Source organism: Lactuca saligna, chromosome 4 (genome assembly GCF_052625555.1).
Source record: "Lactuca saligna cultivar CGN05327 chromosome 4, ASM5262555v1, whole genome shotgun sequence".
In the NCBI taxonomy this organism is placed as follows: Eukaryota; Viridiplantae; Streptophyta; class Magnoliopsida; order Asterales; family Asteraceae; genus Lactuca; species Lactuca saligna.
The window spans coordinates 273,374,231-273,518,409 of record NC_136420.1 but is presented as its reverse complement, the minus strand read 5'-3'; the positions used below and the strand labels follow the sequence as shown (position 1 = coordinate 273,518,409).

Here is a 144,179-nt window from a genome sequence, read left to right as displayed (position 1 = left end):
CTATTAGTTTTACAGATTAGATAGTTTCTCTGAAACTTGTAAAATGTAATCGACATTTGATGATGAATAAAATTGTGATTTATTTATGAGTAAGGAGTTGCTATCATTGTCAATTATTTACAATTGTTTCAGCTTTGCATGTTTTGACTTCCAGAATAATTAATTTATTCAAACCTCCACAATCGGTCATACGTCGGAAGTAGGTATGAATCAAGATTTTCATGAATCAGGTTTGTAGATGGCTAAAGGTGTTTAGACATGGCAATGGTTGCTACAACGTTCATGAGTACTCATAAGTTATGAGTATTGGAATAAACCCACGCTCACTTGTATCACTTCATGGAAATTATCTCGAGTGATCGTGAGACGGTAATATCATATAAGTCTTCAAACCTAGAGATATGAGTTGTTACCTATGAGTTGGTTGTGCATTGATTGCACGTAAACGCATAAGTAACTTGATGTTATAAAACGTGCCTTTGTGTACAATTCAACAAGTATTAGAACAAGCATATGAGTCGAAGTTTATCTGTTCCTTCTAGAAATAGAAGCGATATATGGGCCCCTCGATAATTTTGTGTTGACCCATGTACCGGGCCCGATCAGAACTAAATTGATGTGTTCAATTGAGTTCTTTGTCAAACAAATCGGAAATCGAGAAACAACTGCCAGACAATAAGCAAGACATAGTTCCATGTGCTTGTCCGGCTGATATCATGAGAACAGAGGATTGTATGATCATTATCTTAAAATGGCGCTTCATAGTTCAATAGAGTTTTCGAGAGCTACGATTGCTGGTTGTTTCCTGAAGTAATAGGCAAATACAGTTATTAGACTTATCCAAGTGGGATTCTGTTGGATAAGGTGTCTAAGTCCATAACTTATTTGGTATATACTTGACCCGACCCGGCATGGTCCATTTGGGTTGCATTTCATCCAAACTATTTATGGATAATTTTATGAGAGTTATACACATATGATTGTTAATATATTATAAGTTATAATATATTAATATGAAGTCATGTTATTTAATTAGTCTTAGTCTTAAATTAATTATGAATTAATTTAGAGATTAAAAGGAAGACTAATTAGATTGTGGGCTATTGGTTTTATATGGTGTGGGATAACACCCATTTGTTAATGGGCTAGGCTTGTATGTAAGTCAATGGATGATCCATGGAGCTTTTAACCCATGGATCCTTGGAAGAGGAAAGGTCATGGGTTATTAGGGTTTCACCCTAATAATGTACACTATATAAGCATGCTTATGTTGCATGAAATAGCCACTAGTGTGTGTGTTTGTGTGTGGCCGAAAATTGTAGTGTGTATACACTCTCTCAAAGTTTTCCAAGAGTTTGTGGTGATTTGTGATTCCATTTGAGGCATTCACACTATTGGTGCTTGGCCCTCAAACTCCTTAAGAATCAAACTCATCAAAAAGGTATGTAATCTCATCTAATTCTTTTATATTTAAAAGTACCCCATGCCATGTTAGATAGGTTATGAACCTTGGAAAATTATTATTTTGCATGTATTTAGACAAACATAGATCCAAGGTTTATTAGGGTTGCATGCACACTTAGGAAGTGTTAGATTGCTCAAAACCCAACACTTGGCAAGTCGAGTCGCGAGTCCTTGAGTTTTCCCCCTTCTATGTATTATGCCGAGTAGAACCAGTGAGTTTTAGGTGGACTCAGTGAGTCGGAGATCGGATTCATCATGGAGGGACTCAGCGAGTCAATGCCCTGACTCGGTGAGTCGAGGGCAATCTTCATATCTCAAGAACAGACTCGACGAGTTGTTCATACAACTCGGCGAGCCACAATCGGAGTGTTCATATGTAGAAGGAGAACTCGATGAGTTGTTCATACAACTTGGCAAGTCGGATGCAGATTGACTAAGTGTTTGAATCAAAGAGAAACTCGTCGAGTCTACGCCAAACTCGACGAGTAGTAGCGAGCAGAATTGAGAAATGAGAGTAAGGACTCGACGAGTTGGTGGCCCAACTCGACAAGTCAGGTCAACTGTATGTTGACTCTGACCAAGAGGTTGACTTTGACTAGGGGTAAAATAGTTATTTTACCCTCAGTATAGTTATCAGTATTTGATTGAGTGTACATATGGAAATTGTAGTCGGGGAGATACCAGAGCAGTAACAAGCAGATTCCAGAGCAGTTCACTTAGCAGCCAGACTATGAGGTGAGTTTTCCTTCCAGTAGGAACGGGTCTACGGCCACAATGCCATCCCGTTTAGTTAGCAGTAGTTCCGGACCTCGGTCCGATGCAGTAGTTAGATTGCTTGATGTCTTTGTGATTCAAGCATGTTTGTGTTATATGTTCTGGACTTCGGTCCGATGCAGTATGCAGTATATGTGCTTATGCTAGTTGATATGTTTATGCTATGCTATGTTATGCTCAGTCAGTTTCCGGACTTCGGTCCGATGCAGCGGACAAGGTCCCAGTCAGTTCTGGATTTCGGTCCGATGCAGTTAGTTCCAAACTTTGGTCTGATGCAGGGAACAGGTCCCAGTCAGTTCCGGATTCCGGTCCGATGCAGTTTCCGGACTTCGGTCCGATGCAGTTTTCGAACTTCGGTCCGATGCAGTGGGCAAGGCCCAGTATGTGTTTATATGTTATTGTATGATATGTGGTAGTTTGGGGGAGCTCACTAAGCTTCGTGCTTACAGTTTTAGTTTTGGTTTCAGGTACTTCCGCTAGCAAAGGGAAGACCTCGGGATGATGGCATCGCACACACCACAGCTTCAGCTTTTATTCCTGGGAGTTTATTCAGTTTTTCCTTAGATGTGATTTGATACAGTTTGATACAGTTTTTATCATGATAATTATTTATGGCTTGAGATATTGACGTATTGTTTTATGAGATAACATTCAGTATGTGATTTTTAATATTGTTAAAATAAAAAATTTTGGGTTGTATTTTGGGGTGTTACATATATAATTTGGATTTCCAAATATTCAACATCAATCTGAAAGCCAAATAAAAACACGTCAACACCCTAACTGTGTTGGATATGTTCTCCTATGACCACTATCCTAATAAAAGAACGTCATAAGAATGGAAAAGATGATAAATAACAAACTCTGCATCCTACACCTTCACTCCTCGAATAGGACTAGTAGTAGTCACATCCTTAATTGCTACATAAAGACCCTTCATAGTTATAATGAAAAGAAAAGGGAATAGAGGATCACCTTGATGCAAACCCCTTTCCAACTAAAACTCTTGTGAAATTCTTCTAACTAGTAAAAGAGAAGCTCTAGACTAAGAAAATAAGGTTTGGATCAAAGAACACCTCTTACCAAAACCCATAAACTGCATTATCTTCTCCAAATAACCCCAACTCAAAGAATCATAAGCATTCTTAAAATTAACATATTTTCTCCTTTCTATAACCTATTCTACCATTTTATTCACCATAAGAGGATCATCAAGGATCGGTTGCACCAAAATACAAAGTTAATGACTCATTACTAATCACATTATTGACCATATTGTCACCCGATTTTTTTCTCTTTTACATAATAATTTCTAAATAATATATTTTATAAAACTTCATAAATTATTCTCCAAATACATTGGACTTAAACATGATGAGAAATTATTAATATATCTGAACATAACAACATAGAGGAAATCTTTCAAATCATAATAACTCTAAAACAATTATATGGAGCACGTAATAATATAACCAGACTCTTCTCCTTAACTACCCCTTCAGAAGGTAAAAAAAGGTTAAATATCAACGAGTAAGCAAAAGCTTAGTAACTGCACATAATCTATACATTCTATTGTTGAATTAGGTATCTAAGCATATAACTAATTAATATAATCTTAATTTATTAGAAAAGTTCCTTTTGGGCTTGCCTCGAACCTAGTAATGGACTGGATTGCTATTTGTATAGAGAGATTAATTTATTATATGATTAATAAATTAATTAGAAATCAAAATAAATAATTTATTAATATATTATGAGAATAAAATGTTAATTAGAAACAATATTATTTAATTAAAAAATAATTAGAAATTTATTGGAATTAATTTGGGATTAGTTGGATTAATTAAAAGTGGAAGGACTAAAGGTGACAATGTTCAAAAGTTGAGTATTGACCAAAGAACCTCCCTAGGATGGGGGACAGAATTCTAGATGGTTTTAGGGGTTTTCTTAGGCACTAAGGAAGCCTAGGAGTCCTTAGGGAGCAAGGAAAGCGGATAATGCTTATCTAAGGAAACATGCCTTATCCTAGTCCACTTAGGCACCCATATAAAGCCTCCTAAGGGTTCATAATTTCAATCTTCCTTCTACAAGTGTGAGAACCAAAAATTATCATTCCCTTTCCTCTCTCCTCTTTAGCCTCGAACTTGTTAGGGTTTGGGTGTAAACCATTATATGCACGAGATTTCTAGTGTTTTCTTTCTAAAGCTAGATCAAGAAACAATCATTGTTTATTTACTATAATAAACAAAAGGTGTGTAACATACTTATAGGGTTCTTGATTTTCAATAGTTGTTTGCAAATCACGGTGAGAACATAGATCCTTTAGGGAGCATGTGAACTTAGGGTTTATGTTTTTCCACCAAATATAGATTTTTTTGTAACATATAATACCCATCAGTGGTATTAGAATCATTATTCTCATTGATCTTGCATAAAGTTGAATAGATCAAAATTAAGGTTTATAGAAACTAAACCCTAAGGAGATATTTTCGAAAATTCCCTAGGGTTCTTGAAACCATAGCCTCCACCCTATACTTTCGAATTCTACAAGGGTTTTAGAAACCTAGCCCCTTACCTAATGTTCAGAATTTAAGGATTTCTTCTAGGATTTATCTTGTTTCCTTATTTTTTATTTTAAGAGCCTTAAAATTTGAACAATTAAAACCTAGTAAACCCTAGCATTTTTTTGAAAATTAGTAGGCTTAGGACTAGGATTAGGATTATATTTGAATTATTTAATTAATTGTAAATAGTTATTTGATCCATATTGATTTAATTAAATTAATTAATTGATTAAGTAAAAGATAAAGATTAAATCAAAATTAGTTTATTTTTAAATTAAATTAATTTTATATTAATTTCAATATTTTAAACTTAACCTAATATTTTAGAAAAGTTTAAAAATACACCATATACTATATATAATTAAAACATTAATATAATATTTGTATAAGACAAGTCAGTCAAATCGCTAGTACGCCTCATTCACGAAACCATCCTATAAAGAGGGTATAAGGAAGCGGCCTATAAAATGGATGTTAAATGGGTGTCCACTCTCTCCCACCGCTCTCTTGTTTGGTGGAGGGTCATTAGCCGAACGAATTTGATAGGACATAATCATATTAATAAGTATAAAGATATAAAGTAACTAAACTATTTTAAAATCCCACTCTTATTTACTTTAGGGAAAATATGAAAAGTATACTAATCGATGAGAACACACACCATGCCTTATATGTCGTTAGTAGAGCATGTATGGTTAACCGGAACACGGATAGGGACTATAAAGAGATATGATGGATATATTGAAAATTATCATTGTTGATGGAGTGTGTGTGGTTAACCAGCACATCAATGTGAGATGGTAAATGACATCAAGGTTGTCAAGCGGGTTTGCATGGTTATTCTCATCTTGTTTATGATCCTCGACATCCCAGTCACAAAAATGAGAGTATAATCCAAGATTAAACATGTCATTGAAAAGAATCAATGAATCTCAAAAGATCTAGGAGCTCCATAAGATTGGAATTGGTAAAAGTCTTACCTACCTAAAATAGATTTGAATTTGACTACAACATCCCTCTTCAAACTTCGAATAGAAAATATATATCCTAACCATAATTAAAATTTTATGGATTAATAATTAATGACTACAATCAACTAACTTAAATTCTCTTTTTCTCCTATTTTAAAATATCTTATGAAGATAGAAATGGTCTTCCTCATTCTCAAGGAAAGAGTTTTCCTCAATCTTTTAGAGATGGTCTTCCAATTTCAAGTGAAGGTAAACATGTTTTTCCTTCTTTAGGAAATGATGGAACTAGACATCATCTTTCTTCCATGTCCTCCTCCTGCGACTCTCCCAATGCCACGTTTTCCTCAAGTTGAAAGATATGATACTACTCAATCCCTATTGGTATGTAAACATCAAGATGGAAACTTTGTGTGTACACATGTTCTAAAAGTGAAATTGTACATTGATAAGTTGGATAGATTGGGTTTCATTTTCCCAAGGGAGCAAGCCATTGACTTGGTTCTTCTCTTGTTTCCAAAGTCATATGATTATTTCATTGAGAACTTTTATATGAGGAATTTCTACATGACCCTAGTTGATATGGCCCAAATGTTGATGGTTGTTGAAGCAAAAATGCTTAAGAGCACATTTGAACCAGAGATACTTATAGGGTCTAATTCCAAGGTTTCCATGGACATTGACAATAATGACAATCATGATGCAGAAAAGATTTATCTTCCCACTGGAAAGGGGTCGTCCAAGATCAAACTGTTTGATCATATGGTAAAGAAAAAGACTAGTTTTGGGATAGTTCCACGTGTGGAATTTAAAGAGCCCATTTGTTTTAACTACGAACTGAAGGGACATTGGAAATGAAGGTGCCCAAAATACCTAAAAGATCTTAGAGATAGTAAATTCAAGTTATGTGATTCTACTTCAGGTACATCCGTTATCTGACTCCATTGTTTGGTAAGTTTCTATTCATAGACTCTTAATACATGATGTGATGATCATATTTTCATAGTATTAAAGTAGCTAAGAGAAAGATGGAAGCTTGAGCAAGGTGACCCAAATCTAATCCTGAGAAATGGACTTTGTTCAAATGGTTCACTGATCAGAATTTGGAGTTTCTACTAAGGAGTTGAGATAATTTAATAGATTTCTATTACTCTTTGGAGATGTCTAGATATGTAGTTTTCTTTTTATTCATTATAAGGACGGGTTCCAACATTTGTTTATTTCCAATAAAGTGAAATTTTTGTTTATCTGGTTGCCTTATTTATATATCCTTGTAATGACATTTATGAAAGTGTTGGTTACATTTCTAATATTGACAATATTAATTATGGATTTGATTCTTATAATATCTCGTGAGGTATTATCATAATCGACCAAGTGAAAATAAATCTCATCACGAACTGGACAGATACTTGGTGTTGTACAATTCGTATTGTATAGTTTATGAGAATCTGGTTCACTGGAAAATTATAACTAATTGATTGATCACATGTTTATGTGAGGCAAGTGAAGGATTGATGGATCTAGTACATGTTGATATGTACTACTCATATCCACCACAAAGGACGATAATTTTATTTGTCATCGCGTACAAATGTTTCAATAAATATGGTTGTGTTTATAAGATGAATAATAATTCTGATACTTTGAAAAGAGTCAAAGACAACAAAATGAATAAAAAGAATATATTAGGTAGAAAGATAAAAGATTCTCCAATCTGATAAGAAAGGAGAATGCTTTACTATCATGTTTATGATCATCTTAGAAATTGTGGATTTATATCACAATTGACCCTCGAAAAATATATTAGTATAATTGTATGACTAAGACGGCGAATCAGATATTGTTGGAAAGAGTTCGATCAAGATATGAGTCATACTTTGTTCAGGTCAATTTTTAGAGCAATGCACTAATTACTACAAATTGTATCTAGAAACTCATTTCAAACTAATAAGGTTTATGACACCTCGTGAGATGTGGATTAATAATGTTTTCTTACTCTAACACATTTAGAATTGGAATTATGATGCTTTCTTCAAAACAAAAGATAACCTGAGACCAATTCTATGAAGTGTTTTTCTTGTCGAGAATCCACACGAACTTTTATTTTAGCTTATCAAGGGATTTTCCTTGAGAGAAAACTCATATGTTAAGAAGTCAGTGGGAGTCATATTGATCTTGAGAGTTTCAAAATCCAATTAACAATAAACCTTTTAGTTATCACTAGCACACGACCTAAGGTTGATAACCTATCGTGTTTGGTTGACACATTCTTATTTCTGTGCACTTCTAGTTGTGTTGGCAATGTTTATGAGTTCTATTTTTTCATTTAATGGCAAAAGCAAAAAGCAAATTGGTCAGTGAAAGTACATTGATCAATATGGGTGAGCTGTTAACAGCATGGAAGCATTGGTATACCCTTGTGCTAATAGAGGACAAGAAATTTAGAACAATCGAAGTTTAGTCCATTAAAGGAAAAGCTAAATTTGAATTTGGTTTTTTCCTAAACCTTGTCTTATGATTTTAGGTTGGAAATGATAGATTCACATGGATGGGAACGTATGCACCATAAAATCTAGTGGCAAATATTTCACTCTAATTCACGAGAATGATTATGAGGAAACACTTTCTCTGGTAGATTTTAAAGGGCCTGGTAAAGATCAGTATAGATATTTGTTGTGTTAGTTGCATTCTCAAATTCACAATATGATTATGGAATCCCTCTTTACATTTCAAATTGTGAGAAATGACAAAGAACTGTTTGAACTTTCAAGACTTATAGTTATAAGTTATGAAAGGGTTTGAACATAAACATATGCTATCCAATGAAAGTTTATAAGCATATGAAGTCTAGTTATAGACTTATCGAAGCATCACATAACAAAAAGTTGTACTTCAGAAAGAAAGTTAAGAGTATTGATTTCTAGAAGTTTAGTTGATTTCTAGGTACATGTTAAAGTTAGTGGGAGCATAACTGTTATGCTAGTATTACATGTTGACAATAATATTCATAGGGAACAAAGTTTTCAATTTTCAAATTGCAATGTTTAGGAATTGTTTCGCTATAGTAAGCTTAATGGAGATGGCACTCATACTTCGTTTTGAATCTAAATTAATAGATTGTATCATTTAATAAAACTTAGTCATGGATGTATATGAATATCATGTGGAAATAGTTCAACATAGGAAATTCGATATATGGAAATATTATAGAAAGATATAGAATAGGTATCAGATCCTCATGTAAGACATAATGAACAGAGTCCCATATACATCAAGCATAGGATCAATTACATATGCTATAATATTCACTTATTCTGATTTTTTCCAAATTCCTTGAGCATTGAGAGGAAAAGAATTAGAATTTTTGTGTGACTAGTGTTGTTCAAAAACTATTAAGAACTTTCTGAGGCGTATTGAAGATTGGTTGCTTGTGGACATTTAAAAGTATGGTATTAATTTGGATGGACCATAGTGACATGATTCTGGATTGAAATGATTCTTGGTCAAAATTGATGGTCGTATGGGAATATGGAAATGTTTCCATAATGGGAGTTGATTTGGAAACTTTAATGCAAGAGAAGTGTTCAAGGAGTGTACCTTGAACTTGAAATGGAGATATGTGAGTGTTAATTTATAAGTCGGTTGTGTATTGGTGTTACGTAAATACATCATTAACATGATCTTATCATGATTTGGTAAGAAAAAGATAAAAGCATATAAATTGAAGTTTATTCGTTCCTTTTTCCTTAACAGGAAAAGCGATATCTTTGGGACCCTAAATGATTTTTTGTCGACATCTGAAATGCTTGGTCCAGCCTGGGCTGAATTGATGTGTTCAATAAGTAGTCTGTATTCAGTCGTCATAAATCGAGAAATCGGGAAACAGAATTTTTGATAACGATATTGATTTTGATCCATGTCTCATGTCGATATGATATCTAGAAGAACAGAAGAATATATGATCACTTATCTAAAGGACAAATATCTTATCAGATCAAAGTTCGACAGTTGCTTTGGAAAGCAACCTTTGTTGTTTAATTTAGAAGTTATACCAATAATTTAGTTTTAGACTTATCCAAGTGAGAGAATCATGAATTAGGTGTCTCACCTAATAAATAAATTAGTATAATCTTAAATTATTAGCAAAGTTTAGGTTGCCCTCAAACCTAGTAATGGACTAGATTATTATTTATAGAGAGAGACTAATTTATTAAATTATTATATGATTAATGAATTAATTAGAAATCAAAATAAATAATTTATTAATATATTTTGAGAATAATATATTAATTAGAAACAGTATTATTTAATTAAGAATTAACCAGAAATTAATCGGAATTAATTAGATTAATTAAAAGTGGAAGGACTAAAGGTGACAATGTTCAAAAGTTGAACATTGACCAATTCTAGAGCTTCGTTTGGAGGGGGGACAATATTCTACATGGTTTTAGGGTTTTCTTGTGCATTAAGGAAGCCTAGTAGTCCTTACGAAGAAAGGAAATAGGATAACGCTTATCTAAGGAAACATGTATTATCCTAGTTCCCTTAGTCACTTATATAAACCCTCCTAAGGGTTCATAATTTCGATCATCCTTCTACAAGAGTGAGAACTGAAAATTCTCATTCCCTCTCATATCTCCTTTTTAGCCTCCAACTTGCTAGGGTTTGGGTGTACACTATTAGAGGCATAATATTTCTCGTGCTTGCTATCTAAAGCTAGATCGAGAAGGAATCATTGTTTATTTACTATAATAAACAAAAATAATGTAATTTCTATAACCCTTTGATAATTTCGAAAATAGTAACATATTTATAGGGTTCTTGATATTCAATAGTTGTTTGCAAATCATAGTGAAAACATAGATCCTTTAGGGTGCATGTGAACTTAGGGTTTATGTTCTTCCGCCAAAAATAATTTTTTTGTGAATATAAAACCCATCATCTTATACATAATCACACATACACTCACTCACTCACAGACGGATATATATATATATATATATATATATATATATATATATATATATATATATATATATATATATATATGAATTAATCCTCATGAAGAGGTTGAGGAACTTGATCCCTTGACCCTTTTGGGTATGAGGATTTATCCCTTAAACATACCTTTAGCATTGACATCACAAAGAGGTACCTTAAACCTTGTCTATAAATAAATGTTAAATCTTGACCTCACAAAGAGGCACGTTGAAACTTATACTATAAAGAGCCCTTTAACTTTGACCTCACAAGGAGACACCTTAATTTGTCCTCACAATGAGACACCATATCTTTCCCCTATAAAGATGTTGGGGTAACTTTCATAACATAACATACTGGCACGCACAAACATAATCACATGATTTCTCGTATAGAGTAGTGGAACGCACTTAAAGTGTATGGGGCTAATCGTAGACCAAATTATAAGTAGGAATACAATCACGCATCAACCAACAAAACTATAACTAATATTTTGTTTGATCATAACTGTGACAACCCGTAATTTCAGTCTAGAAAAAGTCAACAAAAGCCAAGCATATCATATAAAGGTCAAACTCATTTCTTTTATTATCCTATATGGCTAGATTAATTAGTGATAAGTATAAAAACCTCTTATTAAAAGACTTGTGTGATTAAGAAGTGAAATCATGCTGAACCAAGAACACCTCGCAACCTTATGCATCCGAGCCGCAAACCCTCGGATCGTGAACGAGGTTCAAGACCACAAACGAGGGTTCACGGTCGTGAACTCTTTGGCCGAAATCACTACCCTATATATAAGTGTTTGATCGATTTTATCCTTCACTTCTTCACTTCTGGCCGTGAACTCAAGCATTCTCTCTCAAGTCTCACCAGCCAAAAACCCTCCTCTCTCCTCAAGACCATAAGAAACACCTCCCTTCTTGTATTTCATATGGAACTCTCTTGATTTCAACCTTGATTCATCATCATTTGTCAAGATCTTTGGGTCGTGAACAATTGTATCATCATCATTTCACCAAGAGCACACACTAGATTGTGCGCCGTGAACCCCTTCCAGCCTCCCCTTTTCGAATCTAGCACCCTCTTTTATAAGTTAAGCTTGCAACTCAATCCATTTCCTTGCTATATTTATGATGATGATCACTAAATGTATACATATATGTGTCTTAATATGCTAAATAGGACTCGATTTTGCTACGGGACTTCACTCGTGGAATTAACATCTATATCGAACTTTCATACAAATCACTCACATAAGGAGAGTTCATATCCTTATGTTTTTACCATTTTTCAATGTTTTAGGGGGGGGGGGGGATACAAGTAAAACAAAAGGAAGTAATGTGTTATCATTATGATAATTTTGAAACAGTTTTAAATTCATTTCAATATGATTCAACTTATTTAGTATATTTTAAAAAGTGTTTTCAAACTACTTAAATTGTGCTATTCTTTTAAATTTTTTGAAATATATGTTTATATATATATATATATATATATATATATATATATATATATATATATATATATATAAAGATATATAATTAAGATTCAACAGACTTAGGACTGAGGTTTTCCACCTTATCTCCTGTTCCTTGTCTGGTTGTAGACTAGGGTTGGAATCATCTGTATGACTCTCCATTTGATCATAATTATATATCTTTTATATATATAATGAACATGAAACTTATTTAAATAAAGCGTTACCTGTTTTTGTAAGCATGTCTAGTAAAAGGTATGATTCTAAAAAGTATTTCATATGTTATATAAACTGTTAAATTACTAAGATTCAACTTTCATAAAGAACATACTTGTAAACTATAATAGGTATACTTTAGGGAACACTAATGTTATTTTACTAAAGTCGTGAACATCGTACTAATACGATTATTTAAAGTATAATTATTGTACACTTCTAGTACAGGATAATTCATACATTTTAAAAGCACAAAAGAACATTTGTATTCTCTTCGTGTCTAGTTATATAGAGTTGTGACATACTACTTGGTTGTACCCATCAAGGTACAATCTTCTAAAGTCTTATAATTTATAACCAGATTTTTCTGGAGGGAGAGCGTGAGTTTATATATAGATATATACGGGACTGACAATCTTGCACCTCACTGTTAGCTACAGTGGAACCGGTAGGTCTGCGGGTGACAAATGTCATATCTTTTTTGACGACTACAAAACATCGTGTTTAACCGGTCCAGTCGAGTATGGTTATATAAAACTCACAATTGTATTAACTAAGGCATTTAGATTACTGGATTTCATAACTTCTAGTGGTTTTACTAAACAATGGAACTACACCACATAACTTTTCTAGTAACAAGAACATACAGTTTAGAAGGGACCTATAATGCTTACTTTATGATTCCTTGGTTCATACATAAGGATTTTATATCAATAGGATTCGATAGATATTAGACTATGTGCTTTCCGCTTCATTTCCTGTACCTTGTTTGGTTGTGGGCTTAGAGAAGATTCACCCAGTCTACTATCAATTCGATCTTAGTTATATATATAACCTCTATGCATTAAGAAATCATAAGAGGAAATAGGTATGGTTCAGGTCATAATATATAAGTACAACACACTATTTTCTAGTACAAACACTTACATTTTGGATGGAACATTTAACTAAGTACATACATATACAATAGAGTTCATACAAATACAACAATTTTACATTACTTTCTAAGTACAATGTAGATTTCACTAAAAAAGGACCAACAATGTTAACTCTGTAATCACTTAGTATATGCATCATGGTTACATACAATGTAGATCCGACTAACAGTAGAATGTGTAGACTCCGCCTCATTTCCTGTTCCTTGTTTGGTTGTGGGCTTAGGGCAGAACCATAAAATCGACTGTCTGTCTGATCTATATTGTATATAACTTGTATCTGCTAAGTGATTGTAGAAGGAATTGTATTTGATCACATCTTTCTTACAATAGATTACATCAGGAAAAATTGGATTTTCTGGAGGAACAAACTAAGGTTTTCAAGTAACAAAATGCATGCTTTCTAAAAAAAATACTTATGAAGTCACCAACTTAAATGTTGATACACTTTCAAAATAACATGTATTCTTAGGAAACTAGTACACAAGTACACACACAGGGATTCAGAAGATGGAGTATAGTAGCTTCATGTCCTTGTTTTGTTATTTACTTTTGGAGTCAATCATATGTAATTCGAATACAATGTAAACACTTTAATATTAATGCAATGGATGTTGTTGCTTGTTTTACTATGATGCATGTGTTGTGATACTTAACATGAAGTCATCCACCCCTGGACGTTTTCTTCATTCTGGTTTGGGGGTGTGACAATAATAAAGCATTCTTTCCACTTGGTTTATTCATATTATACATAATGTGTTTTTTTCTGGATTTAGTACTAGCAGCTGTTATTCTACTTATTTTGCTCACTTGAGTCCTAATTATTTTATCTACTTTAAAATATGAATTATAGTATCCTATCAAATCTTTCTTATGCTGTTGATCGCATGATATTTTGACTTTCTTATGATTTTATATGAGTTTTATAAGGCAACATTAAAAAGTTTTCAATTCAACTTTACATCCCTAAACAAGTTGTATTGTTTACCCCAATTAATAAAGCAATCACTTTATGAGTTTCAAAGTAAAGCTTAGAATTTCCTTCAAGATTTATAATGCCACTAACCTTACATTTTTATGATATTTGTACAATTTTATATGAATTTTACAATATAGCAGGAACAAGCTATCCAATCTAATGTGGCAGCACCAGACAAATTGCATTATATTTCCTTCTTAAACTTATAATATGATTATACGGTCTAAATATGAACAAAAATATAATACTATTCGATTATACTAGCCCCTGACGTTTCTCTCATACAGTTTTTCTGTATTTTCTTATCATTTTCTTACAAAATGTGACATAATCCATATTCACCTAACCCTAGGGTTAGGTTTTCGATCGAAGTTCCCAAATCTACGGTTAGGTTTCTAACCCACACATATACATATGAATTTTACATTAAAAAATAATCTACAAAGAAGAAATCTTAGCTAGGGTTAATGAGATTGCGGGATCTATGAACAAAGTTGCACAAAAAGTAACTTCCTTCCTTTCCCTAAATGGAGTCGTTGTCAAGAAGGATAGAAAGAGGTTAGGCACCAATTTTTGAGAAGGAAAGAATGAGAAATCATCCAAAGTTTCCTTTATATAGACTAAGGGTTTAATTCATGAAGCCTACAAGACCCTCAACTATGAAAGTCCACATCAAACCCCTTGTACTTGACAATTTTAATTTTAAGTATATTTTAATAAGTAAAATTTTTCTAAACACATTATCATTATTATTATTATTTATTAAAAATGAAAATGGGGCATACAACCACCTCCCACTTACAAACACTACGTTCCTTAAATCCAATCCTTGAATAAAGCCAGACAGGTCATGTATATTTCCTCATCTGCCTCCCAAGTTCACTCGAATCCACAACAGTGTTGCCACGTACTTTCACTATCTAAATTTCTTTACTACAAGTGAATTTTTCTTCCTTTCTACTATGATCATGGGTCTCACCATATAATTTAGCATGCCATCAATATAGATATCCTTGAGTGACATGTGTGCCATTTGGTCTACTAAGCACTTTTATATTGTGATACGTGAAAGTTATTATGTATCTGGAAAAGCTATTTTTTTAGTTCCAACATGTAGGCTACATGTCCCACTCGAGGAAGGATCTTAAACGGTACTATGAATCAAGGAACTAACTTTTCCCTTTTTTGAACCTTATAATTCCCTTCCAAGGTGACACCTTGAGCAACATGTGATCCATAACATGAAATTCCAAGTTTAACCTTCTTTTATATCCATAACTTTTTTTATAGATTTTATGTAATTATTATTCGTTCTCTAAGCTTCTGAATGGTTCACAAAGTCTTCATCATTATTTTTGTATTGCCCAACTCCTATTGACCCACTTTACCCTACCAGATGGGGGTCTACACTTCCTTTCATACACTATCTTATACAAAGGCACTCTGATGCTCGCATGGTAACTGTTATTACAAGGGAATCTTTCCAATGGGAGGTAAGGGTCTTGACTACCTCTAAAATCTAGAACACATACTTGCAGCATATCCCTAATATTTTTTATGGATTTTTTGTTTTAAGAAATCATTTAGGGATATTTCATGCTAAATTGTAACTTTGTACCAATATTCTCGTGAAATTTCTCTATGAGCATGACATAAACGGGTGTTTATGTGTGATATCACCGTAACTGGCACTCCTTGTCTATACACCACCTTCGTGACAAACTCTGAGGGGAACTTTCTTGGAAAGCAATAAAATGTGCACTATTAGTAAACATATCTACTATGACCTGTATACCATCAAAATTTCTTAAATTATTAGAGAATTTTGTAATTAGATCCATGTTTATGTGTGATGGGTTTTCTAAGTTACAACATGAGGTTATTCACATAGCGGAAATTAAATATAAACAAATAACTTAAGGGCTCATGCAACCTAGAACTCTATGGCATTTTCTCAAGTTATAGAAACATACTTTACCAAACAAACTTCTAACCTAATGAAATAAAAATTCACAAGGTTTAAAACATACCTTTATTATAATAAAATATACTAACTCTTAAGTCTTCAAATGCTCCATGGAAAGCAAACATCCAATAGTGTGAATGTCTATAAAACTATAAATCAAGAGGAGAGAATAGGTGGGAAGATAATTTTTTTCACATCATATGGAATGTGAAATTCATGAAATTAAGGAGCCAATGGGAGATATTTATAGTTAGGGGATCTCCAGGATAAACCATGATTTGAATAATAAAATAATCAACTTTTATCTATTCAAGGCAGTTATGCTTATCAGCTTCAGGAGGTTTCTAGAAACCCTGAAACCCTTTAAAAACCGTTTATACCATGGATGGTTATAGAATTTCTTATTTTGTTCAACTATTGAATAATTACAATTCAACCCTTACACCTCTAATTAATTCAAATTAATACCGAACTAATTTCAGATTAGTTCTTATTAATAATTAATTAATTCCAACTAATTCTAATCGATTCATAATTATTATTAACTATTTCTAATTAATATATTAATGATATAATATATTTGCAAATCATTTTATCTCTTTCTTAAAGTCACTTCTAGCTATTTCTAGCTTTTGAGGGCAACTCAAAAAGGACTTTACGTTTATTTCATAGGGTTATACCAATTTAGTCATGACATTGACCAAATTTAATTATGACCTTGGAAAATTCTTCCAACAATCTCCCACTTGGATAAGTCATAAATTACAATTGCAAATATCGACTTTGAAAAACTAGTAAAGTGTGCTTTTTGTAGCCACTGTCAAACTCTGATAAAATAAAAGGTTAGCCCTTACATAAGTGATCAGTTATGCCTTCGTTCTACACGATATCGTATGCACAAGAGACACGGATATAAATAAATCTCATGGTCTAAGATTCTCTCGGTTTCTAATTTATGATGACTAAATTCAAACTACTAATTGAACACGTCTATTTAGTATGGGCTAGGCCTAACACATGAATGTAAACTTCAAATCATCGAGGGACCCAAAGATATTGTTTTTCCTATTAAGAAAAAAAAGAACAAATAAACTTTAACCACATAATCATAATGCTTGCTTATCATTCCATACATGGAATTACATTTTATAGCATCCAGTTATGGATGCGTTGATGTAAAACCAATGCATAACAGACTTGCAAACTATGACTTATATATCTCTGTTTTAAAAATAGAAGATATTATCATCTTAGAATTACTCATGATTTAAATCCATGAAGTAATCTCTAAGAGTAGGTTTACCCAATACTTAAAATCCTTATTTTCTAAGTACTCGTGAATATTGTAGCAATCCTTATACAATATCCAATCACCATGGACAATCTACAAATATTCCATTATAATCTTAAATCATTACTTACTCCTAAAATTATGACTGAACTATGGAGTTTCGAGTAAATTAATTACTCAAGAAGTAACACTCAAAATGAAATATAATAATAAACTAATTTTCTGTAGCATCATACTCCTTGAATATAAATAAATCTCTATTATTAAATTACCATACAGTTACAAATTTATTAATTATATAAATGTTTCGGGGGTATCAACATAAAAAAAAAAATTCATCATTTTTCATGCCTATGCTCTTAGGATGCATATCGTGTTTTTCTTTAGTCATCACTATTGTGAATGAATACTAAAAAAATACACCCACTTCACAAATAGATCCCTATCCTCAACCCTTTTCTTGGATGTAGTGGATTTTCCTCCTTCTATGCATTGACCTTCTGTGAGCTCAAGAATCATTATTCAACATGATTTCATCTTCACATAATATTTTCTAATGGAAGTTTGTTACTGAAAACAAACCCAATGTCAACTATGAAGTATTCTAGTCCAGGTACGCTCCTTGGATACTTCACTTACACTACTATAGTCTTACTTATATTGTTGAATCTACCACCATCTCCTACATGAAATCTTTCATGCAACAACTCAATATAAATATCCATTTAGACTATGACTCAGATTCATCTCTAAAATTCATTTCACTATAACTCTTCTCAATCATATTCTCTACTGTATACAAGCAACCATTCATTTATATATTTCAATACCTCAGAATATTCGTAATAGTTGTCTAGTGATCCACTCAAGCAATTTCCTAAACAATTCCATGATGCTCAAAACAAATGGGCCATTATAACAAACATAAGTTACATCGTACATGATCGATCCTATATCCAAAGATGTAATGTCCCAAAAATTCCAATAAAATTTTATTTTTTAAACCATCAAATCCATACAACCATTTGTTTCAAAACAAATCAGAGTAAACTATATCTTCCAAACATTAGAGTAAAATAATAATGAGTACGAAAAAAGCCATCGGGGGATGATATGCAATCATGAAAAGCCCTTCCCTTTGGAACTATAAGTACTTAAAAATGTTAAACCACAAGACCGTAAGCACAAAGCTTAGTGAGTGTAACACCCATTTTCCATAATGGATCGGTTTAGGTCATTAAGGAGTCAAAAGCCTGGTTTTTTTTTTTGGAAAATTAGGTGTCACAATGTAACCACAGGAAGGTCACAATGTGACCATCTAAATAAAGAACACGTCTTTGGAGGATAGTCACGATGTGGCAAGGACTACAGACCAATCCCATGATCTTTTAGGGCTTCCTTCATATTTAAACCCCATTAACTCAAATTTAGGGTTCATTATCAGCCTCCATCATTCTCAAACCACATAAGCCCTAACCCTAATCGCTCTTGGTGGTTCTTAGCTCATTTTGGTGGTTTTGATGCTCTTTAAAGGAAGCAAAAGGAGATTGGGTGAGCAGATCAAGCAAGAAAAACATTATCATCTTTGATATCACCTTCTGGACTATTTGTAAGGATTCAGGCTTCTTCCTTTAAGGTTTATTCTCTTAGATCTAAGTTGTTTTAGTTCATGGTTTTGATTTGAATAAATGTATGGAATGAAGTTTGCAACTTTAAGGTCCTATAGAGTCCCTAGAGCATCATATCTTATAGATCTAAGGATTGGACTCTGCACCTTGCTAAGTCGTTAGTGGAGCATATGTAGTTAACAAACACACTAACTAGGAGTAACAAGGGTGGCAAATGGTAGCTTGATGTTTTTCATAGATCAATAGAGCGTTTTTGGTTAACCGAAACATTGATTAGGTGATAAATGACATCAAGAGTACCAAGCACATTTGCATGGTTGTTCACACCTTGTTTGTGATCCTCGGTATCCTAGTCACAAACTTGAAAGGAATAATTGAGATTTAAACATGCCATTGAAAAGTTCAATGAATCTCAAAAGAATATAGGAATTTCAATCCAATTAAAATTTAATATTCAAATTCGTTTTTCATGGTGAAAATAGGTAAATCGTCATTTACCTACCTTTAAATATTTTGCAATTGGATTACGGCATCCCTCTTCCGAATTGTAAAATATTGTGTTGGATCCTTGCCTTATGAGTTGGATTAAAATATTGTAGGAGTGGTTCTAAAATCATATCAAATTAGTGTAATTCGTTTCGGTTATAGCATCTTAGAAACTTGGTGGTCCTTATTTTGGTTCGAGCGAATTTCGCCATGTACTCGCATATACTCACCCCTACTTGGGTGAGTGAAGGGTGCTTGATGTTGATGGTTTTAGAAAAATGACGTCAAACATGTGTATATGTGTAAATAAATAAATAAATAAATAAAAGAGGATGATCTAAGCTAAAATTAACTTTTGAGACGAGATTCATAATTTTTTTACATGAAATAGATCAAATAAGTAAAAGAAAAAATTGGTAAAAATGTAAGAAGTGATCAAGGCCGGCGGATCAATTCATAGGGGGCAAAGGGCTAACTATTTTTTATACTGATTATACATTGTTAATTATGCAACATTTATTTATACACCACATGTGATATAAATTAAGTAATGCTTTTTAATTTTTCTTTTTTTTTTTGGTTTTTTTAAATATAACCATTTTTTCCTAATGTTTTATTCTAGACTAGTGTTCTTTTTGCAAACTATTTTTCAATTTTTTTAAAAAAAGTGACATTCTCTTTTGATCTTCAAATTCCAAAGTTATTTTTTACTATTTGTTTTCCATTTCTTATTTGAAATAAATATTCTCACTTATGTTTTAAATGTGCATTTTGAAATGTTTAATATCAATGTTTTCAATAAAATATTTGATTTTATACATTAATATCATATATAGTTTATATTTATTATGTTTATTTAATTTTTTGTTACATTTAAGAAAAAAACGATTTTTTTTCTTAAAATTTTGGAATTGTTCATCGGATTTCAAACTTGTTATTAAAATTTCGGAGTTTTTTTTGTCAAAATCTGGAATGACAACCTGAAATATACTTTTTTTGTTAGAAAAAGTGACATCTCGTATTTTTTAAAACCAAAAAACTTTTATTTACACTTTAAAAACCATACACTCATTGTTTGCGAAAATCCCAAAATATTGAAACATTTTGAGTACAAATGATTGTCTCATAAGTCATAATAATAAAACTCTAAGGATGTCATAATCAATATAGATACATAAGTTACACCGTAAAGACCTAACGGTCCTAAACACTATTGCAAAATGTCTCTTAATTACTCAACATCCTAATCAAGTTTTAACATCTAAAGTCTTGATACCTGTGATATATACAAACTGTGTAGGTTAAGTTGGGAAATCTGGTGAGATACATAAAGATTTCTATCCCACAATATTATTATGATAATATTCCTTAATTTTCAAACCTGCAAAACCAACTGTTACTAAACAATATATATATATATATATATATATATATATATATATATATATATATATATATATATATATATATATATATATATATATATATATCAAACTTACATATCTTACATCCAAACATACCCATCCCAACCGATCCTCACATATCCTAGTCCATGATTACCAGGAAGAATTATCTCACCTGATGAACCATTTTAGAGCAAGGGTTTGACTACATAACTAGAGACTTCCTTGGTGAGTGTAAGTCATAAAGGCACATATGCCATCAGAGTATTTGATGAATATGGTATCCCATTTCATCTACGTCTGTAGGTTATGAGCCCACACTAACAACTTAATTCACAAGACCATCTAAAATGATCAGGTGTTGTCATCTTACTCTGGGAGATGACCAGACATACCGTTACAGTTTCCTGATTTGGACCTACCATTTATGGTCATCCAAAAGGAATACTAAACTATACTCCGGTACGTAATCCATACATCAACACCTGATGGTGTCACGGAACAGAATTCTACTCTTCGTTCCAACTTACTCACATTCTCTAAATAAGACTACCCCAATATCAAATTTATTTGAACTATGCATCTTTCATACATCTTATTTTGGAAACTAGATTACAATCCCTATACTCAACACTGATTTTCCTACCTATGTAATGCTTTTACAATACATGTATAACTCAAACTAAGCATCTTGTATAAGTCTTATCTTATTAATAGTCAAGACTACAAGGCTTATAACGAACTTCCAATATAAACTCTGTTTAGGCAACACTATCTTAATTTAGTGTATATAAATAACACAGAGCATTTAGGTATTAATATACTTTTATATTTATCACTAATAATACGTCTACTATTATTATCATGTAATAATATCATATATGCATCTTAATACATATAGTACCATATCTGGTTCGCTGATAGTACATCATCAATGTACATCTAACATATATTCCATACAACAAGCATATATTTCTGAAATTTTCACATTTAGCCTTATATTAAGTATAGATTTTTATCATTTATTAGTTATTTTATTGCATATCATGGACAAAAGATACTGAAGAGTGTTTGAATTGTGTTTTCAGTCCAAAAGCAGAGCCAGAAGCAAAAGGAAGTAGGAGAAGCGGTTGGGAGCTCGGGAGTTGAACAAAGAAGAAAAATGTAAAAATACAAGGTACTCGGCGAGTAGGGTCGACTACTTGGCGAGTCGCGTCGAAGAATCGAGAAGATAAGGACTCTATGACTTACCGTGCATGGGAATTAAGTGATAGACTCGATGAGTCGGTCATGGACTCAGCGAGTCGGTTCGAATCTATAAATACAACTTTCCAGATCGACATAAGGAATTCTGGAACCCTTGGGGAGAAGCAAGCTGCGAATTAGAGTCAGGAGAGATCTAGAGAGTGAAGATACAACCCTAAACCTAATCCCGATGAAGATTTGAGGCAAATTTACATCATTCTTACTTTAATCTATTGTTCTTCATCATGTTGAGACTTTTAGATTTCGTTTTTATGCTATTAATTACCTCAATCATGAGCTAAAACCTTTAAACTTCTGTTTGGGGAGACAAAATTGATACTTTGGTTTCATATATGGTAGGATTGATTTAATATTGGTGATTTTGTTAATTGTAGCTTGTTAAAGAACCTTATGTGTGAATGATAACTACTTTTCTCTTAATAGGAAGATAATTAAGCTGCATGAACATCTCTTAATTGCTACCTCATATAATTTATGTGATCACTTTATTATATGACTAGGATTAGCGACTGTGAAACTAGAATTAATAGAAAAATAGGTAAATTCATGTGTGAGCTTGTGTGATGACCATCAACAAGAGGTTAACTAAAGGACCAAATTAGTTAGCTATTACAAGTCTAAATTAACCCGAATAAATAACCTAGTAAATTAAATTAAATTAGACAACTGGCCACTGTTTGAGTTAGTTTGTTCTCTAAGGATTAGTGCAGCGAACATGAATCTAATCACTTGAATCGGTAGCCAACAGAAGAATTAATCCAATGCACTATCACCATAACATCAACCATAGGATCAATTGAGTTGAACTAAACAGAAGTTCCCTTCATTGTTGAATTTAGTTGAATCTTTGCTTTCCTAGTTTTTAGTCTAAGTAATAGTTAGTAAGTTTTTTGTCTTGTAAAACAAGAGAAAACCCCTTTTATTATTTTAGTTTAGATAAAATTATTTTTTAGTTTTAATTTACCGTTCAATGTGTTCGATACCCTACTTATTTAGCTTTACAACAATTGATAGGTCCACTGCCTTTGTGTGTTTATTTTATAATTAAAAGTAGGTTTAAAACTAGTTGAGTTCACACACATCAAGTTTTTGGCGCTGTTGTCGGGGAACGGTTCTAAATTAGCACTCATTTCTATTTTTATCGATCCTTTGTGTGGGATTTATCTTACACAAAGTTAATTCTTAGTATTTTAGTAGTTAGTATAGGTTTTGATAAATATATGTTTTAATAAGTTAATGAGAAATTTTTTCTATTTTTGCCTTGAACTCGCCGAGTGCACTCGAGACGACTCGGCGAGTCCATCGTTGTTTACAGTTTTAGTTTTTTATTTTATTTTTGTTCTTTTTACGGGTTTTTTCTTGTTTTATTTGCAGTTGTTTCATGACCCGAGGATCTGATACACCTTTGGTCCCTCCACTAGAAGACCCGGAGTCCGCCCTAAGGAAGAACAAAGGAAAATTCGTTGGAGAATCCGTTTCTTCAAAGAACTCGACACTAAAGAATCTAAAGTCTATTTTCAGCAAGAAGAAGAGCAGAGCTTCCAGCGCCTCTATAGCAATAGAAGACCCGATCAAAGAGGACACCGAGTACGAAACCGAAGGAGAAGAAGACCCTACTTTCGGGCACGAATCCGACTTTGACGACGAATTAGCCATTATCATGGCTAACATCGATGAAATCCCTATGGGGGAATGGAAGAAGAGGATGCGTGATGATACCAGGTCGGGACTTGTGCAACCCGCAATTCCCGCTACTACTACTTTCGAACTAAAGGGTCACATACTCGCTCAGCTAAAGGAGATTCCTTTCTATGGAAAAGACCACGAAGATGCTTACAAGCACTTGGATGAAGTCAATGATGTAGCTGATTACTTTAATGTTCCAAATGTGCCTCGCGAGACCCAGCCACTTCGCATGCTTCCAGTTACATTCAAGGGTGCTGCAAAAGATTGGCTCAAATCACTCCCTCCTGGATTGGCCACCACATGGGCTAAGATGAAAGAAGAATTTATTGACCACTTTTGCCCACCTTCTAAAATAGCCAAGCTGAAGAAGGCCATTGCTAACTTTGAACAACAAGCTGGAGAGTCACTATATGAAGCTTGGGAGGGGTACAAGAGCCTGCTAAGGAATTGCCCACACCATGACCTTAATATCCAACAAGAAGTCTCCATATTCTATGACGGAGTCAATATCACAACAAGGCAGTTACTTGACTCGCAAGGCCCGCTCACAAGGAAGCCACCCCCAGAGATCAAAGAATTAATTGAAGAATTCTCTAAACATTCTAGAGAATACCACAACCCACGAAATAAAGTAAGTAGGGGGGTAGTGAACACGGTCAACGATAGCATGGTGGCAATGATGGCTAAACTAGACAGTTTAGATAGAAGAATGACGAAGATATATCAAACAATTCATGTTATCCAGGTGGGATGTGAGAATTGTAGGGGACCTCACCTAACTAAAGATTGTGATATGGACGAGAATGGAAACAAAAAAGCGCAAGTTTTCTATTCAAGTGACGATAGATACGATGAAAATTGGTGGAAACTAAAGAAGAAATGGCTCCCGTATGAAGAATACAAAAAGGCAAATGAAGAGAAATACAAGCAAAAAGAGAGGGGTTTCTATCAGAAGGAAGAACCGGTTGTTGAAAAAAGAGCCGATTTAGAAGAGATGCTCACAAGTTTTATAGCCGCGTCCGAGAAAAGACACAATGATCATGATACTGCAATACAAGAGACCAGAACTATACTTAGGAATCAGCAAGCATCTATTCTCAATGTTGAAAAACAGCTTGGGCAAATAGCACATCAAGTGAACGAGAGAAGACCAGGTGAACTTCCAAGTAAAACCGAGAATAATCCGAGAATGGAGAATGTGAATGCTATAACATCTAGTTATGGGGAAATTTTCACTCCTCTGACCCCTGCACAGAAGGTCTCAACTAAGGTGCAAGCAAAAAAGACAGAAGAGTTGAGTTCAGCTAAGCCCGACCCGACTCGCCGAGTCCCTCTAATGGACTCGACGAGTCCATGCCCTGATGACAAATATGTTGTTTCCTTAAAGCCTTACAGGCCTCCTTTGCCATTTCAATTCAAGCCATACCTGATGAAAAGGTCAAAGCGTACAGAGCTTTCATGGAACATGTTAAAGACCTTCAAGTCAACATCCCATTTGTTGAAATGATGCTTCAAACACCCAAATATTTAAACTTGCTTAAGGATCTCTTTGCTTCTAGAAAAGATATGGCAGAAGTCGCAGAATTAGTATTAAATGAACTACAAGAAAAGAAGGGCGATTCGGGAAGCATCTCGATTCCTTGCCAATTTGGAAATATACTTGCTACTCAAGCATTGACCGATTCGGGTGCAAGAACTTAATGCCTTTTTCTTTCTTCAAGAAGCTGAATTTACCGGAGCCAAGGTTTATTAATATGAAGATCCATTTGGCGGACAAGACAATCATTCATCCAAGAGGTGTTTGTGAAGATCTTCTCATAAAAGTGGATAAATTTGTGTTCCCTGTGGACTTTGTAGTGCTTGACATGGAAGAAGACCCAAAAATTCCAATTATTTTGGGGAGACCATTTTTGAATACCGCATGCGCATTGATATATTTGGACATGAAGATTTTTCCTAATTCTTTAGAAGATCGAGTAGCAGAAGGCAGAATTGTTAAAGCGTATGGTGACTTCCAACACGTTCAAGTAGCTTGCCTCGATATAATGATGCAAGAAGATGAAGACATTCGACTTAAAGAGGAGGCAAGTTTTGGAGAAGAGGGGAATGCAACAGTTAGGAAAAATGATGCTGATAACCCATTCATTGAGTCACGTATAACCAAACCGCGAGCCCAAGTTTTTACCAATTATGAATTAATTAAGTTTAAAGAAGGAGAAGTACAAAAGAGGGTTCAAGAGAATGGGGTGAAGAAGAAGAAGGTGGGGAAAAGGAACATGCATGCAATTGAAGAAGATACCACAAGGAAAAAGAGAGAAGAATTGAGATGGGTATACAAGAGGAAGATACATGCCTATAAGACGAAGTATAAACCGCAAAAGATTAGGCGTGCATTCCCGATGCAGGAAAATGAAGAAACGTAGATGGGAAGGAGTCCAGCTAACGACTCCTTAAAAAGAAGCGCTTAGCGGGAGGCAACCCGTTATGAGAGTTTGCTTTCTTTTATCTTTCTTGTTTTAATTTTTTTGTTTCATTTTCGTTTTTAGGATTTTCTTTTTCTGTTTTCATCATCTAAATCATCAAACATGACTGCTTGAGAGTACGCATGGTCTGAGTGTGGGGTGATTGAATATTATTTTTATAAATACTTGACAAAATGATATAATTTTTGAAATGTTTGCAAGTGACTCGGCGAGTCTGACCTTGACTCGACGAGTCTATTCAACATACAACTGAGTTTCAATTCGCGACTAGACTCGCCGAGTCTGACCCTGACTCGACAAGTCGATTTTATTTACAGAAAAAAAAATTATATTTTTTACATCTGGTAAAACTAGGGTTTTTACCCTAATAAGATCATATTCCATTCATACTTGTCGTGCGCCTACTCTTACTCTCTCTGAAGTACTCATCAAGTTCTTCAATTTTTTTTCTTCAAAATTCTCAAATTTCATCAACCAAGGTACTTAATTTCTTCAATAATTCTGTTAAATTCATGATTTTTAGATGTTATAAGGTATCAATTTTATAGAATACCCGTTTTTGAAGTTTAGTGAATTTTTAGGGTTTTGATTTTGGATTAATTGTGTTGTTTTGGATGGATGTTCGTGCTCTAATACACCTTATGGACATCCCTAGACAAACCCTTGGACAAATTTTAAGTTTTTATGGTCGAATTTTACATGACCCGTCGACTGACCCGCACAGTTCATCAGACTCGCCGAGTCGTTCCTGGACTCGAGGAGTCCAGTCGGGATCCCAGATGGATTCTGGTTTAATGTGTTTTTGTGTATTCTGGATTGTTTGTTATTTGTTTTACAGGAACCATGTTTTCACGGGGACGAAGCTCTCAAGGAAGTCAAGGAGATTTTCCTTGGTTGCATTTTCCGCAAATCAACTCAAATTCAACAAGGAATAATTGGAAGAAGAAGCTTGAGGAGCTCAAGAAAAAAGAAATATGTGCTCCCAATACAATTGATTGGGAATGTTTGGGGAGCATTCGTTATGAAGAAGAGTTGGCCCCTTATATAGTCAAGATATTTGTATACAATGGAGTATCCATTACATGTGATGGATGGAGTCGTGTCTTCCGTATTCAAGAACCGATCATTCGTGAGCTGTGCTTGGAGTTCTTTTCCACAATACATTTCCAAGGTGTGGATAATTATTATAACCCTGGAAGTATTACTTTTTTCCTTGGGGGCGAGCTTCGTCATTGTTCTATGGTCGAACTAGCTTGGAGATTGGGGATATATGACCAACATGTGGTCAACACGGGTGCATTTCGTACGTTTTTGTAGCATTGCCATAAAAAATTTCTCGATGGGATCATAAGTTCAAGTTGGTGGAGCACCATTGCTAATAAAGTTTACATTCCGAAGTCGGCTCAAGAAGGGAGCATACAATCACCTACACACCGCCTTATTCACCGGCTTATTTCAAACACCATTAACCAAAGGAAAGATGATGACAAGGTTTCTAACCTTGATGTTTTCTTTCTTTGGAGCATCATTACACCCAATACTTTTTGCAACATTTCATGATCCATCGCTTCATACTTAGCGGAGGGAGCGGTCAAGGACATGTTCATGACACGTTTAGCCCACTCTTACGGGTTAATGACTAGTGGTGCTTGGAACTTGCTGACGGAGATCTCGACATCTCCCTTTAATCCTGTTCTTTTTCGCAGGGCATGCATTATTGAAGATTATAGAGGAGGTCATTATGCTATCCCACATGATGATCCGGTGATCGGGCCCGAGGCACCGGGATGGAGGGTTCGATCGAGATGTGAGCGGGAAGTGGAGGAGGAACCGTCGGTGATTCCGGTGGACAAGGACGAAGTACGAATGGATTGGTACAATGTCGAGATGAGGAGGCTCCAAGACCAAATGACGAGGGGTATTAATTTTAGCAACGAATCCCACATGCGACTTTTTGACCATTTTCATATTCCACACATTGATTGGGGTAACTACCCCTACATTCATTCTTGGGACGAGGTCATTAACGCAAGGCGGAGTGGAGCTGGTGGGAGTGGGGTTGTGCATGGCCATGTTGAGGAAGAAGATGATGATTAGTTTCTTTTATGTCTTATGGAAGAAATTTTTTTTGTTTTTTTTTATTGTTTGGTGTGTTTTAAATTCTTAATTAGGTCTTAAACTCTTATGTGCTTAATGTTCTATTTGCCTTGTTTTATTTCAGAATTTGGTTTAGGAAATGCTTGCATAAGGAGTCTAGAATATGTGAGAAAAACATGGAAACGAGTCAAGAAAGGTCGACATATTGAGTTTAAGTGTCGAGTCCGGTCCGAAAGGGTTTATGAGTGAACGTTTACTGAAGCTATGGGAAGTTTTGAACTCCACCAGAAGCTGGATTCAGGATAGAGTTAATTATTTTTCACCCAACACTGACTCGCCGAGTGCAGTTAACCTACTCGACGAGTCGCAGTTCATTTTCACGATTTCCACAATTTCGTGCTATTACTCGATGAGTCGTTTATATGACTCGACGAGTCCTTCATTTATCTACCACAAGGGTTGCTGACTTGATGCTGATGGCTACACCACTTGGCCACTTATTCTTTGCAATCAATTCCTGAAGATTTTACAGTATTTTTCCTGCATATTTGAAGCTACCCACATGCGATTTGGTGCCCAAGACATGGATGAGTTGTTCCCATGGCTTAAGTCGATTGAAGTAGGAGCTTAATAGAAGATGATCAACCTATCAGCTGCTACCCCAGGGGAGTTTGTTCCAATTATGTCTATATTTTTCTTTTGTTTTTCTTTTCATGTAATACATGCAATGAGGATATTGCATAAATTAAGTGTGGGGTAGGGGGTTGATTTCATCTTAGTAAATTTAGAATCTTAATGTCCTAATTTAGGTCAACTTTAAAATTTTTAAATTTCTACATACCACAAATGTTACTTAGGATTTAATTTAGAAAAATTTGGTAAAAAGCAATTAGGGATCATGTCAGAATTATGTTGATGATTGCATGAAGACCCAAATGTTTAGTTGAGCCTATATACGTTCTAGTGCATTTGTGGCTTCTTTATTCCAGTGAAATCATGGGACAAAAACACGACCTCGCTTAGTTTGAAGGATGCAATATGTTTAGCATCATGTACCAGAAATGTATCCAGGAAAATTATTATCGCTAACCAATAAAGGTTGAAGTTGAGTGCCCCTGCTAAAGCATGTAGGGTTTTGAGTGGAAAAAGTGAGTTACATGTTAAAAAAAAAAGAGAGAGAGAATTACAAGAAAAGTTTGAAGAATTTTTAGAGCATCAAAGTTAAATGTGAAATTAAAAGATCAAAAATTCTGAAGAAATTCAAAAGTTGAAGATACCAAAAATCAAATCAAACAAGGTGGTGAATTCAAAGAAACCAAAGATCAAATTATCAAGGAAATGAAGAATTCCAAAGAGCTCCAATGTGGTATCATAAATTGTAATGGTCTAGATTATGTATGTTTGGGTTGCTCAACCAAAAATACCTTGAGGTTAAGAGGTAAACTGATGATGGATTCGGAGGGATGCATAAAATGAGCATTGTTCGGAAAAAGTGGGCGAATGTTTATGAGGATTGTGAGTATTTGGAGTATGGGGGGTTATTAGGAAAACTTTAGACACAAATGCATGCGTTGCGGTCTTGGTATAATGGTTGTGTTCGATTGGAGTTGTCTTATGTGATTCTAATGTGTTAAAATTCAGTTTTGCTTGGGGGCAAGCAAAAGTCAAGTGTGGGGTTTTTTGATATTTGCACATTTAGCCTTATATTAAGTATAGATTTTTATCATTTATTAGTTAATTTATTGCATATCATGGACAAAAGATACTGAAAAGTGTTTGAATTGTGTTTTCAGTCCAAAAGCAGAGCCAGAAGCAAAAGGAAGCAGGAGAAGCGGTTGGGAGCTTGGGAGTTGAACAAAGAAGAAAAATGTAAAAATACAAGGTACTCGGCGAGTAGGGTCGACTACTTGGCGAGTCGCGTCGAAGAATCGAGAAGATAAGGACTCTATGACTTACCGAGCACGGGAATTAAGTGATAGACTCGATGATTCGGTCATGGACTCAGCGAGTCGGTTCGAATCTATAAATACAACTTTCCAGATCGACATAAGGAATTCTGGAACCCTTGGGGAGAAGCAAGCTGCGAATTAGAGTCAGGAGAGATCTAGAGAGTGAAGATACAACCCTAAACCTAATCCCGATGAAGATTTGAGGCAAATTTACATCATTCTTACTTTAATCTATTGTTCTTCATCATGTTGAGACTTTTAGATTTCGTTTTTATGCTATTAATTACCTCAATCATGAGCTAAAACCTTTAAACTTCTGTTTGGGGAGACAAAATTGATACTTTGGTTTCATATATGGTAGGATTGATTTAATATTGGTGATTTTGTTAATTCTAGCTTGTTAAAGAACCTTATGTGTGAATGATAACTACTTTTCTCTTAATAGGAAGATAATTAAGCTGCATGAACATCTCTTAATTGCTACCTCATATAATTTATGTGATCACTTTATTATATGACTAGGATTAGCGACTGTGAAACTAGAATTAATAGAAAAATAGGTAAATTCATGTGTGAGCTTGTGTGATGACCATCAACAAGAGGTTAACTAAAGGACCAAATTAGTTAGCTATTACAAGTCTAAATTAACCCGAATAAATAACCTAGTAAATTAAATTAAATTAGACAACTGGCCACTGTTTGAGTTAGTTTGTTCTCTAAGGATTAGTGCATCGAACGTGAATCTAATCACTTGAATCAGTAGCCAATAGAAGAATTAATCCATTGCACTATCACCATAACATCAACCATAGGATCAATTGAGTTGAACTAAACAGAAGTTCCCTTCATTATTGAATTTAGTTGAATCTTTGCTTTCCTAGTTTTTAGTCTAAGTAATAGTTAGTAAGTTTTTTGTCTTGTAAAACTAGAGAAAACCCATTTTATTATTTTATTATAGATAAAATTAGTTTTTAGTTTTAATTTACCATTCCCTGTGTTCGATACCCTACTTATTTAGCTTTACAACAATTGATAGGTCCACTGCCTTTGTGTGTTTATTTTATAATTAAAAGTAGGTTTAAAACTAGTTGAGTTCACACACATCAATTTCACATATAAATTTCAACTGATATTTAATAATTTAATTAATATTTGTATTAGAATAATGTTAATGAAATGAACTTTGCACTCACCTGACTTAGGTGGATGACTTGTGATTTGGGCAGTGCTTCGTCTATCACTTTAGCTTTTTCCTTTAAAAGACCTATGTATAGATATCCCTAAGTCTTAGTATTATATTTCTTAAGAGTATAATAACAATTGTCAAGATTCCTTAATAATCACAATGTCTACATCAAGATCTATTAAGTAAGGTCATATCGTAGGTAGGGTCCGTTTGGTATACATAGTATACTGTTTGAAAATCTCACTTTAAACACCTCAATAAATGTAGCATTGTCATTATTACCGTAAGTAGATCGATTAGTATTATGACTTGGAATCACCAATAAATCTTATTTATAAAATTATAATAAAGACTATATATATAAATATAAGTTACACTTGAAGCATAATAAGTGCAGCTTAACATATAAAAATTTCTAGCGAAAACTAGGAAATTGCGCGAGCAGAATTTTGACCCGAACACTTCTTTTCATTGGGCTCCTAAATACTCTAGAGACGTGGTAAGATACACAGAAGTCCGAAAAGAGTTGTACTTATGAAAAGGGACAATGTTTTAGAGAAAATGAGACCTAATGGTGTGAGGATATGGGGACGAAAACGTTGGTATTTATAGGATTTTACGGTGTGTGTCGTGCACATATTTTGAGGTGTTGCATGCTTTTTGGCTACGCAGATCCTGTCGAACCATGCCACGTGTCGAGCATGCGTCCAATGTTTTTCAAGTAACATATATTTGTCAAAACATATGTTGTAGATTCACAACTTTGGAAGTGTGCATGTGGGGAATGATGCAATCATGGTATAGTATGTGGTCATGCTATAGCTGATGGGTTTTATAGATAACAAGAATCATATTTTTGACGGAAAACATAAAACCCTAAATTTGCATACGCCCTAAAGGATCTATGTTCTCACTATGATATACAAACAACAATTTGAATTCAAGAACCCTAAAGTACATTGCTATTTTCAAATTTAGAGAAGGGTTAATAGAAAACATACCTCTTAGTTTATTATTGTAAATAAACTATAATTCCTTCTTTGTAGAACTTCATAAAGCTAGCACCTGAAATCGCATGCCTCTGATGGTTCACACTCAAACACTAGCAGTTGAAGGCTTATTGAAGAGAGAGGGGAGATGAAAGGATTTTTGGAATTCCTTACAAAATTATGAGTGCCGAAAATATGAACCCTTAGAGGGTTTATATAGGTGATGAACGGAGCTAAGGATAAGGCAAGTTTCCTTGGACAAGCCTTATCTTTTTTGCTTTCCCCCCAAGTTTCCTTAAACACAAGAAAAGCTCTACAACTATTTAGAACCAATCTAAAATTTGCCTAATCATAAGGAAGGTTCTAGAATTGGTCAATGCTTAATCTTTTGAACATTGTCACCTTTAGTCATTCCACTTTTAATTATTGTACTTAATCCCAAAATTAATTTCTGATTCATTTATAATTAAACAATATAATTTCGAATTAATATATTTTTCTCAAAATATATTAATAAATTATTTATTTTGATATTTTACTAATTTATATTGAAATATTAAATCAATAAATCAATCTATTTCTTCAAATTCAAGTTTCTTACTAGGTTTGAGGGCAACCCAAAAAAAACTTTATTAATAATTTAAATTTATAATTTTAATTAATGGTTTAGATACTTAATCCAACAATTACAACATCATGTTGTTTGACCTACATTGACTTCTAACATATGATTCAGCTATATTGAAGGTTTGGCATATATAGACAATGATATGAGTTATAGATAGTGGATTAGTCGGTTCTTTGGTAATGCATCAATAAAGATTGCAGCGTAAACTTTATAATTAAATACAACAACATAATCATTGTATACTGATGGTGTTAATAAAAAAATAGAAATCAAATTCGTAAACTACCACAAACCATGTGGATCATATTTGTAATTTTCTTTGATCGTAATAATGATAATATTAATAATGCAAATAGAAAAAGTAAAGATAAAGCTAATTAAGAAAAAAAATCAGTTTATTTTCTAAAAGTTTGGTTTAAGCCCCAATTTTAATTAGTTCAAAAAAAAACTATCAATTTTTGGTAAAACTTTTTAACGCAACTACTGCTACCTATTAAAACATGTTTTATTACGAAAAATCACTATATTTTTTTTAAAGTACGGTTTAACCACCGATTTATAGGTGGTTAAAAAGTACAAAATGAAAATTCATGGTTTTTTTTACCACTAATGCATGTCCTAGTGATTGCGATATTACTTTTATCAAAAAATTAATGATTTTTTTAACATAAATGAAAATTTTATGGTTAAGCTAAAAAAATAATAGAATATAATTATTTTTTAGTTTTTAACTCGATAAAATATGAAATATATATATATATATATATATATATATATATATATATATATATATATATATATATATATATATATATATATATATATATATATATATATAGGTTCAGGTTCATTTGAGACCATTCTAATTTTGTGAGACCGTGAGACCAAATCAAAAAATAATTTTAAAATGCAAAATAAATGGAAAAATCAAAAAATTCTTTTTTCAAATATTATTTTCGGAACTTGAATTAACTAAAAAAAAATTTAAAAAAAATTAAAAAATGTGTCTCACGGTCTCACAAAATTAGGCTGTCTCACATATATATATATATATATATATATATATATATATATATATATATATATATATATATATATATATATATATATATATATATATATATATATATATATATATATATACACACAACTAATAATAAAGGGTGTGAATTAACTAATCCTAGTATGTTTGATCAAAGACGAAATGATCGTCCTTATCTACTCATAAAAAATAATAAAATATATTTATTCAAAGTGAGTATTAGGTGGTTTCATTGAAAAAGAAGATGATGATTAGGAATACTGGAAGTGAGTTGGGACATCCAAGACTTTTGACGATTTACTAAAGACCGAGTCAACACTCACTGCTCACAAGGACATGGTCACCATTCACATTCTAGTTTCTACTTTCTAACCTCACTCATGTTTTATGTTTCACTTCTTTTTTATCTCTTTCATCCAATTTTTATAATCATAGTATTTAGCTTTTATCAAGGTTTAATTATTCTAGACATTTAGTAAATAATCAGATATTCTTTTATTAAATTGTATAGTTAAAGCCATTATAATTTTCATGACCTCGCATTTTTTTTACCATAGAGATGTGCATGAACCTTGTAAACATTACAACATTTTGTTTGGTGAACAGTACAAAGCATTAACACAATTATTTACCAAAAGTATAACAAAATCACACATAGAAATATTAAAAAACCAAATCAACATAATCTTTTTACTAGATATGGTTATCAGATAATTTCATGTGAAAGATGTAAGATGTTCCAAAATATATATAAAATACCCACCTTTTTTTGTGTGTAAAGAATCCTTCTTAACGCGTCACTAATATGATGCCTTCTAAGCTATGATGAACAAGTCCAAACGTCTTTCCAACTAAATAAAATAAGAAATTTTGGTAAATTAACTTGAAAATGTTGTAAATTACACATTTCATATTCCAAACACGGGTACCATATATGTAATATGACAGAAGTTGGGGTCATAAATGGAAGGAGGTAGAAAGTTGTGTGTCCTTCTTAGTTTATGATGTACCTAATGCCTCATAAATTATTAGATTTTGCAAAATCAATCATGTAACAATCGTAAATCAAAATTTAAGGTTTTTTTTATAATTGTTTATCGAGCCATATTTGATTGAATAAAAATCGGACAGGTTAGATATAACCATGATTCTAACCGAATAACAACATATGATATAAGTTAAACCGAATCAGAAACTTCTAAATATAATATCAACGAGTTTAAATCTAATCAATAAGACTCGGGATCTTACTAGACTCACTATTAGACATATAAAGCAACCCCTTAATGTTTTTTAATTTATAGCATGCCATCTCAATATCAATGTTGTTTAATACTTTAATTGATATTATTTCTCGTAAATCATTTTAATTCAAATTACCAAACTTAAAAAAAAAAAAATAAACAAAATTGAGCATCTCCAATTCCAAACTTGTGATAGCTTACTTCTTCGTTTACCGAGTATTTTCCGCTTAAAATGACGTGTTTCAATAATGATTTTTATTAATAATATTGTTATCAGAAATAATTTTTCTACGTAAACTTATCCAAATAAGGTCATAATAGTTACATTTTACCCTCAAATATCAATGGGAAATTAGTTAGAAAACATAGTTGTGTGTCGATATTTTTACATACATCACATTTTTTAATAAAACTAAATAAATATTATAGAAACATGACTGAAAAAACATATGTTCCACCAACTCACATAATGGACACATGAATGATAAAACTAATGACTGAAACAACCAATGTGTCCTTTCGAAAGAAAACGTTTAGAGTAAAACCAAAAGTTATTATATTTTAATTGTGTTAATAAAAAGTCTTTAGTTTATTTATTAGATCTACAAATAGACACTTTTCACCCTTTATTTTCTAAATCAACAATTGTCAACCGTTTTTTTTTTTGCCCTCCCATGTTGTATGTATTTGTAGTAAATTCTTGAGCGTTTATATTTTTTTGGTTGTGTTAAGAGTTGTAAAAAATGATGAGAAAATTGTAAATATGATCTAATCCCTTAATTACTTTGTGGAAAATGGCAAAAAAAACTCAAATTACAAATATAACCATAAAAATCGCAGATGGATTAAGTTCATTTGCGATTTAACATTACACCTGAGAACGTACGACTTGTACATTCGCATATGTTTTTTTTTTCGTATAAATACCTCCATCTCTGACTAAAATCGCAGATGGGGGTATTTTTTTTTAATTTTGACTACAAAATTAATTAGTTCATCTGCGATTTCCTCTCCTTTTTTTTTTCTTTTTTTTCTTTTTAATCTTGACTAAAAAATTGATAGGGTTTGACTACGAAACAACCTTATTATATATAAAGTTTTACAAAAGAAATTTATCATTTTAGTTGTTTTTCTTTGGAAAAATTCTTTAAAATCTCTCTAAAAAATGAATGAATATTTAATTTGCCTTACAACTGGTGGAAGGTGGAAAATTATGGAAACAAATCTTGAATATATATGTTCACATGGAGGTATTTCTGAATTTGCTTTGATATTTTTTGAATATATTAGTTATATGGATTTTGTATCTTTGGTGAGAATGAAAACCGGTTTGTTAGACATATAAAATTAGTCTTCGTTTCCATCATCTTGAATTGAATCATTATATAGTCATAGTTGAAGACATGGATGTTAGAATGTTGATCAATGTAATCAAATTGATTGGAGGAAGGGCTATGAAAGTCTTTGTGGTGGCTCATAAAGGTGATGCGGTTACGGAGGGTGACAAGTGTGGAAATGAGTCGGTTGCTAACTTATGCAGCGATAAAGGGAGCAACAATCCAATATGTACTTTCATGACTCTTAGTGTACCTCAGTTTCATAGTGTTGCTGAAAAATGTTAATGTGAGATATTTACCTATTCACTATGTTGATCCTGAAAATTACAAGTACGTTGGTGATGATGATGTTCGTACATATCTTAGTGACGTGGGTAGTCGTTATGTTGATGCTCCCCAACAATAAGTTAAAGTTATAAATAGAGGTGTAGTAGATAATAGTAAAAAGAAAAAAAAATATGATTCAGAAAGATGAAAATGTACATGGTTACAGGGATTTTTGTTGATGTTGCTGATGTAGCTTTAGATATAACCGACGTAGAAAGCAATTATGATGGAGATGAGTCGGGTGATAAACATAAAAGCTAAGTTTCCCGATAATCTTTTTTACGGTATGCCCTCTCTACCATCATGTCCAATTGATGTTAATGAAGATATCCCATCACATATGGTAGACATCAATCATCAAAAGATTGAATGTATCTCTATATTTAAGAACAAAGACCTTCTAAACGGACGATTGATAAAAATGTCTTCAAGAAGGTTTTCAAACGAGGATAAGTACAGTGACCAAATCAAGGTATGAGGTTGTGTGTGTTGGGAAAAATTGTTCTTGGTTACTAAGAGCAAAAGGAATTCAAAATTCTAGTGGACTTTTCCAAGTGAATGAATTTATTGAGGTACACACATGTTCTTCAACAATGTTGCAACCCAATCATCAACAAGCAAACAAACATGTTTTGGGTTAATATCTTGCTTATGTGCTGGCTGAAGATTATAGTAGAGTATATAGAGGGACAAGATATTATTAACGATATGAATGCGCAATTAAAATCAACATCTCATACCATCAGGCTTGGCATGCAAAACAATATGCACTATTGTTGTTAAGGGGTACGAAAGAGGATTCTTTTACCAAGCTTCTGGCTTATTTCCACAATTTGATCAAACATAATCCCAGCACGGTGACACATATTTAAACAGACGGTGATGATCGGTTTGAGTTCTTGTATGTCGCACTTCGTTGCTCGGTTAGTATCACTATATTTTATTATTTTTATTTTTATTTTGGTGTACCTAACTATAATCAGTTTATTTGAATAGATATACAATGTATTATAGGTATGCGCTTTTTCCGATTGTTGTAAGCCGACCCTTGTTGTAGATGGACCCACCTAAAGGGCGAGTTCAAATGTACCATGTTACTTGCAATTACTAAGGACGGACAAAACTAAATATTACCGGTTGCATATGGTATATGCAAAAATGAGGTACAGATTCGTGGACATGATTTTTTCAAAAACTACGTGATTACATAGGTAATATAGAGGATCTTACAATTATATCTGATAGGTCTCCATCTATAGCGACATTTGTTGCCAACATTTTTCCTCACGCTCATCACGGAATATGTGGTGTCCATTTGTATTTCAGCATAGTAACTAAATGCGGGAAGAGTAAGATAGTTAAAGGAGTTTTTTGGGAGACTTGAAGAGCCTATACAGTTGATAGTTTTAATGTTGCCATGGACCTTATGAACAAGACAAAAGAACCAGTATGGGAATACTTACACAGTATAAATCCTGAAACTTGGTCTATGGCACATTTTAGAGGTAACTGATACAATCTTATGTTATCCGAAAATGTGGATTCTATAAATGCATCATCTAGACATGCACATAAGGCGTCGATACTGATGTTGGTCGACTTTTTTTATGGAACCATGCAACAGTGGTGGTTTCAAAGACGTAACTTTTCAAGTATTAAGTTGTAATATTAATGTTTGTGTTAAATGTTATTGATCTTAATTATGTAATTTTCTCTATTTTTAGCGAAAGCAACAACACTCACCCCTTGGGCCGATGATATTGTAAAAAAAAAACAGTTTTACTAATTTGGATGTTTGCATCATCTCAAGTAAGAAATGTGAGCTCAAAAAAGGGCGACAAAATGTCATTGTTGATTTCCAACAAATGACATGTACATGCAGGCATTGACAACTTGACGGCATACCTTGTGGTCATGCGATAAGAGCGTTAACAGTCAACAATTACCAAGACTGCTCGATGTATGCATTAAAAGCTTACCCTACCGAAACATTAAGGAGAACATATGAGGAATCAGTAAACCCCTTGCCAAATCCATCCGAATGGGAGATCCATGATGATTTGATGACTGTTAGGCCACCTATAATTGATAAACATCAGCCAGGAAGGCCAAGAAACACAAAACGCATTCCATCCCAAGGCGAGGGTCCAATAAGAAAAGAGTGTTCTACATGTGGTCAAGCAGGACACACGATAAACAATTGTTCTGGAATGGCGTCCGGCGTCCGGCATTTAACATTGGGGCTTCTACGAGTTGTTCACAGACCTATAACGTCGATTATGATTTTAAATACTACCTTAAATTGAAGACTTGTTACTTTATTATGTATTGTAATGTTTTTATTAATTTTCTAAGATGTTGTTCTTATGCTTTTATATTTTAATTTAGTTTGAACATCATAAGAGCAAATGAAGTTTTTATACATGATATTTAAAAATATTTGGAAATTAATGGTAAACAAACATATTAATCTAAAAAAACATATAGCAAACCCAATACATGATAATCTTACAACAATTGTTTAACTAATTATTAACCTCAGGGAACTACAATGGGTATTTCTCTTTCTCGATTATTATATAGTCATCCCTAATTTTCATTTTATATTCGAAACGATCCTTATTCACCCTAAGATGTATCACTTATGTGTCCATGTCAGCAAGCCATTTTTCAGTCATCTTGATAGTCTTCTTAGTCTTTTTGATCCCTTCTTCATGCTCTTTGATTTTCTTTTTATTAAGTTCTATCCATTATTCAGCTTGTTTGCATTCCGATGAAATAACTTTACGCTGTTAACTGAGAAGCCGGATGACTCTTTATCCTATTTTTGTTGTTCTTCAGCCGTTTTCAATTCTTGAAAATTTTCATCTGACATATATGGGCCTTCTGAAGAGGGTGTAACAAAGGGATCGACTAGATCATAGTAGTAACAATCTACTTTATTGCATGAGCAAATTTCGAACTTTGAGGATGAACTCACAATAAAGTTGAGATTATATATAGTATTTTTAATAAGAAAATGATCGTATATGTCATATTTATACATCCTAGTAATCTGTAAATCATAGACAAAAGGCAACAATTTCATATTCAAAGTTGGAATTCATAGATGATTGTTTGACATGACAAGTCATTGTAGTAACCTGCAAATAGTAGTCAAACATGGAAATGACTACACATAAATGACCATTTGAAATGATAACTCATTGTACACATAAATTCCATTAGACTGGTCAAGTCCTTGTTAACTCATTTTATTATTATAAATAAATTTTTAATCTATACAAAATGAACACCCATATCATCTATACGAAATGAACATCCATATTCAGAAATGTCGTCCAATGTAGCAACTTCTTCAAATGCAATAGCTGATACCAATTATTCATAACCATGGATGACAATCGAGTTGTTGGTTGTAACATGATGTTGGATTACTGTTAAGGAGGGTGTAACGCCACTGGCTCCCCCACATTGTCTGATAGGTGATGAATGGACCCGCATAACAGCTTTGTTCAACCATGAGATGGGAGAAGGACAACATCGACTACAATTAGATATTTTCTAGTAAATGGCTAGATGTAAAGGGAGAAGTCATATGGTTCAATCAAAGGTATAATTATGTTAAAAATACCAAAACTTATTATGCAGACGCCAAAGAACTTATGGAAATTGTTAAAGATTTTTACATTTTGAAGCATGAAGGCAACGACTTCGAGTATGAGGACATTTGGAATCTTGTTAAAAATAATCAATATATTAGACGGCTCTGGTATTATGCTAATTTCATATTTGTAATGTTTTATGTATTGTTTTACGTGTAATGGTTCATGTGATTGTTATTTTTAAGGTTTTATGTGTAATCGAGTATGAGGACATTTGGAATTGTTATTTGTAATGTAATGTATTGTATTATGTGTAATGCATCATGGAATTGTTATTTGTAATGTATTGTTTTATGTGTAATCGAGTTTGAGGACGTTTAATACAGACGAAATACAGAGGAGGTACATCTAATACAGACGAAATACATATAAATAACTTAGTACAAACCTAATAGATAGATATAAATATTAAATAAACGGGACATATTTCAAAATATTCCAAGGGGCTTCATACTGGAATTCCAACCCGTCACTTAATGATTTCTATTCCTCTTTAGTAGCTTCCAAGATGAGCTCCTCAATAACATTTAAACGAGCGTCGTCAATTTTGGTATAAAGATAGTTGAATAATAGAATTTCAGTTTTCATTTCATACCATTTTGTCGCGATATCTAGGTTGTCACACTGGTTTTCTGCAGTTGTTAGAGTTTCAGCATTGAAGATATAGGTTAAACGAGTCCAAAACATTGGATCGTGCAACCCGTTGGTCTCATACACATGAATATATGCACGAATAAGAACCAAATACTCCTCAGCGGTCCATGGTTTTGAAGTCATTTTTTACAAAATAAAGAGAGTAAAATTTTAAAAGTAATATATGAAGAACAGACATATCTTTTAAGTGAAATGATTTTTTCACTGAAAGTAAATTTATAGTAGGATTTATGACAATAATAAATGACACATTTTTAATGTCCGTCAAAAGTACATAAGCTTCTATACAAAATCGTAGTTATATTTTATAGTTGTAATTTATAGTCAAACTTAATTGAATAATACAGTGTACTTATTTACAAAACAAGACATGATTGTTTGACTTGACAACACAAGACACGAGTGTTTGAAAAAGACAAAAAAAAATTGCACTAGCAGACAACAATAGACATGATTATTTGAGTTGACAACGTAGATGGAGTTACAAAAGGGGTCCACTATAAATAATTCTTCATATCCATATTAATTGTATCAGATTACAATTTTAACTTGAAAATATAGACCCACCTATACCACTCAGATGGAGCATCCAAGAGGAGGTGTCTTTGGTTCATGCTTGGATCGTTAAGAAGAGGATTTTCCATCAAGTTCGCCACAAGTTCGCGATGGATAATTTTGGTATCGTGTCTGTCATTTGTTTCACCATCAAATGGGTCGTACTCAATATCGAAGAAAAAGAAATGTGAAAGCCAAGTTTATGGATTTGAAACAAAGGGTCAAGCATTTTCAACGTATTTACAATGATCTGGATAAAATGAACATCCGATTATGGATGAAGACATTTTGATACAAGTGGCTATGGAGCTATACCATTTCGAATATGGTGATAGGGAGTTTAAACATGGGGAAGCATGAAATCTTTTAAAGAATTTCTCTCATTTTTAATATTCATGTTAGTTAAAGAATATTAGATGTAAAATGTCTGTTAGTTATGTTATTTATTTTTTATGTGTGTCCTATTAATCCTTTAATGTTTTTTGCTTCAGTAATAAGCATAAAACATGAATTAAGAAAACACATCCATTTCATTTCACTAAAACATTAAACCATAACTACTACATAATAAGACATAAAATGGAAAGATGTACATTAATAACTACTTCTACTTGAGAGGTAACAGGACCACCCTTTCATATGGTATTTCCCATAGTAGATGTGATGGCACAAAATTCACCATCTCATATCTAAATGCAACCTGATACATGACATAAGTCAACTTATAATCAACCATTTCGTGAATGGCTATAGACATACGGGTTCTTATTGATGCTATAGTGTGACCAAAAGGTGTACCTTGTTTTTTCCATTTCCCACAACTACATACCCTATGTTCAAGTTGTACATTGCAAGTGTAAAAATTTTCACCCACTTCAAATATATCCCCATAAATACATCTTGCATCCCAATTATAAGAATTGTTCACTCGCTTTTGAACCTTATTCTCAGCATAAAGGGTCACACCAACATAAATCCTCCCTACGAAATGTGTTAATTTAGAAAAATAACACAAAGAAATAACAAACTATACGTATAAATTTAACTCCAACTTCAGGTTGTTCAACATATACCACTTGAATCAACTGAGTGATTAACCTAATGATAGTTGCTATAGGTAACTCATATGTGTAGGTGGATATATTTTTCATAATCAAAGGAATATCAATCGATTTAACATTGTAACGTACCTTAGGAAAAAAATGCTCGTGTCCATTTTGAAATGGCTATATTGTCAATCCATACAATTGGATTCCTACATGCACTCTGAAAGCTTTCCAAACACAAGTAAAATTCATGTACACGATATGCACTGCATGACTTCCAAAACAACTTTTCAACAATAGTATCATTATGTTCGACAAAGTCACGTATTTTTTGAACTATATCTTTAGGACAATACCCATGATACGAATTTGGGTAAAAGCTCCCAACGTCAAAGTCTATATTATCACATATGCGGCTTATGAAACCAACCTCTTTATTGTCACTTAAACATTCTTTTAACTTCGTCATGAACCATGTCCAAGATACCTCACACTCTAAGGTTCCCAAACCAACTGCTAAGAGTAGTGATTCATGGTTTCCGTCTAAATCCACTGTAAAGTGCATTGTTGTCAGATAGTTTCCAATTAGGGGTAAATAACCCACATATGTTAACGGTATCATGCACCTAAGGAAAGTACAGATCTGCATAAAAATAAAACATACTTATATTAGTCACATGCAAAATCTAAACGAGGTAAATTGCCTACAACTATTAATTAAATCAATAAAATAAAGATGGCATACCACACAACCTAAAGCCACGAAAGAGAATTGAAAGCGGTTGGTAGGTGTTTTCTTGATGGCTGTGAATGTATTAGGATTTGTTCTTTCAAGATTATATAATAATATTGGTAGGTCATAAAAGCTTTTTTCATTGTAAGAAGTCATTTTCACATGCAATAAAAGTGTATTAGGAAAATCACACGAATCCGATTATAAATATGCAAAAGTTAGTATTGAAATTGGATTATTTCATAGTCAAACACATGATTTCATAGTCAAACCGTAAGCAAACTTTACTGATTGAAAATACAAGACATTGTACTTGCTTGAAATTCATAATTCAATATGAAGGATTCATAGTCAAACTAGATGATTTCATAGTCAAACCGTAAGCATACTTTACTGATTGACAAGATAAGGCATTGTACTTGTCTGAACTTCATAGTTCAACTTGAAGGATTCATAGTCAAACTTTATGATTTCATAGTCAAACCGTAAGCAGACTTTACTAATTGACAAGACAAGCCATTGTACTTGTATGAACTTCATAGTTCAACTTGAAGGATTCATAGTCAAACTAGATGATTTCATAGTCAAACTGTAAGCAGACTTTACTGATTGACAAGACAAGGTAGTGTACTTGGCTGCATTTCATAGTTCAACTTGAAGGATTCATAGTCAAACCAGATGATTTCATAGTCAACCCTTAAGCAAACTTTACTGATTGATAAGACAAGTCATTGTACTTATCTACAATAAAATTTCGTGTATAAATGGGTAATAATCACTCCATGAAATTGATTTGTGAAGTTATTCGTATTTGATCAAATAAATTAGGTGAATGGCATACTGCAATTGCATAGGTGAACGTATCATTAGGATATCGGGTACACCTAAAAACCCAAGAAGATTATGTTACACTTGCCCAAAAATGGTATCATGATTTTTAGTTCCTTAATATTTACGTTATCATATTTATACCTAAAAACTTATCTTCTTATCTATCTTTAAATTCACAGAACAAAATATGTGTTTATCTGTTGGGTTAATGAAGAGAAGGACCAATCTTCTATGGTAATAGCTAAGGTAGCTAAGTCGAATAAACACTTTCAATCTAAAAATAAGAAGTTGAATATAGTCTTGGTTTGTGGTTGGTTAGAAATTATTATTTACAATTGTAAGGTTTAGGTCTTTTGGTTAACTTTGAAGTTGTAACGTCAATAAATAGGGTGTAATCGTTGTTATGTTTTATCTTTTGAAGTTATAATTATACTATGTGTGAAGATAATGTCTATCGCGCTATATATAAAATTACTTTTCCTAATGAAACACCTGAATTTATAAATCAAATATTTAGTTACACACATTCACATCCACCTACATAGAACCAACACATGATCCCCAATAAATTTTGGCCATCCTTTGATGAAACTCTAAAGTTGTACTTTTTGGGTCCATAAATTCATGTATTGGTTGTCCTGATACTAGTTGTTCCATAAACATACAAATAAATACAACACAATCTCCCAACCTGCTGCTTTGTTGGGGAACAATATCTTCGAGTGTAAATGTCATATTCAATGGTTGTCTTGGGATGTTCTTCCTCTACCACTATTTAATTTTGTCTAAATAATTTTCCACCCGCACCTCAAATTTTCTCAAAGTTCCATATGACTTAAAATTTTCAAATGCACTCCTACCAAGATTGTCAAATAGATGGAATCCCATTAACTCTAGTCGTCGTTCCCCAAACAACCAATGATTTGGATATGAATGAATCGGCATATAAACCTGCACAGAGTTTAAAAAATAATTACTTATTAATATTTCAATACAACAAATGATATTAACGAATGTAATTTCAATAAAACTAATAATATACCCTATCCACATCCCACCAAGGAACCATAAAGTTGGGATATGTAGCTATCCCAAACATAAATTCCCTCTAATCGTTACCATCTTCTAGAACATGGCACACAAATTTTTTTTGGAGGCATTATGGTATACCGGTCAACTTCAAACCGTCTCCTCATCAACAGTCTAATCCAAATCGTGATATTCTGCTAATGTTATGGTACTTTTGTTAAAAATTAATAAAGAAAAAATTACTTATAAGCATAAATTTATAAATATTTAATTCTTCATCTAACCAGTCGTTATGTGTATGCCCAAACAACGCGCTTCAAAACTCTCTATCTAATATCAAATTATACAATATGTGTTCCATGTTATACGCATGATAAAAATAATTTTGTAACACAACCTCACCGCCTAATACGTAAGGCTGCAGACCCAAAACTAGAAAGTCATGAGCAACATCGAATACTGGAGGAGGAAGAGGAAGATGGGGTTTGTTGATTTGGTATCAACCTTCTTCTTTGCTCTTCGCTTTGGCTTTGGTGTTGTGTGTAAGTAAAACATTTCTCAAACATTTATATAATTATTTTATGAATATTTGACATAAAAAAATTATTTCCATATTAGCTTTGAATGCATACCTGCGTGAAAGGAGTACACATAAACTTTGATGGATTACGAATCCTAGGTTTATCGTGTGTAACTTCATTATCATCAAAGTGATTTGTAGTCCCTACAATTATTACATCGTCATCTAACACATACATTAATACGTTATAATTATTAATAAAATATACCTATTTATTAACAAATTATATCATAAATATAAGGTATAATAACCTTTTCAGCCTCATTATCATCAACATCCAAAAAATCCTCATCGAAGTTATTTGTACTCTGCCCCCTTCGTCGAACACCTACATTAATATGTTATAACTATTAATAAAATATACATAATTATTAAAAAAATATATCATAAATATAAGGTATAATAACTTTTTCAGCATCATTATCATCAAAAACATCCTCATTGAAGTTATTTCTAGTTCACCATGCTTCATCTAAAACCTACATTAACATCTTTAATTTATTAATAACATACATATTTATATACAAATTATATCATAAATATAGGGTATCACTAACATTTTCATCAAAAGAAAAATATTGTTTCAAATTGTATCGGTTCATCAAAATTTATGTTGTTCCATATACTTTCGCCATTCACTTCTTCCACATTCACCTCGGTGCGTTTTCGGTTCATATACAACTCTTGTTCGAGTGCAAATAACCGATTCACCAACTCTTCTAAACTTGCTTTCCCACTTTTTCCTGCTCTATCGAGGGATCAGCTACTAGACGATACACTACAACAGAGATTTTCCTTGCCTCCTAGAATGCTTCTGTATTGGGGATGGAACTGAAGGCAGTTCACCATACACATACTCTTGACATGACATATAATAAGAAGATATTCTCTTATCATCGCTCGGTGTTATGCTATGTCTTGGTCTTCGTCCCTCCTAAAACAAATTAACATATGTATAATGCTAGTGAAAGTTCAAACATGATGTTTAAATAAATAAATAAAATATACAAACATTTGTCAAATCAAAATTCTTGTTCACATCAACCCATTTCAATTTTGTGGTTGCACTCCAATGCTTCATCCGAGGTGTATCTTTGTTTTTACGTAACGCATAACCACCGTTTTGAACAGATGGAAGCATCTCATAAATCCAAATCTATAATTTTAGCAATTATATTAATATCAATTATAACAACTAATATACTTGTTATATTTTATAAATATAAAATTATGTACATGTATTGATGGGTTTTGAGCATAACAACATATCTTATGTGTGCATGTAACTCTAAATTGATTGGATCTAAGTTTTCTCTAATTGAACATGCAAACTATGAACACAAAGTATAAACCCTAGGTTCTATGTATTATAATTGAAATTCACATAATAAAGATTAAAATACATACCTTGATTGTTATATTGTAATAACAATCTAAAAACCTTGCTTGACAAACCTTCGGTAGTAAGCGCCACAAGTGTCGCACCTCTAATGGTTCACAAACAAACCAAGCAACCAAAGAACAACATAGAGAGAGAGAGAGAGAAGGAAAGAAAAAATTTCGGTTCTAAGCCTTTTCTAAGAGTGCATAGCCAAAATTCCTTATGGTGTAGGGTTTATATAGGTGTTAGGAAGATATTGGATTAGGCAGGTGTATCCAAGATAATCCTAATCTTTTAACTTACTCCCTAAGGCATCCAAGACACCCTTAGAGCCTAAGGAAATCCTAGGAACCCCCTATAATTCGTCTTCCCCCCCCCCCCCTCCCCCCCCCCCCCCTCTTTAGGGAGGTTCTAGGATGCTCAATGTTCAACTATTGAACAATGTCACCTTTACTCCCTGCAGTTTTAATTAATTTCTTTAATCCCAAAATTAATTCCAAAATAATTTATGATTAAATATTAATTAAACAATATGATTTCTAATTAATATATTATTCTGATAATACATTAATGAATCATTTATTTAGATTTCTAATTAATCGATTAACCAAGTAATAAATTAATAAATCATTCTTCTCTCTCTAATAGTTATCCTATTCAATTGTCAAGTTTGAAGGCAACCCAAAAGGGTATTGCTACTATTAATTCAAGTTTATACCAATTATAGTTATGGGATTAGACACCTAATCCAACAGTCTCCCACTTTGATAAATCTAATAACTATAACTGCAAGTATAACTACGAAATTGATTAGTAAATTGTAGCTACAAAAAGCCGTTGTCTAACTCTGACCTAGTAAGTGACATGTCCTTAGATAAGTGATCAAATATTCCTCCGTTCTACAAGATATCGTATGGCCATGAGATATGGATTATAATCATTCTCTCTGCCCAAGTTTTGTTTCCTGATTTCTGATTTATAATGACTGATAACAGATTACTAATTGAACACATCAATTCAGTCCAAGCTTAGTCAAGCGCTTTAGATGTCATCATCAAATCATTGAGGTGCCCATAAATATCGCTTTTTCCCATCTAGGGCAAAAGGAACAAATAAACTTCAACTCATATTCTTGTACTATTTACTCATCAAAGCACGCACACCAATACGTTTTATAACATCAAGTTACTGATGCGTTTACGTATTATCAATGCACAAATGACTCATAAACAATAACTCATATGTTTCCGTTTCAATAATATAAGATATTATCGTCTTAAAATTACTCGTGATAAAATCCATGAAGTAATTCTCTGAGTGTGGGTTAATCCAATACTTAAATCTCCATTCCAAAAGTACTCATGAATACTGTAGCATACAATTGCTATGTCTAACCCCTTAAACAATCTACAATCTGATTCATGACAGTCTTAATTCACTACTTACTTCCAAAAGTATGATTGACTGTGGATGTTTGAATAATCTAATTATTCGGGAAGTAAAACATGCAAAGTGAAACACAATAATAACCTAATTAACTATGGTTTCAAAACTATTGAATATAAATAAAACACTTATTTATTTAATCACCATATTAATTAGACTTTATTAATTTTATAATGTTTCGATTAATCAACTAAACACTTAAATTAAACATTAATCATGACATGTTCTAAACATGCATATTATGTCACTTTATGGTCCTTCCTTTGTGAACAGGTCAATTGTACATAATTCCAATGATGCTTGTATCACAATTCCAAATCCTTATTACAAGTGTAAGAATTTCAAATTCTCATCACCACTAAATGTGGTAGAATCTAACCTTGCATGCAATTTCCTTTTGTGATGGCATGGTCTGAAGGTCACAAAGACTTTGCCAACGATGTCATAAAATGCTTCACTGAAACTTTGTTACTTAAAAAACAATTACATGGTAATGAAGTATCAAATTCAAGCTAACTCCTTGAATACCTTCCTTGCATTAAGGTTTCTAACTCACGTGTAAATTCTAATTATCAACACCTATTATGGAAATATTTCTATATTCCCATATAACTATCAATCCTGATCAAGAATTACCCCAATCAGAAGCATGTCACTACGGTCCTTCCAAATACTATACTTCCAACTGTCCATAAGAAACCAATTTTCAGTAAACTTCAGACTGTTCTTGACACTTTTTAACAACTTTAGTCATATCCAATTCTAATCTTCATAAAGACATGATACCTGATCAGTCTCTAGCTATAATATTTCCATATATCGAATTTCCTATGTTGAAACATTTCAACACAATATTTATATATGTCTAAGACTAAGTTCCATTAAAATCCTTCAATCTAAACTTTTAGATTTGAAATGAAGTATGAGTGTCATCTCCACTAAATCCTTTTATAGCGAAACAATTCCCAAACTTTGCAAATTTGAAATCTTTGTTTCCTACAACAATATTGCCTACTTGCAACATTCAACATAACAATTATGCTCCCACTAGCATAACAATTACTCTTGCCAGCATAATAATTATGCTCCCACTAGCTTTAACATATATCTAGAAATTCAACTGGACTTCCAGAAATCAATACTATTGACTTTCTTTCTAAAGTTCAGATTTCTGATATGTGGTGCTTTGATAAGTCTCATCTAGAACTCTTAAGCTCATACACTTTCATTAGATAGCATATTTGCTTGTCTAAACCCTTTTAGAACTACAAGTCCTGAACGTTTAAATAGTTCCCAACCATTTTTCATAATTCAAACTATGAAAAGGGATGTCGTAATCATACGAATTTGAGAACACAATTATCATAACTGCTAATCTATAATGATATTAATCAGATTTAAAATCTACTAGCGAAAGTGTTTCCTCATAATCATTTTCATGAATTAGAGCGAAACCTTTTGTCACTTAGATTTTATGGTGTATGTGTTCCTATCCATGTGAATTTGTCACTTCCAACCTACAATCATAAGATAAGGTTGAGGACAAAACCAAAATCAAATTTTGTGTTTCCTTTCATGGACTGAACTTTGCTCATTCTTAATTTCTTGTCATCTAGTAGCATAAGGGCCTACCAATGCTTCCAAGTTGTTAGGAAGCTCACTCATATTGATCAATGTACTATCACTGACCAACGTGCTCTACCTTTTGTAGTCAAATGAGAACCATAGAACTCATAAGAATTGACAACTCAATTGGAAGGTGCATAGAGACAAGAATGTGTCAACACGACATGTTATAAATCTTCGGTCGTGTGCTAGTGATTACTAAAAGGTTTATTGTTAATTGACTTTTAAAACTCTTCAAGATCAATAAGACTCTCACTGTCTTCTTGACATATAAGTTTCTTTCTTCAAGGAACATTTTTTGACGAACTAAAACAAATATTCAAAAAGTTAGTGTGTATTGTTGTCAAGATAACACTTCATTTAATTGGTCTTAATTTATCTTTGTTTTAACCAAAACATCACAACTACCAATTTCAAATGTTCTCGAGTAAGAAAACAGTTCTACCCCACATTTCATGAGGTGTTATAAACCTACTTAGTTTGAATAAGCTTCAAGATACGATTTGAAGTTACTAGAGTATGACTCTAAAACTTGATTTGGAAATGAAGTATGATTCATTTTTTGATTAAACAATTTCAACAATATCTGATTGCTCTTCTTAGTTGAGACAATTTCACTAAGATTTCCTTAGAGTATCAATTGTGACATAGTTCCATAATCATTAAGATGATCACAAACATAATATTAAAGTACTCTCTTTTCCTTTCAAATTGGAGAACCTTTATCTTTCTGCCTAATAGATCCTTCATATTCGTTCTGCCATTCCTTGAAACCTTTCAAAGAATCAGAATTACACTTAATCTTATAAGTTTACTGAACCATCAGTAAATCATGACGAATAAACTTATCGTCCTTTGTGGTGGATCTAAATATTCCACATCAATGTGTACTAGATCCATTAGTCCTTCACTTTGACTCACATAAACATGTGATCAACGGATTAGTCTTAATATTCCAATGATTAATATTCTCATACATCACATAATTCGAATTGTATGACTCCAAGTTTCTATCCAACTGAAACTTGGGTGATGAGAATTCCTTTTCACTTTGTTAATTATGACATTACCATAAATGATATAATTTAGAATGAATCCATATTTAACATTGCTAATAATATAAATATCACCACCAATTTTCATAGATGCCATTGCAAGGAAATACAAAGTAAATAAATAAAAAAAAATTATTTTATTGATAATGAGCGGAAAATTTTATCCTTACGATGCAAATATGTGAAAACTATGAATCTAGACATTTCCTAAGCAATCTATTAATATATCATAACTCCTAATCAGCAGCTCAAAAATCCGATCATCGAACAATGCGACCAAAATCCATCTTTCACAATCAGATTCAACTTGCTCTTCTTAAGCTTCATTCTTCCTCTTAGATCCTGCAAGACATCAAAATGCAACTATCACATCATGTATTAATAATCTATGAATAGGAAATTAATAAAGTAATGGAGTTATATAGTGGATGTACCTGAAGTAGAGTCACACAACTTGACTTCATTATCTCTAAGATCTTTCAGGTAGTTTGGGCAGCTTCTCATCCAATGTCCCTTCAATTGTCAATAGAAACATATGAACTCTTCAGGAATGACACATGTAAAGGGATTTTTTGAGATTCATTGAACTATTCAATGACATGTTTAATCTCGATTATGCTCTCACTTTGTGACTGGGATGCCGAGGATCACAAACGAGATGTGAATAACCATGCAAATTAGATTGGTAATCTCGATGTCATTTATCACCCACTTAATGTGTCGGTTAACCACACACGCTCCATTAATCAATGATAATTTATGAGACACCCATTGCTAACAATATTAGTTGATATTAGTGTGCCGGTTAACCACACGCTCCACTAACGACTAATAAGGTGTAATGTGCAATTTCATGGGTTAGCATCAAATTCACATTTTTCCTAAAGTAACTAAGAATGAGATTTTAGAAAATGGTTTAGTTACTTTATCTTTATACTTTTAATAAGGATTATGTGTCCTATCGAATCTGTTCGGATAACGACCCTCCACTAGTCAAGGAAGCGGTGGGTGAGAATGGACATCCATTCAATCGTCATTTTATAGGAAATTTCCTTATCCCCCCCCCCCTTATGTAAAATCCCAAAATTTTCATTTTTTAATTAAGTTATTATAAAACTAATAGTATAAAAACACCTATACTGTCATCCCATATCAAAACCAGCATGTCAATAATCAAAACATGTCATGATGAAACAGTATCAGAGTATAATCCCAAAGATCTCATGGGCAGAAAACATAGTGTGATACGATGCGATCATCCCGGCTCCTTTCCTTTTGCAAAAGAAGTACCCGAAACCAAAAATGAAAACCGTAAGTACGAAGCTTAGTGAGTTCCCCCGTCATACCACATACCATACAATACATATACTGCCTAGAATATATGGGTGCTGGCCTACCCTTTCGGTCTCTTTCAACCGGTAACCGCCTAGCATATCTGGGTGCTGGCCTACCCCTTCGGTCTCTTTCAACCGGTAATTGCCTAGTATATTTGGGTGTTGACCTACCTCTTCGGTCTCTTTCAACTAGTAATCGGGGACTCTATTTCACCCCCTACCACTACTATATAATACCCTAGCATATACACATAAATCACATACTACCTAGCATATCTGAGTGCTGGCCTACCCCTTCGGCCTCTTTCAACCGGTAATCGGGGACTATTTCACCCCTACCACTACCACATAAATGCATAGCATAACATAGCATACTATCACATAAGCATAAAAAAATAGTGGCATACCAGACAATTATCACACAGACAATCATCTACCTATAAACAAGTACTAGTGGGTTGGCATTGGTGCCTTCGACCCACTTCTATCGGGAAGGTAACTCACCTCACACTGCTGAAGTCCATTGCATGAAATCCTGCCCTTGCAACTCCTCGAGCTATCAATACCATAATATCACCCAATTAGCAGTTAGGTCTCAGAACATGATCCATAATCCAAATCTTGGGGTAAAAGGACCATTTTACCCATGGCCCAACAAACCAATACTAAGACCCAAGTCCAAAACCAATAAGGTTCAAAACCATAAAATCCATAAAAGCCTAATATATGGCCCAGTTTCCAATTGGGCCTAACCCTTGCATGGAACTACTCGTTAGAACCTATTATGTACTTCATAGCCCTACAGAGGTCAACCTAGGTTAAAGTCACAGTCAAGGTCAACACCCTAGTCAAAGTCAACATTCTGTCCAAAGTCAACATCTTGGGTTGATTCAACTCGTTGAGCTGGTCCATCAACTCCTTGAGTTCCATGAATCACGAACCCTGAAATCGTGATCCAATCAACTCATCGAGTTCCTTCTATCCAGAGAATCGAGACTTCTCCAATCAACTCATCGAGTCATCCTCGAACTCGTCGAGTTTTCACCCTTTACAGACTCGGAATTCTTCAACCCAACTCGTTAAGTTCCTCTATGGACTCGATGAGTTCTTCAGTATGTTGAGCCATCTTAATAGATTAAGCTCTTATCCTTCAGATCTAAGTCCCATACTTCATCTACATACCGAAACTATCCTTTTAAGGGTAAAGTTTCCAACTTTACCCGTTAATAGCCCTTCTTAATGGGTTTAGCTCAAAACCTAATTCTTTAAGACCTAAATCTTGACCCAAAAGCCATAATACTTCACATTAAAGCATAACAACTGAGATCTAGGCCCTAGACACCATATGAATATGTAAAGTCCCTGACTTTCCCTCCATGCATGGCCTTTTGGAGCTTAAAAGGCCAAAATGACACCTTAAAGCTTGCATGGGGATTCCATGGCCATAAAGTTTGCACCTTTATGTCATGAAACCCCTTCAAGACCCCATATCTGAAAGAGTAATCACTTGCGACGTCCAAGTCCCAAAAGCTAACATTCTTGGACCAAAATATGGAGAAAATGCCTTAAAACTAGATCCAAGCATATAATAGACAAGGTAGGAGATTTATATTTCCAGTGAGCCAGAAATAAGGCTAGACTTTTGGATCTACTCTTCTCCAACCCTTCATTGCTCCTTCTTCAAGTGTCTTATTCTTCAAAACTACAAAATAATGCACCAAGAATGGCTCAAAACTCTCAAAGGTGTATTAGGGTTTCGTAGCTAGGGTTTGGGATGATGGAGCTTGTAAATGAGGTCAGGTTATGGGGTTAAGGTGTTTAAATAGGGTGCAAAACCCTTAAAATTAGGGTTTCATCATCCAGCGCCAACTCGTCGAGTTGATCTTCCAAAACGCGCATGTCCCATATTTCCTACTCATCGAGTTTTTGCCTTAAACTCAGCGAGTTGACCTTTAGAATTGATTTTTTATTTCCATAACTATCCCTCTAAATTTCGAGTGTTACACCTTATAGACCAGCTTTTGTGAATGAGACGTACTAGCGATTCGACTGGCTCGTCGTATACATATAGTAAATATTAAACTTTTAATATTACATATAGTATAAGACGTATTTTAAACATATTAAAATACTAAGGGTTTAATCTTTTAATAAATTAAACATTTTATTTAATTAAATTTAAACCATATATGTATTTATTAATTTCCATTAACAAAATACATAAGGATATATTTTAGGATTTTTCATTTTAAATTAAACCTTTTGATTTTTAAATTTCAAATAACCCGAAATATTAATTATTTAATCCAATTAATAATTATCTAGTAGCCAATTATGGATATAATAATTATCCTTTAATTAATCAATTAATTAAATCATTAACCATATCCATAAGGATAATTACAATCAAATAAATCATCATGATCTGATACATAATTATCTCCTAACATTTACACCCCGTTCCCGAGTTTATCAAAAGAAAAGAAAATAAGAGAAAAGAAAGTAATGAGAGAAAAGAAGAGAAAGGAAAGGAAAACAAAATTTTCTTTTGTGTTCCCGAGTTGGAGAGAAGTGGAAAGAAAATTAATCATTTTCTTCTTTCCTTCCAAATCCTCCCAAATCGGAAGGAAAGATAGGAGGGAAAGTGATCATTTCATTTCCCTCCACTTCCTTCCTTTAATGAAACTCGGGAACACCAATTTCTTTTATTTTCTTCTCATTTCTACCCATTTCCTTTCCTTTCTCTCGTTAAGTTGAACTCGGGAACGAGGTGTTAGGTTTTATTGAAATGTCTTATATTACCAAAAACAAATTACGGTAGAATTATTAAAAGATAATTACCAAATATAAACATAGTAAATTAAGTTAGGCAAGAAAATCTGAAATTAGATCTGACGCACCAACTCGACGAGCTGGAGGACCAAACTCGACGAGTGCCAAGAACATCTCGACGAGTTTATTGAACAAAATGTCGATTCTTTTCCCATATCCTTTGAACAATTCACATTTTCATCATATTCAATAGAAAGCTAATCATAGACTCTGATACTACTGATGGTTTTTGAGCATAACAACATATCATATGTGTGCATGCAACCCTAAATTGATTGGATATAAATTTTCTCTAATTGAACATGGAAACTATGAACATAAAGTATAAGCCCTAGGTTCTATGTATTATAATCGAAATTCACATGATAAAAATTAAAATACATACCTTGATTGTTATATTGTAACAACAATCTAAAAATCTTGCTTGAAAGACCTTCAATAGCAAGCGCCACAAGTGTCGCGCCTCTAATGGTTCACAAACAAACCAAGCAACCAAAGAATAACATAGAGAGAGAGAGAGAGAGAAGGGAAGAATAATTTTAGACTCTAAGCCTTTTCTAAGAGTGCATAGCCATATTCCTTATTTTGTAGGGTTTATACAGGTGTTAGGAAGGTATTAGATTAGGTAGGTGTATCCAAGATAACCCTAATCCCTTAATTTTCTCCCTAAGGCATCAAAGGCACCCTTAGAGCCCAAGGAAACTCTAGGAACACCATAGAATTTGTCCCCCCCCCCCCCCCCCCCCCCCTTTAAGGAGGTTCTAAAATGATCAATGTTCAACTGTTGAACATTGTCACCTTTAGTCCCCGTAGTTTCAGTTAATTCCTTTAATCCCAAAATTAATTCCAAATTAATTTCTGATTAAATATTAATTAAACAATATGATTTCTAATTAAGATATTATTTCCATAATACATTAATAAATCATTTATTTAGATTTCTAATTAATTTATTAATTAAGCAAGAAATTAATAAATATGTCTTCTCTCTCTAACAAAATTATCTTATTAAATTATCAGGTTTGAAGGCAACCCAAAAGGACATTGCTACTATCAATTCAAGTTTATATCAATTATAGTTATGAGCTTAGACACATAATCCAACATGTATACCCTAAATGACATCGTAAATCCTGACACCGCGTATTTAAAAGATTGACGAGGCTCAGGTAGTGATACATATTTATTGATTTTGTTCCATATATCATCGAGATCATCGTAGGTGAACTCTCATAAGTAACTACCCTAAGCAAAGTAAAGTATATAAAGTTTAATTGGAACAAACATTACCATAGAAAATATATAAAACTTTCAAATTCGACAAATAATACATGTTCCACCCATCCAAGTTTTCATGCAAAAAAAAAAAAAGTCTTGTGCCACACAATCATTTGCTTCTTCCCAAAAAACCCTTCACACAAAATGTATATGACACATGCTCTAACTGCATCATCGTCGGTAGCTTTTAAAAAAAAACCGATTTAAAATGAAAATTTTAAAATCAAAGATTTTTACTGAACTATTTGTGTGGTTTGGAAAAAGATATTCTAACAATAAACATCTTTTTTGACTACTAGTTTTTTTTATGACACTTTTTTTTCCAATCATTTTTGGATAAACTCCAAAATTAAATCAAGTTATCAAACAAAACTCTTCGGGGCCATAAATCATTTTAGTATCTCCCACTTTATAATACAACCGTTTTATGTTATCTGGAGATAATACTACGTCTGGTCGTAACTGATAGAGAAACATTTTATGAAATAGCAGCTCATCCCCTTGTAATTGAGGGACATCCAACAAATAACCAAATACAGTGCTTTTAAAAATTTCCCGTCGCACACCATGCAATACTTCAATACTTGTCATATGTTACATCTCAATCATTTTAAATTTACAAAAGCTTTAACATTTAGATTTATACAATCAGGTGGAAATACAATATGTTAGAAGGTTAAAAAACATTAAAGGATAGTAAGTTGTCAAAAAATTAAAAGAAAAAATTGTCAAAAAAAACTATACTAAATAATAAAAAAAAACTATAAAAAAACATATTATTATAACGACATCAACAATTACAATCTACAAACTATTACATTTAAACAACTTCGCCAATTACAATCACAAGACAAACCAAATGTCTGTTTATAACGATTCCAAATTGCAACATATAATATTTTTTACAAATAAACCGAATGTATATAAACCATGACAAGTAAACCGATTATGTATAAACAACATTTCTATATATAAGCATGTTTATAACATCAACAAGTACAACCTCAAAATGCAAAATGACAACATTATGAAACAGAAATAATCATTTTTATATCAAACAATTATATTATTACAACATATTAACACATTTATATAACATATTAACACAAAATTATCAAATATACAACCTCACAATGCACGATTTATGCTTATGCACTTGTACAATTATAGATCCAATTATTAAATGCTATAAAAACCTTAAGGTGACTTTTGAAATCAGTAAATATCAAATATAACACATAAATCTAAAAAAAATGGATGGGAAACACCTGAAATCTAGTAATATTTTCGTTTTTTTTTTCAAACTTTTTCCCAATACATTGTAAATAAACAAAGCCTAAATTTGATAAATGATGATTAAAACACAAAATGGGTAAGATTTTACCATATTGTCAGGATTGTTCATGAGATCATCCATTTCTTCTAGAAAGGGTATTGTTCAAAAAAAAAAGTGTGAAAAATTAAGCAAAAAAATGTTTTTATACCTATAAAAAGGTACGTTCGCAGATGGGTAGCTTAAATCGTAGATGAAGTAGTCCATCTGTGAACGTACAAGTCGCTAAAAAACCGAATGTATATAAACCATAACAAGTAAACCGATTATATATAAACAATATTTCTATATATAAGCATGTTTATAACATCAAGTACAACCTCAAAATGCAAAAGTACACCGTTATGAAACAGAAATAATAATTTTTATATCAAAAAATCATATTATTACAACATATTAACACATCTATATAACATATTAACACAAAAGTATCAAATGTACAACCTCACAATGCATGATTTATGCTTATGCACTTATACAATTATAGATCCAATTATTAAATGCTATAAAACCTCAAGACTACTTTTGAAATCTAGTAAATATCAAATATAACACACATATCTAAAAAAATTGGATGGGAAACACCTGAAATCTAGTAATATTTTTGTTTTTCTTCAAACTTTTTTCCCAATATATCGTAAATAAAAAAAACCTAATATTGATAAAGGATTATTAAAACACAAAATGGGTAAGATTTTACTATATTATCGGGATTGTTCATGAAATCATCCATTGCTTCTAGAGAGAGAATTCTTCAAAAAAAAAAGTGTGAAAAATGAAGCAAAAAAAATGTTTTTATGTTATGAAATATTAGTTTGTGAATGACCATTGGATTCTCCATTTCTCCCATAACTCTCCATCATTATTTAGCATTAGTAACAACCGTTTCAATGTGTTTTATGAATGTAATAATACACCATCATAATGTGCATTCATATTGTAGCTCATCTTTCATCTTATTTGGATAGTATAAATAGTGAGCCATATGTATTAGGCAATATATGAATTCATCACAAGTATTGGAATAAAAGTTCTCTCTACTCTCATATCTTTCTTTACTCTATAATTTATATTGTTATTTGATCATATTTTATAACACGTTATCAGCACGACTCTACCATATAGCTAACTCCTTATTGTTCTTGTCATTTTCAGGTATGTATTTTTTATAATTTTACATGTCAATGCTTGCAACTTATTTTATGGAATTTCTTAACTAACAATTCCTTAACATACAAGTCTTTATTTTGATTTCTATTTTCATTATGGAAAACCATGCTAGAGAAAACTTTCTCTAGTTTTCATACTACTAACATGCTCCTGCAGTAGCAATATCATGAGAAAGGTTTAAAATAAATATGAATTAATCTCATGTCTTCTTGTGGCTAAACAAAACAAGAGTTATTGATGAAAAATCACCAATCAATCCCGACTGGTTCTAGTGCATTCCCTGAAGTGAATGCAACATCATATAATCATAATAGTCATGGGTCTAACCGATGTTGTGGAGGTTATTACAATTATCATAAAAAATAACAAGATTGCAAGTAACCACCAGAAGTTGGAAAATAGAAAAAATCCACATCTTAATGATAAAGTGGTCAAGGCAAAAAAAAAAAGTTGAAAATGTTTGTCATTAATATTGAATGACCGATCATTTGTCTTGTACATGTCGCTTGCCAAAGCATTTTGTTGATCTTTATCAAACTTATCTAAAATCTAAAGAAAAATAAAATATCAAAACAAATATTATTCAAAGTGATATTCATGAAGATCAACTAGAAATGACATATTTGGATATTGCCGATTTTCTTGTCTACCCAGAAGGGACAAGTGGTGATATGAATGGTGATTGGAGAATAATGTGTAGTTTTGTTTCATGGCATTTATTATGTTTTTATGTCATATTCGTTTCATGAGAAATGATGTCGTCACAATCTTCCCAAATTAATAAAATATGAATTTATTCCTCTAAGTCGAATGTTTCTTGTGTTTTATTTATTTATTGAAGAGAAATATGGATATTCACAAAAGAAATGAGGAAGATATATGTCTTGCAAACAGTGCAAAAACACATAGCATTTTTAATAATGAAAAATATTTAGCTTACTTATCAATTGGAGAAGCAAATGTTAATACAATAACGGGTAGTGCAAAAATGATTGAAGGCTCCGGAAGAGCGAATATCATATTACCACAAGGGACAATAATTACAATTGGAGATGCATTATTTTCATCAAAATCACCAAGAAATTTATTAAGTTTTAAGGATATTCGGTCCAACGGATATCATGTTGAAACAACCAATGATTGTGATAAAGAGTATCTCAATATTAGAAAAATGATATCGGGTAAGAAAAGTTTTTTGGAAAAATTATCTATATTGTCCTCCGGATGTACTATACAAATATTACAATGATTCATGCTATTGAAAATAAAAAAAATGTATGATAACACCTACAAAGTTTGGCATGACCGGTTGGGCCATCCCGGATCAATTATGATGTGCAAAATAATTGAAAGTTCAAGTGGACATTCCTTGAAAAACCAGAAGATTTTTCAAGCTAATGAATTGTCTTGTGTTGCATGTTCTCAAGGAAAATTAATTTCCCGTCCATCATTGAATAAAGTTGGGTATGAAAGTCCTAGTTTTTTAGAAAGAATTCAAGGGGATATATGTGGACCAATTCATCCACCATGTGGACCATTTAGATATTTTATGGTCTTAATTGACGCGTCAACTAGATGGTCACATGTGTGCTTATTATCTAGCCGTAATCTCGCTTTCGCAAGATTACTAGCACAAATAATCCGCCTAAGGGCACATTTTCCCGATTACCCAATTAAGAAAATTCGACTTGACAATGTTGGGGAATTTACATCACAAGCTTTTAATGACTATTGCATGTCGATTGGGATAACTATTGAACATCCTGTTGCATATGTTCATACACAAAATGGTTTAGCTGAGTCGTTAATCAAACGCCTTCAATTAATTGCAAGACCATTACTAATGCATTCTAAACTTCCTACATCGACATGGGGGCATGCAATTTTACATGCGGCATCACTTATACGCATCAGGCCAACTAGTTATCATACGTTCTCCCCTATTCAACTGGTTTGCGGTCATGTACCAAATATTTCCCATCTAAGGACGTTCGAATGTGCAATTTATGTACCTATTTCTCCACCTCACCGCACAAAAATGGGTCCTCAAAGAAGAATGGGAATTTATGTTGGATACGAATCTCCATCTATAGTAAAATATTTAAAATCATCAATTGGAGATTTATTTACAGCTATATTTGATGATTATTATTTTGATGAATCATATTTTCCAACATTAGGGGGAGAAATAAAGAAGCTGGAAAATAAAATCTCTTGAAAGGAATTATCACTTTCAGTTTTAGATCCTCGTTCAAGTCAATGTGAACATGAAATAACAAAGATAATTCATTTACTAAATGTAGCAAATCAATTGCCAGAAGCATTTACTAACCCTAAGTGGGTAACAAAGTCTCATGTACCAGCTATACTTACTCAAGTTAGAATTGATATCCCAGAAGGAAGAAAAAAAATACAACTACAAATGAATCAAAGGCACGCCTGAAGCGTGGAAGACCAACCGGTTCCAAAGATAAAAATCCTCGAAAACGAAAGGGAGCAAATATAATTGATGGTCCAAAAGAGAAAACATACTCTTTTGAAAAGAGTAATGAAGCTCCAGAAGAGCCCGATGACATAACAAAAGAAATTGAGGTACCTAAAAATTATGAAAATGAAGAGATCTCAATAAATTATGTCATGACAGGAATAAGATGGAATCGAAATAAGATAGGCGTTGACGATAATTTTTCATATCATGTTGCGTGCGAGATTATGGAAGAAAATGAGGATGTTGAACCAAAATCTATAGATGAATGTAGAAATAGAAAAGATTGGCCAAAATGGAAAGATGAAATAAATAAAGAGCTTAATTCTATTACTCAACGAAAAGTTTTTGGACCTGTAGTCCGTACACCAAACAGAGTAAGAACAGTGGGACACGAATGGGTATTTGTGCGCAAAAGAAACGAGAAAAATGAAGTTGTGAGATATAAAGCAATACTTGTTGCACAAAGTTTCACCCAAAGACCCGAAATTGATTATGAAGAAACATACTCTCCTGTGGTTGATGCAACTACATTCCGTTATCTAGTAAGTCTGGCTACACATGAAAAATTGGAGATGCGTCTGATGGATGTAGTTACCGCCTATTTATATGGTTCACTTGAGAATGATATTTATATGAAAATCCCAGAAGGGTTTAAGGTGCCAGAAGCACAAACTCCTAATTCTCGTGAAGTATATTCGGTAAAATTAAATAAATCTTTGTATGGATTGAAACAATCTGGCCGGATGTGGTTCAATTGTTTAAGTACATTTCTTTTAAAAGAGGGCTATAAAAATGATCCATTAAGCCCATGTGTATTCATAAAAAGATCCGGATCAGAATTTGTGATAATTGCTATTTACGTAGATGATTTGAACATAATTGGAACTTCTGGAGAATTGGAAAATGCCACTTCTTGTTTGAAAGAAAAATTTGAAATGAAAGATCTTGGTAAAACGAAATTTTGTTTGGGTCTTCAAATTGAGCACACCAAAAATGGAGTTTTTGTACATCAATCTAGTTATCTAGAAAAGGTGCTTAAAAAGTTTTATATGGATAACTCACATCCATTGAGTACCCCGATGGTAGTAAGGCATTTAGATGCCAAAAAGGATCAGTTTCGGCCTTGTGAAAAACATGAAAAACTTCTTGGTCCCGAAGTACCATATCTTAGTGCTATTGGTGCACTAATGTATCTTGCTAATAATACGAGACCTGATATATCTTTTGCTGTAAACTTATTAGCAAGATATAGTTCTTGCCCAACAAGAAGACATTGGAATGGAGTCAAACACATTCTTCGATATCTTCGAGGTACAATGGATATGGGCTTATATTATTCAAATTCATCAAATGCGGAGTTAATTGGTTATGCAGATGCTGGATATTTGTCTGATCCACACAAAGCTCGATCCCAAACAGGTTATTTATTCACTTGTGGAGGTACCGCAATCTCTTGGCGCTCTGTTAAACAAACTTTAGTTGCTTCTTCTTCTAACCATGCAGAGATTATAGCAATTCATGAGGCAAGCCGTGAATGTATTTGGTTAAGAAATTTAACTCATCACATTCGTGAGAGTTGTGGTCTAACTTCTAACAGGGAAGCTCCAACCATACTATATGAAGATAATGCGGCTTGTATAGCCCAATTCAAGGAAGGGTTTATCAAAGGAGACAGAACCAAACATATATCACCAAAGTTTTTTTTTACTCATGATCTTCAAAAAGAGTGTGGCATCAACATCCAGAAAATTCAATCAAGTAACAACTTGGCAGATTTGTTCACTAAAGCGCTCCCTACATCCAAATTTGAAAACATGGTACGAAATATTAGAATTCGACGCTTTAAGGAAATCAAGTGATGTGATGATCAGGGGGAGTTGGAAACATATTGTACTCTTTTCCTTAGCTATGTTTTTCCCACTGGGTTTTCTTAGCAAGGTTTTTAACAAGGCAATTGTTCCAAATATCTATTATTAATCATGTACTCTTTTTCCTTAATAAATGGTTTTTCCCATGAGGTTTTACCTATTAAGGTTTTAACGAGGCATGATACAATCGTCATTCAAGGGGGAGTGTTATGAAATATTAGTTTGTGAATGACCATTGGATTCTCCATTTCTCCCATAACTCTCCATCATTATTTAGCATTAGTAACAACCATTTCAATGTGTTTTATGAATGTAATAATACACCATCATAATGTGCATTCATATTGTAGCTCATCTTTCATCTTATTTGGATAGTATAAATAGTGAGCCATATGTATTAGGCAATATATGAATTCATCACAAGTATTGGAATAAAAGTTCTCTCTACTCCCATGATTGTATGTATTTGTAGTAAATACTTAGAGCGTTTATATTGTTTTGGTTGGTTGTGTTAAGAGTTCTAACAATTGATGTGAAAATCAAGGACACACTCATTTTTTCGTTTCAAATCAGTATAACATATATAAATAAATCTAATATATATATATATATATATATATATATATATATATATATATATATATATATCTTGATTTCTTGTATTTTATCATTATCTCTAAATATTATTAAAAAAAAATCCTTAATTCACCAATGAAGCAATCAGGACCCTTGATTGTATTTCAATAATATGTTTTTTACCGTTAGATCAAATTGCTGACATCATATTATCCAAATATAATTAAAACATAATTACATTTAATTATATAATCTTTAAATTCGGCAATTATGTTATCAATTGAAACATATCATTCTATTTATATAAAAGTTTCTCTAATTAATATTGATCTAATTTAACTCCCTTATTTATAGTTTTTTGCTTCAAAATACAAACCAATTTAGCATTTTTTTTTCGAAAAAAAACTCATTAAATGAGCATACCAATAATTCAGTTATTAACCTATAACATCTAATCCAAGCCCATTAAATAAGAAAAATATTTGAGAGTCAAAATTAAAGTAAATATTATTCATAATTTATCTTTTAATATATCCCACGTAAAATGAATTAATTTGAGATAATAGTTTGAATTTTAAAACTAATTAAATAAGCAAGTCAATTAATTCGAAATTTTAAATCAATATAAATGATATCTTTTTCTTTCTGATGAATAGTCGAAAATCCCCATGACAATATCTTAGGATCCCAAATTTTTTTGGCAGATAATGATTTATTTATTCAAAAACACATTCTATATACGATTACATTGAAGTTGTTATTATTACGATTATGGATTGAGTCCTACAATTTACAATGTTCTTCTTCAGTGGTCTTCTCTCCAATTCTCTTTTCGAGGTTCTACAATTTACAATGTTCTCTTTCTCCTTCTCCTTCTTCTTCTTCTCCAATTTCTTGCATTTACTATGTTCTTATTACATGTTATTACTACATTCATGTTTGAGAGGTCATGAAAGAAATTAATCAAACTACTTTAAGCATATTAGTTTCATTCATATCTATCTCTAAATATTATTCAATAAGAACCCTTAATTCACCAGTAAAGCAATTTGGGCTATTGATTGTACTTCAATCCTATGTTTTCCATCCTTATATCAAATTATGAATATCATTTTCACCAAATAGAATTCAAGCACAATTACATTTAATTTTAGAATCTTTAAATGCAACAATTATGTTATCAATTGAAGCATATCATTTTATTTATATACGAGATATCGGTTTTTCTTATTAATATTGTTCCTAATTTAACTCCCTTATTTATAACTTTTCCCTTCAAAATTCTAACCCGTTTAGCACTTTTTTCTGAAAAAAAAACCCATTAAATAAGCATTAACCTAATCCTATTAACTCAGCAAAATATTTTAGAGTAAAAAATAAATCAATATTATTCATAATTTATCTCCCAATATATCCCACGTAATTGAATCAGTTTGAGATAATGTTTTTAATTTTAAAACTCTTTAAATAAGCAAGTCAATTAATTTGATTTTGATTACATACAAAATACTTTCTACATTATATGTTTTAGACTAAATTACATTCAACGTACTTGAGTTATGTCAAAGATACAAATTCCGTTCCTAAAACTATATTTTCACTTTGACCCTATGATTTTAATATTTTCATGTTTTGTCTATTTTACCCGGTGTATATTACTTGGTTAAATCACATGTGCTCAACAACCATTAGTTTTTTCACAAACAAAAACATGGATCAAAGTAACAATACCTTCATAGACCAACTTAATGTTTCAAAAATTCAATTTACCATGAGAGTACGAATAATACGTCTCAATTTACCATTACAATGACGCTAAAGAGAAACGAAGACTATGACGTTTACATTTACAAAATAGAAGATTGAATTCTATGTTTATAATAGAAACTTTATTTCATCATCTAAAGTAATAAAGACATTTGATTATGTTTCACTTATACATTTTTCACTCTTAGATCAAATTGTTCACGCCATCTTGACCAATTCTCGGTCAAACACGATGTCCATCAATGTTTCTGCTTAAACCTTCACCAATTTCCTATACCCCTAAAATAAAATTTAAAATTTCTTTCTCAGTGTACAACGATGGTACCAAAACTCATCAAGGGAAAAACAATCACCTTGCATTCAAATCTTATTAATATAGTAAATACTTCCAGTTTTATAAGTAATAATTGGTCTTATAAATGTTAAATTACAATCGCTCGATTTTCAACTATCTAATTCAATAATTATACATATTTATTCTTAACGTTACCATTTTTATAATGTTATTGATTAGATTTACTATAATTAAGTTTAAATTGCAAAAAATTTTACTTGAAAGTGATGAACATTAGTTAATGTTTATATTGAAGCTTGATGATGATGCAAAACTCTAAATCCCTTAGTGGTAATATCCTACATACTTAATAATTGATTATTTCAACAAAAATTATTTTCCATTAGCTTTGATAACAAATTTGTTGAATTAAACATATTTTTATGATTATGAATTTGTTTTCTCTACACACTTGTACTTATCATCTTAAATATAAAAAAAGATTAATCATGACTATATTGAAAAGTGCTAAAAAATGTTATTGCTCACACCTTTCTGACATGATCTTCAAATGATTTTTGCTCCATTCTTTGTTTTTTATTTATATCTATTTTGTGTATTTGTTTTGTTTCTTCAAGAAACTAAGATTTTTATTAATTTTGATAACAAATTTGTTGAATTAAGCATACTTTTATGATTATAAATTGGATAAATGGCACAAAAAACACTCTTTTTACATAGAAATTCGATTTTGACACCGTGTTTTTTTTGTGACAATTTTGACACTGTGTTTTCCAATTTGTTACAATTCTAACCACTTGACCGGTTAACCAGATTACATGCTGACGTGGCATGATAACGTGTCAGTTTTGATGACGTGACATGCTGACATAATATGCTGACGTGTCAAAATTGATTTTTTTTTCAACAAAAAACACTAAGTTTTCACCTTTTTTTGATTTTGACACTAAGTTTAATTTTTTATTTCAATTTAGACACTATGTTTTTTTGTTCCAATTGAACATCACTTATCAAATTTTGTTCAATTTTGTCTATTTTCCATTTGAAACCGTATAAATAAATTTTTTTAATTACATTTTAAACCGTATAAACATACTTTTTCGTTTAAAAACCATATTTTTATTTAAACACAAAGTGTCTTTTTTCTTACATATCTATTTAAATGACAAGCTTAATATAATAAGAATTAATTTTATTAGAACATTGAATTAAATGTAAGAAAAAAAACACTTTGTATTTAAATAAAAATGTGGTTTTAAACGAAAAAGTTATGTTTATACGGTTTAAAATGTAATAAAAAAAATATATTTATACGGTTTCAAATGGAAAATAGACAAAATTGAACAAAATTTGATGAATGATGTTCAATTGGAACAAAAAAACATAGTGTCAAAATTGAAATAAAAAATTAAACTTAGTGTCAAAATCGAAAAAAGATGAAAACTTAGTGTTTTTTGTGGAAAAAAAATCAATTTTGACACATCAGCGTATCATGTCAGCATGTCACGTCATCAAAACTGGCACTTCATCATGTCACGTCAGCATGTAACTTGGTTAACCGGTCAGAATTGTAACAAATTGGAAAACACAGTGTCAAAATTGATACAGAAAAAAACACGGTGTCAAAATCGAATTTCTGTGTAAAAAGAGTGTTTTTTTGTGCCATTTACCCTTATAAATTTGTTTATTTTTTATTGTTAAATCAAGTGTAAATGAATTTAAATAATTGTTGAATTTCATATTCTATAATGTAATTTATGCACTAATTAATCAAATAATAGTACATGTACAAGTGGTACCTCCAGGACAATAAACAAACATATAAATTATAAGCAATTTCACAATATTGTATTTTTTACTGGCTTTAAATGAATAATTATTCTTTCACTTTTTTAGATTATTGATTACTCATATAGGGTTGTAATAAAATACAATTTTGATAAATTGAAAAAATTATTCAGTGAAACCTTAAAATTTTGAAATTTGTTGGAAATTTAGTTATATGTCAATTTGGGTTTCTTTTTGTGTTGTCATGTTTGTTGATTTGGCTATGTAGGATTCATTTGAAGTTCCGCTTCTCTACAAGAATGTTAATGTTCACATCCAAGTGGAAACAATCACAACCGGTAAGCATTCTAAATGATTTTTCACTTACATTAATCAAAACTGTTACTTTAAATAGATGTCACACAATTGTCATTATAGAGACCTTCTAGCGGTCTATAAAAGATTCCTAGCGGCTCTGTGAAAATTTCTGTGGTGTTTTCAATGAAAGATCACTCTATCAACATTCGTTCTCTATAGTTCTTTATCTTATTTTCGATATAGATGCATGTCACAAAAATAAGATAGAAAGAGGTGTTAGTGACCATTAAAGATGAAAATGTAAGATATAATTAACGAATATCATATAAAGTATAAATTGTAGATTTATGATATTTATTTCTATGGAAATATGGTATTTGATTGCTAGATTACATATCTTTTTTTTTTTTTTTTTTTGCAATTTCATTTTAACAAGTTTTATCTAAATTTAAAAATTGAAGCAGGGAGGAAAGATGTGCTAATGATTTTGAATTTGTATTGCCCTCCAGAAACCAATCATAACCTCATAGACTGTTCCCTTATATCTCAGTAGGTCTTAGCATTTCCCTAAAATCAACAACAAAAAATCATGAATGCACTTCTTGAATTAATCATCTAAACTAAATTTCATTTCTAAGTTGGATTCAATGACCAAAATGCAAGATTTGTGAAAATTCATTATTATTTATTAGTGTTAACTTTTGACAAATTATGAAACTAATATTATATTTTTGTTCATAACATGTTTTTTTTTCGTAATAATTTCTTCGATCGAAAGATATGTATATGTGATTGGGTGTAGCCTAAAAAAATCATATTTTAATTCTTATAAAGAAAAAACACTTTAGAAATTGACCAAATTAGAATGTCTGAATTTGATGTTTATAGTTATGACAATGCACTTTAATTGTAATGTTTATCAAATTTCTTTGTGGAATTTAACGTTGCTGGTACATATAACAACTTATTGTTGTTTTTGGTTTTACAGGGATAATATGAGAATAACCATATGAGCCTCCATAGAAGTTGGTACACCGAAAAAAGTCAATTGATAACGCTACTACGCAACATGTTTTAATCAAAGAGTTGTATCATGTTGTGATAAAACAAAGATCACGTGGATCATTTATGTTAAAAAATATTGTATTAAATAACCAAATTACTCTAATATAAATATTAAATATTTTTATTTAATAAGTTTGGTTCAAAAACTCTAAAAATGAATATAACTAATATTTTTTTTTATTAAAATTTCACCTAAGACAATGCTACCTATTAATGTGGTATGTATTTAATTTATGTTTTCCACATTTAACACGGGTCATAATCTAGTTTATAGTGACAATGAATACTTATAAACACGTTCTACAATTTAGTGCCCAAAAAACCTAAATATATTACTTCTTAAGATCATTGCAAATGGCTAAAATGCAAAAGTTCACAAATGTGATCCCTATTTAAAACAATGATACTTTGAAATATTGATAGTATTCCATGTTTTGACACCTTGCATGCTTTGGACAAGTTTATTAGGATGTAAGTGTGCTCGACTCGAACACTGCCAAACTCGAAACTTGACTCGACTAAAAAACCCGAGCTCGAAATTGGCTCAATCTCAACTCGAGCCTTAATTTCATGCTCAAGCTCGAGTTTGATAAAGTAATCAAAACTTTCAAGCTCGACTCGATTAGCTATTGGAAAAATAAAATTACACAAAATTATAATAGAAATGTAATTAAGTTCATGAATTCGATGTGACTAAGCTCTATAATATGTAATATATATATATATATATATATATATATATATATATATATATATATATATATAAGGTAAAGTTCGAAATATACAATGCTTGATTAAGCTTGTGAGTTTCACGAGCAGAGTATTCAAATTCTCAAGCTCAGCTCGACTACGTACTCTAGTAACTTGAGCTCGAGCTCGACTCGATTTGAACCGAGTCGATTTCTAGTGTTTTCAATCCGGTCTCGAGTATATCTCATTTCACCAATTGTCTTGACTACGAGCCAGTCTTGAGTATCTCATTTCTAGTATTTTTCGAGTTTCATTTTATCGGTTGTCTCGACTAAGTTACATCCCGATTTATGTGAAGTGTTTGGATGATAGAAATATAATTATGTGCCTTTAATTGTGTATACGTTGTAGGATCATATGCCTATCCTTAAGACAATATAGGTATATGTCATTATCATAAGCATTCATGATACATGCATGCATATACTTACCATTGTTTTGTTTTTTGCAAGATACTTCAAGAAAATATTGTGATCTACAAAAGGGTAAAAGAGTAGCAACCTATGTGGATCTATATTCTATACATATAACACCTATGTGGATCTATATTCTATACATATAACATATATCCCTACTTTCCAAACTCTTTGGGGGTGTTATCTGTAAAGTCAAGAATCTTACCCTCTCACTATGAACAAAACATGAGGAAAACCTGTGAACACACACACATATCTTTGTTCGACACCAAAAATAATAAAAGGACTATTTTGACCACACCCCACTATCTCCCCTTCTCCCCTCTTTCCACCTATCTGCTTAAAACTTTCCTCATTCCTTATTTAATTCCTTTTCCATTATTTCCGTTTCTTGATTTCGTCTCTGTTTCTCACTATATCTTCTCTGTTATCTTATGTATTCAGCAACAAACTCATTGTTTCCTGATCTCATACATACGGGATGAAATTGATTTCAATTCCCACAAAACCCTTGTCGAAGATTCAGAGTTGTTGATTTCATCTAGATCATTCAAGATATGGGTAGCTGTTTTTCAAGCAGCAAAATCAGTGGTTCCAACAGCAACGCTCCATCCACCACAGCCACCACTACCACTACCACATCTAACGCCGTCGTAAACCAGCATCCCCATCGGCGGACAGCCACAACAGCCGCCAACAGGCATGATGGAGGTGGGTCTAATTGGAATCCACATAAAACGAAAGAGAACAGTAGAAATCAGCAACAAGGGAGCAATAATAAAAACAAAATGAAGAACAAGGCTACTTCAAGGCGTCAGAATGGGGTGATCTCTTGTGGAAAACGAACAGATTTTGGTTACCTTAAGGATTTTGATCAAAGGTATTCGATTGGAAAATTGTTGGGTCATGGTCAATTTGGGTATACATATGTTGCTACCGATAAAGCTAATGGAGATCGAGTTGCTGTCAAGAAAATCGACAAAAATAAGGTATTTTTTGTCAGTTTCATAACCCAATTTCTAAAATCGATGTCTTCCTTTTTTGACTTCTCCGTTTTGGAGGTGGCTTTGATTTTGTTTACATCGACTATATCTAATTTGTGTTTGACTGTTTGTTGATTCCATGTATAATCAAATGTAAGCTGTTGATCATACACATCTAGGGTTTAGATTCAAGAATCATATGACTAATTCCACTAGAGGTTTAAATGATTTTTTGGATTAAACTCTTAACATTAACAATATTATACGAATCGTTCTAAAAATGGTTTCAGCTAACTTTAGTTAGATTAAATATGAGTCTGAACTTAGTGTTCTTAAAACGTTTATTCTTTTGCATTTTGTGATAGATGATTCTTCCGATTGCTGTTGAAGATGTGAAGAGAGAAGTCAGAATATTACAAGCTTTAAGTGGTCATGAAAATGTGGTTCAATTTTACAATGCTTTTGAAGATGATTCCTATGTGTATATAGCTATGGAGTAAGTTCTAAAATCCCACTTCACTACTTCAATTTTCAACCTTAAAATCTCATTAGTGGTAATGTTCTTTTGAATATGGTCAAAAGTAAGAATTCAAGTCAAACTGCAGTGTGGGAGTTTAAATTCCAATTCTTGAAATCTAAATTCTTTTTAACTTTCCATTTTCAGGTTATGTGAGGGTGGTGAGTTGCTAGATCGAATTTTATCAAAGTAAGAACTCTCATCTTTGACTTTTTAGGTCAAACCTATTGCTTTTCATATACAGATTTCACATACATTTCGAAACAAATTTTCCACAAACTTTTTCTCATCTCATAGTTGTTTATCACTTTATCTAGAAAAATGCAATCTTGTTAATTGTTATCCAACATTCATATCAATTTCATACTCAAACAATATTCGGTTTGACCTCAAAAGTCAAAGCACACCGGTTTAATGAATCTTTATTTGGTTTTCTTCAGGAAAGATAGTCGATACACAGAGAAAGATGCTGCAATAGTTGTAAGGCAAATGCTTAAAGTTGCAGCACAATGCCATTTACATGGATTAGTGCATCGTGACATGAAACCAGAGGTATTTAAGGAATTTAAAAAGTTAACATTTTTATATTTTCAAATTTCATTAGAAGATGTTCATAGGATGATATGAATCTCATCTCTTTTTTTTTTGTTGTTTATTTGTAGAATTTTCTTTTTAAGTCTCCCAAAGAGGATTCACACCTTAAGGCTACAGATTTCGGGTTGTCAGACTTCATAAGGCCAGGTATGTTCAATATTACAATTTTGCCCTTATGCTTCCTATCTATGTCTTTTGATTATTTTTTAAATATCTTGAATGCTTCTGATAATATCGAATAAAAGTTATTGGTTGAGGGTATCACATGAAGATTGTGATGACTGATGAATTGAAATTAAAGTTACCTATTTACCCTTTTATCAACAGATGACATTGATTTAGTTCTTTCCATTGTGTTCTTAGTGCATTAAGTGAAACTATATTTGAATTCTTTTGTTGTGATTCTAAATTTCTAATGCTATTTTGTCTCATGTTTACATGAATTATTAATTAATGCAGGAAAGAAGTTTACAGATATTGTTGGTAGTGCTTATTATGTTGCTCCTGAAGTATTGAAGCGAAAATCAGGACCTGAATCTGATGTATGGAGTATAGGGGTAATTACGTACATTCTACTTTGTGGGCGTAGACCCTTTTGGGATAAAACAGAAGATGGCATTTTTAAAGAGGTATTTACTTGAAACATTACATTGGTATATGAAAAAAGATCATTTCTTTTTGTAACTTGAGGTGTTTGTTTCTTTCTTACTTAATGGAGACATGACTTAATCTAGTAAGCTATATATGGGTATTTCTTTTTCACTTAATGCACTAAGAACATGTTAATAGAGAAAGTCATGGAAATGAGGCTTTTCCCATTGAGTCCTAATCTTATGAAAAGTCACATCAATTATCTAGATGGAAAAAAGAAGGATCTTTACTCATTTACGAGATTATTTTTTTCCCAATTAAGTGCTATATACATAAGTTTTATTTCTTTTCTAGATTGAATGAGACAAAAGTCACAAATCGACCATTTTACCCTTACATTCCTACAAACATTTATCATAATATTTTGTCAATTTTAATGTGAGAGAAGTTGAGAGGAAAAAAAAAGGAAAATAGGAAGAGGGCTAGTATCTTAATTCATTTTTTTAGCTTAACACATTAAGTAAAAAAGAATCAACCATATATAGTTGTATAGAGTTAGTGCTTAACCCATTAAGCCCATTAAGTCAAAAAGAAACAACCCCTTGATGATTCATAATTTTATAATTTCAATTTGAATTGATAGGTATTAAGAAACAAACCCGATTTTCGGCGAAAACCATGGCCCACCATAAGCACAAGTGCAAGAGATTTTGTAAAAAAGTTGCTTGTTAAAGACCCTCGTGCAAGACTAACAGCTGCTCAAGCACTGTGTATGTTTCTTCTTCTTCTTTTTACTTCTTTTTTGTTATTGTCACTATCATTTTTGTAACACCCCAAGCCCTCATACCCCAAAGTTACACACTAGTCCAAAGATTATTGGGCTAGTGTATTTGTAACTTTGGACTTGGGGTGTTACACAGTACACTATCCCAAAGGTATTGGGCTAGTGTATATAATTTTGGGCTTAGGGTGTTACACAGTACACTAGCCCAAAGGTTATTGGGCTAGTGTATTTATAACTTTTGGGCTTGGGGTGTTACACAGTACACTAGCCCAGAGGGGTATTGGGCTAGTTTATATAAATTTGTGCTTGGGGTGTTACACAGTACACTAGCCCAAAGGTTATTGGGATGGTGTATTTATAACTTTGGGCTTGGGGTTTTACAGTATTTTAAGACAATATTTTATAATTTGTTTTTTTTTTACTTTTATAGCTCACCCATGGGTTCGAGAAGGTGGAAATGCTTCAGGGATTCCTCTTGACATTTCGGTTCTATCAAACATGCGTCAATTCGTGAGATACAGTCGCCTAAAACAATTTGCATTACGGGTAAAAATATATTTTGTTTTTTTGTTTTTCCTTTTCCTTTATTGGAAATTTGAAAGCAATTTTCAATGTTGTAATTGGATTGATTTTTGAAAGTATAAATGATCTAATAAGAAAAAAGTTGAAAGTAAAATCGTATAATTAGTTATATTTTTTAAAATACAATGTTGTAATAGAATGAAATGAAAGTATGTTGCTATTTCATGCATTTAGCATTATTGTAAAAAGTGTAAGATTGTGTGACACAGGCATTGGCTAGCACTCTTGATGAAGAGGAGCTATCGGATCTCAAAGATCAATTCCATGCAATCGATATAGACAAAAGTGGTGCGATTAGTCTTGAGGAAATGAGACAAGTGGGTTGACTTTTCAAGTTTTTTGGTCAATTGTTAAAGGAGCGAATAATTAATAATCACATTTTTTATTTTATAATATTATTTTATTGAATTTGATTTTAAAATTTTTGGTTATAGGCCCTTGCGAAAGACCTCCCATGGAAGATGAAAGAATCACGTGTTTTGGAGATTCTAGAAGCCGTACGTATTTTTGTACCGGCAACTAAATGAGAATGCCAATCTAGACCTGGTTCCATTAGACTGGCATTCTCAGAGAAAGTTCTCCGACTTTCTCTATTAATATGTTTTTTAAAAAAAAAACATATTAATGTTTTTTTGTTTTTGTGTTGCAGATTGATAGCAACACAGATGGGCTTGTGGATTTCACAGAGTTTGTAGCAGCCACTCTCCATGTTCATCAATTGGAGGAACATAACTCTGAAAAATGGCAACAATTATCACAAGCAGCTTTTGAAAAGTTTGATGTGGATAAAGATGGGTACATAACTCCAGAAGAACTCAAAATGGTATGCCATTTTTTATTTTTCATGTTTTACATTTACACACATCACAACTGTTCTTTATTGCACTTAGAAAACCCATTTTCTCATAAAAATTCTCTTGTTATACTTTAAAGGCTCAACATAACTACAACACTGTGTTTTCAGTAAAAAAATCTAATTAGAATATTATACTTTAAAATATCTACATAAACATATGAGTTAAACCTCAAATTTATTATTTTTTTTACCTGAAAAAGACCTTGTATTTTTTTCATTTTTTCCGATCCGGCCCTTTCTCATTTTTTTCCAAAAAAAAAGACTAAATGTGAGGGTTTTTTCGAGAAAAACTAAAAAAGTCAGGGTTTATTCGGAAGCAGTTAGAATCCCGAGGGTTATTTTTGAAAAAACAAAAATACAAAGTTAAAGACTTTTTCGGAAAAAATACAAGGTCTTTTTCAGGCAAAAAAAATAAAAAAAATAAAAAGCCGAGTGTTATTTTTGCTATAATTATTATTATTATTATTATTGTTGTGATGGGAAGAAAATAGAACTATGATGCTATAAATTATAATAAAACAAAAATGTTGGTATTCTGTCTACTTATGCCACGTGTTTATTTATATTTATTACAGTATACAGGATTACGAGGCTCAATAGATCCAATTCTAGAGGAAGCAGATATCGATAAAGATGGGAAAATTAGCTTGTCAGAGTTTCGTAGACTTTTAAGAACCGCAAGTTTGAGTTCAAATAATATCCCAAGCCCGGCCCCACATAGAGGCTTGCGTAAAATCTAGATTTTCAAACAACAAAAAAATAAATATATATATATATATAATATTTCACGTGTGAATTAATATTTTAATTTTCTTATCGAGTGAAGAAAATTACTAAATTAGCCTACTCTCAAAGTTACCGTTTTCATAGACCTTTGCTCTTTTGTTACCCATTTGAAGAATGTATATGAAGGGCATCGCGTGAAGGTTGTATGAGGATTATGTATGCAAGGATGTAGTTGATGGTAGTGTTAAGTTGTTCATCTATGTGTTTATAGTGTCTTTTGTATGTTGTGTTAGGTGCGTTTAGTAGAGGCCCTATGTGGTGTAAGTGAATATTTTTCTTTATAAGCGTTAGTATATCATGGTGTTTTATTTTGTGTTATTTGCATAGTGTGGCCATGTTTGATCATACATGAGTGGTAATGGTTTTTTATGCTTGTAGATATGTGTTGAGAGTTTAAGTGTAGAGTTTCAATGGGAATTTTGAGTTTTGGTTTGTACATAGATTGGATTTTTGAGTAATGCTTTTGTGGAAATCATCAAAATAAAGAATTTAATTTGACGTTTATAAATTGATCTCACATCAATTTATTATAAATTTGAAGTAACAAACATTCCATTTAATATATAATTGATGCAAATGAATAGTAAAAATGTAAAACACCAAATTTGGTATTTTACTATTCATCAACACCAAAATAGTGATTGATAGGAAATAGTGATTGAGTAATGCTTTTGTGGAAATCATCAAAATAAAGAATTTAATTTGACGTTTATAGATCTCATATTAATTTATTAATAAATTTAGAAGTAACAAACATTCCATTTAATATTTCATTGATGCAAATGAATAGTGTAAAACACCAAATTTAGTAAAGGGCTTTTGAAAAGTTTGATGTGGATTTCAAACATTTTTCCTCATTAAGTTAGTCTATTAAGTGTTGTTTGGATACATCATGTTTAAAAATAATATTTAAGAAAATGATGATTAACTTTTGAAAATGTAAAAGAAAATTTATAACTAGTTATGACTTAATAGAGAAAATCTCATTTCATTGAGTTTCACAATTGCGTTGTTTTTTCTGTATTAAGTAAAAGCAAAAAAGAAAACATTCATAAGTCATTCGTATACAGCTTATGAGATTAAGTCATAACCCCATTAAGTCTATAAGTCATTAGACTCCCCATTATTTGAAAAGCTATCTTGAAAGCCTTGAGAAGAAGTGTATCTACTAAACCCCATCTCTCCTCTTAGTTGTTTGCCTTTTTTTTTTCTCCTTACCCACAAATCAAATTTGTACTTTTAGTTTTTTTTATTAAGACACTATACTTTGAAACTGTTTACCAATACAAGTAAATTTCCATTTCTTGTATTGTGAACATATAATTCTTTCTTTTTCATTAGGGCTACATGTAAAAACAATAATAATAATGTATTTAATTTTATATGTTCATTAAAGCCTCCTACTTTTAATTCCTTTTATACACCATTGTACTTCGAATAACCTACCCAATTATTGCATTGTACTTTTAATTTTTTTCTTATTACAACATTTTATTTTGAAAAATCTACCCAATTAAAGCAATAAAGTAGGATACTATAATACACAAAAATAAACAAAAGTAGTTGTTTTTTCTTGCATTTAACTATTCCCAAAAGGCAAAAACAACTTTGACCCCGGGGTTTTAAGCTCTAAATCTGTCACCACATCACTAGAATTATCCCCTTTCTCATCATTACTATTACTACCCTTAAATTGTTTCGAAGACTTACTCCCACATTCTTGTTTGCTTGATCTTGACACATATACAGGAAGCGTTTGATTGTTAATATTGTAATTAGTTGGATTTGCATTTAAATTTGGATATGGCATGATGGAAGCGCCAGGTGGATTATGATTAGCATAAAAAGTGAACGGGTGGATTGGAAGTGGGCCCCCAGAGACAGGTAACGCAACCGGATATGAAAATGGTGGTGGCATAACAACTGAAGAAGGATCAATACCTCCCCATGGATACATAACTCCAACCCTTTGTTGATACTGTGTGTTGAGATTTTCTATATCGGATTTTAGCGATGATTTCTCCTCTCTCACTTCGTTTTTTTCCTGTGTCAACTGTTCTAAAAAAAATTAGACCAGACATGATATGACATGACAGAACAGGTTGTACTGTTGGACATGATTAGACCGGAGCTGAGATTGATGTGAATAAAACAAAAACAGGACAAGACATGACATGACATGACAGAAACTGAGAAAAGGTTGTATATGACTGGACTAGGCTGAGACTGATGTGAATAAGACAAAAACATGACAAGACATGACAGAAAAGGTTGTATATAATTGGACTGGAGCTGAGACCGATGTCAATACGACATAAATAAGACAAAACATGACATGACAAGACAGAAAAGGTTGAATATGATTGGACTGGGCTGACAAAAACACAGTACAACATGTGTTACCTCACATGATTCTTCAGATAATGCAGAGCATTCAGCTTTTAGTCTGTTGACTTCAGTTGTCAAATCCTTAAGGATTTGTATGGTGTCAATGATAATACTGGATTTGTCATTTTTAGGTCTGTCTGGATCTGCATATTGGATTAATGATTAATAAATGAGAATTTCAACAAACTATATCAGTCATGATTTGAAATGACTTAATGGAGAAAGAACAACTTAATAGATTTAAAGATTTGTTATGTTATGTTATTACCGAGTAGATGTCCCAACTCAATGAATTGTTCATTCAGTTTATCCCTCCTTAATTTTTCGCGATCAGCTTTCTGAACTTTTCTAGCATCACTTGTATCTTTCACTTCCACTTCAGCTGTCTCCCTGAATGGAATCCAAAACATGTTAGACAATGGCAGATGCAAAACATACTTCTATGAATATGCATTGTACATTAATAGAGGAAGGCAAAAGAGATTTAACATGTTTCGGATTCACCATCGCATCAAATTCGAACGTGAATCGGGAATTTTAGTCACATATTTGGAAGCATAACATTATGTAGAGATCAAGCGTCAGAAATGTAGATATTACCAGGAAGCAAAAGGGAGTATTGAATCATTATACTATTACTAACCACATCAGCGGACAGAAATTTCAAATTCATTCCGAAATTAGTGAAGTGGGTACGAAAAGGGAAATAAAAACAAAATCGAACAAACCTCTGTTCGGAATGGGAGTTAGAAATATGTTGATATTGTTGTTGATGCAATTCGAGCTTCGCGTTCCATTGATCCATTGATTTAGGCACTTAACGAGCAAAGTTGAGGAGTATGAGAAAGTAGTTGATGTTAGGGTTTGGTTCTTTTATGATTGATTTTGGGGGATTTGATTGAAAAACTGGGTTGAGTTGCAATGGGCATAGAGACGATGAAGACGAATGTTAGAGGGAAGTGTGTCATTAGGCAATAAGGCAAATAAGAGGCATTATTGTTATCAAGAAATCGACATGTACAATGTACCCTCCATGATTCCCTCCATCATATGATATATGATTCCATTGCCGTTGGTGCTTCCTTTTCTTCTTTATATACTTTTCTTAAATTCTTATCATAAACAATAATAAACAATAACTATAATATAAGGTGCATTTTAAGATTGCTTCAAGTAGTTTTTTAAAGAATGGATAATGATTTGACTTGGTAATAAATTATGTTTTGTCATTGTTTTTCTTATTATATGATTTAAGGGGTGTTTGAGATTATTTTTTAGACTTTAAAAGTACCTTTTTTATTTATAATGGTAGCAAAATAAATTTTGAAAAATATTTATGAATTAGCTTTTATGGTGACAAAAACCTATAAGTTAACAAGTTTAAAAATGTTTGGTTTAAAATCTTATTTTTAAGATATTATATTAAAAAAAATACTAAAAGGAGATTAAAAAACCAAATTTTATACGTTTTTCAAAATCTTATTTTGAAAGTTGGACAAATACCATAAAACCAAAAAATTTCACACGTAAATGAGAAAAGTTATATTATTTTTTTTGTTCGCTCTGGCCACAAATAGAACGTACAATTATCACTTTAGTCCATTTAATAAGTTTGATGTTTAACTCTATATCTTTTTTGCAAAATCAGTACTAAAATTCAGTTTAAAGTTTAAATTTGATCCTTGTAATTTGCAAAAAAATGCACGATATGTCTAAAACTCAGTTTTATGTTTTTTAACTTCTTTATTTTTATTATTTTTTTATTTTTTACTCGAAACTAAACTTGGTTTTATATTTTTTTTCTCATTTTTTAAAATATTTTTCGTATTTTGTTCGTTTTTTTAATGTTTTTCGTATTTTTTTTTTAGTTTTTTTCATATATATATATATATATATATATATATATATATATATAACCAAGTTATGTCTTGACTAGAAAATAAAAATAAATGAAAATAAAGAAGTTAAATAACAAAAATCTATTTTGAAAAAATATTTTTGTCCTTTAAAGCTAATGGAAAATCTATTTTGAAGTTCTTTTTTGAAAAAAAAAATACTTTTAGTTTGTTAAACATTTATTTATTTATTTTTCAAAAAACCAATAAATTAATAAGTTGTTTTGAAAGATAATCTCAAACACCCTTACTATTACTATTAATCTTATATTTCTATTATTAATTTTATATTTATATAAGTGTTTAATATATATATATATATATATATATATATATATATATATATATATATATATATATATATATATATATATTATTTTAGGTTTCCTTAGGAAGACTAAAGTTGATAAGGGTTTGACATAATTGATCCTTCTATTTTGCCTATTAACCATTTTGGAATTTCTTTTTTTCATTTTTTTTTTAACTAAAGTGTTTGACATAATTGGTCAATCTATTTTGCATATAACTATTTTGGAATTTCTTTTTTTCATTTTTATAAAACTACATAAAGTTCAATACATATCGATGGTATTGCTCGGTTTTTTCTTGAAATTGTAATTTCATTCCTTTTTATATTATTTGTATTGGGTCAGTCATTCCTTCTGGATCCTTGTGCACCGTCATTCTTTTCTGATCTATTTACTCATTCCACTGCTTTGAACCCACTCCACGTCCGTTCAGGTCCAGAGCTACTATCTACATGGTGTTTTTTCCTTTGAGTTTCTATTGCCCACACAGGAGATAACACACAACAATACGTTAGCGATTGAATCGTCTCTCTGCTGCCGCGATCAGCCTCTGCAACCGCTTCTATCTATCTATCAACATCACCTAATTATATTGCTTACGAATCAGATCCTAAGAACTTGAAGGGGGTGGTGTTCACTACGGTGTTCACATGCCATGTAGGCTGAAAATGTACTCAACCCGTTTGACTACTACGTAAGTTCGTTTACAGTTATTTTAAGACATAAAAATAACCTTATTTTCCTAATATTGGAATATTGATATAGTTGGTATGCGAATGTAGGTTTGGAAATCCACGTTAGGGAAGTTCACTTTAAAAAAATAAAAATTAAAAAATAATCAATTTAGAGTACTATTTTGTGTATTATTTTGCCGTTAAAAATGTAACATTTAAGGAATTGATAATTTTGGTCTCCTTTTTAAAAACTTGTTAATTTCAACCCCTTTAATTCTTTAGCCATTTTAACACTTTTGGTCCTTACAGTGAAACTTTTTACATTTTTTTATAAAAAACACCAAAAACAGCCCGAAACGAAGTCTGTGTTTTTTTTTGCTAGTTTTAACTAATAATAGCCAATCCAAATGGTTTTTATTGAATTTTCTAATGGATTAATGTATTATAAAGTAACGAATTATTTTTCTTGGTTACTAACATTTTTTATATGACTTTAGTTTAAGAAAATATTTTCTTTTGTTCAAAACACTGTTATATTTCTTACAAATTTTTTTTTCAAAATTTTTTAACTTGTCTTACCAGTTTTTTATAAATATTTTACAACTTTTAATTAACTTTTTTTTTTTTTAAATTATAAAACTCTACAATTTTCTTCGTGAACTTATTTCTTTTTTACGTTTCTTCTTACCTTTTCATGTTTAACTTACTTAGGTAAATTACAGTTCGATATAAAACTACTAATATAATGTTATTAAAAAATCATTTTTTACAAAACAAATTACATCGGTTAAAAAATTCATCACATATATTACATTTCAACTTTTGTTTTTTAATGAAAAGATTCCATAACATTTAATTTAATGATAAATTATGTAAAAGAAAGGTTGGTGACCAAATATGTTTTGGTGGATCTCGCAACTTTAATTTTTTTTTTTCTTGGGTCAATTGTAACATCTTCCAAATGCTTTTTTTATATGATATGGTTTAACATATTTAATGACATTATGTCATGTTTTCCACCGCATCATTTCTAAATGCTATTTTATATGATATGGTTTAACATATTTAACATATATAGCTATTTTATATGATATGGTTTAACATATTTAACATATATAAATATGATATGGTTTAACATATTTAATGATAAGATGGAAATCTTTGTTGTTTACGATGGTCATATATAATTCTTAATCCCCTACAGATTTAAAACACTAAAAAACATGAAAATGTTCTTAATCAATAGGAACTAGACGTCAACAGAAGACATGAGTGTGACTAAAGCTTCAATCGAAGTAGTTGTCGAAGTTGGTAGTAAACGTTGTGTGGGGGAAGAGATAATCGAAGTTTTTAGGTTACAAATGGTGAAGAGTTTTTTGTTTTTATTTTTTTTATTTTTAGATGCTAGATGGAAGAGAGGGGTGGTTGGAGTTTGGAACAAAATATAAGGGTTGATGGTGTCCGACATGGGGAGATGGGGGAGGCGCTTGCCGGTGGTGAGAAAAGTGGAATTTGAGGTTGTCAATGGTCCAGTGGATAATGAAAAATGGTTTGGTGAGTCAATGAGGTTAATGAGTGAGGGCATTTGAGTCATTAATGGTGTACCTGGGTCGGCCAATCTAACCTATACCTACCTAGGTACAACAAATCAGTAAGCGACAAAACACAGCTGTCCAAAATAATCAAACCATAAGACAATATCGATACATGATGGACAAAGTTTCCCAAAAAGACATATCCCAGAAATTACGCACAACTACAAAGATCCCAACAAAGTATCAATCAGTACGAACCACATATCTATCTCTACCCGGGCAATGCAAGCTACTGGGTAGAACCTTGTAGAAAAGAACATCGAGATGCTTATAAAAGCCTTTGAAGACGTATCGATAAGGTGCGACTTTACTCTCGAACTTGAGCAATTTTACCTATAAATTCAATCAACATATAGCTTAGGCATCAAAGAGAAATATCAAGGTTCATCCCTTAGTAGGACTTTCTAACCTAGCTTTTGTCTTCTTTTTGCAACATGCTTTCCCGAGTACACATTAGACGGAGCTGTCAACAACTAGCTATTACATACCTATAGGACCACATTGCTGGTGATATCCCTCTTCCAATGGTGACGCCAAACGTCAAGAAGGTGGTAATAAAAGACCGTTGTCGATGACATAAAAGAATAAAGAGATAGAGATCCTTCGGGTTTGACATAAAGAAAAAGAAATCAAGATAGGGATAATTGTGATGTGGGACCTTCAAATTATTGTCGATTTTTTAATAAATTAATAATATAAATAATTATGTAATAAATAAAATTATTAAAAAAATATATTAATGATAAAATAATCTTTTTAAGGACAACAAAGACCAACCAACCATGTAAAAAAATAAACAACAAAAATGATCCAACTTAAAAAAAAAAAAAGACAAAACTTCAAAAATAGTCCCTGTGGTTTTCGAAAATATCAAGTTTAGTTTCTAAGTTCAAAAAACCTCACAGATGGTCGCTGTGATTTCAAAACTTTTAACATTTGGTCATTTTCGCTAACTCCGTTAGCTTTTGACCGTTAAGTGAAGGACAATTCTGTCATTTCACTTCCATAAGGACCATTTATGAAGTTTTAACTTATTTTTTTAAAAAAAAAAAGAAAAAAAATATAATTATTTAATATTAAAGGTTCCCACCTCTCTCTCTCTCTCTCTCTCTGTCTCTCTCCAACACAAATAAGGGGAAAGGACTTTTTTCGCTAACTCAGATCGAAGAAGACGAACAGGCAGTAGAAAAATGGTCTGGTGATGATTGATCGAATCGCAAGGAGGGGCGGAGAGATCAATCTCCTACGACCCTCTAAGGGTTTAATTTACCTCCAGAGAGATCGATCAAAAACACACCCCACCTCCGCTGTAACGACCAAAAATTTCAACAAAATTTAAACTTTTCAAAAACATCCCAATTCATTAAGTTATTACAAAAAGGTTTTCAATACATTTATTATCAGAGTATTCCCAGGTCCATATCATAAAACATAAACACGAGGAGCGGTATGATCACGCCTTTGCCTTGCCACGGTCTCCTGAAGAACCTGAAAAACATTAAACCACAACTGTAAGCCCGAAAGCTTAGTGAGATACCCCCAAAATACCAACCACATATACCGTACACATAACATGCTATATCATAACGAATCACAGAACAACCATGCATATCGGGTCTGCTGTGTGACTGGTCCGCCGCACCGGCCAACAGTCCACCTGGTCCACCCTCCACAACTAGCCATATACATCGAGTCTGCAGGGTGGTTGGTCCGCCCGCATCGGACCTTCAATCCACCTGGTCCATTCTCTGAGTCTACAATATGACTGGTCCGCCTGCACCGGGCCTTCAGTCGGCCTGGTCCACTCTCCGAGCCTCAGCACGTCTGGTCCACCCTCGTAGGGCCTACAGCCTATCCGAACCGCTCGCTGGGCCTTCGGAACAACCAGTCCACCCTGGGTATGTTGGCCTACAGCACAAAGCAGGTCCCGCCTCAACCCAAACCCAGTCAAACAACCATGTGCACATAAACATACAATCATATAACAATTCATATTCAATCAAACCGATCTAGCAGATCACGTAACACAACATACTCTAAGCAGGATACCGACCTAACTGGTCACTAGCATAGCATCATCCTATATACCAGGATACCGACCTTAACCAGGTCTCTAACGAATACCATCCTAACTACCAGGATGCAAACATAGTAAAACAGCAACATAACAACAATACCCGGATTACAATCCGATAAAGGGCCGGCCTTGGTGCCTTAGACCCTGTTGATATAGTGAGGATAACTCACCTCGCAACTGCTGACTGAAAAGGATAAGATCACGCTGTTGCAACCTCCGACCTGAACTCCACCACTGTCAATACCCAAAGACTGAATCCAATAATTACCAAATTACCCCTGGAAGTCAACTGCTCAACCCTTGGTCAAAGTCAAAGTCAAAGTCAACCTCCTAACTGACTCTACTCGCCAAGTCAACCCAATGACTCGTCGAGTCCCCATGCTTAGAACTTCCCCAATCAGCGATTCAACTCGCCGAGTCACCCCGAGACTCGCCGAGTCTCGTAACTCTGAGTCCCCTCACACTCAACTCACCGAGTCCTCTCTTGACTCGCTAATTCATGACTCAACCAGAAGAATATTAGGACCTCACGACCAGACTCGCCGAGTCCAAGGCTATCTTCAACCTACTCGCTGAGTTGTTCTTCCAACTCGCCGAGTTCCATTCCATCTTCAAGCAACTCGCCGAGTACACCTTTGGTACTCGCCGAGTACCGCTAGATCTTAACCCATACAGAAGCTTTCCAGGCCATGCAGATGATCCAAAACATAAATCTACCCTTCTACAACCCATCTATCACGTAAAGTGGCAAACTTTACGTGAATCCAAAGAGATCTAGGCATTTTACACTCTAGGCTAAGGTTTGGGACAAGATAGCTTCACCAATCACTCATTAACAGGGACTTTAATGCACTCTAGACCCTCTCCATTCCAGATCTGAGGTAGCAACCTCAGATCTAACCTTCAAACTCTATATACCACAAGCCAAACTTCCCATGTAACCCAAAATGATGAATCTAAAAGAATAGCAGCCCAAAGAATGAGATATTACCTCAAAATGAAGCCCCCCAACAGCAAGGAATCCAAATCTAAGCAAAGCCCCTTGCTCCAAGCCTCCTAACTCTCCAAGATCTTCTTCCAACTTCCTTCTCCAAGGCTCAAATGCACTCAAAACCTTTACAAACGCATATCTAGGGTTTCTGGACTTCAAGGGAAGGTAAGGAGGCTGGGGAGAGGGTATAATGTCCTTTATATAGGGCTCATCCCCTGAATTTAGGGTTTTCTTCACACAGCGCCTACTCGCCGAGTCCAGCCTTGGACTCGCCAAGTTGGCCACTTAACACGCGACCTGAGTCGCGACTCTACTCGCCGAGTCCACCCATGGACTCGGCGAGTTGCCCCTTCAAAATTACACTTTTAGCCCTTCAACTCTACTCTTGATATTTCGGGATGTTACAATTCTCCCCCACTTAAATTAGGCTTCGTCCTCGAAGTCTGCGGCAACTCAACTCTAGAAATTCTCTCGCATTACAACTCCTGACATTAACCCAACCAGGCTCCTCAAAGCACAACCATGGAAACCAGAAACTCACTTTCTCCTTTCTCGCGGTGTCCTGACCACCGTCACAAGCTGGCTACCGACTTTACCCTCTGATAACCACACCTAACAATTGAGTACCACCCATGATGCAACACTGCTCCAAATCACAACCATCACTCGACCCATATGAGCTATAAATAACTATGCACCACCGGATTCCCGATCCGAGTCCAACTCTATCCATTCCATACTAACATAAAGATACATTCTTCAGAGCAACTCCCATAAGTTCTCCTCTTGCAATCACATGCACATGTTGAACTAGCTCTAGCACCCTCAGGTTAGGAAAACTCATCACACTGACGACCCTTAAAACATCCCTCAGGATTAACCACTTGTAACGACCCGTTCCCGGTACGTTAATTCATTGGTAATTGTTGTAAGTTTTCAAGAGGGACTCGGCGAGTCCTAGCCTGACTCGCCGAGTAGGGTCGCGACTTCGAGCACGCGTGAGACGGGGACTCGGCGAGTCCATATCCCTGACTCGGCGAGTCCATCCGTCTGGGTGAAACCCTAAATCCCCGGGTTGCCCACCATTTAAACCACCTTATAGCCCCCATTCTCGCCTCCCTCACCCTGAGAACACTGTGAGAAAGAACCCTAATCCTCCCTTGTGTGAGCTAAGTGTTTTGTGCCATTTTGTGAAGGTTTGAAGAAGGAGAAAAAGAAAGGAGCAAGGAGAAGAGGTGTAGTGCAAAGATCCAAGGGCAAATCTGAGTTATTTGAGGTATTTTCGGATTTCCCCTCTTGTTATATGCTTTAAACCTCCATTAAAGCTCTTCTAAGATCTAGTTGATGCTTGTTCCAAGCCTTATGTTTGCATGAATACCTTAATAGGCCGAGATATCTTTAGATCTGAATGATTGGGTGTTGTAGAGCCTAGATCTACTGCCTTTTTGGAGTTACTTTGCATATTAACCATAGATCTACCCATTTTATGCATCTTTTAGCCTTATTTCCCTTATTCATGAGGTTGTACACGTAAAGTTGGAAACTTTACGTGGTAAATCAGCTTATTGGACCCAGATCTATCAATTGTATGTGTTGGATTCAAACAAAATCGAGTAAAAATCAGTTGCATGGCGGCAACTCGGCGAGTCGGGAAGAACGACTCGGCGAGTTGGGTCGCGAGTCCCCGATTCCTTCATTTTTACCAGTGTCGAGTGAACCCAGTGAGCTAGAGAGTGGACTCAGCGAGTTGAGGGTAAACTCAGTGATGGAGGGACTCGGTGAGTTGTTCATCAACTCGGCGAGTCCAAGGCAATCTCCTTAAGATCAAGAACAACTCGTCGAGTTTGTTCATCCGGCTCGGCGAGTCGGATGAAGATTGTCTGAGTTCTTGGATCAAGAGGGTACTCGTCGAGTCGATGCCAGACTCGACGAGTAGCAACGAGTAAAAGTGAAAAGTGAGAGTAGGACTCGGCGAGTTGGGTGGCCCAACTCGGCGAGTTAGTCCAAATAAGAGTAACTTTGACCAAGGGTAAAAGAGTCATTTTACCCCAAGTGCAGTGTTTAGTATTTGATTGAGTGTGTTTATGGACTTGTAGCCGAGGAGATTCAGGAGCAGCAGCCGTTAGCTTCCCGAGCCACACACTCAGCAGCCAGCTTACGAGGTGAGTTTCCTTCCAGTAGGAATGGGTCTAAGGCCACAATGCCGGCCCGTTCAGTTAGCAGTGGTTTCCGGATTTAGGTCCGATGCAGTAGCTAGAAGGTTCGATGCCTTCGTGGCTCGAACAGGATTTGTGTGCTATGTTTTATGCGTTAAGTATTATGTGTTCCGGGCTACGGCCCGATGTAGTATGCCGTATATGTGTTTATGCTAGTTGATGTGTTATGCTATGCCATGTTCAGTCAGTCAGTTCCGGACTTCGGTCCGATGCAGTTAGTTCCGGATATTGGTCCGATGCAGTTAGTTCCGGACTTCGGTCCGATGCAGTTAGTTCCGGACTTCGATCCGATGCAGGGGACAAGGTCCCAGTCAGTTCCGGACTTCGGTCCGATGCAGTTAGTTCCGGACTTCGGTCCGATGCAGGGGACAAGGTCCCGGTCAGTTCCGGACTTCGGTCCGATGCAGTTTCCGGGCTTCGGCCCGATGCAGTGGGCAAGGCCCAATATGTGTTCATATGTTATTGTATGGTATGTGGTAGTTTGGGGGAGCTCACTAAGCTTCGTGCTTACAGTTTCAGTTTTGGTTTCAGGTACTTCCGCAAGCAAAGGGAGGAGCTCGGGGTGACGGCATCGCACACACCACAGCTTTAGCTTTTAGCCTGGGATTGATTTAGTTTGTTTTGATTTGCCGTAGTATGATACAGTTTCCGCACAGTGTTTTCTATTATGTTGGAATACATCACGTATGGTTTTATTATATGACACTCTGATTATGGTTTTGATTATATCGAAAAACGAAATTTTTGGGTCGTATTTTTGGGGTTGTTTCAAGTTAGTATCAGAGCCCTGGTTTGAGGGATTCGGATACACTTCCAGGTGTACCTGAACTTAAACTAAGGGAAATAAAAGCTTTTAGTAAAATAAAAATGTTTTACAAAAAGAATTTTGAAAGCACTTAGAAAGAAAGAATTGTTTTTAACAAGATAAAGGTGTGTGCATGCGGTCAGCCGAGCTCAAGTAAGTACTCCCAAATTACCCATACAAGTTATTTGTTCAGTTTCAGTTTCAGTAGAACAGCATGCTAGTATAGGGCTAAGGATCTAGGAGAATGCCTTATGTGCCTGCTTATGTGTTACAGCTTTATGAGTATTGCATGCTAGAATTGAGTAGACAGCAGTAGGATAGCCTGTTTAGGTTATGCCTGATAGTATGAGCTTAGCATCCTATGCTAGTGCCGTTTCTTGTTACGAGGATAGTTTTGCTTGAGTCTGGTTCCCTTGTCCGAATGCTGCTTGCTTCGTGCTTTGTGGGGTTCTGAGTAGTGGGAGTTAGCCATTAGGTGAACACGTCACACCACATGTGATCAGGTTTGAATAATCCCAGAGTGCTGGAACTGGCCCTATTGCGCAGCTCTTGTTTGAGTCCAACCGTTGTAGGGACGGATCTTTTACTTGAAGGATTATCTGATCCTCATCACATGTGATGGTGTTTAGGTGGTGGCTAACTGGCATTATGAGGAGACCTACAGCAGCTGAGGACCAGTCGTGTTAAGCTTGAGGTTTCCCTAGGGTAAGCCTAGGATGAGAGTAGCAGAGAATAGCAGTAGTAGAAGTGACTTGGTGGAGTCAAGGCAGTTCTTGAGGAAAGTACGGATAGATGTGGAAGGTAGTATGGGCCCGTACTACTGAAAGCAGAGGATCCGTACTCGAATCAAGGAAGGCCAAGACAAGACCGGGAAGCTAGTAGCAGTGTCATGATCCCTTGAGATATTTCAGTGTTCTGATGTTGTTATGATACGTTTCAGAATGGTAGTTTTGCGTCCGAGACCAGCAGTCGGCAGCTCAGATGCCGGAGGGGGATCAGGATCGGGATCAGGTCCGGAGGTCGGGCAGATGGATGAGCAGACTAGAGAGTTCCTTTCTTCTGAGGTTACCCGCATCATACTGGAGCAGACTCCTGTGATCTTCGGTTCGATCAAGGAGGGTATTTTAGAGCTGATGGATGAGAGATTGAGTACTTTCCGTGCTGAGATGGCGGCCATGATGGGGTCGCGCACACTTACGTTCAGGGAGTTCAGGGCATGCGGGGCTCTAGACTATCATGGGGCGCGGGACCCCATAGCGAGTACTAGATGGTTGGCGGATGTGGCCAACGCTTTCCGCACTAGCAGGTGTCCCGAGGGGGACAAGGTCAGATTGGCGTCCTGTCTCCTGAAGGACAGGGCACGGGATTGGTGGGAGGAGGTCGGACATGCCATCGGGGATGATGCGGCATTGGATGCCATGACCTGGGCTGATTTCTCTACCAGGTTCAGGGCGGAGTTTGCACCGGTCATTGAGGTGCAGCAGTTAGCTAGGGAGTTCCAGGACCTTACCCAGACTACAGAGACAGTGGCGGAGATCACCGCCAAGTTCAGGGAGAGGGCTCTTCTTGTTCCATAGTATGCAGCCGATGAGGAGATGAAGAAGGCCCGTTATCATGAGATGTTGCGGAGTGACATCCGCATGTTTGTGAGCCGGTCCAGTTGTAAAACGCTGGACGACATGATTGCCAGAGCTAGAGAGAGGTAGATTGATCTCGAGATGGAGAAGAAGAGGAAACCGGAGGCGGTTTCGGGTTCAGGCAGTGTGGGCAAAAAGCCCAAGGTTTCAGATCACAAGTCTAGGGGTCAGCAGAGCCACGGTCGGTGTGGCAAGTGTGGGAGATTGCACGAGGGGGCGTGCAAGGCAGGGAGTTCCGGCTGCTACAAGTGCGGTCGGACTGGGCATTTGAGTAGGGATTGTACGGCCCCTGCTACTACGGTTACAGCATCAGATCTGATTTGCTTTCAGTGCAATCAGAGGGGACATAAAAGGTCCCAGTGTCCCAGTTTAGCTGCAGCAGGGAAGGTGGTTGCACCTGCCCCTGCCACCTTGAGGATTACGGATGGCCGGCAGGGCCGATCTGATGCGCCAGTGGCGAAGAGCAGGGCATTTCAGATGACAGCAGAGGAGGCGCGAGCGACTCCTGATGTGGTGACGGGTATGTATCTTTCCTCCATCTCTTAATTGTTATAATATCGTTTGAATATTACTTGATGATATGTTTTATTTAGGGTCGTTCTTGGTGAACGGCATCCCTGCTTTGGTATTGTTCGATTCGGGGGCTACCCGATCATTTGTATCGCTTGCGCTTAGCAAGAGATTTAGCAGAGCTCCAGGGGAGTTGGATTGTCCATTAGAGGTTGAGATAGCAGATGATAGGACCGTGAGGGTCGGCAGAGTACATAGAGGGTGTTCCCTTCATATATTTGATGAGCAGTTTTCAGTGGACCTGGTTCCTATTCCCCTGTGTGGGAATAAAGTAATTGTGGGCATGGATTGGCTTAGCCCCAATGGGGCGGTGATTGATTGTGAGCTTCAGCTAGTGAGGGTTCGCACTCCCAGTGGGGGAGACATAGTGATTCAGGGCGAGAGGCCCCAGCGAGGACCGACCTTTTGTTCCGCCGCAAGGGCGAGGCGCTATGTTCAGCAAGGTTGCGCCGGTTTTGTAGCTTACATCTTGGATGCCCGGGAGAAGGGCAAGACGACGATTGATGATGTTCCTATTGTTCGTGACTACCCGGATGTGTTTCCCGAGGATTTGCCGGGGATACCTCCAGAGAGGCAGGTTGAGTTCAGGATCGACCTAGTTCCTGGTGCGGCTTCAATAGCCAAAGCACCGTATCGACTTGCTCCCCCTGAGATGCAGGAGTTGTCTACACAGCTTCAGGAGCTGTTAGACAAGGGTTTCATTCGGCCGAGCAGTTCGCCTTGGGGAGCGCCGATCTTATTTGTGAGGAAGAAGGATGGTCGCATCGTATGTGCATTGATTATCGGGAGTTGAACAAAGTAACGGTGAAGAACCGTTACCCACTTCCGAGGATAGATGACTTGTTTGATCAGCTTCAGGGAGCGTCTTGGTTCTCCAAGATCGATCTACGCTCCGGTTATCATCAGATGAGGGTTAGAGATGAGGATGTACAGAAGACTGCTTTCAGGACCCGGTATAGTCATTATGAGTTCGTGGTGATGCCATTTGGGCTCACCAATGCCCCAGCCGCGTTCATGGATCTCATGAACCGCGTGTGCAGACTGATGCTGGATCGGTCGGTGATAGTGTTTATAGATGACATCTTGGTGTATTCCAAGACACAGGGGCAGCACGAGGAGCACCTGCGGGAGGTGTTGGAGACTTTGAGGAGGGAGAGACTTTTCGCAAAGTTCTCCAAGTGTGAGTTCTGGTTGCGCGAGGTGCAGTTTCTTGGTCATCTCGTCAACCAGAAGGGTATTTTGGTAGATCCGGCCAAGATTGAGGCCGTGATGCAGTGGGAGGTCCCGAGGTCTCCATCAGAGATTCGGAGCTTCCTGGGGTTGGCAGGGTATTATCGGAGATTTATTCAGGACTTCTCCAAGATAGCAGTGCCGCTCACCCGACTAACCAAGAAGTCGGTGGTTTTTCGTTGGGGGCCTGAGCAGCAGGCGGCGTTCGAGACTCTCAGGCAGAGATTGTGCGAGGCTCCGATCCTTACCTTGCCAGAGGGAGTAGAGGATTTCGTAGTCTGTTGTGATGCTTCGATCACAGGTATGGGAGCAGTATTGATGCAGCGAGGCCATGTGGTAGCTTATGCCTCGAGACAGTTGAAGCCTCACGAGGCTAATTATCCTACCCACGACTTGGAGCTGGGGGCAGTTGTATTTGCCCTCAAGATTTGGAGACATTACCTTTATGGGGTCCGTTGTACTATATACACGGATCACAAGAGTTTGCGATATCTTATGGATCAGCCGAGTTTGAACATGAGGCAGAGGAGATGGTTAGACGTGCTGAAGGACTATGACTGTGAGATCCGTTATCATCCAGGGAAGGCCAATGTGGTGGCCGACGCCCTGAGCCGCAAAGTGTCGACGGCCCCTATCAGAGGTCTGTGTATGAGGATGACAGTGATCACTCCGTTGTTGGAGCGGATCAAGGAGGCTCAGATGGAGGGCCTCAAGGAGGAGAGGCAGAAGTGTGAGAGGATAGTGGGCCGAGTAGCTTCATTTGATTACGACAGTCGGGGTTTGTTGACGCTTCATGGTAGGGTGTGGGTACCGTACTGGGGTGGGGTACGGCAAGTATTGATGGACGAGGCTCATAAGTCTCGATTTTCTATCCACCCAGGAGCGACGAAGATGTATCGAGATCTTCGACCTGATTATTGGTGGCCCTGCATGAAGCGGGACATCGCTTGGTATGTTGAGAGATGTTTGACCTGCTGGAAGGTCAAGGTGGAGCACCAGAGACCTCACGGCAAGATGCAGCCGTTAGACATTCCCGTGTGGAAATGGGAGGATATCACCATGGATTTTGTCACCAAACTCCCCAGGACCGCACGTGGAGTGGACTCGATATGGGTAGTAGTGGATCGGTTGACGAAGAGTGCCCATTTTATTCCGATTCAGGAGGGTATATCGGCGGAAAAGTTAGCCGATATCTATGTGCGGGAGATTGTGGCATGTCATGGGGTGCCAGTATCGGTGGTGTCGGACCGAGATGTTCGATTCACGTCCAGATTCTGGAAGCGGTTCCACGACAAGATGGGTACTCGTCTCCATTTCAGCACCGCTTTTCATCCTCAGACAGACGGGCAGAGCGAGAGGACGATTCAGACTCTTGTGGACATGCTTAGGGCATGTGTTCTAGATTTTGGGGGCAGTTGGGATACGTATCTTCCGTTAGCGGAATTCTCGTATAACAACAGTTATCATGCGAGCATTGATCGACCTCCTTTTGAGATGTTATATGGCAGGAAGTGCAGGACCCCAATTTGTTGGGGCGAGGTCGGTCAGCGAGTCATAGGGAGCACCGAAGTGGTGCTCAAGACGACTGAGTTGATCCAGCAGATCCGTAGTAGGTTGCAGACTGCGCAGAGTCGGCAGAAGAGCTACGCCGACAGTAGGCGTTCAGACTTGGAGTTCCAGGTGGGCGATATGGTTCTTCTGAAAGTCTCACCTTGGAAAGGTGTCATCAGGTTCCGGAAGAGGGGCAAATTGGGCCCCAGATTTATTGGTCCTTTCAGGGTTTTGGCCCGGGTGGGTCGGGTTGCTTATCGGTTAGATCTCCCTGAGGAGCTTAGTCAGATACACAACACCTTCCACGTGTCGCATTTAAGGAAGTGTTTGGTGGATGAGACGGCAGTCGTTCCCTTAGAGGATATCCAGGTTGATAGCGGTCTGAATTATATTGAGAAACCGGTCGCGATTCTGGAACGGAAGATCAAGACCTTGAGGAACAAGGAAATTCAGCTAGTAAAGGTGCAGTGGCAGCACCGGAAGGGGTCTGAATGGACGTGGGAGGCTGAGGAGGAGATGAGAGCGCACTACCCGGAAATTTTTGCAGATCCAGCCGTAGCAGACTTCGAGGACGAAGTCTGAGACAAGTGGGGGAGAATTGTAACGACCCGTTCCCGGTACGTTAATTCATTGGTAATTGTTGTAAGTTTTCAAGAGGGACTCGGCGAGTCCTAGCCTGACTCGCCGAGTAGGGTCGCGACTTCGAGCACGCGTGAGACGGGGACTCGGCGAGTCCATATCCCTGACTCGGCGAGTCCATCCGTCTGGGTGAAACCCTAAATCCCCGGGTTGCCCACCATTTAAACCACCTTATAGCCCCCATTCTCGCCTCCCTCACCCTGAGAACACTGTGAGAAAGAACCCTAATCCTCCCTTGTGTGAGCTAAGTGTTTTGTTCCATTTTGTGAAGGTTTGAAGAAGGAGAAGAAGAAAGGAGCAAGGAAAAGAGGTGTAGTGCAAAGATCCAAGGGCAAATCTGAGTTATTTGAGGTATTTTCGGATTTCCCCTCTTGTTATATGCTTTAAACCTCCATTAAAGCTCTTCTAAGATCTAGTTGATGCTTGTTCCAAGCCTTATGTTTGCATGAATACCTTAATAGGCCGAGATATCTTTAGATCTGAATGATTGGGTGTTGTAGAGCCTAGATCTACTGCCTTTTTGGAGTTACTTTGCATATTAACCATAGATCTACCCATTTTATGCATCTTTTAGCCTTATTTCCCTTATTCATGAGGTTGTACACGTAAAGTTGGAAACTTTACGTGGTAAATCAGCTTATTGGACCCAGATCTATCAATTGTATGTGTTGGATTCAAACAAAATCGAGTAAAAATCAGTTGCATGGCGGCAACTCGGCGAGTCGGGAAGAACGACTCGGCGAGTTGGGTCGCGAGTCCCCGATTCCTTCATTTTTACCAGTGTCGAGTGAACCCAGTGAGCTAGAGAGTGGACTCAGCGAGTTGAGGGTAAACTCAGTGATGGAGGGACTCGGCGAGTTGTTCATCAACTCGGCGAGTCCAAGGCAATCTCCTTAAGATCAAGAACAACTCGTCGAGTTTGTTCATCCGGTTCGGCGAGTCGGATGAAGATTGTCTGAGTTCTTGGATCAAGAGGGTACTCGTCGAGTCGATGCCAGACTCGACGAGTAGCAGCGAGTAAGAGTGAAAAGTGAGAGTAGGACTCGGCGAGTTGGGTGGCCCAACTCGGCGAGTCAGTCCAAATAAGAGTAACTTTGACCAAGGGTAAAAGAGTCATTTTACCCCAAGTGCAGTGTTTAGTATTTGATTGAGTGTGTTTATGGACTTGTAGCCGAGGAGATTCAGGAGCAGCAGCCGTTAGCTTCCCAAGCCACACACTCAGCAGCCAGCTTACGAGGTGAGTTTCCTTCCAGTAGGAACGGGTCTAAGGCCACAATGCCGGCCCGTTCAGTTAGCAGTAGTTTCCGGATTTAGGTCCGATGCAGTAGCTAGAATGTTCGATGCCTTCGTGGCTCGAACAGGATTTGTGTGCTATGTTTTATGCGTTAAGTATTATGTGTTCCGGGCTACGGCCCGATGTAGTATGCCGTATATGTGTTTATGCTAGTTGATGTGTTATGCTATGCCATGTTCAGTCAGTCAGTTCCGGACTTCGGTCCGATGCAGTTAGTTCCGGACATTGGTCCAATGCAGTTAGTTCCGGACTTCGGTCCGATGCAGGGGACAAGGTCCCAGTCAGTTCCGGACTTCGGTCCGATGCAGTTAGTTCCGGACTTCGGTCCGATGCAGGGGACAAGGTCCCGGTCAGTTCCGGACTTCGGTCCGATGCAGTTTCCGGGCTTCGGCCCGATGCAGTGGGCAAGGCCCAATATGTGTTCATATGTTATTGTATGGTATGTGGTAGTTTGGGGGAGCTCACTAAGCTTCGTGCTTACAGTTTCAGTTTTGGTTTCAGGTACTTCCGCAAGCAAAGGGAGGAGCTCGGGGTGACGGCATCGCACACACCACAGCTTTAGCTTTTAGCCTGGGATTGATTTAGTTTGTTTTGATTTGCCGTAGTATGATACAGTTTCCGCACAGTGTTTTCTATTATGTTGGAATACATCACGTATGGTTTTATTATATGACACTCTGATTATGGTTTTGATTATATCGAAAAACGAAATTTTTGGGTCATATTTTTGGGGTTGTTTCACCACTACTACACAATTCCTTCACCGAAATCAAGCTGGGAATCCAAAACTCCATCCCTGCATCCCTTACGAGCCTCTTGGCTTTAAACCCTCGAATTTCCTTCCGTGACCTCGGCAGACATCCAAACCGGATGTGATTCCATATCACCGCCGCACACACTGCACAATAACCATAATTGAAACACCTCAGTCATAACCTCGCACTACTGATTTCACTTCCATGACTTACACTCCCCCTCGGAGCTACATTCCTTTTCTTTTTCCTTACCAAGGAGATCCACTTGGCTGCCTTGACACTACCACAAGTGCCACGGTGCTCACCCAATACTACACCATTTCATTATGGCATAACCGCTATCCCCTGCACCATACATACTCTGAATCCACTCACGAAGACTCTCAAGTCCATGCACTACCTCCACTGATCGTGATCAATATCCGGGGCCAGACCTTGCAACGCTAACATATCGCGACATACTCAATCCATTTCCTCGCACCGATCTAACGACACATGCAAAGTCTTCAGCATGACTGGACCGCCTTACCATGCCTTCAGCCAAACTGGACCACTCTCATAACCTTCAGCAGACCTGGACCGCCCTCCAGGGCCTTCAGTCTATCCGAACTGCTCAACTAGCAATCAACATTCCGAGTTACTCCTTCGGGAAACGCATTCACTTTGCGTTTGATCTCCGCCACTGTTTCCTTCGCTGAATCATATATCGTGCAGTTCCTCTGAGAGAAGCATCCTTCGATATGATACTCCTCTGAACGATCGTCGAACATCTCCACCGTTATGTTTGACTTTCTGATGATCGAAGATCTCTTCACGCTAATATCGGCTTATCACCTTCCATCCTCTCACCCAAAAAAACCTCGCACTGTTGATGTAGACTTAGGTTATTGAAATCCTTGACATGTGGAAAGTAAATCTAATCGGAGCAAAAACACACAATTAACAATTTAACATCAAACATACCTTCCGGCGAATGTGAGGAGGCAACGGCCGGAGGAATCCATGAGAACGAGTTCATTAATGTCAGATGCAATTCCTTTTCGTATACAAATCCTTTTTCAGCGATAACCCTGCCGATGTTCATTTCTTTGGAATCACTGACTCTGGTGCGAAACATGACTTTTGGAGCTATAGATTCAAAATTTTGATATCTTTTCGTTGATTTGGACCATGTAAAATAAGGAAAATGGGGCTACAGTGGAATAAAAGATGCAACGGAGAGAGAGAGAGAGAAAGAAAGAGAGAGAAAAAGAGAGAGAGAGAGAGAGAGAGAAAGAGAGAGAGAGGTGAGACCCTTTAATATTAAATAATTATATATTTTTCTTTTTTAAAAAAAAAAGTTAAAACTTCTTAAATGGTTCTTGTGGAAGTGAAATGACAGAATTGCCCTTCATTTAACGGCCAAAAGCTAACGGAGTTAGCGAAAAAGACCAAATGTTAAAAGTTTTGAAACCATAGGGACCATCTGTGAGGTTTTTTGAACTTAGGGACTAAACTTGATATTTTCGAAAACCATAGGGACCATTTTTGAGGTTTTGTCTAAAAAAAATAAGTTAAAATGAAATGCACAGATTACTAGAAGGCCATTAATATAATTTACTATTGACAAAATTACAAAAATGGTCCATGTGGTTTGCTAAAAGTAGCAAAATCAGTTTCTGCTAATTTTTTTTTGATGCAAATGACTCCTGTGGTTTGCAAAACTTGCATACATGACCATTTTTACTAACGCCGTTACTATTCAGCCGTTAGGGACTGAATCTGTAAGGGTATTTTGTCTTTTCAAGTATAAAAGGACTGAATTCGTGATATTTACTAAACCACAGGGACCATTTTTGAAATTTCTTTGAAACAAATAATTAAATTGCTAGGCAAAAGGCTCAAACTCATATCATTCACCCCTTAAATTACCAAAGTTTTAGCCAATTGAGTTAAATGCTCTTTTGGTTTATTCTTTCTTAAAACTAATTTATATATTAATAAAATCGTTAAAACATAAATAATAAATAAATTATAAAAACATTTTTTTACATCAATTTTTTTTAAATAAAACAAAATGTATTTTAGTCGTATTATAAAAAAATAGTTTTTTACAAACAAATTGTATGTATTTTTATGTATTTATTTTACGTTAAATATATATTTTTTGTCTTTGAAAAATACGTTTTCGTATAAAAAATACGTTTTTTGTAAAAAATGTTTTTTTTTTTATGTTTTTGAAATAGTAATAATAAAAACTACTCATAACATAAAAAAAATGTATAAAGTCTTTTAAGTCGCTAGTTCTGAAACCATTTTTTTGGTTATATGTATTAAAAATAAATTAACAATGATTTTGTTATCTATCTAAACAACTTATATGATTTTTTTATGTCAATAGTAGTGTTAATAATTGTTATTTCAAAAAGATATATAATTGTGTCTTTCCATCTTCATTTTAATCATACGATTTAGAACTTGTGATTAAGATGAAACATGTATTTTAAATAAGATATATGACCAATATGTTTTTTATGTTTTTTAAATACATATAAAAAACCATACGTATCTTAAATAAGGTATATACATATTCAATTATATGTATTTTAACCGAATAAGTTTGTTATGTATCTAAACAATTTATACGGTTTTTTTTTATGTTTTTTAAATACGATTTAGAACCATACATATTTTAAATAAGATATATATATATATATATATATATATATATATATATATATATATATATATATATATATATATATATATATATATATATTCGGTTATATGTATCTAAACAATTTATACGATTTTTTTTTTTTATGTTTTTTAAATACGATTTAGAACCATACATATTTTAAATAAGATATATATATATATATATATATATATATATATATATATATATATATATATATATTCGATTATATGTATCTAAATAATTTATACGGTTTTTTTTATGTTTTTTTAAATACGATTTAGACCAATACATATTTTAGATAAGATATATACATATCCGGTTATATGTAGCTAAACAATTTATACAATTTTTTTTTTATGTTTTTTTAAATATGTATTTAATCTTAATCGCAAATTCTAAATCGTATGGTTAAAATGAAGATGAAAATACATAGTGATATATCTTTTTGAAGTAACAATTATTAACACTACTCTTGAAATAAAAAAAACCGTATAAATTGTTTAGATACATAACAAAATCGTTGTTAATTTGTTTTTAATACATATAACCGAAAAAACGGTTTGAACTAGCGACCCAAAAGAATTTATACATTTTTTATGTCATGAGTAGTGTTAATTATTACTATTTCAAAGACATAAAAAACATTTTTTACAAAAACGTATTTTTTATACGAAAATGTATTTTTTAAAGACAAAAAATATATAAAAATATATACAATTTGTTTGTAAAAAACTATTTTTTTATATTACGACTAAAATACATTTTGTTTTATTTAAAAAAAAATTATGTAAAAAAATGTTTTTTTTAATTTATTTATTGTTTATGTTTTAACGATTTTAAAAAGGGAAAATGACTTATGAGAGTAACTACCTTTTATTCGTGTTCACATATTGGCAACTTTTTTTTTTTTTGTACATAATAAAGCAACTAACTTGTTTTAACTGTTTAAATTACACCAATATTACCGGCTAATACTTGTTTTAAGCGGTAACTCAAAGGGAAAATGACTTAGAAGGGTAACTACCTCTTATCCGTGTTCACATGTTGGCAACTTCTTATTTTTTGTACATAAGAAAGCAACTAACTTGTTTTAACTGTGTAACATCCCAAAAATCATGAACAAAAATTTCGTTTTTAATTTAATACTAAAACCATAATTGTCAAACCATTAATTTAATACTCCGACATCGGGCCCCGCTCGGCATCAGGCCCAGTTTGGCATCGAACCCCGCTCGGTATACATATCTGTCTCTCTCGGTATACAAAATTTTGGTCATAATTTTTGGGATGTTACACAGTTAAAACAAGTTAGTTGCTTTCTTATGTACAAAAAATAAGAAGTTGTCAACATGTGAACACGGATAAGAGGTAGTTACCCTCCTAAATCATTTTCCCTTTGAGTTACCGGTTAAAACAAATATTAGCTGGTAATATTGGTGTAATTTAAACAGTTAAAACAAGTTAGTTGCTTTATTATGTACAAAAAAAAGAAGTTACCAATATGTGAACACGGATAAAAGGTAGTTACCCTCATAAGTCATTTTCCCTTTTGTTAATATATAAATTAGTTTTAAGAAAGAATAAACCAAGAGAGTATTCAACTCAATTGGTTAAGCACGAATTCAGTCCTTTTATATTTGAAAAGATGAAAATGCTCTTACAGATTCCCTAACGGTAGAATAGTAACGACGTTAGTAAAAAGGATCATTTATGCAAGTTTTGTAAATCACAAGAACCATTTGCATAAAAAATAATTAACAGGGATTGAATTTGTTACTTTTGGTAAACCGATCACTTTTGTAATTTTGTCTTTACTCTTTTTTATAAAATTTATACAAACATTTACAACCAAACATCATTAGAAAAAAAAAAACGACGTCGTATTTGATGGAAAGGGGATTCTTCACTTCGAGGCCTCGTTAGGTCTCCAACAATGGCGGTTTGCCTGGTTGGAGTTTGCTCGCTGAAGAGGAAGTAATTAAGTTATGAATGAAGATAGCAACGTATAACGTGAACGGACTGAGACCTCGAATTTCTCAGTATGGCTCCCTCCGTAAACTCCTTGATTCTCTTGATTCCGACATCATCTGCTTTCAGGTCCCTTTTCCATCTCTTTCCATTAATGTATCTGCAAATTATTTCTTATCCTTAATGAATTCTACCTAATTTCATACTTATCCGATCCCTTCATCACCTGATTTCACTTTTCCTTTTTGGATTTTAAGGAAACGAAATTATCTAGACAAGAACTAAGAGCCGACGTAGTTTCAGCAGATGGGTACGAGTCCTTCTTCTCTTGCACACGTTCTCTTGAAAAAGGCCGCACTGGTTATTCCGGTAAGCAGCTAATCTGTTCGTTAAAATGCCCCAACCACATTCATGTTGATTGATGGTTATCTTCTATCAATTTATTTATTAACGCAGGTGTTGCAACATTTTGCAAAGTAAATTCTGCTTTTTCAAGCAATGAAGTTGCACTTCCACTTGATGCAGAAGAAGGTTTCACTGGCGTTCTAGAGAATTCTAAAGGATTTACAACCAAAAAACATGATCTTCTCACATGTGTCGAAGGGCTTGAGGGATTTAACAGAGATGAACTTCTTAAAATTGACAATGAGGGGCGTTGTATTATCACTGATCATGGTCATTTTGGTGAGTCTCATGCTATTACTTTTCAAAATAACATTTATTTTCAATATCTCTAAAGTTATGTTATTGAAGCATAAAATGTTACAGTTCTTTTCAACATTTATGGGCCTCGAGCTGCATCTGATGACACAGAAAGAATTGAATTCAAGCTCTCATTCTACAAGATACTCCAGGTTTTAATAATAATAATATAACACATGAAATACATATTTACACTTGGCTCTTTCTGATTGGTTATTTTGATTTGTTATATAGAAAAGATGGGAGTCTTTTATGCTTAAAGGAAAGAGGATAATTGTTGTTGGTGATTTAAACATTGCTCCTTCTTCTATAGATAGGTGTGATGCTGGACCAGATTTTGAGAATAATGAGTGAGCTTCTAAATTCTTACTTTTATCCAAAGTTCATAATCGTATTTTTTTTTTTTTTTTTTTTTATGTTAAATCTTGTAAGGAAAAAGTTTAAACTATATTTTTGAATATTATTAGGTTTAGAAGCTGGTTTAGATCTTTATTAGTGGAAAATGGAGGCTTGTTCTTCGATGTGTTCAGAGGAAAACATCCTGAAAGGTTTAAGACAACTCTTGTAGTTAATATTTACACTTTTAGTCCCTGTTTCTTACATAGGACAAGACATGACAGAATAGATTGTACTGTTTTTAGCCTGCACTGGACTGAGAGTCTGAGACTCAGACTGATTGATGTCATTGGACCAAAAATTATTGATGTATTTTTTTTTCTTGACTACTTTTTAAATATTATTTTTTTAAAATTTTTTTTTATAGAAAAGAAGCGTATACATGTTGGTCAACAAACACAGGTGGTGAAATGTTCAATTTTGGTTCAAGAATTGATCATATTTTAATTAGTGGTTCATGCTTACATGAAAATAAGGATCTCAAAGGTCACAACTTTTTCTCATGCCATGTTAAAGATTGTGATATATTAACACAATTCAAACGGTGGAAACCCGGGACCACACCAAGGTAAAATTACCGTTTTACCCCTGCCTCAAACACATCATCCCTTGGCTATTTACTACTATTAAGTCATTCTCTCTGCAATATGTTGTATACGTAAAGACTTTTCTTTTTTCGACTGAATGAACTGTCTGAATGTGAGTAAATGACTATTTTACCCTTGCAGCTATAGATGGAAAGGAGGAGGAAGCATGAAGTTGGAAGGTTCCGATCATGCCCCTGTCTTTATGAGTTTAAAAGAAATCCCTGACATTCAACCACATAACACTCCGCCTCTATCCACTAGATACTGTCCTCAAGTTAGAGGATGTCAGCAAACTCTTGGTAATAAAAACTTTCTAAGCCTTAAGAAGGGTATTTACGTCTTTTGCACATACAAAAGATTTAAAAAAAGAAACATTTTGCAGTATCGATGTTATCAAGAAGGCAATCAACAGAGGAAGTGAAAGCCCATGAAGATAATAAAGGAGTTAAAAGACCTGTTTTTGATTCCACAAGTTCAATTCAAACAAATGATATTATCAAAATCAATGCAATGAATTTTACAGAAATGAAGAAAAAACCAAAAAAGAATCATTCATCACAGCTCTCACTCAAGTCCTTTTTTCAAACCACTTCAAAAAGTGATGCTGTTGAGGTTTGTGAAACTGAGATTAATAAAAGTGAATCTGAGAGTGAATCCAACGGTTGTAATTCATCTCAATCTGATCAGAGTAAAATTGCTTTATTAGAGTGGAAAAGAATTCAAGAATTCATGCAAAAAAGCATACCTGTGTGTAAAGGTCACGGCGAACAATGTGTTTCTCGGGTCGTGAAGAAAGCGGGGCCCACTTTTGGTCGACAGTTTTATGTTTGTGCTCGTGCAGAGGTATGTTGCTGTTATGGGTGAAAATGTAAATACGTTGCAATTATGCATAAAATTAAGATGGATTTAACAAGTTTTGGGTAAAAATAAAATAAAATGTTGTCTAATAAATTTGGTTTTATAGGGACCCGCATCGAATCCTGAAGCGAATTGTGGGTATTTTTCGTGGGCTGATTCAAGATCTAAGCGGAAACAAGGAAAATGATGTTGTGGTCTTTATATAAATTTTAATGTATATGTATGTAGCAAGTAATATAAAGATCCGAACACAAATGTTTCGTGATTTGATATTCCGTTTTCTGTTAGTGGGTCCCACAACCAAAATTGTGGAGACAAATTTATTGTTGAAATCTGATTTATCTTATGAAAGTTATAACAACCGGTCCCACAATTAATATGAGAAAACAAAGAGTTTATATCTACTAGTTTGTTACATGCCAATTACTTAAAGTTATTGGAAACTATTTTGGTATGCTATAAGTATATAGCAAAATGAGAAAACAAAGAGTTTATGATTATTTGGAACTTAACCATGGACTTATCTAAACATATATTATTTGAATGCTTGTTTTTAATGGTAATAAATGTTGTGGGATTCATACGATAATATCAATGACTTGGGTATCGAACTTGATCTTAATATGCATTTTAAGTCATATTTCGACCCTTAATTGTGTGGGTGTTTTGAAATCTATTTGGAGATAACCCGAGAAAAACAACTTCAAGTTTAAGCATGAAACTAGAAGGTGATGATTTGGCTTTGTGTTATGATTTTTGTTGTTGGGTATGAGAATGAGATAATGACCTGATAGGGTAAGATATTTTTTAAAATGTACACATTTAGTTCTTATTCTTTTTTTCTTGTAAAATGTACACATTTATTAATATGTACACATTAGGTTCTTTTCACCGGATTCTACAGGTTTTGCTGACGTGGAAGAGTTTATTTTACAAAAAAAAAAAAGAATAAGGACTAAATGTGTACATTTTAAAAAGTATCTTACCCTATCAAGTCATTTTTCATTTCTTTTATTTTGTTGAAATGAAATACCTAGGTGACATTCACATATCCACAACGAGATTTTTCCAACTTTTATTCATCATGAAAAAGAGGGATAACCCCGATCTCCGGTGACTCCTTTGTGTGTTCCTACACATCACTGGTAGCAAGGAGGAATGATGACAAAAACAACAAGGTCGAAGGGTGAGGCAGAAGGAAGTAGAGACAGTAGTTGGCGGCGAGGAGTTGCTCTAGTAGCCCCCTCGTCGATTCTTTCTTCTTTTTCTGGCAACATATCTCAAAGATGGAGGCAAAGAGAGACAGATCGGAGAAACACAACAGGTAAATGGTGTTTGGCTGTTGTTGTTCAACCGAAAGGAAGAGAGACAAGAAAGAGAAGGGTCACCACCCTTTTCTTGTTGTTGGAGGATCACCCACCTCCGGTGACAAGCTAATTAATTGTTATTTAGTGCCAGTTGTACTTCCACATCAGCAAAACCTGTAAAATCCGGTGAAAAGGACCTAATGTGTACATATTAATAAAGTATAAGGGTTTATTTTACAAAAAAAAAATAAGGACTAAATGTGTACATTTCAAAAATTATCTTACCCTATCAAGTCATTTTCCCTAAAAGAAAATTCATATATGACTGGTATACCGGGTATAGCCGGTCACAAGGACTGCATTGTTACAAAAAATAAAGTATAAGAGTTTATTTTACAAGAAAAAAAGAATAATGACTAAATGTGTACATTTCAAAAAATATCTTACCCTATCAAGTCATTATCTCTATAAAAATTAAAGAATAGATTATAATTCGACCAAAAAACATAAATATTAAGCATAACAGCCCTTAGTCTTTTTCGGTATTTGAAATACCTAAAATGCATGATTACACTGATGAACATAAATTCACTAGGTGTAAGACCTATGTATTATATTAGTTAATTTTAAAGAAAAAATATGAATTTTAAACATTTGAGAAGTTTGAATTTATAAGAAAAAAATACTGAATTATTAAAATTAAATTGTTTGTTTTTATTTTAAATTAAACAAATAATTTAGATAAATAAATAAAGGAAATTAATGAAACTTTAATTTAGAAATTTTAAAATTAGAAGGAAGTCAATTAATGAAATTGATATTCATTTATTATTACATTTATTGCAATTATTATATTTAAATATTATGTGGAAATTAATAAAATAAAAAAAAAACCATAAAATGCCACGTGGAAAAAAATTAATTGAAAATAACCACAAAATAATATGTGCCAAAATAAATGAGAGTGATATGTGACAAAAAGTTCTTTATTTAATAGAGAGGATAATTAAAGTTTTGAGAGAATGACAATAATAACCGTTTTTATTAAGTTCTATTTTTTTATAAAATAGTAAAAAAATAATAAAAAAAAGTGACCCAAAATAGTTATAATTTTTTTAGGCCACATTTATGAAAATCCAAATGATCTACAAAAAATTACATGGCGTGCTAAAATCTAGTTTTTTTTCCCGTATTTTGAGCATTTGCAACTCTTTCATACAAAATCTGTTTGGACTGTTTTTTCGTTGTTATTTGTAATATCTTGACACAACACATTCCCAATGTGGAGGCTGACAAGTCATACTCATTTGGAATGTTGAAACTCATGTTTTGTTAACAAAAATAGAAAGTGCAAGTTGGAAAAAATTTCTAGCAAAATTAGACAAAAAAAAAGATATACCAGTTGGCTCTAAATATATTTTTTATTATCATAGTAATTGTATGGAATACATTGTATGGATTTTTGCGGTACGTATTTTTTATTTTGACAATATGGTCTCTGATTTCAGGGTCAATATGACAAGATAATACAAACTTTTTCAAAAAATATAGCATTTTACAGATTTTCGCAGGTGATGTCATTTTTGCAGATGACAAAACGACGTCATTAGGTTTTTGAACAAAAATAAATTCCACAGGCCATTTCGATTTTCGCAGAGTTGTCTGTGAAAATTATGGTTATTTTTTGTATTTTATATTTCTTGACTATTTTGTAGAAAAACCTCAGAAAAAGGGTTATTATAATCATTTTCTCTAAAAAAAAAAAAAAAAAAGGTTTTAGCTTTAAATGCAGATAATATCTTTAAGGGCTTTTGACACGATCCCTCAAGTTTATCAAAAAAAAAAAAAATGGTGTAAGCTTGTATGCATTAACGAACATAAAAATGTTTGAACATACAATTTTTTTATATTTTGTTTTTCTTCTTTACATATAGTTTTAAGGTTACCATGAAATAAAATTCATAAGAAAACCTTTAAATTTATAATTTTTTTTACTTTCTACCCTAAGTATGTTTATATTCATGCTAAAAAAACATATTTATACATGAAAAAAATAAATGTTTAAACAAATATTGTATTTACATTCTATAGAAATACTATTTCTTTATGTATAAGATTTTTTTTTGTCTATTTGTACGGTTTAAAACCTAAAAATAGGTTTCTAGATATATAAATACATATTCTTACGTATTTAGAAGTATCGATACATTTTAAAAGTATAAATACGTATTTCTGCGTTTTCTAGACATATTAATATGAAATATACTTCTAAATACGTCGAAATATATATTTATACTTCGTCAAAACATGTTATACTTCTAAAAATAGTTATACTTATAAAAACGTAAACATATTTCTTTTAGAAGTATAATCACATATTTTTACGTATTTTAAAAGTACAAATACATGCTTTTGGAAGTATAAATATGTATGTATTTAGAAGTATAGACTTAGAAGTATAAATATGTATTTTTACATTTATAGAAGTTTTTATATATATATATATATATATATATATATATATATATATATATATATATATATATATATATATATATATATATATATTTTGCATATAAAACATTTTTGATTGATATATTTCTAAATACATAAAGATATGTATTTATATTTCTGAAAAACATATTAATGTTTCTAAAAAAATGTAAAAATATGTATTTATACTTTTAAAAAATATATCTATACTCTAAATATGTATTTATACTTCTAAAAAACTTAATTTTACATTTTAAACCGTTTACATAGGAAAAAAAATTGTATAAAAAAAATACAATTTGAAAAGAACGTAAATACAATGTTTGTTTAAACATTTTTTCATATATAAATTTTGTTTTTTCGGTATGAATATGTATAATATAAAAGCAAAATATACTTAGTGTAAAACGTAAAAAATTATAAGTATAAGGGTTTTTTGTGAATTTTATTTAATGACAACGTACAGCTATCACATGTGAAAAAAGATAAAAATAGTAAAAAAAATTAATTATAAAATTCAAGCATTAATTTTTTTTAGAATGATGGAGATGCATTGAAACAAAACAATGTAGCAAGATGTCAGGGCAACAATTAAAGATATAGTTTAACATTGAAGAGTAAATCCAACTAGTTGAATAGAAACTTAGACCTATATTTACTTAGACCTATAGAAGAGCAAATCTAAGGAAGTTAACTTAGACCCGGGGCAGACGCAAGATTTTACAACATGGGTTGCACGAGAGAGTTAGGGGTACACGGTAGTAGACCACCCTTGCTTAGACCTATGTTTACGTACTCCATCTAAAAATAGAAACTTGAATCTCGTTCGTCTGTCTTTATAGGAGCACACCTCACTTTGTTAAAAAGGAGTTTATTTTTAGCTTCCATATAAACTAGAGAGAAGAGTAATCATGGCTAACTAGACCTGACAAACAAGTCGTATCGAGTCGGGTTCGTGTCGTGTCAAGACATGAAGACATTAAACGAGTTGTGAGAGTTTGACCCTAACCCGACCCATTTAATTATTATGTCGTATCGTGTCAACCCATTTATTTTTTGCCGGGTTTCGGGTTAAGGTTTTGACCTTGTAAATATGTTGTGTCATGTCGGATTTAAACATTTTAAAGGTTGGAAAGTAGGAGACAGAGAGGCGAAATTGATAAAGTGAATTGATAAAATTTATAGTAAGTTTAGAAGGCAAAATGGAAAGAGTTAGAGTTTAAGAACAAAAGGTATAAGTGGTGAGGAAGATTAAATTAAGTCAGTTTAAAAGTTTGTATTTTAATTTTAATTTTTAAGTTTCACCCACTACAAGTCTATAATATATAATATATTTATAAAAATATAAAATTTATAAAAATTGATATATAATTAAATGGGTCATATTCGAGTTGAAAGTCTTGACCCTAACCCAACCATTTAATTGTAACATCTACTATTCAGGTATTTGTTTTAGCCTTTGAGTTATGCTTTATTTATAATTTAGTCCCCAATGGCAATTTCGTAATTTCGGAGTTGTTGGAGTATGCAGGGGGTACACCCTCGTACGCAGGCGGTACACCCTTATACGTTGAGCGTACTTCAGATCGCCTTAGTACGCAGGGTTGTACGCACCCAGGGTGCAAACCCTAAATTTTAGGGTTTGGACCCTATTTAAACACATTTATGGCCTCATGCACCCTCTTATCTTCACCCTTCCACCTCATTTGAAAACCCTAAAGAGTGTTTGTGCATTGTGAAGCTTGTTGAGCCATTTTTTGTTCCATTTAGAGCTTTTGGAGTAGAGGGAAGAGCATTGAGGTGGTGATATTTCACTCAAGGCTTTAGGACCAAAAAGGAAACAACTTTAAGCAAAAGCTAGATAGTACCTAAACTTGGTCTTTGTGAGTAAAAGGTACTCCAAGGCATTTGAGTTGTCCTTTCAGAGGTTTTAAGGGGTGTTAAGTCATAAAGTTGGGTTCTTGGTCACTAGTTTTCCTCCATGCAAGTGCTAGATGGTCTTAGTGGGTTAAGAGACTAGGGTTTTTGGAGTTAAGGACTTTATAGCCATGTTATTGATGGATTTTATACAAACAATCCTATGTGTGCATGCAACCCTAGAATTAGATCTATGTTTTCACTATTAGTTACACAACATTATGAACACATAATAAAACCCTAATGAGTCATACTATTTTCGAAATTCACCAAGAAGATTAGAATACATACCTTTTGTTGTTATATAGTAATAACAACTCAAATCCTCCTTGTAATGGCTTTAGAAAGCTTAGAGTCACAAGTGTCACTCCTCTAATGACTCACAAACACCAAGAGCAAGGATGAAGAATAATAAGAGATGAGGCACCCAAAAACGTGTGGAAACCCTAAGGAAACTCTTAGCCACGTTTTTGGTGCTCTAGGGATCCTTAAATAGTGAGGCTATTAGGGTTATCTAACAAGGAAACCCTAATTTGACTGCTTAAGCCCTAAGCAACCCATGGACTCCCTCCTTAGAGGCCTAGGACGATTTCTAATGGGTTTCCCCATAGAATTCGTCCACCCCTCTAATATGGAGTCCATTAGCCCAATATTCAACTATCATACATTTGACAGTTCTAGTCCCTTAAGTTTAATTAATGTCTTTTAGCCACAAAATTAATTCTTAATTAATTATTGACTAATATTAATTAACCAATATGATTTCTCCTTTAATATATTATTCTCATAATATATTAATAAATCATAATTAATCCTCTCTCTCTATAATTCATCCTATCAAGTTGCTTTGGTGAAGGCAACCCAAAAGGACCATGCACCATCGGATCAAGTACCTATCAAAATAGTTATTAACTTAGACACTAAACTAACAGTTATACCATAAGGTTGGAAACTTTATGGTTAAGAATATCTTTTGTTGCCTAGATCTGAAGTTTGGATGTAAGTGCTTAAAGGATTAAGCACTTAATAAGAGGGGTGGCAAGCAACCGCGTACGTAGGGTATACTGAGGGGTACAATGAGCGTACGAAGTCAACTTCCCGATCCCCGATCAACAGTACGCCCCACATACTGACTGAGTCGACTCGATTGACTTTGACCTGGATTTTGACTTAGGGTTTAACCTAGGGGCATTTAGGTATTTGAATGGTAGTCTGAGTTTTGGTTATATTATTCGTAAAGGTGACCGGTAGCGTAGGTTTCAAAGCAGCGTGTCAATTTAGCTTTTCATCTGTCTGTGAGGTGAGTCTTCTTACCACCTTAAGTGGGTCGAAGGCACTAAGCTCGACCCACTATATTGTATGAGTAGAACTATATGTTATCGTATGATGCTATTTGATGTACTTGTATGATTTATGTATTGAGCTATATGGGCTCGGAGTCATTACAAACTTGGGGTTAATACGAACCCAATGGAGACACAACTATATGTTGTTATTTTGGATTGATACGGACCCGATGGTTGATACGGACCTGATACAGCCACATGCTGTTATATGATATGTATGATGTATGTGGTAATTTGGGAAGACCACTTAGCTTTATGCTTACAGTTTATGTTTATGGTCTTAGTTACTTCCAACTCACAAGGGAAGGGTTCGATGTGATGGCACAACATCCTCCCCATATGATTTAAGCACTTGATGTATTTGTACTCTGAGGTTTTGGAATACTGTAATGCATGATGGCTTTTGATGCGATCAATGAATGAAAACAAATGGTTTTTAAATGAAAAAATTTAGTATTGTTTTTGGGTTGTTACATTAATTTTCGTGTCATGTCGTGTCAACCTGTTTACTTAAACATGATTAAATCTCTTACTCAAATCTGCTAATTTTGTGTCGGGTTGTCATGTCGTGTCATGTTTTGCCAGGTCTAAGGCTAACCTTAAAAAGTTACATCTTCCGTTAAACCAAGGGGAAAATGTGACACAGTGACAGACCCAAAAAGAAAAACCATGTGTTGCATAATTTTTTTAAGGTTGCATTAATATAAAAAAACACATTTTCGATGCTTGTTTCCGTCATTAAAAGGATTTCATTGACATATTTATACTAAAATTTACACTTATTAGGAATTTGTGACGGATTTATGATGGATCCGTGACAGATTTATGACAGATTTTGCCGAATTTACACTAAGTCTACACTTAAAGGTAAATTTTGAGGAGTTGCCCCGTGCCCGTATGACTCTGGGACACTAAGCCAATTCCGGATGTTATTAGAACATCCGCAATACCCATCAATCTTTAAGTCTATTCCGGATATCATTAGGACATCCTGATGTCATATCAATCTTTAAGCCAATTCTAGATATCATTAAGACATCCGCAATACCCATCATAACCACCATAATGGTGAGTGCCACTTCATCATCACATCGTACTACTAAAACCATGAGATACCTATCACTAACACACCATTCCACATCATTTTTAATTAAATTTAATTCAAAAACACAATAAAAATACAATAAACACACATATATATATATATATATATATATATATATATATATATATATATATATTTTATACTAGGTTTTCATTAAATTAAAAAAGACATTACATTAATTAAAAAAAAACGTCAGTTTAAAATAAAATAGAAGAAAACATAAAAAAAACTCAAATACAAACAACTACCCGTAATCCTATTTTTTTAAACAATGTTATTTCGTTTTAAGGAATTCTTCAAATGTTGACAAGTTTTGAGATGTGCAAAACGTTTGTGGTTTGTGTTTTCATATTGATCCATGACCACATTAACCGAATCGATATCACAATCGTGTACATTGTTTACAATTGTAAATTTCATCGACATCACAACATTTCACACTCATATCGCTCCACTTCGAATATATTTCATCAAGATCTCGACTTGGACAACCCATTAAACCATAGAAAAAGCTTCGAATTTTTCCCTAAAAATCTGTAGATATTTAATTATCTCTGTCTTCCGAAACCGACACTATGTTTGTGCTAACTTCACTTCTTTCTTTTCTGACCAATTCATCCTTTTGGAAGTCATGGTTTTTGGAAGAGCAACACAAATGTGAATGTGAATAAAAGGAGAGAACGATTGTTTGAAATATAAGAAGGTTTGTAGTGATATTTATGTAGGTAAAATTTTAATAAAACAGACGCCCAAAGTAGCTGCTATACATGATCAAGGGAAGAATCAAAGAGTAAATGGTTTTTCATTAGGCGTTGTAGGTCGATTTTGGCTTCACCAAACACCACTACCACACCCGACCACAAAGGTCCGAGGTGGTGTGCACGAACCATGATCGTGACGACATAGACCACGACCCTTCTCCTTGCGACAATAAGAAGGCCTTAGCATGTTCACACTAGAAGAAAAAGTGGTCAAAACACACGAGAAGAAAAGGTGGTCAACAATTTACTTTCCATTGTTGCAAAGGCGACAGTACCCACAGAAGTCCTATCTACAATTAAGCACTAATGAACATAAGACTTAACTTATAAGTTATAGTAATATTTTTTTATTTTATTTTATTATTTTTTACAAATAGACACGTGAGATAGAAACGGTCGGTTTATAGATAACGATTTTTGTCTTCAGTAGTTCAGTTTCAATCTTTGTTCACTATTTATCTTTGAGGATTCCATTGAGAAAAGAGCTGATTTTTGTCTTCAGTTTCGATCAGTGTTCATAGTGTCTATATTTTTTTTTGTCGAATTTCTTAGATAGATGAATGGCTCTTCTCCATTTGCAAAGCTCTGTTCCACCCTCTCCTGACCAGATTGACCTAAGGACATGGAACAAGATCATCAAGAGACAAGTAATCGAAGGGAACACCAAAGGAGCTTTTCTTACATACCAACAGATGCAACAAACAGGTATCTTCACCCCAGATAATTTCACATTTCCTGTGTTACTCAAAGCAGCTTCTAATCTTTCGAATCCAAGACTCGGTTTAGCTCTCCATGCCCAGATAGCAAAAACGCCCTTTGACAACCATATGTTGGTCCAAACTTCTCTTCTCAACATGTACTCATCGATTCAAAGAACAGATGAAGCTCGTAAGGTGTTTGATAGTATGGAATCGAAGGATACGGTTGCTTGGAACTCGATGTTGGATGCGTATGTTTCATCTGGGAATTTGGATTTTGCATTGAAGCTTTTTAGATTCATGCCTAAAAGAGACCTTTTTTCACTCAACATTATGCTGTCTGGGTATGCGAACCTTGGTAATATGGATTCGGCAAAGGCTGTGTTTGATGAAATCCCTGTAAAAAATCTCATCTCTTGGAACTCCATGATTCTAGCATGTGGGAATTACGGAGACATGGAAGAAGCACTTAGGGTGTTCGATGAAATGCCTGAACGAGACGTCATTTCATGGAACACATTACTTGGAGCTTATCTCAACAATAAGATGTTTGACGAAGTTATTCTGCTGTTCTACAAAATGAAAGACGAAGATATCATCCCCCCAGATTATCTCACAGTAACAACAGCTTTATCTGCTTGCGCTGATTTGGGGTCACTAGAAAAAGGGCGCGAAATCCACATCTACGCCTTAGAAAAACGACTAACATCAAGTATGCACGTAACCACTTCCCTAATAGACATGTACGCCAAATGCGGATGTCTAGAATCCTTTCTAATCGTCTTCTACAAATCTCAAGTCCGAGATGTTTTCTGCTGGAACGCCTTGTTATCAGGTCTTGCTATCCATGGCTACGGTGTCATCGCCCTCAAGGTGTTCGATGAAATGCTTCAAAGAACAAAACCAGACGATGTAACCTTCATAGCTTTACTTAACGCATGCAGCCATTCAGGCCTAGTCAAAGAGGGTCAAACCCTTTTCAATTCCATGGAAATCAACTACAACGTGACTCCTAAAATCGAGCATTACGGGTGCTTGGTTGATCTTTTGGGTAGAGCCGGGTGTCTTGAACATGCATATAAGGTGATCGATGAAATGCCATTTAGACCAGGGAAGTCGATTTTGGGTGCATTGCTTGGTGCTTGTGTGAATCATAGAGATGTTGTGATTGGGGAAAAAGTAGTGAAAATATTGTTGCAAAGTTATGGTGATGATGGTTTGAATGATGGGGATTACATGATGGTGTCTAATTTGTATGCATCATGTGAATGTTGGCATGAAGCGGATCGTTGGAGAGCAATGATGAATGATTCGGGGATTGTTAAGACTGCTGGATTGAGTTCAATCACTATTGGTAATCGGGTGCACAATTTTTTGGCTGGAAATTTTGATTTTGAGTTTAGTTAACCTGATAAATGCATAAAAAAAAAAAACATACTTTCATATACTTTCATTTATTTGTGTACTATAGCATCAACATTGTACATTCATTTAATTTCTTATGAAGGCAATTTATTGCTGGTTATCATGATCTTTTTTTTGAACATTTTATATTAGTTTATTTGTTAGATGTGTAGAAAAAATGAAAGTGACTAAATGAAATCGGGAAAACTTATATTTGATGGTCTTAATGGTTTTTTGAAACATTTTATGTAAGTTTATTAGTGAAACGTGTATAAAAATGAATGAATTTGTATAATTTTAAAAGTTGGTTACTTTCACAAATTATTATATACATTCCAAAACTACCTTGGGGACTCCCTGTGTTTGTTTTTGTAAGGTTTTATGATTTTTGACTTTTCCTTGTTTCAAACACATAGTATAATTTTTTTTGGAATGATAGTTATTAAAAAGAAAAAAAAAAAAAAAGCTAGTAAGATGCTAGAAACAAGATACATTAAAGAAATAGTATGACTTGGGTTGTGTAGACAACCAACCCTATTGATTTTGAGTTTTGCTACAATTGAAAATCAAAAAAAAAAAAAAAATTTTGTTTAAATTCTCCAAAGATGTAATTTTGATCATTTGATGGTTTGACAACATCCAAAGAACCAATTAAAACACGATAAAGATAAAATAATAAAATTATTAGTTTATTAAATCCGTACTTAATCATATATAACACGACAAACACATCTTAAATCATGTTAGTTTTGTGTCGAATTTTGTACACGACATGAGGTCATGTTTTTTTACACTTGACATGAACACAAATTCGAATTCCGCTTTCATCCCAATTTCATCTCGTGTTGTGACATCGATTGACACTCATATTCACATGCGATTCCCAATTAAAATCTCCTAAAAAGAAAAAAAAAACTTAGAAAGTCCCAAGTTCATCAATGACCAGTTAAATTCCAAATATTTAAATCAATTTAACATGAGAAAAGAACATGATCCACTATCTCCAACTTGGTATCACAAGAGGAACAAAGTTTGGCATCTACACTAATACCCCGTTGTCTAAATTTACCTTTTTTGAGTGATTAAATGGGTGTTTGGATAAATTAGTTTTTAGCTTATTAGCTTATTATATGGGAATAAACAGTTTTTGCAAAAGTATTTGTGGTGGGAATAAACAATAAACTTTAAGCAAGAGGGGTATACTTATTAAAATCAGTTTATTTAGCTTATTCCTACAACAATAAGCTGATTTTTAAGGATTGATATACAAACACTTAAACTTAGCTTATTGTGGTGGGAATAAGCAATAAGCAATAAACACCCTATTTTCTCCTATCCAAACACCTTCTAATTTAGCACACATGCCAAACTAACATATTGACTTTGATAGGCACCAACGTATTCCATCTTGTTGGTTCATCTCCCTTACAAACAAATCCATATTAATCAATTTTCTAGCTAAACAAACTATAAAGATACCCTCTCTGACTATTGCTTTGATTCATCCACCCTCCTTCTTAGCATCTAAGACATGAGATCCACACTCTTTGTGAAAATGATCAAAAATCAACATTGTTTATCAGTTTCAAGGAGATATATCCTTGGAAACTGATTTTAGAGAGGGGATCCCTGACCAACATGTCTTCCTAAAAAAATCTTGTTAAACAACCATCACCTATCTTTTCACACATAAGGAGTCGAGATCAACGTCTTTTCTTCTAACCATATGAAGACCTCAAAATACCCATCCAAGGAGACCCGATATGACCACTAGGTTAGGAAGAGTTTAGATTGACATCCTGACTATGAATAACTTTAATAACTTGTACCCATAACAAAGGGTTTTTGGCACTGTTGCACAATAATGTTTGTCAAATTTATACATTTAATCATTCAAGTATTTTTTGTGCTCAATTGATCATTAACGTTAGGAAATACCAACTAACTAAGGGTTTGAAGGAAATTGTATCCGGTTTACGAGTGACATGCTGACGTAGCTTCACATATGTGTGTTTGTTTTTGGCATTGTAGCACAACAAAATTTGGCGAATTTGCACATTTAGTCATTCAAGTAACCAATTGTTCCTGTATCAGGTCATATATGTTGGATTAGTGTCTAAGTCCATAACTATTTTGGTATGTACTTGACCCGATGGTGCATGGTCCTTTTGGGTTGCCTTCACCAAAGCAACTTGATTGGAGAAATGAATAAAGAGAGAAAGGATAATATGATTTATTAATATGTTATAAGGATAATATATTAAAGGAGAAATCATATTTGTTTAATTAATATTGGTCAATAATTAATTAAGAATTAGTTTTGTGATCAAATGTAATTAATTAAACTAGAGGGGCTGAATTGTAATTATGTGATAGTTACAAAATAAGGTAAGGATTATCTTATATATATGGTGAACGAATTTGAGGTGTAAATCCCTTAGAATTCGAGTATGATAAGGATTCAAGGATTATCTTATTGGTTGCTTAATGGATAATCAACTAGATAAGGATAATGACTGAAACCCTATCTCTACACCTATATAAACACCCCTAGGGCCATGAATTCGTATATCCCTTCCCAAGAGGTCCTAGATACGAATTCTAACCTCTCACCTCTCTCCTTATACCTTCTCCACTTGCTTATGGTGTTTGTGAGCCATTAGAGGAGTGACACTTGTGACTCTAAGCCTTCCAAAGTCAATACAAGGAGATTTGGGATTGTTATTGCTACATAACAATCAAGGTAACACTATAAACTTATTTTCATGTTAATATGATTATATGTATACTAGAATTAGGGTTTATAGTCTTGGATTCAAAGCATGTACAATAGAGAAACCTAGATCCAAGCATTAGGGTTTGTATGAGCACATAGGATGTCTTATGACCAAAACCCAACAGTGGTATCAGAGCCAAGATTGGTTTCAATTGTATTGATGCATATTTGATCGAAATAAGCACTGAAAATCGATTTTTTGAGTTTCTGAGTGTTTGACTCGCCGAGTCACTTGGTGAACTCGCTGAGTCAGCTGTACTCGACGAGTCCAGGTCCAGACTCGACGAGTCAAAGGGTCTGACAGCTCAGATTCGCGATTTTCTTCCTGTTTTGGTTTTGGATAATTACCATAAACTTGTTTTTGTGATAAAATCCGAATTTTTTCATTATTATGTGATTATCCTTACCAAAATAGAAGATAATTGTCAAAGTTTAGATAATCACTTGTTTTATTAGATAAAGTTTGATTATTTGTAATTTAGATTTGAATTATCTTGTGAAATAGTTTCAATTTATCCCTTTAGGTTTTATAGTTTAAATTTGAACCCCAAAAGTTTTGTTGTTTTGAAATTTAAATAGTTAAAACCCTAATGTTTTGAAATGTTTCAAAACTTGCCCTCAAGTTTTGGAATTTAAAGTTGATTAAAAGGTTAATTAGAAATGTTAAATTCTAAAACTCTAGTAATGTTTTGAAAAAGTTCAAATCACACCCTTATGGTTTTATTAATTAATTAAGGTGTATAATTAAAAGAGATTTAATAAATCCATAAAAGTTTAGGTTAACCTTTTAATTGAATTAAAAGTGTAATTGTTAAAGTTAACCATATAATATTTTAAAAGTATAAAATACACTCTATACTATATATAACATTAAAAGTCTAACATTATATATATGTATGAGTAAAAGTCAGTCTTACCGTTAGTAGGCCTCATTCACGAAGCTGGTCTATAAGGGGTGTTTAAGGAAATTGCCTATAAAATGGCGATTGAATGGGTATCCACTCTTACCCACCGCACTCTTGACTAGTGGAGGGTCGTTAGCCGAACGGGTAGGATAGGACGAAACCTTCCATTATAAGTATAATGAAATACAGAGTAACTAAATGTTTCGCAAATTCCCAATCTTAGTTACTTAGGCAAAAGTGAATTGATGCAATTCCATGAAATTACACTTTGTGCCCTTGCGAAGACGTTAGTGGAGCGTGTGTGGTTTACCGGCACACTAAATGGTTCTAAGCAAAGGTAGCAAAGGGTGACTCAATGTTTGTCATAGTTCGGTGGAGCGTGTGTGGTTTACCGGCACATCGAATAGGTGATTGCAACATGTGAGGGCACCATGTAGTTCGCATGGTTATTCACACCCACTTTGTGATCCTCGGCATCCCAGTCACAAACAAGAGGGGCATATCGAGATTTAAACATGCCATTGAAATGTTCAATGAATCTCAAAGGATCTAGGAGTTTTCATAGATTTAAAACTTAAATTTCTTTTTCGTTTCTCATGGTGAAAACTAGTGAATCGTCATTCACTTACCTTCAAATGTTCTGCGATTTGGGTTACGGCATCCCTCTCCCGAGTTGTAGGATATTGTGTTGGGTCCTAGCCTTGGAATTTCATTTGGGTGATTTACCAAGGACTCAATCAATCAACTAACTTGAATTCATTTTTCTCCCGATGTCAAAGTTCGACAACTATGGTCTTCTCAAATCCCGTGGAACAAGCATTCCACATGAAGATGATATTCCACGATTCGATCGAAGAACAAGAAATCATGCTTCACTTCCTTCTCCTCCTCCAATTATTCTCCCTAACCCACAAGATTGTAAATTTGAAAAGTTCAATATCACTCAAGCCCTTTTGGCAAGTAAACATAAAGAAGGAAAGTCGGTGTGTGCACACGTCCTAGGGATGAAGTCGCACATTGATAGACTAAGAATGATAGGATCCATTGTCGGTGAAGAGATGGCTGTTGATTGGGTTCTTCAATCACTTCCTAACTCATATAGTGAGTTCGTAAGAGAGTACTATATGATGAACCGCGACGTAACCCTTATAGATCTCACCTATATGCTTATTGCTGCTGAATCAGCAATGGTTTGGCGCAATAGAAAAGCAAAGTTGATTGGTGAATCTGCCTTCGAGACCTCTGTGGATATAGACAATGGCAATGAAAGACATGCAATGATCGAAAAGTTTGATCATAAGAGAAAGGCGATGTCTGAAGTAGTTCCATGTGTTGTTCCAAAAAGAGTCAATTTGCTTTTATTGCCAAGAGAAGGGGCATTGGAGACGAAGCTGCCCTATTTACCTAAGAGATCTAAGAGATGAGAGAGTCGAAACCTATGGCTCTAATTTAGGTAAAATCCATTGACTAACTCTTTTAAGCTTCATTCTAGGTTCTGAATACATAATGTGATAAGATTACAATTGATGTTTAGAAGGATCAAAGAAAAGAAAAGAAGCTTAAGGGAAGAAGTGAGCAAAATCTAACCGTGAAGGAATGGATTTCGATTGCGTTTCTCGAAGATTAGATTCTTGAGCTACTACTTAGAGTTAGAATTAGATTGCTAAGAAAGATGTATTTGCATAAGTTTTTCAATGAGTTGCATTGTGAAGGACAAATTTTTCCGCAATAAAATAAATTTTGATTTTAAATTTGATTTATTTATCCTTACAATGGCGTGTATGAAAAATTGATGTTAAAATTATTAGCAATAATGGATTTGTTTCTTATTGTGTTATGGAAAGTCAAGAATTTACCAAATAGGGAGATTTTCTCATCGCCCAAGTTTCAATTGGATAGAAACTTGGAATCATGCAACTTGGTTGAATGATGAATGAGAAATTTCATATTTGATAATTAGACTAATTCGTTGACAAAGTGTCAAGTGAAGGACTAGGAGATCGAGTACACAAAGTTGTGTGTTGATCAAGTTCACCATAAGAGTAATAAAGATATTCGTCATCATTTACTAAAGGTTTAGTAAATATGATTATACTTACAAGATTAAGTGTAATTTTGAATTGATTAAAGGGTTTAGATCAATAACAAAACGAATAAGAAGAATCAAATAGGCAGAAAGATAAGAGTTTCTCCATTCTAAGAAGAAGGGAGAGTGGCTTTTATGCTTTATGATAGGTCTTAATGATTAAGAACCATATCTCAATTGATCCTCTGAGTGAGTCTTGGTACAATTGTATGTCCAAGAAGAGGAATCAAAGATTGATGAAATGGTCAAATCAAGAAGACAATCATACTTTGTTCCAATAACAAGTCTTAAAGTTAAGATTGTGACAATGAGTAAAAAGTATTAAAGGTTTATAACATTCATCAAATGTGGAAATTTGTGATGTCTTGGATAAGACAAAGACCAACTATGACCAATTTATGAAGTGTTTTGATACAAGCTACACTAACTCTTGAAAATTTGTTTGTCAAGAAATGTTTATTGACAAAAGAATCTTATATGTCAAGGAGTCAGTGGGAGTCTTAATGGTCTCGAAAAGTTTCAAGAACAAATCAAATAAACCTTATCGATCATCACTAGCACACGAGTTGAGGTTTACAACCTATCGTAAAGACATTATTTTGTTTCTGTGCCAATCCAATCGAGTTAATTATGCATGAGAGTCCTATGAGTTCTCATTTGAATGCGTAAAAGGCAAGGACCTTGATCAATGAAAGGTACATTGATAGGAAAAAGGTAAGATGCTTAACTACTTGGAAGACGTGGTGGGCAGCTGTGCTACCATAAGGCAAGAAATCAAGATTAAGAAAGTTCGATCCATATGAGTTTGAATTTGTCGTAAACTTTGGTTTTAACAAATTCGCATGGATAGGAACACATACACCGTTTAAATCTAAGTGTCATAAGATTTCCTCCTTCATGAAAATGATTGTGAGAAAATGCTTTCACTAAGAAAGATTTTAAAAGATAGTGATTGTAAAATTGCATTCTCAAATTCGATCATGGTTACGGCATCCCTTTCCATAATTTGAATTGTGAGGTTTGGCAATTAGTCTTAATTGTTAAGACACACATATGAACTATCTAAGGCAAAAGTGTATAAGTTCAAGAAGCCTTGATAAAAGATTATCAAAGCACTAAGTATTAGAAACATGAACTTAAGAAATTCAATAAGTATTGTTTTTCTAAAAGTTAAGATGTTTACATGTCGAAGCTAGTGGGAGCATAAGTGTTATGTTTTATAATAATCATCATGATAGTGGGAGCATAAATGTTATGATTGTATGATTATTAAGGCACGTATTGCATAGTTGGCAATATTAATTATAGAAAACAAGAGTCATACTTTGCAAAGTTGTAAGAGTTGAAAGGTTGTTTTGCTATAATTAAGGGAGAGAATATTATGCTTCATTTCAAATCTAAAGGATTAGGTTAATAAATTTAGTCAAAGGTACATAGTGTGTACTTAAAATTTCGATTGTGATTACGGCATTCCTCTTCGCAATTCGAGTTTTGAGAACATAGCAAATAAAACATTATGCGTCGTGTCCCATACGCTTCGGGTATATGATCGATTGCGAATGCTTTAATGTTTGACCATTCTAAAATTTTCCAAATGTATAGTGCATTTAGAGGGAAAAGGGACTAGAATTGGTTTTGACTAAAATAATTAAACAACTATCAAAGGACAATCCAAAGTTCGACGAGGATTGGTCGCTTGCGAGTAGTTGGAAGTATAGTATTGGAAATTATGGAAGTGTTTCCATATTGGATGGACGATATCGACATCATTACGAATAGATAAGATTCTATTAAGAATGAGTTGTCATATAGAAAATATGGAAGTGTGTCCATGTTGGGAAGTAAAATCTATGTCTAGATTAGAAACTTTATGCGAAAGGATGTTCAAAGGAATGTACTTTGAGTGAGAGACATCATATCTAAGGAATTGTCTTGTAACAATTTCCGATAGAGGAATTTGTAATATCATTGGCAATAGTCTTTGAGACTTTGGTGCAGTGACATTACAAAAGGATCGTTGCATAAAGTGTTAGAATCTAGTGTATTCTATAAGTAACAAGAATTTGACATTCTTACACTTAAGAAAATGGATTTGGTGTTGTAAAATGAGAATGATTGGAAATGTGTTCAATTTGTCTATTTCGCAAAAGTAAGAACCATAGGTAAACATTGTGTGCATGCTAGGAGCATGGGACAAGTGTTGGAATTCAAATGCGAAGTTGATTACCCGAAACGACAAATAATGAGTAATCGATATGGTGATAAATAAAACGTGTTTGTTTATACTCAAAGGTTTGAGGCCATATGGGATTAGTATTATTCTTGTGTTTCACCTTGCATGTTTTGACTTCCAGAATAATTGAGTTTATTAAGAATAATCGAATTATTCAAACGGGCCACAGTCGTTCATATGTTGGAAGTAGATATGAATGAAGACTGTCGTGAATTGGTGTGTGGATTGTCTAGAAGAGTATTAGACATAAGCAAATGTTTGCTGCAATGTTCATGAGTGCTTATGAATATGATTTGAGCATTGGATTAAACCCACACTCACTTGGATCACTCCATGAATTGTATCACGAGTGATTGGTGAGACGATAACATCTTATATTCTTGAAACCGAGATGTGTGAGTTGTATCTTGCGAATCGGTTGCACATTGATAATATGTAAACGCACCAGTAACTTGGTGTTATAAAACATATTGTTGTGTGTAATTCGGTGAGTGAGTGCAAGCAAGCATTGTATCAAAGTTTATCCGTTCCTTTTATCCAATGTAGGATAAAAGCGATATCTTTGGGCCCTTCGATGGTTTAGTGATGACATACGTAAATGCTCGGCCGGGCTAGGACTAATTTGATTTGTTCAGTTAGTCTGTCGTCATAAATCGGAAATCGAGAAGTAGTACAAAGAGAATGATTAAAAATCATATCTCATACGATATCTAGAATGGAGGAATATATGATCCCTTATCTAAGGACACGCGTATCTGATATGATCAGAGTTGACAGCGGCTTTGGAAAGCTACGATTGCAGATCGGGATCTGAAGTCATACGCAGAATAGTTGTTAGACTTATCCAAGTGGGAGACTGTTGGATTAGTGTCTAAGTCCATAACTATTTTGGTATGTACTTGACCCGATGGTGCATGGTCCTTTTGGGTTGCCTTCACCAAAGCAACTTGATTGGAGAAATGAATAAAGAGAGAGAGGATAATATGATTTATTAATATGTTATAAGGATAATATATTAAAGGAGAAATCATATTTGTTTAATTAATATTGGTCAATAATTAATTAAGAATTAGTTTTGTGATCAAATGTAATTAATTAAACTAGAGGGGCTGAATTGTAATTATGTGATAGTTACAAAATAAGGTAAGGATTATCTTATATATATGGTGAACGAATTTGAGGTGTAAATCCCTTAGAATTCGAGTATGATAAGGATTCAAGGATTATCTTATTGGTTGCTTAATGGATAATCAACTAGATAAGGATAATGACTGAAACCCTATCTCTACACCTATATAAACACCCCTAGGGCCATGAATTCGTATATCCCTTCCCAAGAGGTCCTAGATACGAATTCTAACCTCTCACCTCTCTCCTTATACCTTCTCCACTTGCTTATGGTGTTTGTGAGCCATTAGAGGAGTGACACTTGTGACTCTAAGCCTTCCAAAGTCAATACAAGGAGATTTGGGATTGTTATTGCTACATAACAATCAAGGTAACACTATAAACTTATTTTCATGTTAATATGATTATATGTATACTAGAATTAGGGTTTATAGTCTTGGATTCAAAGCATGTACAATAGAGAAACCTAGATCCAAGCATTAGGGTTTGTATGAGCACATAGGATGTCTTATGACCAAAACCCAACAATATAATGGTGTAATTGATAAGTAAAATTCAAATTTAATGGTCTATTAGAAACAAAAAATATTTGAACGACTAAATGTATAAATTTGTCAAACTTTGTTGTACTACAGTGTTAAAAACCCCATGGCAAACAATAACAAGTCATAAAATGCCACTTCAATATATACATATAAGGCTCTATTGAATCTAAAAGACTTCATATCCCAATCCCACCTTCTTCCTTACAAGCCATCACCTTGTTCCATTTTCACTGAAGTAAGTTTTCTTTCCCCAAGTTGCCTTTCAGAGCATTGGGTGTGGGCAACAAGGTGCAACACCACCTCACATGCCACATAAGCAAGTGGTGTTATAACACCAAGTGGGGAAATGGGCAACAAGATGCAACACCAACCTTTTGAAAATAAATATATTTTTTTTAAAGATTAAAATTAACATAAAGGCTAAATTACACATAATATCCAAAAACAAAAAAAGAAATAACATTCAAATTCAAAAAAAAAAAGACCACGCTATTCGTTATCGTTATTGTTACCATAGAAGATATAACCCGCCAAATCCTCTCGAAGTTGTCTGTGTTTATTTGCGTCCTGAATATCAACAATGCGATGCAAATAATCTGCTGTTCCTGGTTGAAACTGAGCGTGTCTAGGCTCTGTTGGGATATAGTGTGCAATATTTCTCCCTTTATCTTCTACTACCATGTTATGCATTATGATACATGCATACATGATATATCGTAAAGTTTCTAAATCCAATGGTCGTGCTGCATGTTTGACTATATGCCACTTCGCCTTCAGCACTCCAAAAACACGTTCCAAATCCTTACGTGCTCCTTCTTGTCTTCTCTTAAAAAATTTGTCTCGTTCTTCAACCGGGTGGCGGAATGCCTTCACGAATGTGGAATACTGAGGATATATTCCATCTGTAAGGTAATACCCATATTTGTATTCGTTTCCATTCACCGTGAAAGGAGCATCCGAGGCTTTTCCATTCAAAAGATTGTCGAATATTAGCGGCTGATCAAGAACGTTAACGTTGTTGTTGGAACCCGCAACCCCAAAAAATGCATGCCAAATCCATAAATCTTGAGAAGCGACAGCCTCTAACACCAATGAAGGTGATCCGTGATGACCACTTGCGTATTGCCTTTTCCATGCTACCGAACAATTTTTACATTTCCAGTGTGTGCAATCAATGCTTCCGATCATTCCTGGAAAACCATGACGTTCTTCATGCGCCGCATACAATTCTTGCAAATCATGCAACGAAGGTTTCCGCAAATACACGTCTCCAAAAGTTTCAACAACACCCCTTGACAATGTATACAAACTCTCTCTTGCGGTTCTTTCGGACATTCTCATATAGTCATCCATGGTGTCGGGTGACTCCCCCATAGCCATCAAACGAATGGCCGCAACACATTTCTGCAACGTTGTAAACCCCCGTCTACCTCTAGCATCATATCTTAATTGAAAAAATACGTACCTAAACATAAATTAACTACAGTTTAAAAATATATTGCATATGTTGTAAAATTAAAGAAACATGTAGTACATTTTTATTTATTTGGTATAAAAATATAGTAAACAAATGATACCGGCTTTCCAAGGCGTTGGCGATTCGTAAGAACACATCCCTACTCAAACGAAATCTTCTTTTGAAGTCCTTCGCCCTGTATACACAATTATCCGCAAAGTAATTGCGATATAGATGTTCGTGTCCTTCCTCGCGATTTCTGTTTAACATCGCACGTCTTGTTAGTAGCGGGGATGGGTCTGATTGTAGCAGGTCGGTAGTGTAATAATGATACATCATCCTAAAGAAAATCTCGTCATCTGAATCATCGGACGAGTCGAAAGGATCCATATTTTTTTTTGAAGATAATTGAAAGTATGTAGAAAGGATAAGAGAAAGTGTGTGAAAATTTTAATAAAATGAGAGTATTTATAGGATAAAATGTTTTTTTTTTAATAATTAACTTTTTTTTTTCAAACCGTTGCCAAACGGTCATTTTCTTCGTTTCTTCCCGTCGTCACCCCAACGAGAATCAACTCGACGAGATGCAACGAGCAGTGGGGGCGATGTTCCCCGTGTCATAACGGCGTTGAGGGGTGCCACCTCACCCCCCGTTGCTTCTAGTTGGACCCGTACCGCGTCGTCAGGGCCGGCCCAATACATGGGCGAGCTGGGCTAAGGCCCAAGGCAGCAAAAAAGAAAGGGCATAAATTTAATCGGATATGTAATTATTTGTATACCATTTTGGCCCAACAGTTTGACCCAATATTTATTTCTATCGACAAAACACCGGTGTCTAGGCGAGGCGAGCATGGGCGCTAAATAATTGAAGGTTTGAAGCACCTTGAGAATTGTAATCGCCAAATCCAATCGACGATGCCCTTGAATAACGTACACTATAGAGATCAAGGAGGCAGCCTTTAAATCGATGAACTTATACCGATTACACATATATCCCTCTAAATCTTATTTCTTCTCGTTTCTTCTAATTCCTATGAATTGGATGAGTGTTTTTATTTATTGTTTTTAATTCTGAAGCAAACCACCGAGGACACCAAAATCAGATGGTTTTAAGGTTTTTGATTTCTTATTTCTTTTATTCTGATTTGGGTGAGTTTGATTTCCTCTTATTCTTATTTTAATTTCTCTTAATCGGATTTTTTTGTTTGTTTCAGCGTGATTTTTGTGCACTGTTGTCTGTTGTTGGAGTTCGTTCACAATAGAAATTAGTGTACCTGTTGTAGTTCGATTTGGTCCGATTTTCCTTCTATTTGAGTTCAAAATTTGTTTATTAAGTTATGATTTGCAATTATTTTTCTGAGATTATTCTGAAACGTGAAGGAAGCAGAGGGATATATTACATTCATTGTTGGATTGAAGATTTACTTAGTATATGGGGGTTTAGTGCTATTCTGATTTGTACGTCGGCTTTAGTCACTAATAGGGTGAAGTCATAAGCTCGTTGTTGATCATGTTGTTTGTGTGGTATTCACAAGTTGTTTGCTATTCTTGGTAATACTCAGAAAGTAGGACACCATGATTGGTGTTTCAAAAAAGTTGACTGGTTTTGTTGTATCAAAGTTCGTAGATTTTGTTGTTTCAAGAATGTTGTAAGACATTGTTTTCAGCCAACTTTGTGTGTGTTAGTTTGTATAGCATCTTTAGATAAAAGGTCTTATAATATTATTGATTTCTAAATTATATTTCTCTTAAAGGTTTTAAGTAAATCAATCCCGTAAAAATGGGGCACTATTATTCCGTTTCGCCCGGGGCATGAAAAACCATTGGACCGGCCCTACGCGTCGTCTCAATGAAGTCATTTGGTTATCCACGTATGTCATTTTAGCTTTCCAATTTGATAATTTAGCCGCGAATTTCAAACACATATTTCCATCCTACAATCCGTGACATATTGGTTCCAACTTCCAACAGGAACTCCCAAGTAAGTAAAAAGGAAGATGGATAGGAAAACACCCCATGACACCATCCATTCTTTCAACTTTGGAAAAGTTCATCATGACACCAATTAATTTACTTTTTTACAAATAAAATTTCAAACCTAAAGCAATGTAAAAACACCGAAGGATACCAACAATTCTTCGAGCATTATAATGTCATGACCATTCTTCCACAAAAGATGATATCATAAATATATAAAAAATATGAAGTAACCAAATTACTACTCCTAATAATTGCACCCGGTAAGCAGTTTATATGTCAAGTTAACCTAACTTAACTATATTGTAATTCCACTTGATATTTTAATCCACCACTTAATAAATTTTTATTTTCCTTTTATACCCTTTTCAAATCACGTGAATAAATCCTTTGATCCTTTTAACTACATTTCAATATTTATTTTGATTTTATCCCCGTTTTCATTTTGATTTATAGTTTTATACTATTAACTTTTTGTTTTATTTTAATTATGATATTATTTAAATGTTATTAAAATAAATTATAAAAATATTTTAATATGTAAAATAAAAATGATATAAATATGATACCAACATTGTACATACATAACATTATTAAAATCAGTTAAAGATGTTTGTCTGATATAATAAGTTCTATATCATAAATTAATATATATATATATATATATATATATATATATATATATATATATATATATATATATATATATATATATATATATAGCCTAAGCTAGCATTATGATCACAAATAAAATAACGGTCACGAACCGTAATTTGAAACAAAAGTTCTTGCGACGTAATAGTGACGGTAAAAAGACGCATTCATCACATTCAAAGGAATGCACATCACGAAAGTGTTCAAACTAATCTTTTGCAAGAACCGCTATTTCAAATTGAGGAAATCCTTCTCTTGTTTCATGAATCTAATTTGCATTTCATTTGGGAAAAACCTTCTTTTTCTCAACAATATGATTGTTATTTGATCCAATTGTGTGAACGGTATTTTATTTGTGCTCGTGATAATTGTTTAGATTACACCACTATTAAAAGTTCAAATTTTTTGTAACTAATAGTATGGCCTTTAATAATCAAAGAGAGATATTTAACCGATTCCAATAATAATACGTATATATCGTATGTGGTGTCGGTATTACATCTATATGATTTTTTTTTCTTCAAATATTTAAATATTATTGTTATTTATATATACTTTATTTTAATAACATATAACAAATTCAAAATTAAACTAAAATAATAAAATGAAAATAAAACCAATTAAGAGTGACATCGGTTATCGGTTTCCAAATAATAAGATGTACATAAATATTAAAAGCAACGACAAATTCAAAGGGCATAAAAAGGAAAGTTCAATTCTATTAAGCGGATAGATAAAAAGATAATCCGACCAACTTATTTCTCATCTTTATGTAGTAAATTGACTAAATTCCAATATGATGTGAACTCTATGAAAACATGCTAATAATGTATGTTTAGTTGACATTACCCGGTGGTTATATTTGAACACATGAGGGTTGACATCAAAGATTGATAATTAAGTATGTCGTAATTTTTAATTTAATTATTGAAGTTTAAAAATTATAAACACTTAATATTTAAATTCTATAAAAAGCTTTATAGTAATAAACAGTTAAACACCAAATTGCTCGTCCTTTTTGCATTTAATTAAGGGAAAATAACGTATAGGCCCTATAATGTTTCTAGGGTTGACCCATTTAATCACTTAATTTATTTTGTGGCTTATTAAGGGAACGAATTACTCTTTGTCGGGTCGATTAAGTCCTTATTTCAATTTTGAAGGGTTAGTCGGTCATTTTAAGTCCACCTCCTTCTACTAACACCACATCGGATGCTGACTGTGACTTTTTTTTCTAATGTCATGTCATTAATTAGTCGCCTCCTTCTTAATGTCGGTATATGCTTTATAAAAGAGCCCATTTATATCCACTGTTCAACACTTCATCGGTAAACCCTTTTTTTGTGAGCTGCTTCTGAATCCTCAAGCATGGAACTCGTATTCTTACAAGTAAATGTCCACTTCCAAGGAATGTTCACCAGAAACCCCATACGCTACACCGGTGGAATTACTCAGAGGTTTTCGGACATTGATTTCGCAGGAATGGACAAGGATGGGTGTGTTGCGTTCATCGAAAGGTTCACTGGGGAAAAGTGTGAGAAGCTCTATTACTACCAACCTGATATTGATTTTCCAAAAGCTTTGACTCTAATTTGCAATGACCCCGATTATTACGACTTCATAGCAATTGGATATGAATGTGGTGTTATACTCCCTATGCATGTAGACCATTTTGGGAATAGTAACATACATGAATGGTTGGATGAACACAAAGACGAGTTTGTTGGTAACGTTGAGGAAGAAGTACTTGATGGTGCAGGACTGGTTAAGGAAGTTGCACCAGGGCCGGGATGTGGGTGACACAAACGATGAGGAAGAGAATGGCGACGATGATGACGACGAGGATGAGGATGTTGATGGCGATGAGGATGACCATCAGAAGCCTCATTTTTTTTATAAAAGGGTAGTGAGATTCAGGTAGTGATGGGTGAGAAAGCAGGTGCAGGTCAGTTTTTCGAATAAGACATGGGTGACAATGAAGATTTTTATCCCGAATTGCCAAACATTTTCAATGATAAGCTCAATTGGAAGGAGCAGGAACCTGTTTTAGGTATGAGGTTTGAGAGTCGTAAGCAATTGAAACACATGCTTTGTAACTATGTTGTCGCGAATGGTTATTAATTATGTTTTGTTAAGAATAATACTAGACGATTACTTGTTAAATGTTGTGATGGCAAGTGTACTTTTAGGCTTTGGGGTTCTTGGATGAGTGAAGATAAGTCTTTCCAGATAAAATCTCTTATCGGTGAGCATAATTATGCAAAGAATTTCAAATTCGGATCAATTGTGACTTACAAATGGATAGGGACTCACTTTAAGCACCAATTTTATAACAATCAAAAGATGAGCATCTGAATGCTTAGAGAGGAGGTAAAAACCGATTTTAGGATTAATGTGAGTATGAGTCAGTGTAGGAGAGCCAAGAAGTATGCATTAAGTCTAGTTGAAGGGACAATAGCTGAGAATTATGCAAGATTATGGTCATATGGTGAGGAGATTAGAAGATCAAATCTTGGATCCACAGTTAAAATTTGTGTTGATTCAATGCCTGATGGTAAGAATTATTTCAGCAAAATATACATATGTTTTGCTTCAGTAAAATAGGGATGGAGGGGAGGATGTAGGAGGATCATTAACCTGGATGGTTGTTTTCTGAAAAGTTTTTGTTAAGGGGAGTTGCTTTGGTGCTGTGGGTAGAGATGCTAACAATGGAATATTCCCGATTGCTTGGGCAGTTGTTTCTGTGGAAAACAAAGAGAATTGGAAATGGTTCTTAGAAACTCTTTCAAAAGATTTGCAATGTTGGAATGATGGTAATTGTTTGGTTCTAATTTCAGATCAACACAAGGTATGGTTCAAAACTACTGCATGTTCTAAATTTAGTTATTGCTATTCTAATTTCAAACATTAATGTGACTTATGTAGGGTTTGACTGAGGCAGTAAAGGAAGTATTTCCAGCAGCTAAACATAGACAGTGTGCTAGACATATCTATGCGAATTTTAGAAAGAGATTTAGTGGATCCAAGTTTGAAAATCTATTTTGGAAAGCGAGCAAGGCAACAACTGAAGCACAATTTAATGTAGTTATGAAAGAGATTGGAAAATTAAATCCGGAAGTAGTTGTGCATCTTATGGATAGAGATCCAAAGACTTGGTCTTTGGCTTTTTTCAGAGTTCATAATTCTTGTGAGTCAGTAGAGAATGGTTTTTCAGAGAGTTTTAATAGTGTGATTTTGGATGCCCGGAAGAAACCAATAATAAGCATGTTAGAGGACATTCGTATATATTTGATGCAAAGGATGGTGACTATGAAACTAACCGGACAAGGATGGAATGGTTATTCTGTTTGTCCAAATATCAGAATACGGTTGAATATGCTCCAAAATGAGCAAAGGTTTGTACATTTATCCAATTACATTAGTACTTTGCTCTTCACATCTCATGATATTTATGGTTTTCATCTACGTATGTAGGCATTGGCATGTCATTTCTTGTGGGGGGGGATGAAGTTTGAGGCAAGGAAGATGGACGAGGTGTTTACTGTGGATCTTGAAAAAAAGGAATGCAGCTGCAGGCTATAGCAACTTAATGGATATGGTTGCGTACACTCAGTTGCCACCTTAGCCTACTTAAATTTGACACCTGGTGGTCCATATGTAGATCCAATGTACCTGGCTGCATTATACCATAATACTTACAAAAAGCCAATCCATGGGATGAATGGAAAAAATATGTGGCCTTCTACTGACTTGATACCCCCTTTTCCTCCATTGAAAAGACGTATGTCGGGTAGGCCAACCATAAAGAGAAGAAGAGATGCTTTTGAACGGATAGGAAAACATACCGTCTCCAAGACAGGGAAGAAAGTTTCTTGTAGTATATACAAGGAAAAAGGACACAACAAGGCTACTTGTAGTAAAGGTGTAGGGACATCCAAACAAAATGGAACAAAGAAACAAAAAACTATACCTACGCAGGAGTCTGTAAACATTGCCACAGGAGTAGGGGATGATGAGGTAATGGTAGACGCTACTGATGCTTTGGATAGGCCTAGAGATGAAGAGCGAATGATGGGAGTCAACGGACGGGATGAAGGGGTGAATGTCAATGCTCGAGTTAAGCATGTTAAATCGCCTAAAATGCGAAAGAAGTCAGAACAAATCATTAAACTGAAGCTTGCAAAAAATGTGGGAGGTGAAGGTAGCAGTGTTGCAACGACCATGGAGTTGGATTGAATAATTGTTTGTTATTTGTAGTGAATGTGCCTTGCAATAAACAAATGATCGTTGTATGTTTTTTTTATGGTGTACTATTTTTTTATGTGGTAAGTTGTTATATGGTATGTTATTGTTGTCCAGTGCCACGAATATCTAGGGGTATTATGGGTATTTTAGCCATTACAAAGTAAATTGACCATTTATGATATGGGGGCATTTGAGTTATTACAATTTAAATTTACCATTTTGGATGTAGGGACATTTTAGTCATTAGAAATTAAATTTACCATTTTTAGATGTGGGGGCATTTTAGTCATTACAAATTATATTGACCATTTTTGGATGTGGGGGGAATTGAGTCATTAGAAATTCAATTTACCATTTTGGATGTAGGGGCATTTTAGTAATTAGAAATTAAATTTACCATTTTGAAAGTAGGGGTAATTAAGTCATTGCAAAGAAAATTGACCATTTTAATGCAGGGGTAATTAAGTCATTGTAAAAAATAGGGTACTCGTGACTTAATCCATTCAACATGAAAAGGCCATCTTTAGAAAGCTTGATTCCCTTTTTTTTTCCAAAAAAGGTTTGCAGACAAGCAGATATGCTTCAATCGTGTGCAAAGGTATTTTTTGTCCCTTTTCCCAAACTGTACCATTTGTGGTCCCTGTCTATGCACATAAAGAAGGTATATTCATTTTGCTTTGGTTTGTGGTCCCATCCCAGTCGATGAAACATATATAATACCCAAATGTTTCTTTCTTTCACACACACATACATATACAAGTGTAAGACAGTTTTTTTTAATAATAACATATTAAAACACATTTTAGCAATGGGTTTGTTTACATTGCTTTCTGCTATTCCATAACCTATTACATAGATCATCCACAAAAAACTTCATCAAAAAACAATGATCATCAGCAGCCCAGGCAACACCACCACCAAATCTACACACCAACATCACAAACTAATACCAGCAACCGACACAAAATCTACTACTAATATTGACACTAAACAACATAAATAACACAACAAAACACAAACCCATGATTGAAAATGCTTCAGCCTACACAACATTTTTTTTACTTAAACACCAAATACGTCAGCACAGACGCAGAAATAACACCAACAATCCTAACACAATACATCAACTTCTTAAGTTTGTTGTCCTTGAAGACCATCTTCACATATGCTCCTTGTAGAGAAACGAAATGATTTTTAAGATTAGCAAAGACATTTGAGATATCCAACTAACCAGCACGAACGTCATCGACCTCACAGTTCATGGCATCCAAGTCTCGATCAACTATCCGACGGAGCTCACGCAATTGGTCTTGGAAGTCCTCCCGTATAAGAGATAGTTCCAGCCGGGTTTGCAGTAGATTGATGGTCATGTCTTCATTGGTTACGCCATTCGAATGATTCTCATCCATGTGTCGGCGGTAGTTTGGAGACAAGCTGTGTTCTGCATGTCCGATCGAAGCCATTTTGGAGTAAACTTAGAGATGAGATTAGGGTAATGAAATTTGCAGATGTGCCGTTTTAGGTCAAGGAAGTCTTGATTTTATATGGAGGCACTTGAACAGTCGATCCTTTCTCCTTACGATTCGCCTACAATACGACATCATTGTGGTTTTTCGACGCTTTAAATTCTTGCCATGTCATCGCTTACGTGTTACGCTAGGTTTACGTGGCAACGTTAACCGGCTACAATAGGTAAAAGGGACTATATTCTTAGGTAACAAATACTTCATTTCCTTATTAAGCCACAAAATAAGTTAAGTGGCTAAATGGATCAACCCTAGAAATATTATAGGGTCTATATGTCATTTTCCCTTTAATTAAGAGCAATCACATCAATATATATATATATACACACACACACACACACACACACACACTAGGTGTAAGACCTATATATAACATATGTTTATTAAGAAAAAATTAAATATGAAATTCTAAATATTTGATAAGTTTGAATTTATAAGAAAAATTAAAAAAATATTGAATTATTAAAATTAAAATGTTTTTTCTCTTCTAAATTTAAACAAATAATTTAGATAAATAATTAAAGGAAACTAATGAGGTTTTAATTTATAAATTTTGAAATTAGAACGAAAATCAATTAATAAAATTGATATACATTTATTATTACATTTATTATAGTTAATACATTTAATTATTTATTATATAAAATTTAATAAAAACGAAAACAACCATAAAATTTTATGTGGAAAAATTTTAATTGAAAATAAGCACATAATGACATGTGGCAAAAGCAAGAAGAGTGTAACATGCGGGAAAAATACTTTCATTTATTAGAGTGTATATATATATATATATATATATATATATATATATATATATATATGTGTGTGTGTGTGTGTTTTATTTATTTTTGTTAATGTTTTATAGATATATTATTATTATTATTATTAACATTAAAAAATATATTTTTTCGTTCGGACTATTTTTATGTTACTTTTATATTCATTTAGACTATTAGTGTTTTATTACTTTCATTCTGATAATCCATGTGTTGTTTTCCGTTCTGATTATCTATGCGTTATTTTTCTGTTCGGAATATTCATATATTATTTTTCCATTCATAATATTCATATATTATTACATCTAATCAAACCATTTTTTCATAATAATAATAATAATAATAAAAGACAAAAGAAAAAACAAAAAGCAACAAAATGACAAAATATGTCTAATAAAAAGGTTTTTTTTTTTTTTTTTTTTTTTTTTTTTTTTTTTTTTAAATGGGATGCATTGAGGAATTATATGATTTATGGGAAACATACAACAACACCATATATATATATATATATATATATATATATATATATATATATATATATATATATATATATATATATATATATTGTTTTGGTAAAAAATTACACACGTATAAATCAACCAAATTGAATGAGAGGCTGTAATGTTCAAATTGTGCAATCGGGAATGGTAAAAAGAATAACACGGTTATTTACAAGGAAAGTCATTGATCATTGCTAGGATCTACGACACAAAACTTTGAGATGTGATAATGATCACATGCCTTGATGATTTTATTAATATAAAATTATGATTACATAGAGCATTTCAGTAAGAACAAGTGCAATAGTTCGTAGAGTAAGCTAAGAGTAAGTAGAGTGTGTCGTGTGCGAGATAAATGTGTCAATTTATAGTCTAAATTAGCTAACAAGATGTCCGATATTCCCGGGATCCTCTATGACCAGCTTTGTGAATGTTGTTTGACTTGGTATTTCAGGTCTTTAGCATAGTTAAGACGACTCTCTTGTTGAGAATAAGTCTTCTCTTGACTATTTCTGCACATATGTTAATTAAGAATGAAATATAACCGTTATAAATGTTAGTAAATAATAATGACAATAATAGTCGGGATCAAGAGATAGTTGAGGATCCTGAATATCTGATGAGGTTTGATGATCCTGAATGCTTTGAGGATCCTAGCCCTAACAATTGCCCCCAAGTTATTTCTAAAAATATAGTAGTTAATTTTGAGAATATTAAAGGGATAAATTAAATTAAAAAGGTAAAAGGAGAGAGAGAGAAAAGTAATTTTCAAAATTAACCCTTAACAACTATTTAATTTTGAAATCCAACGGGTGGATAACTAGCCGTTAATGGTCAAATCAACCTTAAATCTTCAGTATAAATAGTTACCAAACAACCCTCCCCTACAAATTATTTTCAGCTGAAGTCCAAAATTTACTCTTTAGCCTCTGTTTCCATAAATCCTTTCATATTAAGTCTAAATGATACCAAACACCCCCTGTTTTCTAAAAATCTTTACAAAATAAACCTTGAATTTATACTTTAACCCACGAATAATCCAAATTATAACATTTGGCTTCCCAAAACCAACACCCCACAAAATACTATGGATTTTACGGCGATTATTCGTTCATCAATTTTATCTATCTATTTATTTAATAAACAGGATGTTACATTCCTAGTATAATCAAATTATAAGAATTAAGGTTGCATACATTTTGATTTGTTGTAGTAAACAAATCAATCCAATATTTCTTCAAAGGCTCTTGGAAGCAAGCACCATAAATCTCGTGCCTCTGATAGTTCACATCCAAACCCTAGCAACTAAGGAAACTTTAAGAGAAAGGAGAGGGGAGGTATATTTCGGATATACTCTTGAGGTAACAAGTGGTCAAAAAAATTGAGGCTAATAGACCCTATGTATAATTGATAGGAAAACCCTAGATAATCATAACCAAATTAAAATAATATTATTTCAAATTAGGTAGTTTAGTTTCCTAATAATAAATATTATCTTTAAATGATATTATAGATACTGTAAAATAGTCCTCAAAACTATCCACCTCTTTTGGAAGGTTCTGGAATCCCTTTTGTTCAACTATTTGAACAATTATATCTTAGGTTCTTGCGCTTTTATTTAATCTAATTAATCCCAAAATTAATTCTACTTAATTTCTAATTAACTCTTAATTAAATAATACCGTTTCTAATTATATATTATTCTCACAGTATATTAATAAATAATTTATTGATATTTATTAATCATATAATAAATCAATAAACCAGACTCTCTCTCTCTCTCTCTCTCTCTATATATATATATATATATATATATATATATAGAGAGAGAGAGAGAGAGAGAGAGCTAAGTTCAAATATTTTTAGCAACTATTGTGTGCATGAATGCACCAATAGGAAATTAGGAAAAAATAAATCATTAAATAAATCATTTAAAGGTATTATAGTAATATTTGTGTAGTTAATTATGGTAGATTAACAACAATTCCTTATATCACGCAAGAAGCAAATATAAATATAAAACATTAGCCCTAAATTGATTTCAATCGGCGCCCTGCACTGCACATCTATCTTCCTCCTCAACTACCGTCTTCACAACTGTTCTTCACCACCCGTTTATGTTTCTGCTCAGCCATCTCTCATCCCTTGCTTCCCTTCCATTTCCATTTTTTGAAACACAATCCAAGAAACAAACCCACCATGGAAAACGATGCTGACATATGCTTTCAAAAAGACCGATCTCCACCCGGTAAGTTGCCTGGTGTGCTCGAAAGCCACATACACCTCAAGAAGACCAGAACCCACCATCTCCCTTCACTCGATGCAGATCATAACCATTCATGTTCGTTTGTTTGATGTAGAATGATTGCACAAAAACTCATAAGGTACACTTTATAAACCAATCTAATATCACATTATAATCTCGATTCTCTTCTGATAGATTTCAGTCAGACCATTTATTTGTTGATAATAATTTAAGTTTCTCAGGAAGTGTTTTTAGTTATCCAAGTCCTTTTTTTCTGAACACCAAGTGTTCGACTAAATGCCTAAATGAAGATTTATTTTGTAATTTGTCACTTGTCCATTAAAAACTCTTTTCTATGGTCCTAAGCGAATTGTTACTAAGTTTAGATAGTTCTTATATTTTGAGTAATGGTTTTGTTTTTACCTTTTCAAATACTTGTTTACCTTTCAATTATGTTTGGTTCAATTATCAATTTATGTTTGTGTAAAGTGCACAAATCTTGTTTTGTTCAATTCTCGCATCATATGAATAACTTGAAGAATGAATAAAGTTTGATCATACTCACATTTTAATAATGTTGTTTTTTTTTAAGAATTTTATTCATTATTGTTAATATTCTTTTAGAGTATGTATAACTATATTAAAATGTATTAGACTTTTAGTCTGTAAGAATATGTATGAATTTGTATTTAGGTTTGGATGTATAAGAATATATCAGAATGTTGTTACTTTTCAACCTCGGATTCAAGAACTTTGTTATTCTTCAATAATATTCTAATAGAATAAAATTATGAAAGAGCATTATTCTAACTAAAAAATATTCTGATAGAATAAAATCGGTTATGTTTACAAATTATGTTAGAATTAAAATTGAATTAATTAAAAAAATTCATATTTTTAAAATTTGGAGAATTAATTATCCATAAATATCCAAAAATTTCCTTTTATAATTGTAGTTAATTGTCCAAAATACCATTTTGCTAAAATATGTATAATTATATGGTACGTGATATCCCATTGTAATATCATACACTCTCAAATCATGTCCATTGATGAATTCCATCCGTTGGCCCAAATTTGTGCATTCTGGCACACAATAGTTAGTAAAAACAAAATAACCTAACCATAGGGTTTATAGTGTTTATAGTTTTTGTTCATGAATTTGATTCATAGGGTTCATGACTTTGATTCATAGGGTTTATAGTTTTTGTTGCATAAGTATGTTGATAGTAATTGAGAAAAGGCATAGATCTAATTTTGGTTGCATGCACCCTTAAGAGTTAAGTGAAATTCCACATGTACAAATTAATTGTAACCTAAAACCCCAATATGTGTAAAAGTCAACAAAACGAAGTTGATTGATGCTAGAACCAACTCTCGTCTTTAAACTAACGACCATTTAGTTTGGCATCACAAGCAGAACAAATGTTTATACGCCATACCCTTCAGTGACAAAGGAGACAAAGATAAGTGGACGGTTATCAAGATAAAACTAAAAGGGTTATTTGAAGTCACCGAAACTGAAATAGAAGGAGATGAAATCTTTTAGATTAAAGAGAGGTTTGAGTCACCCCTTATAAGTCATATGAAAAGACTGTGGCTAGCCTCAAGTACAAATGCATATGACCAAATAACTAATGATGAGAATGAGAGACCTGAGGAGAAAGACAAAGAAAATGAAGATTTTGAAGACAAAGATGATGAAATGAGTTGTTTTATTTAGACTATTAATATCATTTAGTTATTTTTCAATTTCATTTTTTTTGGATTGGTTCTTTTTTTTTTGTCAACAATACTACAATCCTAATTTATTTTTAGAAAATCACATCCATCCCACCACTATCGAACCGGGTGATAATAGTGGTGTTGTTTAAAATATGTTATCTTCGAAAATTTTAAAATAAATTAGGAGATGTAAGGCAGGTGAGATTTTTTTTGGGTTTTTTTTTTCAATTAAAATAATAAAGAAAATAATTAAAAGAAATTTAAATGTAATGTTTTTGAGTTATTTTTTATTCATTAAATCCAAAATTACATAGCGACCATGTCATTTATGTAATTTGTTCCTGACATAGGGATCATTTACAAATTACATAAATGATCCCTATGTCAGGAACAAATTACACAAAATTAGAAAATTACATAAATGGTCCCTATGTCAGGAACAAATTACATAAATGATCCCTATGCTGAAAGGACAAATATGTCATTTCATGTAGAATTTAATTAAAAAAGTTAACACCGTTAGCTCAAAAGACTGTCTTTGTAAGATTTTGAAATTATAGGGATCATTTGTATAAGGACCATCTATGTAAAGAATTCGTCAAAAAGACTATAATAAGGACCATAATTGGCTTATTTTATCAATACAATGACTTTATGTAATTTTTAATGCTGTTTTTTAATAAACAAAGTTGTTTTTCACAAAATAATGTTTATTAACAAAGCTGTTTTAAAGCTATTTTTTATGCTAAAAAAATTGTTTTTCTCAAAACAATGTTGTTTATAACAAAAATCGACCAAGAACAACAAATTAAAAAATTGTTTTTTTTGGACTGCTGTTAAAACCAAAAATATAAGAACAAAACCTTATTTATTCTTTCGTTGTTCTGTTTCCTCATGAAAATCGTACAATATCAGAATAATTCAAATACAATTGTTTCTGGTTTCTAGTTCGTTTCGTACAAGAGCGGAGGATACTAACGATTAGGGAGGCTGCCCCCCCCCCCCCCCCCCCCCCCTCTTTTTTTTGGCTTATAACTAGTTTTACGTACTAATTCTTATATATATATATTAGACATGAAATTATAAAATTTAGGCTTCGGCCCCTGCTGTTTTTTTTAAGAAACTATAGTTTTAGTTTCAGCCCCTCCAAATAATTTGTTCAAGCTTCGCCACTGTTACGTACAAACGAATTTGTTTTAAGATTGTAGGAATAATATTCCGGTAATGTACGAAAACAAACAAGAAAACAAAAAATTGATGCATGTGTTTAACATATTGTCTTTAAAACAAATTCGACCGCTTCCAGATGCTTGTTTCCTAGGATACAACAGTTTGAAGTGGCTCTTCAAGACCACCCGAACCCTCAATAGGTCTAGATTATATATAAGAAGAAAATGAGGAAGACAAAAATAGAGAAGAATATATTTTTATTGCATTCTTGGTGTGTCTCAAATGGTTGAGGAACGGTTGTATTTACACTACAAACCATAACAACAAACAATTAAATTGTCAATAAAACACAATTCGTAAACCGAAATTATATTTAATATAGCTCTTAATGACAAGCTGTAACCGAAAATTGAACATCATGTTTCGATTAGACACCATTCAACACCTCAACTTTGGTGATTATTTTCAATTCACCAATTGTTTTTCCCACAAAATAAAACATCCCAAAATACGACCCAAAATTTTTTGTTTAAATAATACTAAAACCATAACATCGAATGTCATAAAATAAAAATCATACGTCAATATCTCAAAACCATAATAAAGTGTCGTGATAAAAACTGTGTCAAGTCATATCTAAGAAAAACTGAACCAACTCCCATGATAGAAACTGAAGCTGTGGTGTGTGCGATGCCATCATCCCGAGCTCTTCCCTTTACTTGCGAATGTACCTGAATCCAAAACTGAAAATGTAAGCACGAAGCTTAGTGAGCTCCCCCAAACTACCACATACCATACAAACATATAAATAACTACTGGGCCTTGCCCACTGCATCAGACCAAAGTCCGAAAACTGCATTGGACCGAAGTCCGGAACTAACCAGGGTCGTACCCTATGCATCGGACCGAAGTCTGGAACTAACCAGGGCCTTGCCCTCTTCATCGGACCGAAGTCCGGAAACTGACTGGGACCCTGTCCCCTGCATCGGACCGAAGTCCGGAACTAACTGCATCGGGCCAAAGTCTGGAACTATCTGGGTCCCCTGCATCAGACCGTAGTCCGGAACTACTAAACATAGCATGTCATAAACATATCAACTAGCATAACAACATATACAACATACTGCATCGGACCGTAGCCCAGAACACTTAACACATAAATCTCGTCTGAGCCACAAAGACATCAAACATACTAACTATTGTATCGGACCGAAGTCCAGAAACTACTACTAACTAAACAGGCCGACATTGTGGCCTTAGACTCGTTCCTACTGGAAGGAAACTCACCTCGAAAGCTGGTTGCTGAAACTTTACTTAGGAACTGTCTGCTGCTGCTACGATTTCTCCCGGCTACAATTCCCATAAGCACACTCAATCAACTACTGATAACTATATTGAGGGTAAAATGACTATTTTACCCCTGGGCAAAGTCAACCTCCTGGCTAAAGTCAACATACAGTTGACCCGACTCGTCGAGTTAGGCCGCCAACTCGTCGAGTCCCTACTCTTATTTCTCATTGCTGCCCGCTACTACCTGTCGAGTTTGGCATAGATTCGATGAGTTCCTCCTCGATACTAATAAACAGTCTATCTTCATTTGAATCGCCGAGTTGTATGAATAACTCATCGAGTCTATCCTTGAGGCAAGAAGATTGCCATGGACTCGCCGAGTCAGGGCATTGACTCGTCGAGTCCTCCATTGTTGATTCTGACTTCCGACTCACTGAGTACACCTCTAACTCACTGGTTCCACTCGACATAACTCAAAAGGGGAAAAATCCGGGACTCGCGACTCGACTCGCCGAGTCGCTTGCATGCAAACACTACACAGTCGATTCTGATTAATTCCATTGCATTCAAATTATAGATCTAGGTTCCTAAGGCTTGTTTCACACGTAAAGTTTCCAACTTTACGTGTGTATATGCATCAATGAAGGTTTAAAGGCTCTAAAGGGACCAAAAGTGTAGATCTAGGGCTTTTATGCAAGAATGGTCCCATAAAGGCAGTAAATCTGCGTTTCTAGAGCTCAGACATGGGTAGATCTGATGGCTATTCATCACCACATGCTCTCTATACTACTACCAAGCCAACAATGGAAAAAACAAGCCAAATAAGAGATCTAACTGAAGAAGGACAAAGTTTGAGCTTGATACCTCAAAGAAGACTGTAATACAACAAGGAAATTGGATCTACTTTGCTCCCCTTGATTCCTCCTCTTCTCTTCTCTTCTTCTAGCTTTAAATGCACCAACAACTTGCACAAGATGAGAAATCACACCAAAAATGATAAGGAACGGCTAGGGTTTTAGTATGGAACTCTCTGTAGGTGAGGGAGGTTGATTAGTGCACAAAAAGTCGTTTAAAAAGGGTGCAAACCCTTAGATTTAGGGTTTCATCCAGACAGGCGGACTCGCCGAGTCCAAGCATATGGACTCGCCGAGTAGCTGGCTCTAAACATGTGCT

At 33.9% G+C, this 144,179-nt stretch overlaps 5 protein-coding genes and 1 non-coding gene across 9 annotated transcripts; 3 read left to right on the top strand and 3 right to left on the bottom strand.

The window, feature by feature from the left end:
- Positions 1-24,447: 24,447 nt before the first annotated feature.
- On the bottom strand, positions 24,448-24,554 carry LOC145044581 (small nucleolar RNA R71). The gene has a single exon (XR_013681530.1). It is a non-coding gene; the product is annotated as a small nucleolar RNA R71 (small nucleolar RNA).
- Positions 24,555-71,520: 46,966 nt separating this feature from the next.
- On the top strand, positions 71,521-77,240 carry LOC145043635 (calcium-dependent protein kinase 28-like). Its single transcript, XM_078992348.1, has 12 exons — positions 71,521-72,218; positions 72,578-72,708; positions 72,877-72,918; positions 73,170-73,281; positions 73,392-73,470; positions 73,783-73,952; positions 74,558-74,684; positions 75,129-75,244; positions 75,490-75,597; positions 75,715-75,777; positions 75,930-76,103; positions 76,712-77,240. Exons 1-12 carry the CDS (start codon positions 71,787-71,789, stop codon positions 76,874-76,876), a joined length of 1,719 nt encoding a protein of 572 aa, XP_078848474.1. The 5' UTR covers positions 71,521-71,786; the 3' UTR covers positions 76,877-77,240.
- Positions 77,241-78,435: 1,195 nt separating this feature from the next.
- Positions 78,436-80,383, bottom strand: LOC145043634 (transcription factor bHLH121-like). The gene is made up of 4 exons (XM_078992347.1): positions 80,039-80,383; positions 79,579-79,700; positions 79,326-79,453; positions 78,436-78,975 (listed from the first exon to the last, which is right to left on the bottom strand). The coding sequence occupies exons 1-4, from the start codon at positions 80,113-80,115 to the stop codon at positions 78,502-78,504; spliced, it is 801 nt and encodes a 266-aa protein (XP_078848473.1). The 5' UTR covers positions 80,116-80,383; the 3' UTR covers positions 78,436-78,501.
- Positions 80,384-102,092: 21,709 nt separating this feature from the next.
- LOC145043632 (endonuclease/exonuclease/phosphatase family protein) lies at positions 102,093-105,070 on the top strand. Of its 4 annotated transcripts, none has more exons than XR_013681084.1 (11): positions 102,093-102,324; positions 102,453-102,564; positions 102,652-102,879; positions 102,964-103,049; positions 103,132-103,247; positions 103,365-103,445; positions 103,661-103,861; positions 104,022-104,179; positions 104,263-104,492; positions 104,587-104,723; positions 104,845-105,070. XR_013681084.1 is itself a non-coding variant. In XM_078992344.1 (11 exons), exons 1-11 carry the CDS (start codon positions 102,217-102,219, stop codon positions 104,923-104,925), a joined length of 1,557 nt encoding a protein of 518 aa, XP_078848470.1. In that variant the 5' UTR covers positions 102,093-102,216; the 3' UTR covers positions 104,926-105,070. The 4 variants fall into 4 exon arrangements, 3 of the variants coding, with proteins under 3 accessions (XP_078848470.1, XP_078848469.1, XP_078848471.1); XM_078992344.1 differs by having other exon boundaries at positions 104,568-104,723; XM_078992343.1 differs by having other exon boundaries at positions 104,263-104,723.
- A 9,157-nt stretch (positions 105,071-114,227) lies between these two features.
- LOC145040675 (pentatricopeptide repeat-containing protein At3g29230-like) lies at positions 114,228-115,772 on the top strand. The gene has a single exon (XM_078988581.1). The coding sequence runs from the start codon at positions 114,228-114,230 to the stop codon at positions 115,770-115,772; it is 1,545 nt and encodes a 514-aa protein (XP_078844707.1).
- A 9,871-nt stretch (positions 115,773-125,643) lies between these two features.
- On the bottom strand, positions 125,644-127,168 carry LOC145040673 (uncharacterized). Its single transcript, XM_078988580.1, has 3 exons — positions 127,020-127,168; positions 125,955-126,907; positions 125,644-125,813 (listed from the first exon to the last, which is right to left on the bottom strand). The coding sequence occupies exons 1-3, from the start codon at positions 127,166-127,168 to the stop codon at positions 125,644-125,646; spliced, it is 1,272 nt and encodes a 423-aa protein (XP_078844706.1).
- Positions 127,169-144,179: the final 17,011 nt, after the last annotated feature.

Bases quoted from the DNA above. Each gene is read 5' to 3' on its own strand.
- LOC145040675 (XM_078988581.1), top strand. From the start codon at position 114,228: ATGGCTCTTCTCCATTTGCAAAGCTCTGTTCCACCCTCTCCTGACCAG.
- LOC145043635 (XM_078992348.1), top strand. From the start codon at position 71,787: ATGGGTAGCTGTTTTTCAAGCAGCAAAATCAGTGGTTCCAACAGCAAC. The intron at 72,919-73,169 runs GTAAGAACTCTC...GGTTTTCTTCAG, and splicing joins CTAGATCGAATTTTATCAAA to GAAAGATAGTCGATACACAG. The intron at 73,471-73,782 runs GTATGTTCAATA...TAATTAATGCAG, and splicing joins GTCAGACTTCATAAGGCCAG to GAAAGAAGTTTACAGATATT.
- LOC145043634 (XM_078992347.1), bottom strand. From the start codon at position 80,115: ATGGATCAATGGAACGCGAAGCTCGAATTGCATCAACAACAATATCAA. The intron at 79,701-80,038 runs GTTTGTTCGATT...GATTCCATTCAG, and splicing joins AACTCCCATTCCGAACAGAG to GGAGACAGCTGAAGTGGAAG. The intron at 78,976-79,325 runs GTAACACATGTT...TTTTTAGAACAG, and splicing joins TATCTGAAGAATCATGTGAG to TTGACACAGGAAAAAAACGA.
- LOC145040673 (XM_078988580.1), bottom strand. From the start codon at position 127,168: ATGTTAAACAGAAATCGCGAGGAAGGACACGAACATCTATATCGCAAT. The intron at 126,908-127,019 runs GTATCATTTGTT...ATTTATGTTTAG, and splicing joins GCCAACGCCTTGGAAAGCCG to GTACGTATTTTTTCAATTAA. The intron at 125,814-125,954 runs GTAACAATAACG...TATTTTCAAAAG, and splicing joins GGCGGGTTATATCTTCTATG to GTTGGTGTTGCATCTTGTTG.
- LOC145043632 (XM_078992343.1), top strand. From the start codon at position 102,217: ATGAAGATAGCAACGTATAACGTGAACGGACTGAGACCTCGAATTTCT. The intron at 103,248-103,364 runs GTGAGCTTCTAA...GAATATTATTAG, and splicing joins CCAGATTTTGAGAATAATGA to GTTTAGAAGCTGGTTTAGAT. The intron at 103,862-104,021 runs GTAAAATTACCG...TTACCCTTGCAG, and splicing joins AAACCCGGGACCACACCAAG to CTATAGATGGAAAGGAGGAG.